The sequence below is a fragment of the Stegastes partitus genome, unplaced genomic scaffold (assembly GCF_000690725.1).
Source record: "Stegastes partitus isolate 25-593 unplaced genomic scaffold, Stegastes_partitus-1.0.2 Scaffold1503, whole genome shotgun sequence".
NCBI classification, from domain to species: Eukaryota; Metazoa; Chordata; class Actinopteri; family Pomacentridae; genus Stegastes; species Stegastes partitus.
Genome location: NW_007579234.1, coordinates 1 through 113,805, shown reverse-complemented (window position 1 = coordinate 113,805; position 113,805 = coordinate 1). Strand labels below are relative to the sequence as shown.

General features: G+C 41.2%; 6 protein-coding genes across 6 annotated transcripts; 2 read left to right on the top strand and 4 right to left on the bottom strand.

Moving 5' to 3' along the window:
* Window positions 1-4,295: 4,295 nt before the first annotated feature.
* pgap1 (post-GPI attachment to proteins inositol deacylase 1) lies at window positions 4,296-23,754 on the bottom strand. The gene is made up of 26 exons (XM_008300149.1): window positions 23,545-23,754; window positions 20,991-21,144; window positions 18,857-19,032; window positions 18,251-18,422; window positions 17,654-17,814; window positions 17,003-17,055; window positions 16,855-16,921; window positions 16,581-16,686; window positions 16,298-16,356; window positions 16,010-16,093; window positions 15,630-15,679; window positions 15,476-15,527; window positions 15,318-15,395; window positions 13,684-13,759; window positions 13,532-13,605; window positions 13,384-13,435; window positions 13,238-13,304; window positions 13,039-13,144; window positions 12,878-12,916; window positions 12,532-12,716; window positions 12,124-12,354; window positions 11,879-12,014; window positions 11,553-11,603; window positions 11,246-11,457; window positions 9,380-9,484; window positions 4,296-9,271 (listed from the first exon to the last, which is right to left on the bottom strand). The coding sequence occupies exons 1-26, from the start codon at window positions 23,674-23,676 to the stop codon at window positions 9,133-9,135; spliced, it is 2,817 nt and encodes a 938-aa protein (XP_008298371.1). The 5' UTR covers window positions 23,677-23,754; the 3' UTR covers window positions 4,296-9,132.
* Window positions 23,755-24,128: 374 nt separating this feature from the next.
* maip1 (matrix AAA peptidase interacting protein 1) lies at window positions 24,129-28,109 on the bottom strand. The gene is made up of 5 exons (XM_008300148.1): window positions 27,790-28,109; window positions 27,586-27,657; window positions 25,923-26,049; window positions 25,276-25,429; window positions 24,129-25,166 (listed from the first exon to the last, which is right to left on the bottom strand). The coding sequence occupies exons 1-5, from the start codon at window positions 28,099-28,101 to the stop codon at window positions 25,088-25,090; spliced, it is 744 nt and encodes a 247-aa protein (XP_008298370.1). The 5' UTR covers window positions 28,102-28,109; the 3' UTR covers window positions 24,129-25,087.
* Window positions 28,110-28,349: 240 nt separating this feature from the next.
* Window positions 28,350-32,003, top strand: tyw5 (tRNA-yW synthesizing protein 5). The gene is made up of 8 exons (XM_008300147.1): window positions 28,350-28,483; window positions 28,815-28,969; window positions 29,155-29,224; window positions 29,310-29,354; window positions 29,465-29,602; window positions 30,710-30,797; window positions 30,966-31,082; window positions 31,287-32,003. Exons 1-8 carry the CDS (start codon window positions 28,403-28,405, stop codon window positions 31,604-31,606), a joined length of 1,014 nt encoding a protein of 337 aa, XP_008298369.1. The 5' UTR covers window positions 28,350-28,402; the 3' UTR covers window positions 31,607-32,003.
* A 2,226-nt stretch (window positions 32,004-34,229) lies between these two features.
* Window positions 34,230-96,054, bottom strand: lrrfip1a (leucine rich repeat (in FLII) interacting protein 1a). Its single transcript, XM_008300151.1, has 41 exons — window positions 95,399-96,054; window positions 76,484-76,570; window positions 68,526-68,543; window positions 68,324-68,395; window positions 66,723-66,764; window positions 66,059-66,109; window positions 60,041-60,067; window positions 59,763-59,888; window positions 59,190-59,261; window positions 57,845-58,015; window positions 57,509-57,601; window positions 57,159-57,251; window positions 56,885-56,977; window positions 56,613-56,757; window positions 54,522-54,745; window positions 54,385-54,456; window positions 52,778-52,819; window positions 52,114-52,164; window positions 51,862-51,897; window positions 51,159-51,218; window positions 51,035-51,076; window positions 50,830-50,886; window positions 49,647-49,706; window positions 49,045-49,119; window positions 48,401-48,463; window positions 47,904-47,981; window positions 46,627-46,725; window positions 46,096-46,122; window positions 45,818-45,943; window positions 43,900-44,070; window positions 43,564-43,656; window positions 43,213-43,305; window positions 42,939-43,031; window positions 42,667-42,811; window positions 38,446-41,377; window positions 37,564-37,673; window positions 37,358-37,407; window positions 35,682-35,799; window positions 35,524-35,603; window positions 35,332-35,436; window positions 34,230-35,249 (listed from the first exon to the last, which is right to left on the bottom strand). The coding sequence occupies exons 1-41, from the start codon at window positions 95,486-95,488 to the stop codon at window positions 35,142-35,144; spliced, it is 6,390 nt and encodes a 2,129-aa protein (XP_008298373.1). The 5' UTR covers window positions 95,489-96,054; the 3' UTR covers window positions 34,230-35,141.
* Window positions 96,055-99,720: 3,666 nt separating this feature from the next.
* On the top strand, window positions 99,721-103,055 carry LOC103370946 (ras-related protein Rab-17-like). The gene is made up of 5 exons (XM_008300146.1): window positions 99,721-99,892; window positions 101,598-101,749; window positions 101,843-101,968; window positions 102,094-102,187; window positions 102,613-103,055. Exons 1-5 carry the CDS (start codon window positions 99,721-99,723, stop codon window positions 102,741-102,743), a joined length of 675 nt encoding a protein of 224 aa, XP_008298368.1. The 3' UTR covers window positions 102,744-103,055.
* Window positions 103,056-107,642: 4,587 nt separating this feature from the next.
* Window positions 107,643-110,076, bottom strand: prlh (prolactin releasing hormone). The gene is made up of 4 exons (XM_008300145.1): window positions 110,035-110,076; window positions 109,835-109,966; window positions 109,197-109,298; window positions 107,643-108,152 (listed from the first exon to the last, which is right to left on the bottom strand). The coding sequence occupies exons 3-4, from the start codon at window positions 109,285-109,287 to the stop codon at window positions 107,998-108,000; spliced, it is 246 nt and encodes an 81-aa protein (XP_008298367.1). The 5' UTR covers window positions 109,288-109,298; window positions 109,835-109,966; window positions 110,035-110,076; the 3' UTR covers window positions 107,643-107,997.
* Window positions 110,077-113,805: the final 3,729 nt, after the last annotated feature.

Sequence of the window (113,805 nt, the reverse complement as noted above, 5' to 3'; positions counted from 1 at the left end):
GGAACATCTGAAAATGACGAAATCATGTGAGCAGTTTCGTAGGACACCATGAGTAGAGCTGAAAACTCATAGATTATAAAAACTGTGATCACTGCTACACACTGTAAGATGTCAGAAGGTCGAAAACAACTGGCTCAAGGTTTAACTATGTGTTGAATTTTAAAAAGTTTGTTATAGTATCTACTGTGTCAAATCTTCACCTTTGAGTAAAATTAATGTCGGATTAATGTAGTGGACCTAAAGTATAAAGTAGTATGAACTAGAAACACTCAATAAAGTATTTGTATTCATATACAGTACTTAAATAAACTTAGTTCTTTCCACCACTGCTGCAGTGCATCTTGAGGGGCCTTGATGTTCGCTGAATACAAACGAGACCTAATGTATGACATATATGAATGAGTGCTACATGTTGGAAGAGTTTCGTCTGCAGATTATGGACACACATGAGCACAACTACTGTAAGAGGTCATAAGTCCACCACAGAGTTGAGACGTATGTAGCAGCTGGCATTATGTTCTGAGGCATCCGTTTGCTCACAAAACAACTTTCTTCAACTGTCTTTTTGCTGTTGTGTGTAGCCCTTCAGTGTTGAGAACTATGTTAGGTTTTAAATTAAATCACAGCATATTTTTATTATCTCATCGTCCAAACTTTCCGCCTGTGGCCTGCAGTAACGGTAATATAGCACCCTGTGGTACTAGAACAGACACCCTAAAGAGCCTACCAATGTTTATGTGCACTGTAAGAACAGAACTGATACACAAAAGTCAGAAAATAAGCACGGTTTATGTTCTGTAAATTCCCAGACTGCCCCTCCACCTTGTTGATAGGAGGAGGAGGAGCTGTCTGAGGAGGTGCAGGATTAAGGAGAATATACATCTTAAAAAATTAGAACATGGTGGAAAAGACGCCCCTCTCCCCAGAAACTTTGTCCAGTTTATCCTGGATGTTCCAGAGGTGTTCCCAGGCCAGAGGAGATGTATGATCCTTCCAGAGAGTTCTGGTTCTTCCTTGCGGTCCCCTCCCAGTTGGATGTGCCCAGAAAACCTCCAAAAGAAGTTGCCCAGGAGGCCTCCTGACGAATCACCTCAACTCGTTCCTTTAGATGCAAAGAAGCAGCACCTCTACTCTGAGCTCCCTCTGGATGTCCAAGCTCCTCACCCTATCTCTAAGGCTGAGCCCTGCCACCCTATGGAGGAAACTCATTCTTGCCACCTACATCCACTATTTCATTCTTTTGGTCGCTACCCAGAGTTCACGACCAAAGCTGAGGGTTGGAGCTAAGACAGACTGGTAAACCGAGAGCTTCGCCTTCCAGCTCAGTTTCTTCTTCACCATGACAGTCCAGCACAATGCCCACATGACTGCTGATGCGGCACCAATCCGTCTGTTCATCTCACGCTTTGTTTTCCCATCACTCATAAACAAGATCACGAGATGGACATTAACAACCTACATAGATTTTCATTGTGCCTGACCCATAGTGTTCAGCACACAACCTGGAACCCAGCGTACGACCTCCTACAGTCATAAATTAGCAAATATCTCACACCCTGTCATTCCCTAAAGCTTACGTCTTGTTCCCTGACATCTACAAGTAAACCAGTCTGTCTGATTCATGTTACAATGTTTCACTTTTTATCTGGTTTATATTAAGAAACTAAAGAAAAAATATTATTTCCTTCATTCATTTGTTGTGTACCAACACCTGTACAATACAGTTTCACAGCTACCATTGTTACTGCAGTGGTAGAAGTACAGCATCAAATATTGTACTGGATGATGATGTCACTTTATTCTGCCCAATTTGGTTTGAGGTTCAGACAGAATAAAGACAGGTTATTGGTTTGAACATTTAACTGTATATATAAGCAAAAAGATGATAAATCGAGACATTAAAAAGACGGCTTAGGTCCCTTGTGCAACAACAAATAGTTGTATTTTATTGCGACAGCGCCTGCTAGTGGCTGTAGTAGTTATGTGGGGACTAAAAGAGAAGAGGGCCAGTGGTGTAGTCATTTTTTGTTTTAAACTGCTGAATGTTTTAAACCGTGAGAGTCCCAAAACCTCACGTATGTTTTTATTCCATGACAGCAAAAGTCCTCTATTTTATTCCAAAACCAGATTTTTGCCTAAATCAAAGTGTTTTGTATCTAAACCTTAATGAAAAACAGGTTAAAATATGTGTGCTGTTCTCTGCTGCTGTGGGTCACATTTAGAGTGCAGGAGACAAGAGACCAACATGGCGGCTGAGGTTGGAGGACCAGTTGGAAAAACTCTTGTCTTTATGTGTATGCAAGGTTGACAAATGAGGAAAGTGAGACGAAGGAGAAAAGAGGAAGGAGGTGAAAAAAAAGAGAGGATTAATGTCCTTTCTGTCTTTTGTCTCAACTCAACTTTCACCACTTTAGCTGCTAACCGCCGTCATCTCCCCCTACATCTTCTTCCCTCGATCCTCCCATCATCCCAGCTGCATCCCAAATCATTCACCATCCCTCCATCATCTATCCACCGTTCCACTCACCTTCTCGTTTCTCTTCCAGGGCAGTGTGGTGGTTGTTTCTTCATCTGCAGACGGGTTCACTCCACGTGTTACAGTTCCTTCCCAACAAACACCGGCAAATCATTTTTTAAACATTTAGGAAAAAAACAATGAATAAAGATAAATCAGTCATGCTAGTATTTTATCAGGTTGTGAAAAACAAAGATAGCAGAAATATGGCTGCTCTTAAGAGAACTTGAGAGCATAGCTTTCAGATGTTTATCTCCTGCAAACTGAAGAGCATCCTTCATCTTCACCTGAACAAAATTTAAAGTAACTGCAGTCTGTTGGATTCAGCTTTCACACTGCAGAGAAATATCACCCTCTAGTGCCTCAAGCTTAGTACTGCATCTTACTGCTACACCCTCTGATATAGTTCAGTCATTTTTAAAATCATCTGTCATCATGTGAGAGGCATGTCTGTAACTGAACACACACAGCTGTCCCAAGTATTTCAAAGCTGCACGTTCACATTGTTTAAACCTAAAATGATGAGATATACATTGAAATAATTAAAAGGAAACTGCATTAAATCTTCACATAGGAGTAGCGAGAAGCATGAAATATCTGAAGTTTATGCATCACATGTTTTGTATTTAACAATCTCAATAAGTAAAGTTAGTAAAGGTGTCAAATAATTATAGTGGGAAACATGTACATGTACTTCTGATGCCGCACAGAACATGTTTGTGTACCAGGACATTAACTTCAAACTAAAAGACAAAATTGAAGTCCTGGAGCAGCAGGTGAAAGACCTCCAAGAGGAAAAGACAGAGCTGGTTAAGAAAGTCAATACTGGCAAACTCGCAGACTCGCCTGCAGTCCAGCAAGGAGAAGGCAGAAGAGGAGAAAGCTGTTGGCCCTCCGTGAGGAAACCCGACAAATGGAGAAAAAGAACAAAGAGCTCCAGGAGAAGAACAACCTCCTGGAAGCAAACAACGCACACCTCCAAGAGCAAAAGGTGGAGCTGGAGATAAAACATCTGGTGGTGGAGGAGGAGGAGGAGACAGTCCTGGAGCTGGACAACCAGGAGCTCCAAGATCTCCTGGTCAAGAACTCAAGATGGAGACTTTTCACGAGACTGACAGAGGAGGAGAGACAAGAGATCAAAGAACTGAAAGAAAAGAAAATGAAAGAGAAGAAAGAGAAAGAAAAACGAGAGCAGAAAGAGAAGGAACAAAATGAAAAAGAGGAGAAAACGAGGAAGAGAAGGGGCTGGTTCTTCTGAACAAGTCTACCCCATCTTCCCCTCCTCTTGTCCTCACCCTTTCTTCCTCCACCATCACCGTTCCATCATCTCCTCCAGCCTCAACCAACACTCCATGCATTCTCTAATGTCACTAGATTTTGGCCATGAGATTGGATTGATCTTGAAAATAAATTGTTCAAGTGTTCTGAAGTTGGATTAGATTAGAAAATCCAGTCTTGGTTTTGATGCAGATCAAACATTGTCTGTGTGTTGAAAACTTTCTAGCAGGATTGAGGTGATCCAAACTATCAGAATTATCCTGATCGCAGCAGAAGGCTGAATTTAAGCTGGATTTGTAATTTGTCAAGTGATACAACATTTATATGATGTAGTATATATACACACATTTATCTTTATCTTGTGCTTGATATATAACTGTTAAAGTGATAAAATTCACATTGAGCTACAGCTGGATGTTCAGTCTGTACATGAACATTGTAGTTTAAATCGATTTATATTACCCATGACATTTTATAATAACTGAACAAAAAACCCCTCCAGTTATTTTCATAGTTTTATTGAAACAACAATGGTGCCAAAAATTGCCCATTTACAATGACATCAGATAAAAATGTGAGAAATATAAAAACATCAAAGCAACCGATTTTGACACAACGCAGAAAACCTGAGGATTAAATACTCTTCCACACTACAGCCTCGCCTGAACATGTGACTGAAACAAACGAGATGTGGTACACGGTCACGTCCCTCATCCAACCGCCCGGCATGTCAGCAAGTGTCAGAGGACTAACTAGTTCTGTACGACAAGGACCAGCTAGCAGGAGGTTACGGGTTTCAAGATCCCTCGAGGCAGAAGCAAGAGAAGGGAAACTACCACTTTAAAGCACTTATAGACAGGTCTAACATTTATTCTAATTTTTGCTTCCATGTTACCAGATGAACACGGTTGAATGGGACTTCTTCATTACTCGATATTGAAAATGATGAATACAAACAACGAGGTGTCTCAAAGATAAAACAAACAACAGAAATAACCAACTTTAGTTTTGTTGAGTTTCATGTTAGTTGCCATTTAACAGTAAGAACTAACAGGAAAATAAATAAAAGACTGCATTAATGAGAGTGCTTGATTCCAAAAAGGAAATTGGTTTGGCAGTGCAAAATCTTGAACTGGGAGCCTCTACGTTTTGTTTTTTGGTAAAAGCAGCAGAAGTTTTTGGCAGCTGCACAGCAAGCTTCAAATGGATGTTTACAGGGATCTATTTTCGTGCAGTGTAGGAGATGATGCCTTGTTTTTTTTTTTCTTAGTGTGCTTTGATTCAAATGCAAAATAGTTTTGGAACGAAGCTCCTAAAAAAAGAAAGATTTCAGCGCAAAACTCCATTTACTGACTGGCATTCAGGATCTCATTAAACTGATTCTTGAGTGTCCAAGTCATGTTTTTTTCTCCCCCCTCAAAAGTAAAGATGACTTTGGGATGCTGAAATGTGTAATTTAGTTGTCAGTTAATTAGAAGACTGAAATGAATTTAAATGGAGGCATCTTAATAGGGAGTAATTTGGACAAATAATGTGGTCACTGGCTTCTTCCCTGTAAACATCTCTTCATCTGAATTGGAACTGTGGTGCCAAGTGTTGCACAAATGAACAGATATGAGACTTTTTTTTTCCACAGCTGCACAACAACAGAGAAACAACCGATTTTTTAAAACTAGTATTTAAAATTTCTTTTTTATTAAATTTGATTCCCTGATTTTTTTTTTTTAAATCTAAGTTTTCAACCTAACTGAACATATCAAAGGACTGTTAGTACATTTATTTTTTTAAAGATATGGCACAAAACACACAAGATGTCAAATCATGTTAAGTGCTAAATATTCCAGACAAACAAATCGGAAATTAAACATCGCGACTCCTTCTTCTTAAGTGTGGATTTTTCACCGTGAACAAAGAAAACCCTTGAGTGAACATTTGGAAGGACATGATCACAGTGAACACCGATACAAATTACAAGTATATTTATAGAAAACAGAACTCTCATCTCTACTGATTTGCTCTACAAAGTAGCGTATGCCACCAAATCACGACGAGGCAGACGATGTGCGTCTCAAAAGCACTAAAACTGCACCAAAACGGACGAGTGCACGGAAAAGCTGATCACTTCCACCACTAGTAATTGTACAAATTCAAACACACGTCGAGACATTCAGTGCAAGTACATTCACATTGGGAACAACGGCGGTGCCTTTGCAGAGCATGTTCGCTTATGACTGTGTGCTCGCCTGAGGGGCGAGCGTGATTGGTCCCTAATGAGCTTATCTTTAGTATCTAGTTGTTAGAAAGTCTTACTGACATGTTGAGGAATTCAGCGAGTCGACTCACTCGCGCAGAACCAGTGAAGTTACATTCACTGTAGGCCTTTGTGGCTCGGCCGAGCGCTGAATGGGTTTGGCAGGTCTGAATGATGTGCTACATACAGGAGAAAGCAGAAAGGCACGGCAGCTGCTTCGCCGACAGGAGGGGAAGGGGGAGGCGAGAGCAACGACAGAGGGACACGGGACAAAAGCAACAGCAGTATAAGACACAGTCGTCAACATAAAAAAAGGCATACAATGAAAGAAAAGAAAACTGCACTTAACGAGCGACACCAAAAGCTGGTGTTTCTGCATCATCACAACGTTTGGAATCTAATCAGTGTAGGTGACTCTTGAGACAGCACAGATAAATCATGTTAGTTACAGTTACGAATCACTCTGAGTGCAACTGAAAGTAACTGGTAACAAAAACTGAACTCAAACATTAACAGAATGTCAGGCCTACATGAATGCCATGACTACACACCAGCACACAGAAAACGTTTTCAATCACAGTTGTGGCAAAAGAATTCCCCTTCTCTGGTTTTATCCACTTCAAAAATCTTCATCAGATCAAGCAACACCTTAAATTGAAGGATACGTCCGGTGAGGTTTTATATTGATGAGTGTACACCATTAAGAAGTATCGTGTATTCAAAGGCTGATATATCGTATTCCTCTGTGCCAAACAGCTTGATTGTTGTCCTGAACACACTGCTGGATGACACCGTTCTTCAGTACATACACCCTCCAGCTGCTAGGACACCAAATGTGTTCAAGCCTGCCATGAAAGTAGTCCCCAACCGATGCTCTATTCACTTTTGGCAACATTTGCTAAAACCTGCAGCACCAAATCGTTTTTGAAAATGACGGGGGTTTAAACACTCGGTGCCACAAACAGCACATCTGAAAAAAAATGGCTCTTAAAATATTCGAAACAGAAACCATAAGAAACCCACATGTACTTTTATATGCAGAATTAACATTCAAATGGTCGCAAGATTTTTTATTTTTTATTTTTGCTAGTCCATGTGTGGTTGACTTTAGTTCACAATAGTTTTATCAATTTCAAAAGTTTGTGGACTCTGTGGTCAGAAATATTCATACGACAAATAACCAAACGTCAACACACAGTTCAGAGACACGAGACAAGTCCCCCTCAATAACCTAAATACTGCACCACCATACAAAAAAAAAACAAGCTTGAAATTCCTGTTTGAATGCCAAAGACATCTTATTACCCCCTGCTGCACATAAACAACCACATAAACTCAACTGTATGGTTAAACTATGCGTCTGTGTGTCCACAATGAAAAAAAAATCAATGAATATTAAGCATTTGTTTCCTCCCTTGATGCTAATTTTGTCTGTTTAGCACTTTTTATCTCACGATCACCTCATGAAGTGTTTGTGTAATTGCATTTAACCAGTCAACCCTTCTGCACTGCATCCGCTCTGGCACATAAACACAGACTGGGTTTGTGACATGGAGGTTTTTGGATCAAACGTTACTATTAAGGACTCGCTTCCTGTTGAACTTTTTCATGCAGCGCTGTTTTATCATAACTGGAGTTCAGCACAGTCAGGACTTCATGACGCTGATCAACAGAAGAGCTACTTCATACATTTATATCTGGAGATGTGTAAGTGACAAATTATAACATTTCTGATGTAAAGTTGATTTCAATAGCAACAATCTGTATGCATTTTATTTAAAGGAGGAAAAAAAAATCATATATACTGGTCAGTCAGCTGCTGTTTTGTTCAAACCAAAGTTATGCTACAGTCAGTTAAACTAAATACTTGTAAGGAATGAGGTGACATTATGCTCTGACCAGGGAGTTCAGAGTTTCATCTGAACTGACGGGTGAGAATAATATTTCTGATTTAAACAAAAAAACCAAACAAAAGAAACTGTGTTCTGAATCAGGAAGTAAGGCATGGTTGATGTTGGAATGAGCACGGTGAGAGAGAACAGGTAAACATGGGGGGGCTGAGTTGGACTACTTCTCAAATTCCCAGCTGCTTTCCTGCTTTTAAGCGCTTGGCTCATCTCTATACAACAGGGAAATGTGTGGCTATTATTTCTGTCCACAAGACTTTTAGATGCTTATTTTAAAACAAGCCCCGAGGCCGTTAACAGTCACTGTTGCCAATAGTAAGTGAATGAATGCACGAGTGACCTCACATCGCGAGTATCCGGTACAAGACGCACGTTTTTCGTAAAATAAATACCGCTCTCAAGTTTGACGACGCTAATGAAGCTGTTTAGCTACACCTGCAGAGATCATGGAACATCCCTCGTCTGTCTACTGGGAGAGATTCTAGAGGTTGAACATAAGCCTTTTCTAGTGCAACCCTTCTTTTTGCAGCAGCTGTGTGTTGAAAAAAAAAAAACAAGGAGAATGTAAACATGATTGCTTTGGATTTTTTCCTATGGAATGAATGCATGACACTGCCGTTGGTTCGGTGGCGGTGCTACATCAGACAACAAGTAACGGGTACAGCTCTAAGTCATTGCTAAGCAGTAGGCAGTGTAGGAGTTTACAGCATTGTGACCGCAGCGAACAATGCCACTGTTGACACGAGGAACAAGAAAATCAAAAAAAATAAAATTAGCACATGTTAACAGTAACACCCTGTTGAAAATCTCTAATATCAGTAGCTTCACTGGGTTTTTTTTTTTTTTTTGAGTTCTTGCTCCCTGAAGGCAGAGCTATAGATATACAGAGTAAGGCAAACATGGTTTCGGGTCAATCTAACGGAGCCATATTCGCACCAAATGTTCCAAGGCCATTACATCGTCTCCTTTTAAAACCAAGTGTAATTGCCGTGGAGCTTTTAGCGCTAACATAGAGCAGGCAGTTTCCCAGGCTATGTATGTCTATGGCTCTGCTCCATGGCAGCTCCATACAGAAAGTCTTCTCCGTACAAATCTGTCTCAACCGGCTTCGCTGAGTCATGCTGTGGATTAGAGAGAGGCATGTTATGGTGGAGATGGAGACTGAGACCAGCCAGATACCGTCAGAGAAGACAACACGAGGCCAGAGGGACGAGTGCTGCCAACAAGAAGTAGGACACTCTGTAGAGGTGAAGCGGAGAGAAGGTCACCATGGTGATGGCCAAGGGGAGAGGGAGGCAGGAGGCCAGAGGCAGGAGTTTACTGCAAAGGATTAGGAAACGGTTGGATACCTGTTAGGACAGCAACGCTCATAGGGAGTGTGTGTGTGTGTGTGTGTGTGTGTGTGTGTGTGTGTGAGACCGTTCATACCTGTTGCTGAGTTTTAAAGTGTTGCAGTTAATGAGCAGCATGTAGACAATAATTAGAGGCACAATGTGTGGCCAACAAGGATCAGGATCCAACTGGGCGGAGTACCTGCACAGGAGCACCACACGGGTTAAACTACAACAACAGTTTCCAAATACACCACCTCATTTTAGCATATGTTTCATAAATGATACAGATAAATCGTCCTCAATACAGGGAATTGGGTTTTATTGAGGGTATTTTTAAGACTGAGTTTAGGTAAACTAGGAACTCGCGCAATAACTGATAACAGGGAAAGTCCTGTTTTCAGCTCGACTCCAGAAACAAATCAGAGTTCAAGATTAGCTACACAGCTGCAGCGCAGGAGCCGGTAGAGATTCAGCAGCTGTATTCATCAAACATTGAAGATGCATTAAGGGTCATTCCATCTTAAACCATCAGGGGCCTTTCTGCTCACCATCCTTGATTTGCTTGAAACTTTGAAAATGATAAACTATGGATACTTAGAATGGCATCTGTGACATTGTAGCTTTAATTACTAAGTGCTTTCCAAGATAATTTATTTTTACATAGACAATTTTGGCCTTTTCTTTTTTATTTTTCCTTTTGTTCTTGTTTTGGGTTCTTTAATATTTATCCAATATGGTCACTATTCTTCATCGTCCAATGTTTAATGTTTCATTACCCATAACCCTGATCGTTGATCGTGTGGCGCTTGGTGTTGTATTTCTTCTTAATACAAAGTATAGTGTGCTTTTTGCTTTTTAATATTTGGTCATTGGTCTGAAAAATGGTGTTATTTTGTTCTTTCATATTTTCTTGATCTGTTGTTCTGTTTTTTCTTTTATTTTCCTTTTCTTACAGCTTCTGGTTCTGGTCTTACAAGTTTATAATCAAATGGAATTCAAACCAAGAGAATCCATTTTCTATAACTTCACTCTATTCACTTTCTAAGGAACTGGTGGGTACATTAGGTCCGTTGCTTTGCTTAATTTGTCTTTGGTCATTTTACCCGTATTCAGAGTGATTGGTCTACTTTTCGGGCTTTTATCTTTTTTGAGCTTCAAATGGCAATGCCCGAAAGAAAAACATGCCACAAGTAGGTCAAAGGTGAGTTTTGTGTTTTTTTTTATTACCTCAGAAAGTATTTGATGTTTCAAGCTAAAATTTTTACAAATATCTTTAAATAATTATTATAACATTTATGATGCAAAAACATGCAAATAAAAGACGGTCAAAAAGAAATTGTTCTAGAAACGATGATGGTTTGAGGTGGAATGACCCTTAAGAGATGCAGGCATAGAATGTGACACTTTGTAAACTGAAATAAGCTAATTTTAGCACATTTAATGTAACATGTATCTGGAACAGCAGGGAGGGAAAACAGACAGTATTATTTCAACTTCATATACTACTTAGCTGGAGGTGTAAATGTCTTTTTGTGTGCATTTTGTCAAAGTTAATATAAAACTAAGTTACAGCTTGCTAAGCCATACAATATTTTTTCTGCTTGATGAGCCAGAAGACAAAGGCTTTCTATATAAAAACAACAATTTCATCTGTTGGCCTCTTCAGTATATACTTTAGAATCACATCATGTTACAAGCTAAGCCTGCAGCTGTGGGATGACAGGAACACTTCAGGTAACTGGAACTTGCAATCGACTTGATTTGTATCAGTGGTTTTAACAAATCAGGTACTTAATTTCAGGTTGTTTTGGTCATTCTGCTTTAGCGTTTAAAAGTAAATATATAGTGCAATCAGCATTTTTCTGCATAAAGAAAAATAAGTGTACTTGACAAAAGACAGGCAGAGACACCTCAGCAGAGCAGCTGTTTGCTCTGTTCGCCTCATAAGAGAACACGGTACCTCAGGTTGCGGATCCAGTGGATAAGCGAGGGTGCGCTGAGCATGACAGGTAGCGTGAAGAGCGCCGATAGGCAGAGGTGGAGCTGAAGGTCCTCCCTCACCTCCTGCAGAGCGCACTCAGACAGAAGGGGGGCGCCGCTACATTCTTTAGTCTTTCTCAAGGATTCAGTATCGATTGTGCCATTTTCCGTCTCTTTGTGCTTCCGGGGTGCCTGGAGTTTGTGGAGCAGTGGATTAATTTTGAGTGTTCATTGACCCCCAGATACTAGTCGTGTTAAAGTGATATAGGTAAACCTGAGTATCTCACCAGATTCAGCATGTGACTTAAGGACCTTTCTGTCATCTGCAGCCTTAGTACCTAAGAGCAACAAGAATAGGCAGCACAACAGTGTGAGACTGGCTGCTGGCAACATGTTGATGAGCGAATAGTGTAACACTGCAACTTAGCCTATACTTTAAAACAGAGAGGGTCAGCACATTTTTAGTTTGTACAGTCTAACTGTGAAACAAACGCCTCCATTACATTCAATACCTGCTGAGAAGCTGAGATCAGCTAGGGTTACAGATTCAATATAAGGCATGAAAACTGGTTTAATTGTTGATGCAAAGTAACTGTATTCCAACAAGGTTTACCCTATAAAGGTGGAACAGAAAGGAGACAAAGATTGACAACGCCCCACAGGATGTCGCGCCCATAACAGTCAGACCCCCAGTGATGAGGATCTGGGTTCGTAGTCTCAAGGTGCCACAGTCCCTCGACACAGACGGTCTGCAGACGCAAATAAAATGAAAACAAGTGTGAGTGATCAAGAATGCCAAAAGGCCAACCGTTTACATTTTGAAATTACACACGTCTATAAATAAATGTTTGGGTCTACCTGTGCAGTGGAGCTAATATTAATGAGATCAGTCGTATGATGAGACGGAGCAGCGTGCTGCCCCAGTATGCCACGGCTGCCCCCAAGATGTAGAGCAGAGGGGAAAGAAGGTGGGGCCATTCTTCAGCTGGTGGGACTCCTTCATGAAATGTCCCATCAGGGAAAGTTGGGGTGAGTGTATCCATCGGTGGGAGGTAAAGAAAGGACCGCACCTCGTGAAAACAGCTACAGCTGAGGAGGAACAAGGGAAAATAATTCTGTGTGTTTTGAGAACATCTGGCAATCTTTCTATGACATTCCAATTAAAGTAAGAGGACGATGTGATGTGATAGGAAGGTGCTGAAAAGGGTTGCAATTGATGTCAAAGTTCTGTTTCCATTTTTCAACAATGAGCTCCCAAAATCGTACCTCAGGAAGATGTGCAGAATATATACAGGTATGTTGACTTTGTGAGGCTGCAGGCCTTTGGCTACCACCAGGCTCATGGCTGCAGCTCTTCTCGATTTCCAGATGGAGGACAGCTGCCCCCCACAGGCCAGGAGGAGGGTAACAGCGGTGTACACTGGCACCATGGGACCACAGAACCTCAGAATCTGCCAGACAGGAAAGAGCTGATTAGACCAGGGCTTTCTCCATCTGAAGCACTGCTCATGAAGAACAATAAATGTATGTAAAGTTGGTATTTTTGTTTAAAGATATTTTAAAGTGTTTGAGCAGCAATGGTTTAAAAGATCTTGTTTGTTTGCCGTCATACCTGCCCCAGAACCTTGGGTAATGAAGCTCTAATCGACACCTGAATCACAGGATAAATCATTAAGTTAAAATGTTAAAATGATGATTAAAAAAAATGTTGGTCACAAAAACTTCCTCAGGATGGAGGAGGCAGGACTTAATTCAGTAGCTAAGGAGTTGTACCTTATACTGGCAGTTGGGAGCAGTGTGGAGCTGCAGGAGGACACCTGAGGTATTGTCTGGACGACTTGTATGTAGCATCCCTGAGATTTCTGTCACTGACGGCACACTGGCAGATAGATCACATCAAGTTATGTCAGAACAGGTAAATATGACGTGTAAATGTGGCAGCAGCTTAGAGACAAACACTTTTAAAACTCACCTGACTGTAGTTAAAGAGTCCTCTCGAAACCACGGCACTTTTATCCTGTACACATTTGGCAATCTATCTGCAGACAGACACCAATATTTATTATTATCACATGTCAGCATGTGCTCCTGTGTGTATGCATCAAAAGACAGTCTTACCTTTATTTACTTTGCACTGGCTGGCAACATTAATTCTGAAAGCCTGGTAGACCTAGACACAAAGAGGTGTTTAACATTTAGTGACATTGCAAAACAGAGATGCTGATCCTGGCAAGAACATTAAAAAAAAAGTACATATGAAAGTTACTTGGTGAAAGTGTTGCAGTTCGATGGTGTGAAGAAGGCCAGAGGAGTTGACTGTGACATCGCTGGCAGCCAAACCTAGAAAACCAACAGTTACTGAGAAGTTTCTTTTGACTTGCAAGTTTGTGAATGAGTGTCAACAGGAAGACAACTCACCTAAGGACAGGACGTGTGGCACCGGGACCGATAAAGTCTGAGATTCCTGTCTCTGCCACTCGCACTCCACTGTGAACTGTAGACCAGAGAGGCAAACAGACCTTAACCAAGTACTATGGATAAACTAGCATTAGCGATAATTCAAAATGAAGGCTAACTTTAAGCTTGGTTTCTTTGCCTGTTTATTCTTATGGCCATTTTTGCTAGATGGTCTCAGTCTTTTACATAAAAATGATTGTTACTGGTTACATTTGTCATTCATGAAGTCTGAATCCTCTGATTCTACTGGTGGCTGTGATTGACCCAAAGAATCTACACTGTGGACTTGAGTGCACTAACCAGAAACAAGGATGGGTACACACTGCTGTCCTTGTAGGAGCTGTGGACAAAATCTACTGCAAGTATGCTGGAAAGCTGCTAAAAGCTCATGAAAATCAGGCACACATGGACATTGTTATCTACAATGGTGAGTTACTGTTTGACTGAACGAAACCGAATGCAATGCAGTGATTTCATGTCAACTGCAGGCTATGTACAGCATTTTGACAGAATTGCATTTCCAGTGGTAGAAGAATAAGACACCACTACCATCATTTAACCTTCATGCATATAGATGTTTGTACTGCGTCTCTTATAAAAGTCCTTAAAATGATCTCAGATTGAGAAGCACTTATCCTAAACTAATGCCAAACTTGTGTTACCATGCAAGCTGAACAAAACCAAGCAGCTCTGTGTACCCACCAGATGCTTAGAATGGTCAGTTACACACACCAGGAGTCACCCATTCACTACGGGTTGTGCAGAGTACAGCATGACTGTGATGTTTCAAATATTGAGACGCAAGCATAAGCACTGAGCCATGGACAAGCTACAGGTGTGGATAACAAAAAAAATGCGTGCATTGGACCCAGTCACCTGGGAATAAAGAATAAATAAAATGTATACTCAAGGAAACAGTTAATATCGCACTGGAGCATCAGCATCTCAGACCAAACAAAGAGGCATGTCAGCAACGCCTCCCCCCTCCCTTCATGTTTCAACTACAACCAGAAAGGTTGAGTACATGACAGCCAAAGCTAGCACTATAACATACATTGGATGGCGCTAATGAGCTGTTGCCAACTTGTTTAACATCACCTCCACCCGTCTCTTTACACAGGTCCACTCTAGTCTGCGTATGGAAGACATGGACGGCATTGGACAGAGCAGAACAAACACAAGCGGGGGGAAGGAGAAGCAGAGGAATATAGCAAAATAGCAGTAGTACTGAGATGTAATTAAATACAAGCAACAAAGATACAAGACTTTGGTTAACATGGCAGCGGTTGAAAGCTCTGGACAGCACTTTGACCTCTACAGTGTGGTGTGGGAGTTCACTACCGGTCTGTTTATAAATGCGGGGACAGCCAACAGTTTCAAAGGGTGGGACTCGTGCACTAGCATGCACTAATATGATAATCCCATTTGAGGCTTTTTACTGTTTCTACCCTCAGGATGACCAAGCATAACAGATAGAGACGGACAGATAAAGCAAACACAGAGCATCAAATACATTGTTCTTTGAGAGAGAAAAGCAAAGATGACCTACGAAGGCTAATGTCAAAATAACACGTCCTCATTTAGTCTCCAAGTACCTGTCTGCCATTGAGGTTGGAGGCCGAAACAACCAGATGAGTAACTGAAGACAAGTCACTGAGACTCAGAATGAGGACCTGAGGGGAATAACAGACGGTTATCAGCAACCGACAGGCAGCAGATCGGATTGGACGAAGTCTCTTCATGGGATAACTACCTTGTATGGTGGCAGAAGCTCACTTCCCATGGACAGATCCACTGCATGCACACTGAACATTAAAACACAGAATTTTTCACATTGCAGACAAATAAAAACACTGATTGTGGTTAAAGGTTGTGGTGAAAGAGGTTAACTATAGTCAGATTCTAACCATGAAGAACCGTTCTTCTGCACACAGCCATACACCCAGCTAGTCATCTCCTGCAGGACAACAAAAATAAACGGAAATCATCTCTAACTTGGAAAACCTGATAATATTACAAGTACAGAGCATACCAATTACTCTCGTTTCTGCTCAAGTGTGTAGCTTTTGCACTTAATTCTTAGACAACATGTTATCCTGACAATAAAACTGACCTACCATCTGATTTGTCGAACTTTAGTCAGATATATGCATCTATATGAATCATTGACAAGATACAGGTAGCCATGAAAAAGTCTGACAACAATCAAGCAAAATGAAGCTTTGCAACGCCTGCAGCTCAGTGACTGAGGGATTACAGCATTATCACAAGAGCACTGAAAACTCACCAGGTTGTTGCTCCGACAGTAGAAATGACTGTAGGCTTTCCTGCGACTCGACAGAGCAAACAGAAAGTATTTGACTTGTCCTTCCTGCCGTGAAGAGCAGAGCACCGTTGAAGACACATTTCTGCTTTTAGATTGTTAGTCAAGTAACTGGGTTGTACATGGCTACACAGAAGTCTTTAAGGCCGCAATTATTTGTATTAGATAAAAACCTTTTACAGTTTCCTTCAGTAAATGGGTTTTGACTGGTTGTGAGGAGTTCATTTATTGTACTAAATCAAAGTCTGGTACCTTTGGAGTGCTGTAAGCCAGACGTAGTGTGTTAACTTCACTCCATGCTTCAGGAAAATCTGGAAAATGGAAATGAAAATAAGAACAGGACACAGACAGTCAAAATTGCTTCTTAGAGTTAATGGAGATAAAAAAAAAATTTAAAAATACAAAGCACATCTACAGAAATGGCTCGACGAAGTACACGGGCAGGATGGTGGCCTAAACAAGGAATTAATGAAGTCTACATTCAGGATTTCTCTGTTTATTAAAGCCTCTCCAGGTTAAAGTGTTCGTCTCTGACCGAGGATTGAGATGGAGGTGTCTTGAGTTTCTCCCAGCATCCTGACAGGGTGTCTGATGAAGTGATGGTTGAGCACGATCATTTTCTTCTCCATGTTTTCTGTGAACTATTGAGAACAGATACACCAGGTATGAGCCACGAGACTAATCTCTGATATGGTAACATTTTTCTTCTATAAGCACCCCTCCATGTTTCCTCACATTACATTTTTCAAAAGAAAAGAAAGATCATTTAAAAACCAATTTTAAAAAACAAGCTTTTTTTTTTTCCTGACCTGTCTGGTTTCTGGATCGATGAGGTCAAAAAATGCCCTCACAGTAGCAAGAACCAGCTCTTTGCACCTAAAACCCAAAGCAAACCATCTCAATAACGTTCAAATATGGCTGAAACTGTATCGCCAAACTCAATGCAAAGCCTTTTACCAAACAATGGATAGATGATCAGTGGACACCCATGTCCTGGGAACTGCAGTTACCTTGGAAAAGAAAATAAGATATTGAAACAAGATACTGTTGTAAAGAGGTTCTTAGACTGTGTTCCACTACCCATACAATGATATTATTTAGTAAGCCAGAAAATGTAAAAACTCAAAAATACCAGGATGTCCTGGTACATACGGTTGGATTTCGCACCCTCTGTTCAGGCACATACGTCATGGTGTCTCACACCAGCATAAACAAGGTTGAGTTGCCGAGATGGACAAACAGATAACCGCTCATTTTGCACTGGAGAGTTAAAGGTTGAAGTCGTATGTCCCAATAGTATGTATACTGCATGTAACAGTACGTCCTTTGTTAGGGCAGCTGTCGTACATACTTAAAGCAGAAATACAGCGTGTGACATAGAACGCAGCCTTTTCCTGGTGAAACTAAATAAAATAAATGAATAAAACACATGTAATATGAAGAAGTCAGGATCAAATAGACTCAACAGAGCTCTTTTCCCAATAAACAGCCCCATGAAGAAGATGCTACACCTGAAAGTAGGGACTATTACGAGGCATAGATTAAACATGTGGTCGAAGAAGGCCAGATGATATGGTCAAGAGCAACTTAAACACAAACAACCCGTACCACCAGCGACAGCTTATTACGGTCTCCTCGGGGACAAGGAAGGGACGTCAGGCCAGAGCGGACCTGGTAGTCACGGTAACCACCTCCGACGGACAGAACTGTGACATTCCTGAGCTTGTTTGCCTGGTTCACCCACTTCTGTCTCACAGCTGAGTAGAAATCTGCACACGAGAGGAGAAAGAAACGATGCAAAACATCCATCCATTATCTATACACCTCTTAATCCTCACTAGGGTTGCGGGGGGGCTGGAGTCTATCCCAGTTGACTTAGGGTGAAGGCAGGGGACACCCTGGACAGGTCACCAGTCTATCACAGGGCTACACTTAGAGACAGACCAAGCACACTCACATTCACACCTACGGACAATTTAGAATCACCAATTAACCTCAACATGGTTTTGGACTGTGTGGGAAGAAGCTGGAGACCCACGCAGCAAATTCCACGCAGAAAGATCCCGGGTGTCCTCACTGGGATGCAAACCCTTCTAACTGCGAGGCAACGGTGCTAACCACCGAGCCACCTTGCAGCCCTTACTGTAAACAGTTCTGTCTATATTTCCATTTATGAATGAGTCACAGTAATAGAGTTTTTCCTACCCAGCAGGTATGGGTCCAGGGCCAGCACTGGAGCCTGGTGAGGGGAGGCCTGGGTGATGATGAGGCTGACCAGGTTAGTGTTGAAGCGAGGCAACGTGAACAGCGCTCGGGCCACCACCCCTCCCATGGAATGACCAACAAGCACTACGCTCTTCGGGGGGGTCTTCAGGTGCTGTTAGACAAGAAACTGGTTATGTCTTTGTGTTTTCTGCTGTTTGGAACTCCAACTTCTTGTTCTCTTGACTCCATGTATAGCATGTGTTGCTGTGACCTCTGAAGGCTGCTCCTTCATAAATAAATCACCAGTTTGTCTTAACAATGTGAATATTTAGTGTACAGTGGAATAGTTACTGGTTATTTTGATTGCATTCTTGCACTGCATTCAGTAATCTAATAGCAAGTTAATTTATTCCACTGTTATTTTGTCAACTTCTTCACAACTGTGAGATGTGCAAGTCAGCAGGATTAACTGAATGCCTGCATGCACAAGTAGAAGGTGATGGAATAGGATATGCACGTGATGTGTGTCCCCCTGAAATGTTACTCCACCAGCAATCTGGAGTAAATTAACCCCGTCTGACGAGCAGATGATATTTGAGGCCTGACCTTGTAGAGCCTCAGGATGGCTTTGATGCTCTCGTGCAGGAAATGTGTCTGCCTGAGCAAACTGCCGCCGTAAAGGGCCACCAGCTCCTCGTTGAAGTCCACAGTGAACACGTTGAAGTGGAGACCTGCTTCCATGTTTTCGGCCTTCCTCAAGGCGACTGAGCCCAGGGAGCGAGCTTCATAAAGACAGAAGATGGTGTCAAACAGCTGTGTTGTAGTGAATTTGTATAAATCAGAGCATAAAACCGCAAAACGTTGAGTGAAATCATGCAGATGTGGGGTCAGTACTACTCCTGTGCTAATTAGTGCCATATGTTCAGCTATGCTGCTCTGCCAAACGACACACTGCAATAATTATTTATGCACAGCTCTTACGTGAAAATTATTCTTTCATATTTAAATTATTGATTAAAGTCATCGTGTCTTGAGCTTTCTTTAGATCCTCAGGGCAGCTCTTCCTGACCTAAAAAAAGAAAACTCTCACTTTGCTATCGTTAAATTCACACAGATGGGACCAGTTTCCGATATGGAAAACCTCTGAACACGCAGGTCTGATCTGACATTTAAACAAACAAACAAAAATACAAATAAAAATTCATCAGCTTGAAGGTTGTGAATGCAGGAAAAGAAACGCTGAGCAGCAGAGCGCATGCACCGTCTTCACACACAACGCAGTGTAACGGGAAAATGTGTTTGTCTTCACATGAATAGAAGCGCGGGTGTTCTCCTCCTACACACAACTGATAGCAAGAACCGTGGAGCAGCATCCTCTCTGGTGTCATTAAGAGCAGAACTGAGTTATAAGTTAGAAATTATCCATATCGCTACAAGGTTAACTGACAAAAAGACCCAAACTAACAATCACACCTTTTACTACAGTCTGATTATCTTTATATTAACATTTGCTCAAACAGAGGACCCCTGAAAAAATCAAACACACATATTTTATACAAATGTAACTCTTAAAAACAGTTAAGCCATTTTCTGTAACAGCTGGACACTGCAGTTTTTAACGCATGTTACTTAACAGGAGAAAATCGTGCGTGTGTTGGAGGTTATTTTCAGCCACGGATTAATACTTTATTTGGTGCTCTGGTGAGTATTTCTGGCAGTGGGACAGTGTATGTAGGACTGAATCAAAATAAACCACAGTGTGTGTGTGTGTGTTCATAGTAATGACTGAACATGTCACCCAGCGCAACACGGAGGCTCGCTGATGTATTTTTTAGAGTTTATGGACAACAATGGAGCTCTCTGGCACAGAGGAATAAGAAACATCTGGCTGTGGACACACACAAACGAACAATAAATGGGTCGTTTAGGTATGTGCAGTGGACTGACAATAAGAACAAATATAGAATATCACACAAGCTCTACCTTTTAGTAAATGGTTGTTAAAGCTACAGATGTGCTTAAAATGACACAAGAGCCTCCTCGAAACAAAATCATATGGTTGGAAACTGGGTGCCAGTTTTTCATGATGAATACTTTTACATACAAACATTCCAGCTCCGCGTACACAATACACACTGAGGAAACACAACATCTGTGGTGTGACAAAGGTCAAACATTCACGGCCTTAAAAGACTCAACATTTGTGTTCCAAACTGTAAAGGACGGTGTGCTTGTGAGTCAGAAAGAAAGCCATCAATAGGAAGTATGAAGTTGTTACAAAATCTCACACAGATGAAATTATTTTAAAAAATGTAAATTAAAATCAGCTTCTCCTTGTTGTGCGTCTGGATGCCTTTGCTGTCTGTAGCCTTACTGCACGACTTTCACCTCCCTGGCTTTGTCCCGGCTCCTCTGTGGTTTCTGATTCAATGCTAACACTGCAATCTATCTATGAGCAACTTTATTCAAGGATTCTTTCTTGTTATACCAGGACACGTTTCCACATGACATGGCATGAAATTAGTACTCGGGTCCCGGTTGTAAGCCAATAGAAATAAATAGAGAGAAATAAGGAAAAAATAAAGAAGAATAAAAAATAAGAATAAAATAGGACAAAATAAAATAAAGAAGAAATAAGGGAACTTACAAGCACTATAAAAACAATATAGACAAGTGTTTACCAGCAATAAACAGATAAATAAATAGGCATGCTTGCAAAATGTGGTTGTTGTGCCCTTACCTTGTTTGTAACTTCCTGCATTTCCAGGCAGGAACAGCACAGGGGCACCGGTGAGTTTAAGGGCTCGGGTCTCCTGGGCGTACAGACCCTCTCCATACAGGTAGAGCCCGTATGCTGGGTACAGTCTGGCCACGCGACGAGGCAGAGCAACACGCTGTGAAAGCACCACAGACCCACACAGACATGGATTAGGAGGTGAAGCCCCCATGTGCTCACCTTCAGTCTCACACAGTTCATTAACCTGTTGTCACATTCACCCAAACATCATACAAGTCACACCATAAAGCAACTACAGCTGTGTGTGCATCCACTCCACATCTGGCTGACCCCTCATTACCTTGCTGCATTGTTATAAATACCTACACTTAGTTCTGGCTTTATGTGAGAAGTTAAGAGATGCCAAATTGATGCAGTCTGGTATAGTTGACTATTAACCCTTTAAAGCCGTGTGAAACCTTTGTTTATGGCAGTGGCATCTATAGACAAACACTACATTTGGACTGGGAAACAGTGATGAGCTAACATGAGCAGCCAACTAATGAAGTTGGAATAAAATCAGAAAAAAAATGCTATTTTTACATGTTATTAAATTGTCGAAAAATTGTTTTTCCCTGTTGATAAAATGTGAGAATTTACTATTTTTGTCAGATTTTTTTTTTCTTTTCTTTTCTTTTTTTTTTTAACTGTAAAGCAGACCAGAAATTTTACCTGTAAATCAATATCCCAATTAGGGCTGCAGTAATTCATTATTTTTTCTATGTCTCAATGAACTGATTGTCTATAAAATGTCTGAAAAAAGTAAAAAACGTTTCCCAAAGCTCAAAATAGCATCCTTGACTGTCCTGTTTCACAAAGACTTTCAGTTAGTGAAGTAAGGAAACCACAAACTATTCACATTTATGAACCTGAAATCAAAGAATTTAATTCATTATGAAACTGCTCATTGCAGCTCTAATCTTTTCACTACACCTGAACAATTAATTGCCTCCAAATCAAAAAAACACATTATAAAACAAAGAATTAGCAGATCGCAAAAAATATATATTATATAAAAAAATATATATGTGCAATACTTAGCTGCTGCTTCTAAGTAGAGCTGCAACGATTAGTCCATTAATCGACTAGCTGTCATTAACTGGCAATTAATTTGCGAATATTTTCTGTTAATTTGCAAATTTACGGGAAAAAAAAGGTAAAAATTCTCTGATTTGAGCTCCTTATAGGAGGTATTTTCTGGCTTCTTTTATCCTCTATGACTGTAAAGTGAATATTTTGGGGTTGTGGACACAAAAAGACATTTCAAGACGTCAACTTGGGTTTTAAGAAATGCTGATCAACCTTGTTTTTATACAGTTTCTGGCATTTTAAAGACCAAAAAGTAACTGATTAATCTAGAATAACTGACAGAATAATCAGCAGTGAAAATCATGAGTTGCTCCTGTTTCAGTGTCACAGATTGTTGACAAAAAGGTCTCATTATTATCTTATTGGAATGATTTTATTTCTTTTAATGGCATTACTTTATTTATTGATAACCCACTGGCAGGCTTTCTATGCCATTTGAAGAAAAAAAAAAAACATCTTTTAAACAACTTATATCTTGACGGTCTCATCTTTGCATAAGAATATAGAACAGCTGATGTTTTGATGGCGTCTCTTGTGGTAATGATCTATCACACGCTTTTAATCTATTATTCAATTAATATTCAAATATTAAAGCTTTAATAAATAATATACATATATATTGCATATCAAAATATTCATTAGGAATTTACAATTAGGTACATCGTTCAGTCATTTGACTTTTCTTGCCTTAATCTAAACATCTGTTAGAAGTGTTCAATGACTATTTATTTCCTCTCCTGTCTGCCCAGTGTTCATCACAAACACTCAGCCAGTCCTGATCAAGAAACCATCTCCATGAACCAATATTTTTTCTACAACTGGGAGCCTTTTATTCATCTCCTCTCACACACAACACACAAGGGACACACTCTGGGCTGTGTGGACTGAGGCTGATGTCCACACACAGCACTGCCTCCAGCTGTGCCCCACTTCTGGACAGATGCACACATCAGGAAGCATCACGGCGACCACTACCAACATCCTAACAGCCCATCATTCACCTGGCCTGTAGTCTGGGTGTTTGTCACACGCCGGTATCAGGCTGATCGTGACCTGCTGAGAGGATTCAAGGATCAGCAGTTACTGTATGCTTCCATAACCTGGCTAACTGGAGAACCTCATCCTCAACCAACACCTCCAGCGACACAGGTGAGCTGCGTGACGCCACCGAGGGAGCACGTGTGCCCGGCTGCACGGCCACACACACACCTGGCGGTACTCAGCCAGGTAACGTTAGCGACGGTTCAGGAAGTAGCTCAAAACACACCTGACAGCCACATTTCGTGTCCAGTCAAGCATTTTTTCGCGGTGTTAAGATAAAGGAACCATTAAGCGAGATGTGTGTAGCCTCCTCAGAAAAAAAAAATAGCCATTAGCTTGGCTAATTTATTTATAGCGCTTTGAGTGCAGTAATTAGCCTGGTACTCACCCGATACTCTGGGTATTCAAACATATAGGTCATGCTGCATCTGTTCTCCTCGAAGCCAGTTAGCAACTCTCGCAGGCCGACCGCCAGCAGCCCCAGAGCGACTCCGTAAAAGGCCACAGTGGCGAGTTTCATGGTTCAAATCTTGAGGGTGGCTTTTAAATTTTACAGGTGTGCAAGCTCCATGTTTCGGTTTTCATCCTCTTTCCACCCTGCCAGGCGAGACGCCACACAGGCTGTCAGACACACCGGCTGAAGCTCACAACAGGAACCACTACACAGCGGAAGTGACTGGCAGGCCGCTCCGCCAATTACAGGACAGCATCGACGACAGCGGACCAATGGGAGAACTGATAGCAAATGATGTAATCTTTATCAGAAATGGTTACGTTTAGCAGTTTTTGCCGAGTTAGATTTAATTGTATTTTTATATGGCCTTCTTTAATGTGTACGTTTTTGCTGTTTGTAATTATTTAAGAGTACTCTGAAATGTTTTCCTTCAAACACATATATATCTGCAATAAAATGCAAGTCATACATAATAGATGTCGAGCGTCAAAAATACTATAGGAACCTTATGGCACATATTTGAGTTCTCAAATCTTTAATAAAACAGTCAAATGTCTGCTGCAGCTCCACGAAGCTGCCTCAACAATCACAAACACATGTACACACAGGCATGTAGAGTAGTCCAAAGTCTCGCAACTGCAACAGGTCAAATATTTTTGCATGGGGAGGAAGACAAATTTTTTGTGTGTAGAAAAAAAACAAAACAACAACTGGTGCACTGAAATGTAAGATCTTTATAGTACACAGTTCCACAAAACATGATTTCCCTGCTCAGTCTTCTCTGAAACACAGAAGATGTGAGTTTCTACGTGAAGTGCCACATAAAACAAGAGTTTCTTTTTTTTTTTTCTTCTCAGTGAATGATTTCATATTTGAACCTGTTGGTAACTTACAACACATTCTTCATAAAATCCAAGACTGATTTTTAAAAAAACAACAAAACTCATTGCAGATTTTAACCATTTGAGTCACATCATCGGACTTGGGTCAGATATTGTCAGCAAACAATCTTCAGTATTCGCTGGGACAAACGTGTTGCATCAGGTCGATCAGAACCCCTCCCCTCTGGTACTACAGAAGAGCTAAATTAAGCAAGGTGGTTAATTGAAAATCATTTTCTATTTCTCTGGCCCCGTTCCTGAAATTAGCCAACTCTTCCAGAGCAAGAGTTCATGGACTTGCCAAGTTCTAATCACTGGTTTCTACAATATAAGAGAGTGAAGAAGAAAAATCAGCAACACTGTTACAGGCAGCATCAGCGCTGTTGTGTTTGGCTCTTGCGTCTGTCTGCGGTGAATAAATCCAACTTCATCCCGGTGCCTTCCTCAGACTTCTCAGTGAAAAGCTGTGCCTCGATTCCCCTCTGTGGACAAAGTTGAGCCGCTTTCGCTCAATTTAATGAAAGCATAATACTGAGGGGAATTTCACGTCTGTGACTAGTTTTCCACTGGGACATCTGCCTTAAATCAAAACCGCCTTAATCAAAAAAATGCACGTAATCTATCCTCGTAATGGTCCAGTCTGGAGGCACTCCTCTAGTAAACTCCCTTTGGAATCTGGCAAAGACAAAAAGGAACATTGGAACGACGACTACACAAAGTCACACAAAGGTTTTCATTATTTTGTACGCACGAGTGATTCTACATCTAACAAGAAGATACTCACTCATAAAATGCAGATAGAAGTCTTTTAGTTTCTGGTTTGCCTTCTCCACCTCCATTGACCGTCGAATTGGTAAAAGTCACCTGCACGCACTCATCGGGAACTTGTGCGGTTGTCAGGTACCAGAAACGCATCAGAATGCAGACAAACGTTCTCCCTGGAAAGAATCATACTGACACTGGTTAACACTGCACTTTATTTCCAATTTAAATCACAATAAACAAAGATTTTGTAGCATATGCCAATGTGAAGGTCAACTCTACCAGATAAATAAACTATGAACATTGAAAAAGCGGCTCAGAAGCTTCAGTAAATGGTTCTAAATCTTTTCTCTTGGTGAAAATAATGTCTGTGTTCGTGATAGTTGCGCGGGGGTAAAATTTTAGATAACTCTCATTTAAATTGTATTTTGGCTTATAATGAAGTATAATTAAAGACGCAGCCCCTATCGGGGTCCCGGAGATGTGGCTGACTAATGTGGTTTCAATGGAGCTCTGTGGCACACAGGAACAAGACATGTCAGGCTATAGACAGACACAATATGAGAATAAGTGCATTGGTGGTTTTTAGTCTTGTCATGGGATTTGCTGACAGTACAAAAGGGAGAGACAAATTACCACCAGATTAATCCAAAAACACTTCATTCTTACCGTCTTTGTCAAAGAAGAGCGACACATCTCTGGCCATCATGTAGATGATCTGATCAGGATCAACAGAGAGGGCTTTCTTGCACTCAGTTGACAATGAGTTGCATTTTTCCTCCAGCTCTCCAATCATCTGCAAACACCAGAAAATTAGGCAAGGAAAGATAACTGGTATGACATCTACAAGCAGCATTTCAAAATACTGTAAGTGTATCCTGATTTATCACTAGACATCTCGACTGTGCTATGTCACTGTGTTATGCTGCTATGTTATGTGTGTATACACCACAATAGTGAGTCCACACCTTCGCAACATCACTTCACTGTCAACTGATTCAAAATTGTATCACCTCTCAGTTATTTCTAATTTGAGCACCACATTGTTGACAATTCAGGCCCCAATGTAGAAACTCAACAACAAAAATGACGACACCTGTGATCACTGAATCAAATATTAAGTACACGGTGGATTTCCAGTTGGCCTGACTACATGAGCATGTTTATAAAATGAGCTTTGGACACAAGACCTTTCTCAGTTTTAAACCTGTGGATTGGATCTATCTACAGCATGGCTCCACATAGAAAAGAACTGGAGCTGAGAAATCTGATTTAAAAAAAGATTGCATGAAGATCAGTGAACAACTGAAAATCTGAAATCAGGAAAGTTACAGCGATTGTCTTCTTAAAATGACAGCGCGGATAGTGCGCTGCTTTCACAATCTACCTTTTAAAAACAGACCGGTAAGTAGAATCTGAGCTTATGTGACCGCTCAGACAGCGTGAAGGAGACTGCATGTTGTCAACTGCTATAAGTGACATCAAAAAAAAAAAAAAATCTTTAGTACAAAACAGCATTATGTAGTTTTGTAAGAGAACATGAACTGAAGCCTGATGAATGTTGAGGGCACATTCTTTGGTCAGATGAGACCAAGATAAATGTGTTCAGCTTAGGTTGGGGTCCAGCGTTATTGGCGTGAACCTGGCCAGGGCAACCAGTGAATGCACAATCCTGACAGTGAAGCACAGAGGTGGGAGTTTGACTGCATTAGTGCAAAAGCTGTTGGGGAGATGACATTTATAGACCGTTTATAGCACCGTAAATGCCTGTGGATATACCAAAATCCAGGCTGACAAGGGGACTACCAGTCTGCAGAAGCTTGGCAGATGAGGAATATTCTAGCATGATAACGATGCACAGAACGCTGCCAAAATCACACTCGTTTCTAAACAAAGATAAAGCTACACAACTCCTCCAGCAGGTGAAAAAAACACAGTCTTTAAAGAATAACAGAACATTTCCTCAGAAATTTGTGCAACACTATTGTCCTCCAAGCTAGGGAGGATTAGTCGGTTATCAAAAATAAAGGTGGACATATTAGCTACTGAAAAAAGTGAAAGTTTTGAATATCAGTAACTAAAGGTGTACTGACTTTTACTGGGGTGGCTCTGTCTTTAATATAGTAAATCTACACTATGAGCATTTAACCTACAGTTCAACATAGAAGTAATGCAATTACTGTAAGGTGATACAGTTTTAATCATTTGACATTTAAGGGGTTTTGCTCAGTGTACTTCTGCTGTATACTAAACATCTTCTATGCAACCAGTATGTATCTTGACACTGGGATCAGATTGAGATTTGCGGCTACATTGTGGATAACATACTCACATCTTTAGCTACGAGCCCCTCCAGAGATTCAAACTGGGACTGAGACAGCAGATTGGAAACACGCCAGAAGGCCTGCAAGAGTCAACACAACGTCTTCGTCAGTATCTGAGCAGAAACAACCCGCTGGGAGTTTAGCTTCGGGCTGCTGTTGTAGCTTTAGCTAGCTAACAACAATAACACCACCACACCCGGGGTTTTACAGACCTGCTTCGCTCCCTCTGAGAATTTTTTGACGCTGAACTCTTGGTCGAAGAAAACTGTGATCAGAACGCAGTTGATCTTGCTGCGGAACCAGAAGATGATGTTGTAGAAGTCAGTCCCCTCGATCTTCTCTTTGGTCCCGCCCTGCTCGGAGCTGTACGGACGGACCGCTCGTGCCACAGAGGCGGCGGGGGAGGAGGGAGACAACCGCATTCTACCGGACCGGTTCAGGACGCGACTTTCATTTAATAACAAGCGAGTGAAGCTCAATGTTGATGGCAACCTATAACAACCTCTTAACACGGGCAGCGCCATCTTTTTTGTCTGCTCAAGACTTCTTGTCCGTGTTGGTTTAGGTTCCGGTTGGAAACAAGTACTACGGTGCAAATATACACACAGATACACTAAAAACACGAGCTCAGTGACGCAGTTTTTTTTATAACAATATTAAAACAACCTAGCATGTTAGAATTAATCAAAAGGTCGTGTTGTTGTTGTTTTTTTTAAGTCGATTGTTACGGTCTTTCTTCCTTTTGTTTCCACGGGGAGCACGGACACTGTAACACACGCTGAAGTTGTGAGCTGCTAAATGAATTTCTGCAGCAGATCGCGTTAAATGGAGCTCCAGGAAAAAATACACGTACCGATATTTTGCGGAGTGGACAGGGACGTGTTTCTGCGTGACATTTATCCACAGGTACGACACTTCCGCCAACCACAATAAACTGTGACTCCAGTATTTACTCACACACCTCACTGCTGTTCTTCTATTACTTCTTTATAGCTGCTTTAAAATGTCCAGCAGTTTAGTTTGTATAGATATTTATCTTTAAGTCACAACAGAAGGGAGCCGAGTGTAATATCACTTAAAACTGTGTCTTATAACTTATAAATGTGTTTCTGTGATGCACAAAGATCTGTTTTAAATCCAGTGATCTGAGATGGGCTGTAATGTGGATTATAGGCATGCCTATTTGCCAGTCAAGTCTCCCCACACCTCCATGTTAACAGTGAGCGTTGTTTTCCAGCGCAGACCAGCCCTGCTGAGAGGCGTGTGTCTGGGCTCCTGCCTGGACAAATGGACGGTGGAGTATCTTGGACAAAAAGGAGGCGACAAGGAAGTGAAGATTCATGTATCCACGGTACCACGGATGGATTTTCTTCGCAAAAACTTTGCCTACAAGTGAGTTCGCACTGTCACATGTGTGCCCTTGCACCTGACTGTAACTATCTCACCTACAGGACTAATCCAAACCCTTAAAACACAAATCTGAACCTCCAAACAGCCCTGTTGGAGTGACCTCACCTCTGAGGTCAAACACACACATCAGTTCTTCTCCACTGATTTCTCATGTTTCATATTTACAGGACCTTGCCGTTTAATGAATTTGTGAAAAGAGCATCTGAGACGAAACACTCAGACTTCTTTCTGTGTGAGGTGAGGATCATAAAATACAGATATAGTGTATTTTTACAGTATGTTGTATTTTCTTAATGACACAGAGTCCTTGTTGTGACTTTAGGATGAGAGTTATTATCTCAGATCACTGGGAGAAGACGTCCGAAAGGTACCAAGAACACTAAACCACGATGGATGAAGCGTAATGAGATTTGTTGTAGATTTTTGTATTTGTATGGCATAAATCATTTACTGAAACTGGTCCTTCCTCTCCCGTAGGAACCTGCTGATCTGAGCAAGCAGTTCCCAGACCTGGCGGAGGATTTTCACATCCCACGCTTCTTTAACCCTGATCAGTTCTTCTCCAGCGTCTTCCGCATCAGCTCCTGCGGCCTGCAGCTGTGGACGCACTACGATGTGAGTGCTGGAATGTGTGGCTGCAGATTAGGAGCTGCGAGTGGAAAAATTAGTCGGCACAAAAATGTTAGAACCAAGCAGAGTGCTGTGAAGATGTACATACAGACGCTTTTAGCTGTAATTAGTCAAACATACTGTTAATAATCCATATAAAAGCGATTTTTTTTTTTTGCATTTTCATTCTTTGTGCTTGGTGCATGAGTATTACATTTTTTCACAAGCTTGCACCTTGTTTCCTGGGTTTTTGGGTGACCAGCATCCTCAGGACTTCTTACAGAGGTGTGATGGAGAGCGTTCTGACATACTGCATCCATCCATTATCTATACACCGCTTAATCCTCACTAGGGTCGCTGGGTCGCTATCCCAGCCGACTTAGGGCGAAGGCAGGGGACACCCTGGACAGGTCGCCAGTCCATCACCGGGCCACACTTAGAGACAGACAACCAAGCACACTCACATTCACACCTACGGACAATTTACAATCACCAATTAACCTCAACATGTTTTTGGACTGTGTGGGAGGAAGCTGGAGAACCTGGAGAGAACCCACGCTGCACAGGGAGAACATGCAAACTCCACGCAGAAAGATTCCGGTGCCCCCACCGGGACGCGAACCGGCGACCTTCTTGCTGCGAGGCAACAGTGCTACCAACTGCGCCACCTTGCAGCCTCATACTGCATCTCAACATGGTATTCCAGCTGCAGTCGGTCAAAGCCCTGCAGAGGATAGTTAGAGGAGCTGAGTGGGTCATAGGAGTTTCCCTCACGTCTGTCCAAGAATTCTTCCAGAGCCGCTGCAGGAGCAGAGCACTGAACATTGTCAGGGACTCCTCACACCCTTTCCATAAACAGTCTGAACTGCTGCCATCAGCCTGATGGCATCAGGCAAACGTTTCCAGAGCATTAAAGGAAGAACCTCCAGAATGCTGCACAGCTTCATTATCAGAATGCTGAACTGCTGATCCGGATATGCAAACACTTGTTTATTTAAATTGCTTTAAATTATTGGATCCTGAAGAAACGCTGTCTCATCTTGCCTGTATTACTGTGTCTATGCTGTGAAATGACAATAAACTTGATTTGATTTTTGGGCTTCATCCCTCCAGGTGATGGACAACCTGCTGGCTCAGGTGACAGGGATGAAGAGAGTGGTTCTCTACAGCCCCCAGGATGCATTGCACCTCTACCTATCAGGTAAGCGGCGATAAAACATGCCATGTCTTTTGGTTCGAAAGCTGAAAACATCTACTGTACAAGCTTCTTCCGCTTATGTTAAGCACTAGCATCGCTGTTGCTTGGTTGGATGCATTATTAATTCGGTGCGCTACTACAATGACTCGTGTTGTTGATGTAACCCATCAGGTGATAAGTCCGAAGTCCTGGATATTGATGCTCCAGATCTGAAACAGTTTCCTGACTTTGTGAAGGCAAAGAGATACGAGTGCGTGCTGGAGCCTGGAGATCTGCTTTTCATCCCTGGTAAGGAGAGCTGCCTGCAAAGCTCAGCTACAGAAATGTATCGTCATGAAAAACCAAACACAGTCCACTATAAACAGCAATACATATTTTGGAAAGTATGATGTAAATTACTTTTTAAAGCTGATTAAAACAGCATCAAGGAATGTGAATGAAGATGTTTCTAATATCTAAACACTTCACATAACCCAGTTTAACTCTTTCCAGCTCTATGGTTCCACAACACCCTTGCTCTGCAGTTTGGGGTGGGTGTTAACGTGTTCTGGAGACATCTACCCACGGACAGCTACGACAAAAAGGACCCGTACGGTAACAAAGACCCGGTGGCTGCAACTCGAGCCCTCCAGGCCGTGGAGAGGGCGCTGCACATTCTGGACGAACTCCCACCAGATTACCGGGACTTTTACGGCCGCCGCATGATTCAGCGCATCCAGAAGAGGACGTACTGTGACGGTCTGTCGGGCTCAGACGCACGGGAGGATTCTGACACTACATTACCCAGCAGCCCCTCCACCAAACCTGGATAAGGATGCAGAGAAATGTGAACAGAACTTGTATTTTGCTGCACATTACTCAGCCTGGACACTGGATCTGAGAAATAAAACAGTGGCGATTTTGGCCTGTAATTTGCATAAAGATTAAAATGACACAAACAATTTTTACTGTGGAAGAATCTTAAGCATCAGGGAGTTTCAATACGGGTCATAGTCTTCTCCAGCACACTATAATTCATCCTCTGAAGTGCTATTGGTAGGAGAGACTTACAAAACAATCACAATTTGTGCTACAGTGGGTATTCGAGACAACTGTAATATTCTACATATACGACATTACGACTAGCTTTCGTAAAATACTTTGATCAACTGAATGTATTTTAGTTTGTTTTTTTAATTGCAAAATAAATTTTACACCCTTCAAGCCTAACTTTTCAGATAAAGTCCTGCATGAAAAGTCAAATAAATGGAACACAAGTAATCAGCAGAAAAATGCAAAATGTAGTTTGCAAGTAAAAGTCCTGGTTTGGTAAATCTGCCATCACTAGATAAAGAGTGGAGCATCATCAGCATATTCTAAAGGTTTAAACTACTTTAAATTCAGTTTTATATTCAAGGACAGAAGATGCATTTGAGGGCTCCAAACATGATTAATGAGAGACCTTCTCTCAAATTCTTTGTGGCTGATTTATTGAAATGAAACCACATGAGAAGCTTAGAGTGAAAAGTGATTGTTCTATGGAGCTCGTAATGACTCGTATACGTCTGAAATGTGAGTCCGACTACACTCTTACTTTTTGGATGAAGCTTAAAAGGTCGGAAACCTCTGGTTTAAACTTGTATTAAAATGTTGATCTTAAAGCTGTCAGATGAATGTAGGAGTAGAAAAAGTACATTTCCCTCTGAAATGCAGTGGAGTGGAAGGGAAATATGCGTTAAAGGGAAATACCTGGACGTACAGGCGTCTGTTTAATCACTACTTGACAACTTTGTGACCCACCCTGTAATTTGCTGTACCTTGGCTGGAGTATCTTGTTTAGGTAATGCAGTTTCACCTCAATCATTCTTATTGGTTCATAAAGCCTAAACAATAACCTGTGTATTAAACATACACTGCGTATTTTTTTCCCCCATGAAATACATCCCCTCCTGCTTTAAAATGTCTTACATGTACCTCTACATTGTTGATTCCTCTAGAATGTGTAGATCTATTAGTTTCCCACCTCTCTCTCTTTGCACTCACTGCAGCTCAAGCACACCAGCTCACTTAGGACTCTGCTCAAACATTTTACAACTACTCTAAACAGCCCAAGTTGTTCTGAAGAAGAAGGATGATACAAACAGTCTCATCCTGCAAACTGACAGGATTGTTTCCCTACGTTTGTTCCATATGAACCCCACAGATGAAACCTGGAAGTCTGTCATCAGTAAACTGCAGTTTTAAGATGAAAATGTTGAGCCATAGTGTTGATCACTAATTTTACTCATGATTCTTAACATGTGGATGTTAACAGGGTGGAAAAAATGGGACTTTTTACAGAAGGGAGTTTCATTGTTTTACTGGTTTCTAAATGCAAGTATCTCAACTCCAGGGAGCTGCTTTAGATTTACATTAATCTGAGGGTTAAATATCTCATTTTATTTTTTCATCATCATCTTTAAAGCCTTTTTATCTATAAAGAAAAAATTCAATGTTGTGGTCTTTAGTGTCTCACATCAACTGTGATGAATATTCTTGTGTTCCACCATGATAAAGATCATTTGCTCTGTAACATTTTAAGTTTTTGCATTCTGAGAGCTGTATACAGTTTTTTTTTTTTTTAAAAAAGGTAAAAATGCTATAAACTTTAATACTATTTTGGTTAAAAATATAGAAATTTCCTGTGTTAAAAGCTAAGGGTCAAATCTAACGCTAAAAATATAAATACTGCTTTAAGTTACAGTTTAGTTGATAAAGCAATTTAAAAACATTATTTCATTTGGTAAAGATCCTCCCATTATATGGACGCCTGTGACGTGATGTTCTTTTCATGAGCTCCAGGTGTGGGAGCACACAGATTTTCTACCTGTGGACAACGTGGACATGGGATGTTCAGTTTTTGATGGAAATTAATGGGCTTAAATGGATTATTTCGTCTTCGATGTGAGAAACTTTGCCCTCCTGTGGTTCAGAGCGGCTGTCTGTTGCCTTTTGAAATAGCCTTCCATCAGATCCTTTTCATAATGAACATTACCAACGATTAGAACGAATCTTCTCCAAACAAGAACCATTGTCGTTATACAACAAATCATCTGAACATGACGGTAGAAAACATTATTAAATGTAAATATGACATGTAAATGAGAAGCTCCTTATATTCTAACTGGAAACCAAGCAACTACTGTTGTGATAGAAACTCTACTTTACTAGGCGACTATATAAAGAAATGGAAAATAACCACAGTGACACTAAAATCTCAACTCAGCATCTACCTACTTGTTTGTTCTTTAGCTTTCCTTGCAGGGTCAAGACTGAACTGCCGAGCTTCGCCTCCACTAAAGGTCCTGATGTGGATCACAGCCAAACGCATACGAAGACTAACGCAGGGTATCTGCTGAAACAAGCGTACGGTGAGAGTCTGGTCTCCGTTACTGAAACGCGCAGGTGAAGAAACGGTACAGTTTGAAATTTTATTGCACAAAGAATACAGTTCTTTATGTTTCCTTACAAACATTTTAAAGCTTTGTAAACAGTGAAGCAGCATCTCCCCAGTGTGTTCAGTATCTCCTGCTAACACCGCTTTGAGTCCCTGTTGTCACATTTCTTCAGTAAGTCTCAGCATTTACGAGGGCGGGTGGGGGTGGGGTGGGAAGAGAGCCGACCAGTGATGGACTATATAAAGCAGAAAGAAGCTCTGAGAGTTGACTGTGTCCTAGTAGGAGGTGGTTACACACAGTAGGTCAAACCTGTTCAGTAAACTGTTGGCTACTTAAAGAGCTTTTCACTCTGATGTTTAGTTTGTGTCGGGGGTGCTGAGCAAGCCATGTATCTGGGGGGGGGGAAAAAACACCCGAACAGGGCCAATATTAAAAATAGTTTGGCTTCTGAAGGTAACAGTCTTCACCACATCCGTCTTGAATTTCCTCCACGTGAGCGAGGCGAGGAAACGTCTCGAGGAGAGGCAGCAGGAGGACAAGAAACAGTGCAACATTTTGTCTCTGGCTATAGAAAAGCTTTGGTGCCCTCCACGTGGCCTCGTCCCCCCTGCAGCAGAGCAGCGCCGAGGTGCGACCCAAGTCACGGCCGAGGCAAACGTCCGCTTCACGTACGCTCTGGGCGCGTGCGCACGTCGCTACGAAGACTGCTCATCAGACAGAAAACAGACAAAGAAATGGCACGTTGCTTGTTGGTGTTCTCTATTCTGTTGATAACTAAGTTAGATTTTTATTTAATTTTTTTTGTTCTTTTTCTTAAGGTTGCTTGTAGGCAGATGGAAGAGAACCCTCAGAAAGCAGGACAATTCTCTTCCCGGTGATCAGCCAGTTGTGGATGCAGAGAAGGTGGAGCGGATGTGCGGCGTTTGGCTTCCTACGGAGTCTGTGCCATGCCCCGGCTCGACTTCATCTTCTCCAGTCTTTTAGATAGATGGCTGTTGTTGGACTCGAGCTCGTCGATTTTGTCCAGCGCCGAACGCAGCTGTTGGGTCAGAACAAAAGATTTTCAGTTAGACTGAGCCTCCGTGAATAAACAGTTTTAACGTCAGACAACAACACCGTGCCTCTCTCTGTAGTTTCCGTTTCTCCGCCTTCAGCTCGTCCTCCACCTTCTCCGAGTTCTCCGACGCAGACTTGTAGCGCGTCACCTGACCCTCAAGTCTGGTCACCTGGATGTCACAGAAATGAAAGTCAAGACTGTCGTCGTGATTCGGGGCGCAGCGTGACGCGACCGCTCGGGATTCCTCTTAACTTACATTTTGCTCTAAAGCGGTCACTTCCTGTTCGGCCTTCACCAGTTTGAACTTCAGGTCGCTTATTTGTCTGTTGGAGTCTCCTGGAAGATTTGTAAGCAAATTATTAGCAGGGTACACCACGCATACCGTCAACGACTACACACTGTTCCCACACTCACTCTGTATCTCCATGATGTTGGGATCATTGCCGTTTTCAACTATTTCACCGTCTGGACTGGAGGCGTCCGTGCCGTTCTTCTGCGTCTTCTGCTCCAGCTGGGCTTTTAGTTTCTTTACCTGTAAATGGAGGCAAAACACGTCATCTGATAGTGATCACAATACTTTTTTTTGACGGTTTTACTGTCAATAAATCCCATGAAGTGACCTAAACCACCAACAATGTGTCAGCGGATTCTTCTCAATCAGCTCCTTCTGCAGACATTAATCTTTGAGGTGACCTGGCAGCTCAGTGATGAATGATGCGTTTGATTCCTGGCTGGCTCCTAACTCTCTCTACCCCACATTGCCTGTCTCTCTCCACCGTTAAGTCGTTGGATTTCTTTTTTTAAATTGACCAAATGACAAAACTGGAGATATGATTAGGATGTTTAAAATCAGATTCAAGCAGAAATAAATAATACGACTGGACATTATGATGTGTAAACTCATTAATACACTCAACAATCCTGTTTAACCCCCGACCCAATGAAAACCCCTATACAATACAGCAGCTTTGTCAGCATTCGTGTGTGAGTTAAAATCACAGTCAAGGTGGCTTAGGGATGGAGAAAAATCCCAGTCGCTGAGAGGGGACAGGAGTGTGATTTTTTTTTGGATCACACAACCCCAAGTATAAATGAATTGAAACATACTGATGACTAAGGTGTTCTGACTGGTTTTAAAGAAACTGGGCTTTTAAGGGGAAAGAGGAGAGTTGTGAGAAGTTTTTGTTTTGTTCTGTTTTCTTAAATACCTCAATTGGAGTAGTTTTTTTTTTGTATTGCCTGTTTAGTTTATTGAATTGGATTTTGCATTTATTAATGGTGAAGAATGGGGGTAGGACTTGACAAGCCTGGGCTTCTTCCTATCCCGTTTCGAACGAGTCCAATGTGTATTATATTGAAGTTGGCTTTTTATTTTTTATTTTTCTTTTCCATTTTTAAAATCATTTGTTCGTTCAAAATAAACAATAAAGAAGTTTACAGAAGTATAGAAGGAAATGTAACGCATTGTTTGCTCTTACAGCCTCTGTATCGAACAGACATTATTCACATCAGACTCTGAAGATTGTTTGAAGACTTTTTCCTTGAAAACCTTCTTTGAAAACTCCAATATTTGAACAAGAAGTGATTTGTTTTTTTGACAAAGCTGCCTGATCATCACCGGCCCATAGTAGGTAGACTGAGTCACAACAGTTAGAATTAAGTAAAGGCACATAATGCCTAAAACATATCCTCAAAAAATGAAGGAAACAAATCTTTAATTAAAAAAACTAAACAAAACAAAACAAAAAAAAAAACACAAATATATTCTAACTTCAAAAAAAAAAATCTAATTTAAACAGCACATATTAATTACTTTAAGCACCGTAATTTAAATTTTTTTAATAGCTTTTTTCCAGTAAAAAAAATAATTGTCTGTACTTTTCAGCTTCTCTTGACGCATCATTTTTAATTTTTCTGACGAATACAGTTCTAACAATCTTTCAAGTCTGTCTTAACACAAAGGTAACTTATATACACTTAAAGATCCATGGCAGTAAGGCTGTAAGAGCTCAAACTCTAAATTCATCTTCTCATCAGGCTAAACTAAATTAGCTACAGTCCTCTGACATATTGAAGAATCACTGACTCACCTGCTCTATCATTTTTTCACGCTCATCCACCAGCTTCCTCAGGCGAATCTCTGAAAGACAAAGCACACGTCTGAGAAAAGCTCACTAAACATCTTTGTCACACATCATCAGTTCTAATGGAGCATCACAGTGCAGCAAAATCACATCTCACAACAACAAATACAACTGGTCGATCTTTTGATGAAAAAAAAAAGAAGTTAACATACCAGGGGTGGGAGGAGCCAAGGAGATGGGAGGAAGGGGGCTGAGGATGATGCATGCAACAGAGCAGGCATCCATGGGGGAGTGATGGAGTGTGAAGGGGGTGGGGGGGTGTTAGCATGCACAAACTGTGGAGAGGAGGGTCAACGCAAGAGCACACAGCTTCTAGGGCTACAATCACAACATATGACCACACACAGTAAGGTACAATGAGACTGAAGTGTGAATGTGAACACCAAGATTAGTTTGAACTTTTCTTGCAAGGACCTTTACAGAAATGCATCTAGAGCATCGTTTCAGTTCAGTAACAGCAGGGAATTTATTGTCTTTTTTCCATTTAGTGCAACAAAACGCAAACATACATTTATATGCATTTCCTGTGCTTTGGAAACTAGTCAACAAAACCCTGTGAACAGGACGGGAGCTCTTGAAACTTTAAACTTCAACACTATGGCGAGAACGTGTAAAAGCTAGTTTGCTAGAGTCTCAACGAGAATTACGAGTTAACATTTTTATTTATTTGTTTTTATGATGCGAACACATGAATGACATCCTCGTATCGTCCGTTGGCTGTTGCAGAGCAATCTGATCGATGACATGACAAGCAGCATTACAAATGTGCATCAGAAACTTTATATATAACAAGTGCAGTATAATTTACAGTTAGTTAACATTTTAGATTCTCATCTTTCCACAAATAAAGTTTTTCTTTTCCTGTTTTTGCACAAACGGCATCAAAGACAAGACTCTAATAATATATGTACTTGCATCTAGCAAGTGCCGGTGAAGTTTTTCGCCTTTGTTGCGACTTTGCAAACAGCTAATCAAAGAACAGTGATGGGCAAATCAATATATAACTATACTCTAAGCCATCTGTAACTCAAGACATCTTACAGTCCTCCTTGCCCTTGCCTTTGCCTTTCTTGCTACTCTTCTTCCCATCCTTTCCTGGCTGTGGTGCCTCTTGGTTGCTGACCTCTTGAACTGGACCCTTTGGTAAATCCACATCTTCACCGTGCAGCTCATGCCTGACAGCATCTAATCCTTCCTCTACTAGTGAGAACACAGTTTGTTTGATGTTCTCTGCAACCACAGCCAGCCCTCCAACACTCGACACCTCCCCTTCCTCTGCTACGAGCCCTGGATCATCTGCTACACCCGCTTCTTCTTTCGGTTTGTCTTCCCGCTCTTCACAAACATTTTCCACCTCTTCACGTGCGGCTTCTACATTAACCAAAGACGGATTTGAGTTTTCATCTAGTGCATCGACCTGTTTATCCCCATCAACTGTACACTTGTCATCATTGCTTTCAGCTGGCTTGACTTGTGTATTTTCATTTGACTGAGTATTACTTTGACACAGCTCCAAACTACCACCGACGGTTTCATCCGACACGACTTCAACTCCCAACTCGACCTCTTCCTGTTCTGAGTTTTTGGAAAGTTCTGATTCTACAGCTGCTTCCATGTCCATCTCATCAAAATCAAAAGACATCCCTTCCTCGTCTTCGCCGTCGTCTTCGTCGCTGAGCAGTTGGGTGGGTCGAGATGAATCACTGTTCTCATGTTTGTCTTGGCTGTCATTCGGCTGCTCATCCAAAGAACAAAGAGATGACTCACTCTCCTTAACATGTTGAGTGTCTTTATGTTCTGAGTCTTGTGGAACGCCTGTCTCCTGCTCGATGCCAGAACCACTCTGAGACTGTGGTGTATCTAACTTGGCATTAGCATCGGTCTCCTCTGTTTTGTCTTTAGTTTTTGATTCTTTAGCCTCATCTATGTACTCTGATATTTTGCTTTCCGCATCATTCAACTGTTCGTCCTGCACTGCAGCCTCGACGCTCTCTCCAGAATCCAACACCTCTGTGGTACTTGTTAATGACGACGTTTTGTTACCGTCGCTTTTTTCATCGTGCGACGAGATGTCTGGTTCAACTGAATCTCCAGGTTCCTTCAAGTCACCATTCAGCTCCTCACTTCCTGTTCTGTCTTGATGAAAGCCTTCTTGTTCAGTCTCTGCTCCTGCCTCGCCATCATCTGCGACTGCCTCAGCTGCCTCTTCAGGAGCTTGATCAGAATCCTTCCTGGGAGGGTCATCGCTGCCCAGTTCGATGGCTGCAGGTGGATCTGATTCAGACGAGCTCTTTAAATCCTCATTGAAGTCCTCAGTGGATGGCAGTGAGACGGACGCGTCATCTTTACTATCAGGATTGTTTATGGATTCTGATTCATTAGCAGCAACATCATCATTGCTTGATTCGGCTTCAGTGTTTTCTTTACTGCTTGTTTCAACGCCATTTTCAGGCGTATCAGCTGTGCACTCAGATTTCATCTCATCAACAGACTCAACTTCTTCAACAGTTTCTGACTTGGTTTGGAGGACTTTGCTTTCAAAGTTATCGACACTTGAGATTGTCTTTGTATCAAGGCCATCGGTGCTCTCTGTATTGTTAGAGTTTAAGTCAGATTTACAAAGGTTGGTTTCAGTATCACAACTGGGTATAGAACCCCTTTCTTCTTCTTCTTCTTTCTCCATTTCTGATGTTTGTTTACCATCGTCTTCATCCTTTTTGGAATCTGTTGTGGATTCCTTGAGAGTTTCAGCAGTTGGTTCCACTGCCTCAACTGATTCTACCGTTTCTGTTTGTTCCTCGTTCTGTCCATCTGCAACATGATCCATTGTCACTACACTGGGATTTACTACTTCGACATCTTCCAGGGTCTTAGTTTCCGAAGTTTGTTCCTCGTTCTGTCCATCTGCAACATGATCACTGGGATTTACTACTTCGACATCTTCTAATGTCTTGGTTTCCGAAGTTTGTTTTTCGTCGTGCTCATTTGACAAATCATCCGTTCTTGGTTCTTGAAGACCTTCCGTGTTAGAAAAGGTTTGGGTTGGTTCAGCTGGTTCCACTGCGTCTACTTCCTCAGTTTCTCGCTTGTCTTGTTCATTCTCGACTTGATCCACCTTTGATTCAGTGACAGGACCAGCAGATTTAGGCTCTGCTGTAGCTCCATTACTTCTTGCAGCTGATTCTACATCTTTCTCCGCTTTGTTTTCCTTCTCTGTTCCGTCTTTCTGTTGGTTCTTGTTATCCTGAGCGCCTCCTTTCTTTTTGCCTTTCTTCTTCTTTTTCTTCTTTTTCCCAGAGGCAGACTTACTTGGTGTTTCCTCTGCCTCGATGTTGTCTGCCTCTTCGGCATTCTGAGGACCTTGTTGAGGTTCGGTGTTTGGTACAGCTGGGACGGACTCAGCAGATAAACCTTCTTTCAAAACATCTTGTGCAACGTTTTGCTGAGGACAAGGTTCTGTATTCGTTAAATTACTTTCATCTACACCTTCCTGCTTGTTGTCTTGGTTTGTAAAGAGGTCGGTATCCCTAACATCATCACTGTGTGTGTCAACACTACTATTTTTGGTTTCTGTCTGCTCTAAATCTGAGTAAGTGGTCTCTTTTAAATTCCCCCCCTCAGGTATTTCTGTTTCTGGAACATTTTCCTCAGGACTTGTTACAGGTTGAACATGATGAAGTTCAGGGCTGCAAACGATTATATCTTTGGCTTCTGTGGTTGGATTGTCATTACTGTCAACAGTGAAGTCCTCCTCTGTGGGTAAGCATGCCTGTTGTTCTTCCGATGGCTGTTTTTCACTAGTTGCATCCTTTGTGGACACATCGGCAGCATTACAGAGTTCAGAGTTCAGAGAGTCAAGTTCAGAGTTCAAGTGATTCTCTTTGACTTCCTGAAGCATTTCTTGTTGCTGCTCTGGATCCACCTCTTCCTCTCTGCTACTTCTCAACTCAGTCTCCTCTGTGTTGCCTGGGAGATCATGAAGAGCATACGATGATAGAGGGCCAAAAATAAACGCTGACTTAACACAAGACTTTCAACAATGTAATCTTCATCAGGAAGAGCATCAGCAGAAGTCAAAACAAGGCAGAACACCTGGCTGATTTGGTGGCCGGAAAGAAAGAGTAGCAAAGAGCCAAGATGATCGAGAGAAGCACAAGAAGGAAAAGAGAGGCAGGAGGAACACCGACATCAAGTCCTCGATCCCCAGTACTGCAGCATGACAAGAAAAGAAGCCGTACATATACAATGATCCATATAAATCTTTGCTACACAGTTGGCTTCTAATACGAACTCTCAGATGCTTAGGACCATTAAATCCTATCACCGAGATCTGTCGGCATGTACACACCAACAAATGTTGTATGAAGAGGTTAGTTGTGATTCAGAACAAGTATGCGTTTGCTGAAATGATGATAAAGGTGCAAGAGCCAAGACATTAGTACCAGAAGGCAAATCAAGTCTGTAATGGGATCTTAGTTGCTACAAAAAAAAAAAAGAAGCAAGAAGTGAGATAGAGGTTGCCGAAAGGATAAGACTGGTGATTCTGAATATTTTTTTGTCTCTCACTACCATTGTTTTGTCAGGACATGCATCTTAAAAAGAGCTCATCTTTAAACAAATCGCGACTCAACCAGTAGTATTTTAAATTAAGGGACTAATATCAGTTGTGGATTAACACACATTTGGTGCTCTAGTGATCGAAAACAATAATGGTAATGACGGCTCATGTCACCCAGGCCAACAGTGTGGCTCAATGATGCTTCTTCAGAAGTTTTTTGGAAAGTTTTTTGGTATCCTCTATAATCTGTTGATCTTCAGTAGACAGAGTTTAACTAGACTGATTCTGACAACTTTAGAACATCTCTATCATGTTGGTTTCACAGCAACAACCGAATGAACCCTGTGCTGAGGTTACTCGTAAGCTCACTCTGTTTCCAAAGCCTGAGGTTCATGAAAAATACAGAAAATCACCAGGGTTATCTTCTAAAAGTCAGTGCAAATCAGAGTTTAGGTGGCACTTGATGTTGCAGAAGCACAAAACTAGATACTGAAGAGTTTACTCCAAAACCAGACAATCACTTAAAGGTCAGATTGGAATGATGGAAGTATGTGCATACATGTAATCCCACTACTTGTATTAATTATTAATGTTTCAGGACTACTACAAAGCATTTTGGAGTGAAAGTCTTCAACTAGTCTTCTGCTAAGCCATGCAGGAGGAAGGAAAGCAGATTTAATTGGAGAGTGCGTTTTACCGAGCATGCTGTTCCCCTCTGTCGGGGAGGTCTGTGGATCCTGAGGTGATCGGGTAGCAGGGTCGGCACCGGGGGACCCGTCAACTTCTGCATCAACAACGTCCCCGTTGATGTTCAGATCAGGTCCCAACACTATTCCATGTTTCTACACAGTAGGAAGTCAAACATTAACACCGACGATCACACACGGAAATAACATTTGGTTGAAGTGAAAAAAGAAAACGATTGTCAAAACAGTCAAAGTATGGTGAGGTTTTTCGCACAGCGAGTACCTTCAGAATATCCTTCAGCTGCACCACCTCTTCTCTGAGTTCATCTCGCTCAATTCGGATTGCATCTGTGTATTCTTTCTGTCGCTCTAAGGCCTGAGCGGAGCCCCCGAGTGGCAGAGTGCAAAAGAAAGTGACAACAAAAGTGCAGAAGAAGTGAAAGTGAAAACAGGCATCCAGTGTCATGCAAAGAAGAAACTGAATTCATGTGAGTTAAAGTCACTGCTGAATGTGATTAAATCAATAAAACGGCAGCATCGCGGCTCGTAGGCCATACCCCAATTTTTTTATCCTTCCACTCCACAGTCTCCTGCAGATCAGATATTTCTCTAACAAAACCATCCTGTTTCAAACGCAGCTGGCGGATGTCCTAAACAGCAGGAAAAGGAAAAGGTGAAAGAAGAGAAAATTAAAGGAACAGCAGAGTAAGGATTTACTGTGTGAAAAGAAAAGGAAACAGTGACATGCACCTCAACATGCAGCCTTCCTAACCAAAGTAACAGGACACACCTTTTTTCATTTATTTTTTTTGTAAACATGTGTCTTTTGAACCCAGGAGGTGAGCTTTCTCTGCACCGTGTTTCACACTCATAATGACACATGTTCACACTGAGGGACAAACACTCACATTTAACAGCTCTTCACTTTGTTTCAGCGTCTCTTTCATTTCATTGAACTGGAACTGAAGCACTCCGTGTGCATACTTCTCTCGCTCGTATTCCTGTGGGGAAACAACAGACAGCTTGACAACCAGCAACCCGACTTGTTTTCATCTTTTAACATCAGAAACACAACAGGCCAAGAAAAAAGGCTACAGAAAAGCTGCTTCTGTCACTGTTCAATGTGATCTCTTAATCTGATTCTTTTTGATCTAATAGTTAAATAAGAGAACTGTATTATGTGCTTTACAAATAATAACAACAATAAATGTTTTACTGCAATTTTGAACAACATCCTGCTGTACCTTGACTTTCTCCTCGTATTCCCGGCGTGACTCCGACAGCAGCTCCTCCAGCTCCATGAGTGAGTCTTTGAGTGTGTCCACCTGGTACATTAGATTGTTCTTCTCATTGTCCAGCTGAGCGTTGGACACCATGGCCTTGCGATACTTCTCCTCCACTTCTGCTAATGTGTCCTAATGGAAGGACAGACAGACCGTAATAGGTGTGAGCTCAGGTATGTCATGTCCTCAAACAAAACTGCAGAGTCGAGCTTTCCTCTTTTAGGTGCGGTTGATAAACAGATGAAGTTTGCAGGAAAGGATGGATGCAGCTGGCAGACAAGAAGACCTGTTCTCTTGTCTGTATGATGCAAGTTCTGGTATTTGAAAGTCAGGAAAGACTCACATGCTAACACACACACACACATCGGCATCAAGACAGATAGGGAAATGCAGAGGGGACTTTCAAAGTTTGATCAGCAGTTTGCATTTTCACAAGTTAGAAAACGAACGTACTAATTATGCCTCATGCCAGGCTCAGACAACAGAAGGTTAAAATCCAGAACGTATTTTGAAATTCGGTGGCGTTACACACGAGGAACAACGTCACAAACTTCTCTCGAATTTCAGACATGTCCACACTACAAGATTTATAAGTAATAGCACTTGTTTAGTATGAGATTTTATTAAGATTATCATGTTAGAGGGAGCAGTGCTTCAACTTCACATTATCTCATGCAAACAAAATAGAGACAAAATAGAAACGCTAACAACACTTTGCTGTGAGACAAATTAAAGCATAAGGTTAAACAAGTCGGGATGAGAAAGAAATGGAGGTGTTTGGTGGTACTTGTCTGATGCTCTGAGCAGCAGCGTGATAAATGTAATCATCCTGATTTCAGCTGCTAAATATCATGTTTGATATCATCAGGGCGGCCCTGACCAGTCTGCAGCCACTTTGGAGCTGGTGACAGGGTAGTGTGATCCCAGCATTAACACAGACGGAGCATTTAAGCCTCACAAAAGCACTGCAGTTAAATTAATACCCATGTGTGTCAGTGTTTTCTGTGGTCTGGAGCACTACTATTAACACCTAAAACACTGCAGATGAGGCAAATGTTTTACACTTAGGAAAACAGAGCAGTCACTGTTTGTTCCAGTTTTAATTTAAAAACTTCTGAATTATCCAATTACAGGTTGGTTTGTTCATCTGTGGTGGAGGAAGTCTGTGCTTTTTGTTGTTTGACAATGTATAGAAAACAACAACAACAACAACAAAACTGCACAATAACCAGTTCAAGTTAGGGGCAGCAAACCTATTGGTTAACAGCGTAAATCTGGGAGCTCTGGGAGGGGTTCAGGTATATACCTTCACTTCTTTTAGGTTCTGCGTGTACTTGCTTTCCACATCTTGAATTTGATCCTTCAGTTCATGAATCTCCTGGTAAAGAGCGCAGCAGCAGTGAGCAGAGAAGCACAGTGGGACATCAGCAGTGACGATGAAGATGAAGCAGAAAGTTTGGTGACAAGACGATGAAAACAAAAGTGCTTTCTAAGAAATGATAAAATGAACAGCAAGATGGGGGCTGGAGCCTATCCCAGCTGACTGAGGGAGACGTCCATTACAAGGCCAACTTGACTGCACTTGAAAATGTTGAATTAAAGCCAAAAATGAATCCACTTGTGTATAGCTGTAAGCTCATTTATCTGGAATGGTGGACAAGGAGTTAAAAAGATTTTACTTAAGTTGCTGAAATAGTGATGAAGAGGGAAACACCTTTAAAGCATGCCCTTAACAAATTGTGGTCTCAATTATAAAATTCAGCAATTACTAACTGAACGTCAACTTGATTTGTTCGGTAATAAATTCTTGTTTTCATACTAATTTTGTCTTTCAATGGGGTGTAACGCTAATGACTGACCTCTGCCCACACGATCTTACCTTTATTTCTCTTATGGAGCTCTCTGCATCAACAGTTAGAGCCGTCTCTCCGCTTCCTCTCCGGGAAGACGACCCGCCTAAGGAGGTGAGTGTTCCTGCTGTTAAGGCAGAAGCTGCTCGAGATCCCTGACGAAGCAGAAAAACACACAATTAAAATCCCTTGTTTCAGTGCAAATATTCCAACACACTTCCAGTCACTATTCTTCCTAAGACAGATGTCGCTTTATGCATGTTGAGTTCCAAAACAAAGGCAGGATTTGGGGTTGTGACTTACTCACCTTCTCGAGATAATCTCTGTCCTCCACCTGTTGAGACAAATAAACAGTCAGAGCGAGCAGAAATAAGAGACAAAGGAAATAAGGGACAAAAGAGGAAAGTCCCACAATCGTTACTGCAGCAAGCCCAGCAGTGACTGAAGAATCATCTTCACACCACCTGACCTTGAAGTATTCCAATCTACTGCCAAACATACTACAAACAGGCACAAGTTTACTTCCGTGTGTAACACCATGCAAACAATTAGTATGGGTGATGTCAAAACTCAAAGCTGATTAGACAAAAGATCCACAATACGCCACCTTTAATTGTTACCCAACACACACACAGCATCTTGTCACGAGACAGGAATGGTGGTCTCCACTTTTTTGTCAACACACAAATTAACCTCTGACACAAACCCAGTGTGCAGTCGCCCCACTCGGTAGGGCAAAGCGCACAGAAAAGGAAGGACGGGTGGCAAAACAAAGCAACCGAGCAGGAACTCGACTCACGCTACGATCCCGGCTTCCTGTGCGTGCAAAGCGACTCACATCAGAAAAGTCAGGAATAGTAACGTCGTCCAGGTCCCTGGGGAGGCCACTGCCGCTGGCCGCGCTTCTCAAGAAACTGGCAACAGAGCTGCAGTTGTCCTACATCGGCCACCAGGGGGCGAAACACAACAACAAAGAAGCCAGACGCTCAGAGGAAGTCTACACTTCTGGAAACATCAAAAGCTTCACTAAAAATGCACATGAGGAAGTGAAACGGTAGACTCTTTATCATTTGTATTATTTCTAGAAGTTTATACAGCTTTACTCTTAGACCGAACCGTCCCTGACTGAAAAGTGCTTAAATGTAACTGTTTTGATTTGGTCAGAGAAAGTAAAGTGAGTTGCATGTATGAAATAAAAACAGCTGGAGATGATTCTTAGCTTGTTTGGCTTAATTTTGTACATTTACAAGACGGACTCAAGTGCTTGTGTTAATAAATGTGCATTTTTCCTTCTTAAATAAAATAAACATAAAAATAAAAAAAGGACAACTACATTAATGACGACATAGTTCTAACAAAAATGCATAGAATCAGATAATATAGTGACAATTAGTAACAATACTTGGATCAAGAGGTACATGTTCCATTTTGCTTCAGAAATTCACGGCTGATAAATCAGTGGACACCAAAACTTTTATTTTATTTTTTTAAAGCAACATTTTAGGGACTGCATCTATAATTAATAAGCCTTAGTCTCTCTGTGGCTACAGGCTTGTGACAGATGGCTCCAATCAGCGACTGTACTGCAGCTCAGTGAGCTGCTCGGATGACCACAGGCGCTGGACTTCTACTATAGATCTCATAGTTACTTTAAACTGATGTCCTTAATGTCTGTCTCTGCCTTTGTGAAGCGCTATGAGATGACTTGTTGTTGTTAATATGCGCTATACAAATAAAATTGAATTGAATTGAATTGAATTGAATTGAATTGAACTTGCAGGGAGTTCAGCTTCAATTCATGATTCACTAACATGATACCAAGCTGTAAACAACCTGCAGCTGCAGTACAGTACAGGTTTACCAGGAAATACCTGCTGGAACTCTCCACAATGTTTTCATCTTGGAGAATTGTGCACACCATGCCAACTCTGAGTCACTGAACACAGACTCATTGTGTATCTACTTCCTCCTCTGTCCAACAGTAAAATCATAAACTAAATGTTGTGGTCTAAGTGCATGAAGGCTCTCAGCATATTCAGTGTTGTCTATACAAAACATGTGGGTTAATCCAGTTTAAACCTTGGGAACCAGGATGTCTGGTGAAGGAATGCTCACCACTGGGCTAGCGCGGGCTGAACTGGCCCTGCTGGAGGCTCTGGAGCCGGAGCTGCGATAACTAGTGTGTTCTAAAGGCTGCAGACAAAGAGATAGTTACGGTTTTGTCACCAAAAAGCATGCAAACACCCACGCTGATGACACTGCTACCTACATATGCAATCTAAATCACGACCTTAGTGGAGTAATAATGTGCATTTAGTGTCCAACACATAAGAAAATAATGTCTTTGAATACTTAAGACTTAAATTAAACCATATCAAGAACCAAAAGAACTTCCATGCAGCATCTAAAACCAACAGAGAACAAAACAAACACGCAAGACCCACCATAATATTTCCCCACATATTTACGCTCAGATTAAATTCATGTGCTCCATTCTTCTAGTTAACTGTAGAGTCAACCCAGACGGTGTTAACATGTCTAACTTTTTATGATTAACCAGGTCACACACGTGCATCACACCCAACTGCACCACGATTCCGACAAACTCTTACATGGGAGCTGGAGCCGAGGACTCGCCGTGACCCGCTGCAGAGGCTGTCTTCATACAAGGAGCTCTGCACATGTGGCACGTCACACACACACATAGAGGGTAAGAAGTGTGCTCAAGCTTCAGCAGGTTGAGCCACAAGATGTACATTTCATTAAGTGCTTTTCTGCTCCAGTGAAAAGCTGTGACTGCCCTCAGTGCCTGATGTGTCTTTATTTAAAACTCAAGTACACAGAACAGTTGCATCAATGAGTGAATTGAAAAAGTGATGAAGCCTTTTTAACTTAAATGTCAAATCCTCTGCTCTAGAGACAAACAAGGAGAGTTTTAGTTAAACATGCTGGTGTGGATGAAGGATTGCAGGTGTCAGTTAACGCTGAGTGTGGCAGGGTAAGCTGGAAATGATGGGAACCAACCCTACGATAGAGCTGCTGGGTGATCTGACTGAGTGACCTGTAGAACTACAGAGAGGGATGGAGCGGAAAGAGAGAATGATTTTGCAAGAGAAATGACAGCAGACAAACAAAAAGAGCGTACATCTTTGTATTCTCTTGACTTTTGACTCCTCCGAAGAGGGTTGATAATTAGGGGAAAGCCGCAGGAATTAAACTGTTCCTTCAAATGTCTGGCGTCTATCTGCATACAGACCTGATAACCATTGAAAGTTGAACCTGGATTCCTGGAAGAACTGAGGCTGTACATGTCGGAAGAGGCATAAGAGGCCTGAAATGAGGAGATGGAAGCCAGAGAGAGCGATGAGCCAAGATAAGGAAGGAAATGAATGAGCACAACAGATAGGAGGTTTACAAGAAGCATTTAGAAAGTCACCCAGCTTTTAACATGTCGTTATACTACGCAAGAGTGCAGAAGTGTGAGTGCAGTGTAAGTTTGCAACTTTGGAGCAGCCTTGCTAAAAAAAAGTTCAATAGTAAGTACACAAAATTATTTCTGGAAGTCACAAATGCAGCTTGTCTTCAATGCAAAGACGAAAAACAAGGCGTAAACAACAACATAGAGACCCAGACTCCAACACCACAATAAGAAATTCAAACTACATGCACCGAAAAGTGTTACAAAAACGTTAGCAACACGCTCCACTAGAAATATTCCAGTGAAAATATGCAAAACCTTCGGAGGTTAATACAGTAACAGCTAACAATCCGGCGCATTCAGTTAACAGAGATAACTTTAGACAGAGCGTGCAACAGGCTTTTGTGACAGCCGACCAGTTCCAGTGCAGTGCCACCCACCGGCTGCAGGTCTAATCTGGATGCTCGAGACACTCGGCTGTCATCGCCCAGCATGGAGCTCTGAGAGGCAGGGAGCACAGGTGACAACATCAAAACGCTGCAGGGGCAAAACCTAAAGTCCTCTCATCCTTCTGACGGCACACAGATGTGTTTTTAACAGCACTGAGTTCAGCTTTATGGCGAAGTGTGGCTGTTACTTTGAAAGTTACTGCTATAAATGTTAGGTCTAAATCAAAGTGAACATGTTGCTTACAGAGATTTAGTGAAACACTTGTCAGGGGCAGAAACAATACGATCATTACTGAGTGATGTTTTCAGATCACGTAAGATGAGATCATATGCGGAAAGTAAATGGAAAAAGTTGCTGACTTTTATACATTTACATTTTATAATTCAACCAGGATTAAACAATTTCATGTTGCCCATTCTTTCAGTTGCTTTAACTCAGACTTTCATCTATTGCTGCCTTCTACAGGCCGTCAAAATCAAATCCTGATCTCTTTTTTTGGCGTCAACCAATTACCAGCTTGGCCGATTATCAGATCTGATATTCAGGATTTTTCATATTATCTGCAACATCCTCTTTTCTTACAAAAAAAAGCTAATTTAAAAATGGCTCTGAAGCAGCTGCTCTGAGGTCTGTACTATGTCCCATCCAGAGCACTGACTGGTTACATGTCACATCAACACTGATGCTAAATGCTAAAAAGTCCTTTTTAAATCTACATTTATAAAGAAAAGTATTTATTTATCAAATCACTTTGATTACTAATAACTGGGATTAGTAGTGACCCTAAAAACATACCTGTCAAATACTCAATTAAATCATTTTGGACCAAACCAGTGTATAAAAGAAAAGGGAATTTGGAAATGTAGTTTCTTTTAAGACATATTTTTCAAGGACCAAGCAATCTCTAACGGCTGTAATTACAGACTGTGATTGTACTTGACAGTTTTTGTGTAACAGCAAAACATCAACACTGTCAGGTTACTAACGTCACAACAAATCACTGAGCTTTTCTGTCTCCATCCTGCAGTTTGCCTTAAAACAACCATGACCCTCAACACACGCCATCTGGTTCATCAAGCCAAAAGCAAAGTCACACATTGTTCTAATGAGGCAAAAAAAAAAAACTAATCATAAAGCTAATTATAAAGAGGATCGGAGGTGGCCAACACGCACCGTCAGGTCTAGCCTGGAGGAACGAGACACTCTGCTTTCATCGCTGAGTCTTGAGCTCTGCAGCACGACAGAGAGGAGAGTCACGGGTGACGTAATGCAAACTTTCTTTCTCCAAGTGGTACCATGCTGTTAATGAATGTAAACAGTCCCGTACTCTACAAGAGACCAAACGCCCCTACAGTCAGTGTGGCACACAGCTACTAACCCTGCTGGACATGACGCTGTAATCGTCATCATAGCCGTTTCTCTGCGAATAAAGAACAAGAATGAGACGCGGCGTGATCATTTCTGGCCACATGTGTGCAGGTATAGTTTGAGCTTTCGCATACATCTCTGTCTTTGTGCTTATGCTTCTTCTTTTTCTTTGACTTCTTGTGTAAGGAGGAGCCCTTGGAGGGAGAGAAAGAGGAAGACGACAGTGACGTATAAAACCCGAGTTGTCTGGAAAAGTGCCGAAGCAAAACCAAAGCAACACACACGGTACATGCACGGACACATTTAGCCAAATATCCAGATTGTGCTATTTTTCCACAAGGAAAGAAAAAAAAAAAAAAACAGCACTTAACACTGAGAGCCATAACAGAGCCTAAAATAGTGCAGACTGTGTTTTGGTTGGAGAAAGATAGCTCTTAAACACACTGTTCTCTTTGACAAAAATCAAATCTATCACCAAGGTAGTCAATGTTCCTGTACAACAGTAAAAACAAGTCCTGGGCCAAACATAATCACCTGACAGAAGTTAGTCGGCATGTATTTGCTTTATTCTACATCTTGGAACAATTTATCTGATTATAAACGATCTACAAGACAAACCATAAAAGGCATTGCTTCACTTGCATCCTATATATAGTTATAGGTAGAACATAAAACACGATGTGTGCCATGCAATGTATGATAAAGGGAGGCGTAAGATGTGACTCCTTCTGTAAATCAGTCATTTCCTTCTGTTGTTAGTCCAAAAACAATCCGTCCACAACAAATCTTTAAGGGGGTTAAGAACCAATCCAGAGTCTGTGTTTCAACGACCCTTACCCCTCCTCCATAAGCCCCGACTGCATCGAGATCCGACTGTGCGAGAGACAACAACACCGTCACCAAAAAAGTACCACCCACACTGACGGCACCTTGTTAGGTTGCCAAGAACAGACACGCTGCCTCCACATCAGCAAAGGATCAGGAGGACAAGGTCTGTCTTTGTGAATCGAAAAGCATAAAGGTATGCGATGACGACTGAGAGAGGGTTTTTTGAATTTTTATTACATGTGCTGTTTGAGTGATACTGACCCTGACGCTGCCCCGGCTTCCCACCGACATCCGCTCATCTTCGTCTGAGAGCTGCGTGAGAGGACGAGAGATTGAAATGGATGGTTAGGGTTTTGAGAATGGACACAATGTACGACTTACGTCACCGAGAAGTGGATTCTGACAGGAGGCCTCTTGCTGCAAAGACAAGTGGCTCCAGTGACTCATTCAGTCATTTTCTCGGAGACCTTTTCCTTTTATTGGGATCATCTTCTTACGTACTTATGATAGTTACAGAAAAATAGCAAACCACAGCTAAAATGTACTGTGGCTTTATTCAGTGCTTTGCAACGTTTCTCAAGATAAACATGTCTGTGTGACAGCCGGCAAGCAAAGAGTTGTAACTTTATAAGAACATGAAGGTATATTTCTAAATATACATATTGAAATCCAGCAGGGTCTGTCTGTAGAGTAATCCACATAAAGGCCTCTCTTCTGCTCAGATAACTGTTTCACTATGTGCGATAAATAGTCTGTTGTCTCACTACAGGTTTTTATGTGCTGGATATAGCAACCAGCATCTACATACTGAGTTGCTCCCCACTGAAATTCCTCAATGTGATGTGAATATTCCCCAAATGACAGAAGACAAGATTACAGAGGAAAATGCATGAGGAGATGGAAACAGAGAGGGAAGACTACAAACCGTTTGTATCCGTGAAGAACGTGAGTATCTCTCACTGTCCTCCTGGATGAGGGAGGAAGGAAGGGTGAAGACGGAGACGAGAGGGGAGGAAGGATGTGAAGGAGGAGAGAGATGTCAAAGGTCAACGAGATGACAAGATGGATGAAGAAGAAGAAAAGCGGTCGCTTGTGTCACACTGTTAAAGTCAGTCTCATCCAGTGGTGTCCAGTCCATTAAGTCATTCTAAAAATAGTAATTAAAATCTGTTTTCATTTCATTTAAGGCGGTATTGTTATTAAGGTATGACCAGTACATTTATGCAATCAGGGATGGGTTCAGATATCAGTTCCCTTCTGGATCCTGTTTCAAAGTTGTAAAAGTTTCACATTTCACAACGCATTCTGTAACAAATCTTTCAATTGTGATCTTTCTAAGACTCTCATTGGCCTATTTCTGAGTCTATAGGCACCTGCAAAAGTAAAAAAAATAAAAAAAGTCCTTTGCTAAGGTATTCATTTGCAGTTCTTGAAGTTAAAGTAAGAATACAAGAACACACAGTATATTATATTTTAAAACCCATCAGATTCTTCAACCTGCAGCAGTCCAACAAGTTTAGCTAATGTTAAGTGACTTGTGCAGGTAGAATGATGTGAGATTCATTGAGTTGATATTTGCCGAGCGACAAAGTAGAATAAACAACGTTTCTGCTTCTGCACCTGCAGCACAGTGCTGAGCAAAGGATGTTTTCCAGTGCATGAAAAATAAGTCAAGACCCTCTCTGTGGACGTATAACACTGAGCAAAATAAAAATAGTGCATGCTTATTTCACATGTCCTCATTCCAGGAACCACGTAAAAAGATTAAATGCAGGATTTGGGTTCAGATTGGATGAGATACTATTGAACCTGATTGCCAGTATGTAGACTTTGTTGTATTGGACTTGACACCACAAGAGGAGCAACAGTTTGAGCTTCATAGTTTATCTGAATCCATTTGTACAATGCATGTGCTATCCCAGGACAATGACAAATCTTTTCCAAGGCCTGGCATAAAAAGAACGCTTGCTTAGAATCAGCCATGCCTATAAATCCACAGTTAACCAGTAATCCAGCAAACACACAATTAGGTTCAACCGCATGCCAAGAGTGTCCAAATGAACGTATTGTCATTCAAACTGTTGTTGACACCACACAGTTTCATGAAGTCATATCACTTCCTGTTTACTTAAAACACACCGTGGTTAATCACACTGCAAGTCACACATACCGAGTATCCTCAACCTCTCTAATGATCAGGGACGACTAAAACTAAGTAACTCGGAGGGCGCACTCAACACAGCAAATCCCATGCAAGTCTCACACCGACGGGGCAGATGGTCATGCTGATTCCGAGCCAAACGGCCACCCCGCTCCTCTGAATAAGTGGATTATCATTAATGGCCAAGCTTTGATTCATTATAATCCCTTATTTTCCAAAAAAGGCTTAACGGGAATTATCTGGAATTCAAAGGCAGACGCTGTGAAAGCCGACAGGAAGTACGGCTTCAGAATATGTACGGAGGCATGCGCTGAATTTAGTACACGATTAGATATGTTTTCAGTGTTGTCATCACAGCACACAAACTGTACCATCCATTGTTCAATATCTCCCCATTTGCTGTCCGATCGGTCGTCTATTTTGGTGTTCAGGCCGTAGTATTTCTAAGGAGAGATGAAAGATGAGGGCGAGAAGANGTAGCTCCATTACTTCTTGCAGCTGATTCTACATCTTTCTCCGCTTTGTTTTCCTTCTCTGTTCCGTCTTTCTGTTGGTTCTTGTTATCCTGAGCGCCTCCTTTCTTTTTGCCTTTCTTCTTCTTTTTCTTCTTTTTCCCAGAGGCAGACTTACTTGGTGTTTCCTCTGCCTCGATGTTGTCTGCCTCTTCGGCATTCTGAGGATCTTGTTGAGGTTCGGTGTTTGGTACAGCTGGGACGGACTCAGCAGATAAACCTTCTTTCAAAACATCTTGTGCAACGTTTTGCTGAGGACAAGGTTCTGTATTCGTTAAATTACTTTCATCTACACCTTCCTGCTTGTTGTCTTGGTTTGTAAAGAGGTCGGTATCCCTAACATCATCACTGTGTGTGTCAACACTACTATTTTTGGTTTCTGTCTGCTCTAAATCTGAGTAAGTGGTCTCTTTTAAATTTCCCCCCTCAGGTATTTCTGTTTCTGGAACATTTTCCTCAGGACTTGTTACAGGTTGAACATGATGAAGTTCAGGGCTGCAAACGATTATATCTTTGGCTTCTGTGGTTGGATTGTCTTTATTGTCAACAGTGAAGTCCTCCTCTGTGGGTAAGCATGCCTGTTGTTCTTCCGATGGCTGTTTTTCACTAGTTGCATCCTTTGTGGACACATCGGCAGCATTACAGAGTTCAGAGTTCAGAGAGTCAAGTTCAGAGTTCAAGTGATTCTCTTTGACTTCCTGAAGCATTTCTTGTTGCTGCTCTGGATCCACCTCTTCCTCTCTGCTACTTCTCAACTCAGTCTCCTCTGTGTTGCCTGGGAGATCATGAAGAGCATACGATGATAGAGGGCCAAAAATAAACGCTGACTTAACACAAGACTTTCAACAATGTAATCTTCATCAGGAAGAGCATCAGCAGAAGTCAAAACAAGGCAGAACACCTGGCTGATTTGGTGGCCGGAAAGAAAGGGTAGCAAAGAGCCAAGATGATCGAGAGAAGCACAAGAAGGAAAAGAGAGGCAGGAGGAACACCGACATCAAGTCCTCGATCCCCAGTACTGCAGCATGACAAGAAAAGAAGCCGTACATATACAATGATCCATATAAATCTTTGCTACACAGTTGGCTTCTAATACGAACTCTCAGATGCTTAGGACCATTAAATCCTATCACCGAGATCTGTCGGCACGTACACACCAACAAATGTTGTATGAAGAGGTTAGTTGTGATTCAGAACAAGTATGCGTTTGCTGAAATGATGATAAAGGTGCAAGAGCCAAGACATTAGTACCAGAAGGCAAATCAAGTCTGTAATGGGATCTTAGTTGCTACAAAAAAAAAAAAGAAGCAAGAAGTGAGATAGAGGTTGCCGAAAGGATAAGACTGGTGATTCTGAATATTTTTTTGTCTCTCACTACCATTGTTTTGTCAGGACATGCATCTTAAAAAGAGCTCATCTTTAAACAAATCGCGACTCAACCAGTAGTATTTTAAATTAAGGGACTAATATCAGTTGTGGATTAACACACATTTGGTGCTCTAGTGATCGAAAACAATAATGGTAATGACGGCTCATGTCACCCAGGCCAACAGTGTGGCTCAATGATGCTTTTTCAGAAGTTTTTTGGAAAACAATGGAGCTCTGTGGTATCCTCTATGATCTGTTGATCTTTAGTCGACAGAGTTTAACTAGATATTCAATCAGATGACTGATTCTGATAACTTTAGGACATCTCTGTCATGTTGGTTTCACAGCAACAACCGAATGAACCCTGTGCTGAGGTTACTCGTAAGCTCACTCTGTTTCCAAAGCCTGAGGTTCATGAAAAATACAGAAAATCACCAGGGTTATCTTCTAAAAGTCAGTGCAAATCAGAGTTTAGGTGGCACTTGATGTTGCAGAAGCACAAAACTAGATACTGAAGAGTTTACTCCAAAACCAGACAATCACTTAAAGGTCAGATTGGAATGATGGAAGTATGTGCATACATGTAATCCCACTACTTGTATTAATTATTAATGTTTCAGGACTACTACAAAGCATTTTGGAGTGAAAGTCTTCAACTAGTCTTCTGCTAAGCCATGCAGGAGGAAGGAAAGCAGATTTAATTGGAGAGTGCGTTTTACCGAGCATGCTGTTCCCCTCTGTCGGGGAGGTCTGTGGATCCTGAGGTGATCGGGTAGCAGGGTCGGCACCGGGGGACCCGTCAACTTCTGCATCAACAACGTCCCCGTTGATGTTCAGATCAGGTCCCAACACTATTCCATGTTTCTACACAGTAGGAAGTCAAACATTAACACCGACGATCACACACGGAAATAACATTTGGTTGAAGTGAAAAAAGAAAACGATTGTCAAAACAGTCAAAGTATGGTGAGGTTTTTCGCACAGCGAGTACCTTCAGAATATCCTTCAGCTGCACCACCTCTTCTCTGAGTTCATCTCGCTCAATTCGGATTGCATCTGTGTATTCTTTCTGTCGCTCTAAGGCCTGAGCGGAGCCCCCGAGTGGCAGAGTGCAAAAGAAAGTGACAACAAAAGTGCAGAAGAAGTGAAAGTGAAAACAGGCATCCAGTGTCATGCAAAGAAGAAACTGAATTCATGTGAGTTAAAGTCACTGCTGAATGTGATTAAATCAATAAAACGGCAGCATCGCGGCTCGTAGGCCATACCCCAATTTTTTTATCCTTCCACTCCACAGTCTCCTGCAGATCAGATATTTCTCTAACAAAACCATCCTGTTTCAAACGCAGCTGGCGGATGTCCTAAACAGCAGGAAAAGGAAAAGGTGAAAGAAGAGAAAATTAAAGGAACAGCAGAGTAAGGATTGACTGTGTGAAAAGAAAAGGAAACCGTGACATGCACCCCAACATGCAGCCTTCCTAACCAAAGTAACAGGACACACCTTTTTTATTTCATTTTTTTGTAAATGTGTGTCTTGTAAACCCAGGAGGTGAGCTTTCTCTGCACCGTGTTTCACACTCATAATGACACATGTTCACACTGAGGGACAAACACTCACATTTAACAGCTCTTCACTTTGTTTCAGCGTCTCTTTCATTTCATTGAACTGGAACTGAAGCACTCCGTGTGCATACTTCTCTCGCTCGTATTCCTGTGGGGAAACAACAGACAGCTTGACAACCAGCAACCCGACTTGTTTTCATCTTTTAACATCAGAAACACAACAGGCCAAGAAAAAAGGCTACAGAAAAGCTGCTTCTGTCACTGTTCAATGTGATCTCTTAATCTGATTCTTTTTGATCTAATAGTTAAATAAGAGAACTGTATTATGTGCTTTACAAATAATAACAACAATAAATGTTTTACTGCAATTTTGAACAACATCCTGCTGTACCTTGACTTTCTCCTCGTATTCCCGGCGTGACTCCGACAGCAGCTCCTCCAGCTCCATGAGTGAGTCTTTGAGTGTGTCCACCTGGTACATTAGATTGTTCTTCTCATTGTCCAGCTGAGCGTTGGACACCATGGCCTTGCGATACTTCTCCTCCACTTCTGCTAATGTGTCCTAATGGAAGGACAGACAGACCGTAATAGGTGTGAGCTCAGGTATGTCATGTCCTCAAACAAAACTGCAGAGTCGAGCTTTCCTCTTTTAGGTGCGGTTGATAAACAGATGAAGTTTGCAGGAAAGGATGGATGCAGCTGGCAGACAAGAAGACCTGTTCTCTTGTCTGTATGATGCAAGTTCTGGTATTTGAAAGTCAGGAAAGACTCACATGCTAACACACACACACACATCGGCATCAAGACAGATAGGGAAATGCAGAGGGGACTTTCAAAGTTTGATCAGCAGTTTGCATTTTCACAAGTTAGAAAACGAACGTACTAATTATGCCTCATGCCAGGCTCAGACAACAGAAGGTTAAAATCCAGAACGTATTTTGAAATTCGGTGGCGTTACACACGAGGAACAACGTCACAAACTTCTCTCGAATTTCAGACATGTCCACACTACAAGATTTATAAGTAATAGCACTTGTTTAGTATGAGATTTTATTAAGATTATCATGTTAGAGGGAGCAGTGCTTCAACTTCACATTATCTCATGCAAACAAAATAGAGACAAAATAGAAACGCTAACAACACTTTGCTGTGAGACAAATTAAAGCATAAGGTTAAACAAGTCGGGATGAGAAAGAAATGGAGGTGTTTGGTGGTACTTGTCTGATGCTCTGAGCAGCAGCGTGATAAATGTAATCATCCTGATTTCAGCTGCTAAATATCATGTTTGATATCATCAGGGCGGCCCTGACCAGTCTGCAGCCACTTTGGAGCTGGTGACAGGGTAGTGTGATCCCAGCATTAACACAGACGGAGCATTTAAGCCTCACAAAAGCACTGCAGTTAAATTAATACCCATGTGTGTCAGTGTTTTCTGTGGTCTGGAGCACTACTATTAACACCTAAAACACTGCAGATGAGGCAAATGTTTTACACTTAGGAAAACAGAGCAGTCACTGTTTGTTCCAGTTTTAATTTAAAAACTTCTGAATTATCCAATTACAGGTTGGTTTGTTCATCTGTGGTGGAGGAAGTCTGTGCTTTTTGTTGTTTGACAATGTATAGAAAACAACAACAACAACAACAAAACTGCACAATAACCAGTTCAAGTTAGGGGCAGCAAACCTATTGGTTAACAGCGTAAATCTGGGAGCTCTGGGAGGGGTTCAGGTATATACCTTCACTTCTTTTAGGTTCTGCGTGTACTTGCTTTCCACATCTTGAATTTGATCCTTCAGTTCATGAATCTCCTGGTAAAGAGCGCAGCAGCAGTGAGCAGAGAAGCACAGTGGGACATCAGCAGTGACGATGAAGATGAAGCAGAAAGTTTGGTGACAAGACGATGAAAACAAAAGTGCTTTCTAAGAAATGATAAAATGAACAGCAAGATGGGGGCTGGAGCCTATCCCAGCTGACTGAGGGAGACGTCCATTACAAGGCCAACTTGACTGCACTTGAAAATGTTGAATTAAAGCCAAAAATGAATCCACTTGTGTATAGCTGTAAGCTCATTTATCTGGAATGGTGGACAAGGAGTTAAAAAGATTTTACTTAAGTTGCTGAAATAGTGATGAAGAGGGAAACACCTTTAAAGCATGCCCTTAACAAATTGTGGTCTCAATTATAAAATTCAGCAATTACTAACTGAACGTCAACTTGATTTGTTCGGTAATAAATTCTTGTTTTCATACTAATTTTGTCTTTCAATGGGGTGTAACGCTAATGACTGACCTCTGCCCACACGATCTTACCTTTATTTCTCTTATGGAGCTCTCTGCATCAACAGTTAGAGCCGTCTCTCCGCTTCCTCTCCGGGAAGACGACCCGCCTAAGGAGGTGAGTGTTCCTGCTGTTAAGGCAGAAGCTGCTCGAGATCCCTGACGAAGCAGAAAAACACACAATTAAAATCCCTTGTTTCAGTGCAAATATTCCAACACACTTCCAGTCACTATTCTTCCTAAGACAGATGTCGCTTTATGCATGTTGAGTTCCAAAACAAAGGCAGGATTTGGGGTTGTGACTTACTCACCTTCTCGAGATAATCTCTGTCCTCCACCTGTTGAGACAAATAAACAGTCAGAGCGAGCAGAAATAAGAGACAAAGGAAATAAGGGACAAAAGAGGAAAGTCCCACAATCGTTACTGCAGCAAGCCCAGCAGTGACTGAAGAATCATCTTCACACCACCTGACCTTGAAGTATTCCAATCTACTGCCAAACATACTACAAACAGGCACAAGTTTACTTCCGTGTGTAACACCATGCAAACAATTAGTATGGGTGATGTCAAAACTCAAAGCTGATTAGACAAAAGATCCACAATACGCCACCTTTAATTGTTACCCAACACACACACAGCATCTTGTCACGAGACAGGAATGGTGGTCTCCACTTTTTTGTCAACACACAAATTAACCTCTGACACAAACCCAGTGTGCAGTCGCCCCACTCGGTAGGGCAAAGCGCACAGAAAAGGAAGGACGGGTGGCAAAACAAAGCAACCGAGCAGGAACTCGACTCACGCTACGATCCCGGCTTCCTGTGCGTGCAAAGCGACTCACATCAGAAAAGTCAGGAATAGTAACGTCGTCCAGGTCCCTGGGGAGGCCACTGCCGCTGGCCGCGCTTCTCAAGAAACTGGCAACAGAGCTGCAGTTGTCCTACATCGGCCACCAGGGGGCGAAACACAACAACAAAGAAGCCAGACGCTCAGAGGAAGTCTACACTTCTGGAAACATCAAAAGCTTCACTAAAAATGCACATGAGGAAGTGAAACGGTAGACTCTTTATCATTTGTATTATTTCTAGAAGTTTATACAGCTTTACTCTTAGACCGAACCGTCCCTGACTGAAAAGTGCTTAAATGTAACTGTTTTGATTTGGTCAGAGAAAGTAAAGTGAGTTGCATGTATGAAATAAAAACAGCTGGAGATGATTCTTAGCTTGTTTGGCTTAATTTTGTACATTTACAAGACGGACTCAAGTGCTTGTGTTAATAAATGTGCATTTTTCCTTCTTAAATAAAATAAACATAAAAATAAAAAAAGGACAACTACATTAATGACGACATAGTTCTAACAAAAATGCATAGAATCAGATAATATAGTGACAATTAGTAACAATACTTGGATCAAGAGGTACATGTTCCATTTTGCTTCAGAAATTCACGGCTGATAAATCAGTGGACACCAAAACTTTTATTTTATTTTTTTAAAGCAACATTTTAGGGACTGCATCTATAATTAATAAGCCTTAGTCTCTCTGTGGCTACAGGCTTGTGACAGATGGCTCCAATCAGCGACTGTACTGCAGCTCAGTGAGCTGCTCGGATGACCACAGGCGCTGGACTTCTACTATAGATCTCATAGTTACTTTAAACTGATGTCCTTAATGTCTGTCTCTGCCTTTGTGAAGCGCTATGAGATGACTTGTTGTTGTTAATATGCGCTATACAAATAAAATTGAATTGAATTGAATTGAATTGAATTGAATTGAACTTGCAGGGAGTTCAGCTTCAATTCATGATTCACTAACATGATACCAAGCTGTAAACAACCTGCAGCTGCAGTACAGTACAGGTTTACCAGGAAATACCTGCTGGAACTCTCCACAATGTTTTCATCTTGGAGAATTGTGCACACCATGCCAACTCTGAGTCACTGAACACAGACTCATTGTGTATCTACTTCCTCCTCTGTCCAACAGTAAAATCATAAACTAAATGTTGTGGTCTAAGTGCATGAAGGCTCTCAGCATATTCAGTGTTGTCTATACAAAACATGTGGGTTAATCCAGTTTAAACCTTGGGAACCAGGATGTCTGGTGAAGGAATGCTCACCACTGGGCTAGCGCGGGCTGAACTGGCCCTGCTGGAGGCTCTGGAGCCGGAGCTGCGATAACTAGTGTGTTCTAAAGGCTGCAGACAAAGAGATAGTTACGGTTTTGTCACCAAAAAGCATGCAAACACCCACGCTGATGACACTGCTACCTACATATGCAATCTAAATCACGACCTTAGTGGAGTAATAATGTGCATTTAGTGTCCAACACATAAGAAAATAATGTCTTTGAATACTTAAGACTTAAATTAAACCATATCAAGAACCAAAAGAACTTCCATGCAGCATCTAAAACCAACAGAGAACAAAACAAACACGCAAGACCCACCATAATATTTCCCCACATATTTACGCTCAGATTAAATTCATGTGCTCCATTCTTCTAGTTAACTGTAGAGTCAACCCAGACGGTGTTAACATGTCTAACTTTTTATGATTAACCAGGTCACACACGTGCATCACACCCAACTGCACCACGATTCCGACAAACTCTTACATGGGAGCTGGAGCCGAGGACTCGCCGTGACCCGCTGCAGAGGCTGTCTTCATACAAGGAGCTCTGCACATGTGGCACGTCACACACACACATAGAGGGTAAGAAGTGTGCTCAAGCTTCAGCAGGTTGAGCCACAAGATGTACATTTCATTAAGTGCTTTTCTGCTCCAGTGAAAAGCTGTGACTGCCCTCAGTGCCTGATGTGTCTTTATTTAAAACTCAAGTACACAGAACAGTTGCATCAATGAGTGAATTGAAAAAGTGATGAAGCCTTTTTAACTTAAATGTCAAATCCTCTGCTCTAGAGACAAACAAGGAGAGTTTTAGTTAAACATGCTGGTGTGGATGAAGGATTGCAGGTGTCAGTTAACGCTGAGTGTGGCAGGGTAAGCTGGAAATGATGGGAACCAACCCTACGATAGAGCTGCTGGGTGATCTGACTGAGTGACCTGTAGAACTACAGAGAGGGATGGAGCGGAAAGAGAGAATGATTTTGCAAGAGAAATGACAGCAGACAAACAAAAAGAGCGTACATCTTTGTATTCTCTTGACTTTTGACTCCTCCGAAGAGGGTTGATAATTAGGGGAAAGCCGCAGGAATTAAACTGTTCCTTCAAATGTCTGGCGTCTATCTGCATACAGACCTGATAACCATTGAAAGTTGAACCTGGATTCCTGGAAGAACTGAGGCTGTACATGTCGGAAGAGGCATAAGAGGCCTGAAATGAGGAGATGGAAGCCAGAGAGAGCGATGAGCCAAGATAAGGAAGGAAATGAATGAGCACAACAGATAGGAGGTTTACAAGAAGCATTTAGAAAGTCACCCAGCTTTTAACATGTCGTTATACTACGCAAGAGTGCAGAAGTGTGAGTGCAGTGTAAGTTTGCAACTTTGGAGCAGCCTTGCTAAAAAAAAGTTCAATAGTAAGTACACAAAATTATTTCTGGAAGTCACAAATGCAGCTTGTCTTCAATGCAAAGACGAAAAACAAGGCGTAAACAACAACATAGAGACCCAGACTCCAACACCACAATAAGAAATTCAAACTACATGCACCGAAAAGTGTTACAAAAACGTTAGCAACACGCTCCACTAGAAATATTCCAGTGAAAATATGCAAAACCTTCGGAGGTTAATACAGTAACAGCTAACAATCCGGCGCATTCAGTTAACAGAGATAACTTTAGACAGAGCGTGCAACAGGCTTTTGTGACAGCCGACCAGTTCCAGTGCAGTGCCACCCACCGGCTGCAGGTCTAATCTGGATGCTCGAGACACTCGGCTGTCATCGCCCAGCATGGAGCTCTGAGAGGCAGGGAGCACAGGTGACAACATCAAAACGCTGCAGGGGCAAAACCTAAAGTCCTCTCATCCTTCTGACGGCACACAGATGTGTTTTTAACAGCACTGAGTTCAGCTTTATGGCGAAGTGTGGCTGTTACTTTGAAAGTTACTGCTATAAATGTTAGGTCTAAATCAAAGTGAACATGTTGCTTACAGAGATTTAGTGAAACACTTGTCAGGGGCAGAAACAATACGATCATTACTGAGTGATGTTTTCAGATCACGTAAGATGAGATCATATGCGGAAAGTAAATGGAAAAAGTTGCTGACTTTTATACATTTACATTTTATAATTCAACCAGGATTAAACAATTTCATGTTGCCCATTCTTTCAGTTGCTTTAACTCAGACTTTCATCTATTGCTGCCTTCTACAGGCCGTCAAAATCAAATCCTGATCTCTTTTTTTGGCGTCAACCAATTACCAGCTTGGCCGATTATCAGATCTGATATTCAGGATTTTTCATATTATCTGCAACATCCTCTTTTCTTACAAAAAAAAGCTAATTTAAAAATGGCTCTGAAGCAGCTGCTCTGAGGTCTGTACTATGTCCCATCCAGAGCACTGACTGGTTACATGTCACATCAACACTGATGCTAAATGCTAAAAAGTCCTTTTTAAATCTACATTTATAAAGAAAAGTATTTATTTATCAAATCACTTTGATTACTAATAACTGGGATTAGTAGTGACCCTAAAAACATACCTGTCAAATACTCAATTAAATCATTTTGGACCAAACCAGTGTATAAAAGAAAAGGGAATTTGGAAATGTAGTTTCTTTTAAGACATATTTTTCAAGGACCAAGCAATCTCTAACGGCTGTAATTACAGACTGTGATTGTACTTGACAGTTTTTGTGTAACAGCAAAACATCAACACTGTCAGGTTACTAACGTCACAACAAATCACTGAGCTTTTCTGTCTCCATCCTGCAGTTTGCCTTAAAACAACCATGACCCTCAACACACGCCATCTGGTTCATCAAGCCAAAAGCAAAGTCACACATTGTTCTAATGAGGCAAAAAAAAAAAACTAATCATAAAGCTAATTATAAAGAGGATCGGAGGTGGCCAACACGCACCGTCAGGTCTAGCCTGGAGGAACGAGACACTCTGCTTTCATCGCTGAGTCTTGAGCTCTGCAGCACGACAGAGAGGAGAGTCACGGGTGACGTAATGCAAACTTTCTTTCTCCAAGTGGTACCATGCTGTTAATGAATGTAAACAGTCCCGTACTCTACAAGAGACCAAACGCCCCTACAGTCAGTGTGGCACACAGCTACTAACCCTGCTGGACATGACGCTGTAATCGTCATCATAGCCGTTTCTCTGCGAATAAAGAACAAGAATGAGACGCGGCGTGATCATTTCTGGCCACATGTGTGCAGGTATAGTTTGAGCTTTCGCATACATCTCTGTCTTTGTGCTTATGCTTCTTCTTTTTCTTTGACTTCTTGTGTAAGGAGGAGCCCTTGGAGGGAGAGAAAGAGGAAGACGACAGTGACGTATAAAACCCGAGTTGTCTGGAAAAGTGCCGAAGCAAAACCAAAGCAACACACACGGTACATGCACGGACACATTTAGCCAAATATCCAGATTGTGCTATTTTTCCACAAGGAAAGAAAAAAAAAAAAAAACAGCACTTAACACTGAGAGCCATAACAGAGCCTAAAATAGTGCAGACTGTGTTTTGGTTGGAGAAAGATAGCTCTTAAACACACTGTTCTCTTTGACAAAAATCAAATCTATCACCAAGGTAGTCAATGTTCCTGTACAACAGTAAAAACAAGTCCTGGGCCAAACATAATCACCTGACAGAAGTTAGTCGGCATGTATTTGCTTTATTCTACATCTTGGAACAATTTATCTGATTATAAACGATCTACAAGACAAACCATAAAAGGCATTGCTTCACTTGCATCCTATATATAGTTATAGGTAGAACATAAAACACGATGTGTGCCATGCAATGTATGATAAAGGGAGGCGTAAGATGTGACTCCTTCTGTAAATCAGTCATTTCCTTCTGTTGTTAGTCCAAAAACAATCCGTCCACAACAAATCTTTAAGGGGGTTAAGAACCAATCCAGAGTCTGTGTTTCAACGACCCTTACCCCTCCTCCATAAGCCCCGACTGCATCGAGATCCGACTGTGCGAGAGACAACAACACCGTCACCAAAAAAGTACCACCCACACTGACGGCACCTTGTTAGGTTGCCAAGAACAGACACGCTGCCTCCACATCAGCAAAGGATCAGGAGGACAAGGTCTGTCTTTGTGAATCGAAAAGCATAAAGGTATGCGATGACGACTGAGAGAGGGTTTTTTGAATTTTTATTACATGTGCTGTTTGAGTGATACTGACCCTGACGCTGCCCCGGCTTCCCACCGACATCCGCTCATCTTCGTCTGAGAGCTGCGTGAGAGGACGAGAGATTGAAATGGATGGTTAGGGTTTTGAGAATGGACACAATGTACGACTTACGTCACCGAGAAGTGGATTCTGACAGGAGGCCTCTTGCTGCAAAGACAAGTGGCTCCAGTGACTCATTCAGTCATTTTCTCGGAGACCTTTTCCTTTTATTGGGATCATCTTCTTACGTACTTATGATAGTTACAGAAAAATAGCAAACCACAGCTAAAATGTACTGTGGCTTTATTCAGTGCTTTGCAACGTTTCTCAAGATAAACATGTCTGTGTGACAGCCGGCAAGCAAAGAGTTGTAACTTTATAAGAACATGAAGGTATATTTCTAAATATACATATTGAAATCCAGCAGGGTCTGTCTGTAGAGTAATCCACATAAAGACCTCTCTTCTGCTCAGATAACTGTTTCACTATGTGCGATAAATGGTCTGTTGTCCCACTACAGGTTTTTATGTGCTGGATATAGCAACCAGCATCTACATACTGAGTTGCTCCCCACTGAAATTCCTCAATGTGATGTGAATATTCCCCAAATGACAGAAGACAAGATTACAGAGGAAAATGCATGAGGAGATGGAAACAGAGAGGGAAGACTACAAACCGTTTGTATCCGTGAAGAACGTGAGTATCTCTCACTGTCCTCCTGGATGAGGGAGGAAGGAAGGAAGGGTGAAGATGGAGACAAGAGGGGAGGAAGGATGTGAAGGAGGAGAGAGATGTCAAAGGTCAACGAGATGACAAGATGGATGAAGAAGAAGAAAAGCGGTCGCTTGTGTCACACTGTTAAAGTCAGTCTCATCCAGTGGTGTCCAGTCCATTAAGTCATTCTAAAAATAGTAATTAAAATCTGTTTTCATTTCATTTAAGGCGGTGTTATTATTAAGGTATTATCAGTATGCAATCAGGGATGGGTTCAGATATCAGTTCCCTTCTGGATCCTGTTTCAAGGTTGTGAAGCTCTGCTGGCAACACATTCTGCAACAAATCTTTCAATTGTGATCTTTCTAAGACTCTCATTGGCCTATTTCTGAGTCTATAGGCACCTGCAAAAGTAAAAAAAATAAAAAAAGTCCTTTGCTAAGGTATTCATTTGCAGTTCTTGAAGTTAAAGTAAGAATACAAGAACACACAGTATATTATATTTTAAAACCCATCAGATTCTTCAACCTGCAGCAGTCCAACAAGTTTAGCTAATGTTAAGTGACTTGTGCAGGTAGAATGATGTGAGATTCATTGAGTTGATATTTGCCGAGCGACAAAGTAGAATAAATAACATTTCTGCTTCTGCACCTGCAGCACAGTGCTGAGCAAAGGATGTTTTCCAGTGCATGAAAAATAAGTCAAGACCCTCTCTGTGGACATATAATACTGAGCAAAATAAAAATAGTGCATGCTTATTTCACATGTCCTCATTCCAGGAACCACGTAAAAAGATTAAATGCAGGATTTGGGTTCAGATTGGATGAGATACTATTGAACCTGATTGCCAGTATGTAGACTTTGTTGTATTGGACTTGACACCACAAGAGGAGCAACAGTTTGAGCTTAATAGTTTATCTGAATCCATTTGTACAATGCATGTGCTATCCCAGGACACTGACAAATCTTTTCCAAGGCCTGGCATAAAAAGGACACTTGCTTAGAATCAGCCATGCCTATAAATCCACAGTTAACCAGTAATCCAGCAAACACACAATTAGGTTCAACCGCATGCCAAGAGTGTCCAAATGAACGTATTGTCATTCAAACTGTTGTTGACACCACACAGTTTCATGAAGTCATATCACTTCCTGTTTACTTAAAACACACCGTGGTTAATCACACTGCAAGTCACACATACCGAGTATCCTCAACCTCTCTAATGATCAGGGACGACTAAAACTAAGTAACTCGGAGGGCGCACTCAACACAGCAAATCCCATGCAAGTCTCACACCGACGGGGCAGATGGTCATGCTGATTCCGAGCCAAACGGCCACCCCGCTCCTCTGAATAAGTGGATTATCATTAATGGCCAAGCTTTGATTCATTATAATCCCTTATTTTCCAAAAAAGGCTTAACGGGAATTATCTGGAATTCAAAGGCAGACGCTGTGAAAGCCGACAGGAAGTACGGCTTCAGAATATGTACGGAGGCATGCGCTGAATTTAGTACACGATTAGATATGTTTTCAGTGTTGTCATCACAGCACACAAACTGTACCATCCATTGTTCAATATCTCCCCATTTGCTGTCCGATCGGTCGTCTATTTTGGTGTTCAGGCCGTAGTATTTCTAAGGAGAGATGAAAGATGAGGGCGAGAAGAGGAACAGGTCGCAATTTGAAGCACACGCTGGAATTAATTAGAAAACCATGCTAGGATCAAATAACGTCCGTGGTGGGATTGAGGAAGAGCAGGCCTACCTTCTGCACCTGAAAGATCTACGCCGATGAGCAGCAGAGGGCAAAGGTCGGAAAATAGCAAACATAAAAAAAAAAACAGGGGAAAAAATGATCAGCTTCGGAGGAAAATGTGATCGACTGATATGAAGTTGAAACACTGAAATGTGAAAAGAGAGATTGCATGCAGAGAAAACACGAGAGGCCCCTCAGGAATGCAAAGTACCTGCTGGGACCGACAGGAACTGACCCAAGAACAGAAGTTCACTGGAGAATTAAAGACCTATGAGATTGGATTGGCAGGCATTTTCCCATGGGTCTTTAAGGCTGGTGTTAAAGCTGTAGATTACCAGGACCGCAGAGTAACTTCCATACAGTAGATGTTTATAGGAGTGCATGTACCACTAGTTACTGTCCACAACACACAGATTTAACAAGTTTCCTCCATAAATCGGCTTTTTCCTCGAGTACACATATAGGTTGCGATGCATTTTCTTAGGAAACTTGGGTCACGTGGAGAAAACAAATAGCCTGTTAGTGTTGTGCCGTTCTATAACAGTGTGGAAGAGAGGTCTGCACTGGGACACAAACGTTGCTGGATTTTAAATTTGCTGCCGGTGGGAGCAGCCAGTCAAAGAATAAAGTGTGGGTTTCACGATTTAGCACCAACCAGAAGGATGGAGTCAACAAACGAAGAGGAAAAGATTAAAGTGGATTTTCACAATCCAAAAGTAAAGCAAGGCAAGTCTGACATGTGGATAGATTTCTCAGCTGTTACTGACAAAGATGGAAAAGAAACTGGAAAGTACTGCAAGTTTGCATCCTTTGTTTTGAGGCGACATACCTGCTCGTAAAGTACACTTAAAAAATAATGTTTGGGCTCAACAAAAAAGATGAACACAACTGTATGCATCAGTGTTCTGAGTTGTGGAAAACAACAAACCACAATGACTTAGTGGAATTATGATTTTCTTACACAATCAAAGCCATTTTTAAATGACAGTTTAATTGTCTAAAAGTGTCCAGGCATGTTCGGAGAAGGGTGGGGACGTCAAATACTGAACTCAAGGCTAATAAAAATAAAGTTATCAAGCCAATTTTATTAAGCTACTCAACTCGTATTTAGTTTTAAACCAACTAATGCATTAACTTTCGTTTAAATTACACACTAAGTTAATGCAATTACCAACACTATCCTCTAAACCCAACCCAATAAAATAATGCTTGCAACTTTTTTCTAAATCAGCAAATCAGAATCTTGTAACCACATATTTAAGAGATGGGAATGGGTCCCTTGGGTTACTTTTTAAGACAAGGGACTTCTTCCAGCACATACTAAACAAGATAATATTGAGAAATGTGTACTTGCATTCAAACGACTTCAAGAACCAAACTCAGTGGTTTAAAGCCACTATGATGTCCAAACATAAACCCAGCCTGCTGAGCACCACGAGGAGCCAGAGAAACCTCACATCAACCAGAATATTAAATTTAACTGTCTGAATCCCAAAACCCGCCAGGAGGTTCCAAAGTCATACTCGCACACTTTTAAGAATAACACGATTTATCAGCGGAAGGAACTGAAAACGGAAAGAACTGTCTGATTTCAACTTTCCGACAGTCCTTGAACTAATCATGCATTACTTTTTTTAACCTTTTCTCTAAAAAAAACACAATCAAAGCTTAATCATCATCACTTTATTCTACTTGGCAACAAACGGATTCTTTAAAAAACTAAAAATTTTGTGCTTCTATGCACAACTATGAAGCTGTTGGTGATTCAGCCACAACCAACAGACACACGACAAAAATTTGGGGACTTTTCACCTGTTCTGTGTTTACATCGAGCAGACAGGAGGAAAGTATGGGAAAACATCTATAGTGGAGCAGAGTCAACTTTTTTTTTTCTCCAATATTTGTAACGCCTCATGGGCACTTTGAAAGATTCCATTTTTTAAAATTTTAGATAAAATAATCAAATATTTAATAACAAATAATATAATAATAATTCATTTTATTTGTATGGTGCTTTTCAAGAACTCAAAGACGCTTCACAGGATAAAGCAAGAACAGCAATAAACAATAAAAGCAACTAATACAAAAGTAGACAAGACAGAAATACAGCAAGCAGATAAAAACAACACAAGATATCAAGATAAGGCTTAGGTGGGAAAAGCAGGGCGGAACAGGTGAGTTTTTAATTTAGATTTGAATATTATTGGGTCTGTGGTGTCACGGATATGTTGTGGGAGAGAGTTCCAGAGACAGAGAAGGCCCAATCCCCCCCAGGTTTGGTGCTTGGTCCTGGGAACGATCAGGAAGTTGGAATTAGCAGAGCGGAGGGTACATGAAGGGGTGTAGGGGTGGAGCATATCTTGAGGCAAGACTTTGTGGGAATTTTACACTTTTTTTAATGATTTATGGCATCATAACTGTATCATACTGCACAGAGTAGATTTTCTCTCTGGTCTCTCTACTAGCCATGGCTGTGTTGTTTCCATAGAGGTGCAGGACTTCTTATTGCAATCCACAGTGACTACAAAGGTAACGGGAGCAAAGCAAAAAAAAAACACCCAGAAACTGCTTTGAGTTCAGAGGGTCAAATGGATGAGTTAGGACATTTTAGAAAATCAAACTTTTGTTTACGCATCTGTTTGTTAGCAGAGAGTTTGATGAGAAGATTGACAGTTACCTACAGCCAGCAGCTGATTAGCTTAACTTAGGATACAGACCAACAACAAGAGGTAAACAGCCAGTCTGGTTCTATTCAAAGGTAACAAAATCTGCCTACCAGCAAATCCAAGCTCACTAGATTACAGAATGCATCTTGTTTATTCAGCACAAAAACGAGCAAATGCGAGATTATTTCTGGCTTGGGTGACGCCAGAAATGACGCCATTTAAAGATTAACAGGGCAAAGCATAAAATCAAATCAAAACTCTAATATTTCACTTCGGTCTAACGTTAGCAATGTGTCTGTTTCTGTGCTGGTGTACGTGCCGTCGCTGTGGTTTGAGGAAGTGCACAAATTACAGCCAATTAAAGGAGTTTCACTATTTTGATAAATGCATAAACCGGCTAACCTTGGCTGTATTTGTTTGGCTGAGGAGTGTTATTGTCATGTTCTGTGTTTGTATACTCAATGGAATGTAAAATCACGAACGGAGATCTGTGCAGGCTCTGTGATGTCATGCTTTGTTGTATTTACGGATGTAACCGTTCATAGACGCAAACGATAACGATCGGTTTTCCTTAAATTCTCCACAGACATCTTTCTTTCACCAGTGCCACCAACACGTTTGCTGTTAGTATTAAAAGCTGCCCATGCGGTGCCCCTTTGAGCCTGGCTAAAAAACCTCCGCAGACCAAATCCAACACCCTCTGAAAACACACCCCACCCTCACAGCTGCACTTTCCCTCACAATCGTTCCAGAACTTTAATCCAGATTTACAACCACAGTTTCCCTTGTGTGCTTGCCCAGTAAATGGATTGGTTGTTGTTTTTTTTTGCTTTTGACTTTCAAAAATCGATTTGCAGACGGCCTTTTTGTCCGCTCCATCACCTCAGTAACAATGGCACTCCTAGGTAATGCGGCCTCTTGCCCTCACTGAATTTATAGTGTGGCTGAAATGGAAAGTCGCATCCTTTAACCGACAAGCACAAAGATTTGCTGTCTAGTCCTGAAAACAAAGTCATCCTAAATTCCATGAAGGTAAAACGGAGTTGTGAAGGCCAGATTTATTCATTAAACATCGCACACACACTCCATAAATGGTGAGGGGTGCCAGAGAGCTCTGATACATTACAACTGTTGGCAGTGTAGAAACGCATTACAGTTTCACAGTATAAGCAGCCATAATGTAGTGCACGCATTTTTCACAACGCCCTCTGTATGAAGCTTTATCATCGTCTGCATGTGCTTCATAAGCTCTGGCTTTTTCAACTCGATTTGACCTTTGACATCTTCCAGCAACATAATTAATTACAATAATACAGCCAATCTATTACTACATTAAACAGAACATTTTCCCCAACAGCTCTGAAATGAGAGACTTAAGATCTACAAGACCATAATACGGTCCAAAAATGATCAATGCACGATCTAATAGCAATCAAAAACTGACTGGAAGGATCTCGTCTGCGTACTTATCTCTCATTACGTGTCTGGACATCGTATTAGCAAGTGAGCCACGCACCGTCATAAGCCCATTCATCAAACGAGTTACACAATCAGCCTACATGTCTGCGCCCAATTTCATTCGACTCACCGAGCTCCCCTTCCTAATCGGAGGGGTTCTTGGGCGCCCGGTGAGGGCTGCCCTCAGCCCCCTCCCTGTCAGCCGCCGCCCGGCCGTCCTGCCGCCCTCAGGGAACCAGGAAAGGCTGCATCCTTCGGCAGTCAGCAGGTAACACCGCGGCCGGTCATGTAGGCAGGATCACGGCGAGACGGGACGCTGAGGTTTGAGCTCTCTGTTTCTGTTTGCTGCTGTTAGGCTTCCGCTAATAATCCACCTCTAAGTTGTGTCTTCAGTGTGTGAGGAAACGTCTGAATGTCCCAAAGGTGGCCGCGAGCGCACCAACCCATAGCTCATGTCAACAATACGGCAACGACAACAACTGCTCCGCTGCAGGCTGGACCAGGGAGCACAACCTGCTAAGCTACTTTAGAACTCGGCTAAAAGGTTTAAGGGACACGGACGCACACACACACACACACACAGACACACACACTCACACAGACCAGACTCGGCTTAACTATGACCCCTAATCCAGTGCATATGACTGGTGCAGCGTTCGACTAACTGTACTGTATGTAACTTTTTCAACTCGACAAATCAATTTCCATATTAAGTTAGATGCAGATGCAATGCAGAGATGTAACCTACAGTACACAATCTGATTGGCTGAGCTCTGTAAAATGTCACTCAAAGGCATATCTATCAACATACCAATGAACTTAACTCTATTTAATTCCATGGCAGCCATTACATCCTAGTTAATGATCTTTTTTATTTGATCCTGAATTGCACAGCACTTTGTACATTCACCTTCAATGCCAGCTTTATAGATTAATAATTGATTACCCTTTACAAGTAATGATTGAAATATTACTGCAGCGGTTTGCAGATACATGTGATGCACGTTGCTATAAATAACTCCAGCCATGTGTAACAGTCATATGTAGGAGCATTTCTACGTCCTTTTATGGGGAACTGTGGGAGTGGAAACAAAGCTCATCTCCACAACAACTGAGATTTAGAAAAACAGAATCAAATGTGCAGCTTTGTAAATTTTGCAAGAAAAACACATACGTGGGTACACACGGTCGTGCATCTGCACAATTGTAAGCATGTGGCCCTCAGGTTCGCTCCCACAGGGTGCAAACCAGTAGTCTAGCCTCATGGTTGGCAAGTAGATGCCTCTTCCACTTGCCTTACAAAAAATGCCCATGAGCTAATGTGGAGCCCTGTGGTGTGTGTGTAGGAGCTGTAGGGTTGTTGTTTGGGCTTACCACCTATGTTTTGACTGCTTAATAATTGAGTGCTGCTGGATTGTCCAGTATACCTTAATGGGAAAAGAAAGAAATGTCTTTGTCTCTCAGGTCCTTTTGGTATCTCTGGTTTGATTAGGACACTGTGAGCAACATGTTAAATATAGCACGACTTTATATTAATATTCGATTTGCAGGGTTTTTGCATCAGTCCAGTAAACGAATGAATTTTCACTATTAAAGTCCCACAGATGTAGTGTGTATCAATATCATATAATACTACAGATGCAGGACTTTGACCATTTTCATTATTTCTTGTTCTGCTTTACACTTTTAATTTTGCTGATTATTCATCTGGTTGGATTTGATCTAAGTTCAAAATACAAACAGATTAAAATCACACATATAAGACAAAAAAAAAAGTCAGTAAATCACAAATGATAAGATGAAAGTGCGGAAAGTTTGGAATTTTTGCTTGATAATTACGTTTATTATTGTTCAGTTTATGAACTGTGGCAGGTCGAGACAGATTAAAACATGTTCCAAACTATTGTGGTACGTACACTTTTTCTTTTGCCACACCGAGCACTAAGGAAGATTATTATTACACCACAAATAAACGTTGACCTGAGAAAGTCCGGGGATATTGTGGTCCGAAGGCACCTGGGTTACATGTAATTACAGGCTTAGGGGGTCTTAACTTCAAAACAAGCTTTGGACACGGACTCTAAACAACTTTGCAGAGTTCAATTTGAACAGGTGAGAGGCAGACGTCTGTTTGTGTGTTTGGGATTACTTCATGCTAAGAATAGTGGTCTAGGAAAAGCGCGACTCCCCACGGTTCAGATCAGAGGTACTAAACAAGACAAAGAAAAACTCCTGGAACACACGGCTGACCTGCAGTCAAAACACACAACCGCATAGCGACATTTCAGCGCTACACCTGATTCAACACAAGTCCGAATGAGGTGCCAAACAGTGGCGCTGCTGTAGGTCCAGTTCAGGAGGTTTCTGTGTCTCTTTAGTCGTTGCATTTACTTAAACCTTTATGGAGGGACATCTTAAATCAAAAAGTACCACACTTTGTATACTGCTGAAATACTGCCCATCTGATCAAGGCCTTCTAATTTGTGGAACTCAAAAAATGTCCTGTTACATTATATACTGTCTGCAGTTACCCAAAGAGGCAGGGCTACATCAAAACAACTATGACCAAAAAAAAAAAAGTTTCCAGGTGAAACTGTCCTTCCAAAAGTGTGTCATACAGAAAACATCCATCCATCCATCCATTATCTATACATCGCTTCATCCTCACTAGGGTCGTGGGGGGCTGGAGTCTATCCCAGCTGACTTAGGGTGAAGGCAGGGGACACCCTGGACAGGTCGACACAGAAAACACAATCTAAATAACATTTTGCTTTGGAAGAATTGGTTAAAACGTAAGAGTTATTAGACGTACAGTAGCAGGTGTGCTAGCGCTAGAGCTCTAATGAAATGTATGACTTGATAAGCTTCCATTAACACTTTTGGAATATTTTGTCAGTTTGGCCCAAGATGAACTGGAAAAGGTTCAATCCCTTCTTGAAAGAGTAATTAGAGAGCCTCTTTGAGGACTTTCTAAACCTCAGAGTGGAAAGATGCAAAAATACCGACATTTAACCACGTTTTTAGCCGTTTGATGCTTCAGAAACCAATAAAACCTTTTAACTACGGACTCACTAACTTACGGTATGTTGCTGTATTTTCAGAAACGCTGCTTTAACACATATTGAAATTCAGTTTGTGGAACAATAACGTCATTTACTTTAAACTTTCCTCTACAAAATAGTCAATCATCTATGTGAATTTGGGGTTTTGGAATTTACTCTTGAGCATTAATAGTAACTTAAATAAAACCTACTGGGGGATTATCAATCACACTATGGCACAGAACTGACTGAAAAGGAAGTTGAAGGATTTACATTTGTACATACATGTGTTACTTTCAGTTTTACATACCTTTTCAGTACTTTCTATGAACAACAAAGACTGCGCTGCTCAGTGCCCGCGAGCGCTGCGGTTACAGGACACCGCTGACCTCTGACCCACAGGATCAAAGAGTCGCAGCTTAAGAGCATAAAGTAACGTTGACAGGAAACGCTGCAGGTCCAACTTGAAAGTGTTGTACCAACATGACTGCTGAAATCCTGTTGTTATTTAGGGCACTGCATTATTAGGACATGGGGCAAACAACGGCGCCGAGTGTGACGGAGGTCGATGTAAGAATTCCTCACAACCGTGCTCAACTTTAAGTCCAACAATTTTAAACGATTATTCAAAAACCGGCAAATATTTTATACAGTCATGCAACCACAACTTTATTTAACATGTGACCTAATTCGAGGGACTTGTTTTTGCCACAGTCCCACCGTAGAGAATAGTTTTCCAGTCAACCATCATGTACATCTGTATCCTGGCTTTAAATTTGAAAGTGTATTTTGAATTGTGTACCTCTTTCTGCTGTCGCTCCAGCTCCTTCATCCGGATTTCTCTGGCCTCTGCTCTGGCTGCCCTCTTTGCTGCCAGCCTGGCCTCGGCCTGAGGGGCAGACGAAGAAAGAAACAGACACACCGGGTGAGAAAATTGAAAAGAAAAGAGAAGTGAGACTTAGTTGGGTTCAATTGGGGCACATCTACAGAGCTATAACTGCTGACCACACGTGTGAACAGAGGTCCAGTTCCTCGACAGAGTTCCTATGAGACATTGCAAAGTTCTCACACATTGCAGAGAATAATTCCGACATGCAACTAAAGATTCTTATCACAGGTGGCCACTCTCCGTGTACCTTATACTGTGCTATGTCACACTCTGACAATGATGAACTATAAGCCATGTACAAACAGAATATCAGGTGTCATTTCAACTAGATTCAGTGGACTTTATTTAGGAGTACACAGTGTTGTTGGAATCCTAAGACCGATGCAGACATGTAGTCACAACAGTGTGTAAATGTGTGGATGTATTTATATTTCTGTATTTGAGGGACTTGCCTTTGCTCCACTCAGCACTCAGGCAAGACCAGGACCTTTTCCTTAAAAGGATCTCTCTTAGAGTGTGTACGGTGGGTGTGTGTGTCTGTGTGTGTGTGTGCGTTGCAGAGAGTGTGTAAGCATTTCCTTCCTCTCACTTTGTGGTAGACAGTATGTAGCTGCAGCCTCTGAGGCTGGGTAACTCCCACTGCACTAATGCATTTCCCCAACGTCAGTCACCATGACCGAGTAACAGGAAAACACAAAGAAAAGAGTCGCTTCCACAAGAAAAGAATGTTCACACACACGCACAAACTCTGTTAGCCACGTCTGCATTCATTTTAAAGCTTTGTGACCTTATAAACTGTATTCTATGTTGCATTGTTGTTTATTTTTAAATCAGCTGCAATGTTCATGTCTACTCTGTTCTTTTGTTAAGTAGCTACAGCTGTGAGCAAAACTTTAGACTTGTACAGACCAGGTATGTTATAATAGAGTTCCCAATTATTCCTGTAGCTTTATTTTTTAGGATGGAACAATGGAAACATGTGCATCTTTGTCACAAAAAGTGCATTTTGGTTCCTTCATAGATTTATTATAGATCTTCTGGAATATGACTAAACCTGCTGGGTCAGAAACATTCACTTAACTGCCTCTTGGTCATTTTATCCTCTATTAGGCACTTCAGGCACACAAGCTTCTGGTTGTAAATGGTCTGCACTTATACAGCGCTTTTATCCAAAGCGCTTTACAATGTGTTTCTCATTCACCCGTTCACACACACATTCATACACCAATGGTGACTGAGCTGCCATGCAATGTTCTGCCTGCCATTGGGAGCAACTTCAGGTTCAGTGTCTTGCCCAAGAACACTTCGACTGTGGAGGGGCGGGGGATCGAACCGCCAACCTTGCGATTGGAGGACAACCTGCTGTACCATCTTTGACAGAATGTGTGATGTTTGTATCATATAAAGTCACACCCATCATCTTATACAATATTCTGAAGGGTTTCATTTTTTCATGGAATATTTTGTGATGACAATGATCAATTTGTCAAACTACATTTAAAATTTGACTTTGTTCAACTTATTTTCTGTGCATAGATTGTATATAAACCTGGAAGAAGTTTCTGTGACATCACCCACAGGTTTCGAAGCTCCCCATGAATAATGCTTTGCTAAAACTCAACGCTTTAGATTATACATTTATTGTGTTCGTTAGCAGGAGTCCACTTAAACATCAACGCAGACATCTCCGAGCCGTGGGCTGTCCTTGTGACGGCAGCCACCTGTCACTCCAAGTTAAATCCAAATTAGCTCCAGAGAGCAGTTTTTGGAAATCATGTTTATTTCTGCTGTAAAGTTTGAACATGGGGGTCTATGGGGACTGAACCACTTTTGAAGCCGACCCCAAGTGGACAATTGAGGAACTGCAGTGCTTGACACTTCTTTGTCGGCTTCATTTTTCAGCCATGAGGGTTGTGGCTTGGCTCTGTCATGCCATTAGCGTCAACGTTAGTAAGCACAGTAGTACTTTCTCAGTTTTAACCTGGTTTTAATCTTATTGAGGCTATGAAACAGAATTTATCATTTATTGTTATCCCTGTTTGATTCTAACATCATCCAGGTTAATCACCCCATGTGTCTTCGATGGCTTCATATAAACAGTCCCTGTCATTTCTGTAGTGATTAACAGGTGTTATTAATATGAAACTTCCCCTCGTGGCTCCTGACCATGTTTAAAATCCACCGTTTACTTTAATTCTGTTTGTTCCGTTATTCATCCGACCTCCAGTTAGCTCCTTAATACCAAGAAACAGGATGTCAGCGTGAATCTTTGCAAACAGGAAGCTCTAAACAGGATTTACACACTTATTCACCTCAGCATGAACAAAACGGCAAACTAATATTTTAGCGGCGTGTTTATCTGTTCAACAGAGGCTAGGCAACCACTTGCTTGCTTTGTTCACTGCTGAGCTGCTTTTATATTACTGAAAGTAAAACGAAGCACTATTTATAGTCTGTCAGCAGGTCGCTCGCTCTCAAAGCCATCAGTGCTTTATTGAATGCCAACAACAAGCCCTGATAACTAACTCTCCAGAATGACGAGTGAGTAGAATCAGCATCAGTAAGAAGAAGCTGCTGTATGTAAAAAGCAAAGTTTATTATTACTATAAAGTGCTAAGCTCAGCAGACAACTTAGATGCTGAACAAACTTCTGCTGTTAATGTAAAATAACTAAAATCTGCTGAAGCATCAATATTCGATTTTTTGAAATTGTATTATTCTCAGTGTGTATTTCCGATTACACCTTACGTTTCACTGTTGAGGCTGATAGAAATATTGATAATTAAGTGCAACCTTACATTTTACAGGTAACAAACTTGTCAGTTCCCTCATGGACAAATGTAGTGATGTTGATTATATATTTCAGAATCAAACTTCTGACTTTGAAGAAAGTAATAAAAAATTATTTTAAAAATTCTCTCTCTCATTATTCTGGCATTTACCGAATAAAAATAATTTTGGTAATCCTAACTGACCTAAAACAGGAGAAGTTTAGTCTGATTTAATGTCAGGCAGTGAGAAAAAAAAAAAGGTTTTATGTCTTTTTATGCAGTGTATTGTTTCAACTGTATATGTAGTGCTCAACAAATTAAAAATAAAATAAATTAATACATTTATTAAGCACTGTGTGTATATATATATATATATTGTTAATATTACACCACTATTAATTTTACCATGTATGTAAGATTTATTGCCTTCCAACAATACGTCATGCCCCCTAACACGTGCTGCCACCTAGTGGTTGCTGTCTTCTCTGTCCCTGGACTCCACAGTGCAGCATTATGCAAAGCTGCGTGTCGAGTTATTCTGATCACAAGTGAAAGAAACCACACCTAACTGTAGCAATGTGTGCAACCAGAAGTGCAACAGACAGCCAACTGTCTGTCAACTGACTGACACCACAGCAGCAACGCTCCTTCTACAACATCTAGTGTGCATTGTTTTCTCCTTGAGCTGGAGTTATGTGGCTCTGACGTCTGCAGAATGATTTAGTCCAAAGATGTTAGAACAGCAGGCTTGTTGCTGCTTCAGTAGAGATGCTTTTTGCCCTGCGGTGAGTTGATGTTGTACTTAGCACCTCCTGCATATGAGGACATTCCTGTATAAGAAGAAGGTCGTCCTGAGAAAACCTTGCAGCATTACATGAAACACCTTAATTAGAAAATTTCAAGTAAAACCACAAAAAGCTCTAACAAACAGCTGATGCTTTAGAAACAGTCCTTACTGACTGCATGTGTCTCATTCACTGTATTTCCTTCTTCACATTTCTTTCTTTGATGCACACAAAACCAAAGCAACACCGTCTTTGTGCTTACTCATTTACACTGAAATATATACAGGGTCTCTCTCTCTTAAAACATTTTATCCTCCATGACCTCAGGGGCGACAAAAGTGCAGTGTCGGAAGAATAATATGACATCAGCCTTTTTGCCTCCAGCAGCATAAACACAGCTCTTGAAAGGCTCCATTACCACGAGGAGCGCCAAGCACTGGTACTTACTTGTTCCGTCTAATAACAAGCTCGGAGGTTAAGAGCTTTCTCTCGTACAGCCCGTAGTTTGTTATAAAGTCGAGCTTCATTCAAATGAAAAACGAGCAAAAATAGAAGTTTTATGGGTAGAGGAATGGACGTCAGCTGATCTGGGGAGGACATATTTTGCATGTACTCCCATGGGTGGGTCATACAGTGCCACATACAATCATACAATGAGAGGCACTAATATAGAAACAATCGTATGCTACAGTAGACTTTCCTGTGAACAGTGTCGAATCCAACTGAGCAGGTATTTTAAAGCCTGGCACCTACCACACATTAACTTTGTCATACCGTCATACTTTTTTTTTTGTCCTAGTTTGTTAAATTAATTACAAAATGTCTGGGGAAATATTAAGAAGACAGCTCCAGCACAACCAACTTCAAAAAAGCCCTCATATGTCAAAAGGTAAACGATACCACTACATTTAGTTCTGAACTGTGTCATTTTATTGGCTATTTCAAGTGTTAAATCAATTCCTCTAAATGAAAACCACTCTGTGTGTCATAGTACAAAGAGAGATCAGTGGGTTAGCGAGGTATGTTGAGCCTGAAGTCTGAGTTTTCAGTGTCACGAAGGTGGCTCTCTTTTAACCTGCTAGATCACCATGGTAACTGATGCCGTGGAGCTAACGTGGTCTGGAGCAGGTGATGTTCAGTTTCAAATATAAATCAGTTGTATGAAGCGTCTCCTTTAAACCAGACGATTCCTTAAATGATGCGTTTTATCTGTACAGTTATAAGCTGTTTGTTAGAATATTATCACTGAATGAAGCCGTATAGTTACGGTATCACACACTGTTAGCATCATGTTGCCATGGGAACCTGAAATGTATTTCGTTAGTGATGCAGAAATCACACAAATGTGTTTTTATGTTTGGCCCTAATCTGCTGTCAAACCCGTTTACTCAGCTGGTCCTGATAGAACACAGATTAGAAAATGGATTATTCTGCTGGTATTTATTACAGAAAACATTCAAACAGTAACATGACTTTTACTTTGATGTGGCCAAATATAAATAAAGTGATATCCTGCATTATGGGACAGTGTCAGACCTAAATGCACTTCAATACAAGATCAGGTTTAATTATGTGAAGTTTAAAGTTTAGCAGCTTTAATGTGCAGCTGACGGTTAGAAATAATCAGCTACATTGATCAGTAAAATAAATATATTACAACCAACATTCCTGTATTGCATCATTTACAGTAGCAGCACCTTTTACGGTCATAAATTTTTACACTCCTCATTGCTCTCCATTAAAACATCTTGACTGAAGCAGCGGCACATGATCGTTTAATTTAGTGCAGAAGAAGAGTCACATGACGAGTTAAAGGCTTCCTTTTCCGTGAACGTACACAGAGTCTGAAGCAGAAAGACTGAAAGAAAGTTGATCATCACCTTTGTTATACCTGTTATCGCCCACTAGGGATTCAGATTTTGTCGAGTCAACTTACACAAAGAAAGCCTGACGATGTCAAATTTGCTTCCTAGTACAGCCTCCAAGTCCAGCATGATGAAGTGTGAAAAGTGTAACCAAATAAAAAATGAAGTCTTAGTCATTGGTACTGCAGCTCAGACACTAAAATTTAATGTGAGGCTGCAGCACTGGCATTCAACCAGTGTCAAGTTATCATTGACTCAGACTCATATCAGAACCATAACTACGAATGCTTTTTATCATTTAAACAACATTCGAAGACAGCAATAGCTTATCACTCAAACCAATGTAGAGATACTACTGGATGCTTTTATTACTCTACTATCTGGTTGCATTAAGAAGAACATACGTCAACTACAACTGCTTCACGACTCAGCTGCACGTGTGTGGACTAAGACCAGAAGTAGAGCCAATTTTACCTCCCTGTTTGGAGATTGATTTGAAAAAAAAAAATCTTTAATTGATTTGTAAATCAACTGGACCTATGATCCAGTCAGAAAAAATGCACCTAACTAGGCCAATAGACAGAATCATACAAGCGCTCTCTCCCTCCTCCTTTACAGCTATTTATACCGACCTACATGGACTCGGGTTCTATCGAAACTGTTCCAATTCAGCACAATTTCAACGGGACGACTGGCCTCCTGAGAGTAAATGAGCTAGTTCATTGCAAAAACGAGACGCTCCAACAAGATCCATGACTGGGATACGTGACAAAAGATGCAAAGAAAAATGTCAGCGCTTCAGGGCAGGTAATTGTCAGACACAGTGTAGAAATGAAGATGATGTAACATGTTGTAGGTTTTCCTTTCTCCCAGTCATGACTTGCTTGCTTGTTTTGGTAAGCTAACACTATAAAGGCCAAGAATGCAGCCTTTTAATTTCCATTACAAATTTATAAAAAGAGGGTCTCTTTTGTCAAGTTAGCAAGCCACTGTAGGAATTCCTAACTTTATCCAAACAAAACCCTACCAATTTAAATTTATCTGAAAAATGCTTTATTCACATGATAAATTTCCCACATGTGGGCTTTGAAAAGCAACTCTCAGCCCTACACTGTACTTGTAAATACCAAAGTGGCTGCAGAGGTCTGATTTATTTGCCTGGCTTCTGTCAAACTGATCCCTTGTGTCTACTGACAATCTCTAAGGGCACCCAAGACTTGAAGTGCCACCAGAACTAAATGCCAGCCTGGTCAGATTGTCTCCAGCGAGCTCAATTCCCACGGCCTGAGAGCCAGTCTTGAGCAACCAAAATGGACGGGTATTTTAATGACCGCGAGTGCTGACAGGCTACACAAAGAGCGCATACAGAAATAACTTTTGATTTCTGACCAAGTAGAGGTTTGCTGCGCTTACAACGAGGTGGGACCATTAAGTGGATTCACACCCACAGCTTACGTATTATTCAGTTGTGGATGATGATGATGACTAAGTAAGGGGGAAAAAAAGCGCGTTTCCTCTTTGCAAAACCTTATAAACCTCCCAGATGTTTCCTAAGAGGGTGTGGCTGCATCAAAGCTCAGGCTCTAGCCACAGACATGACTCAACTGAATGGACGTCTTTTTCCTCACATGGAGCACTAATAGATAAGTCAAATCCTTGTTTCCGAACACTTATAAAAAAAAAAAACTCTTGGAAAAATGATGAATGATGAAAATACCAGCAATAAAACAAACTGTACAAAACAAAAGTTAAATCAGCTTTGCGTACAACTAATAGATCTAGACTGCATTAGAACAAAGTAGTGCCACAAAGATTAATATCGTTAAATCACAGCCCAACTGCTTGTGGATTTTTGAGGCTCATAACGAATTAATATTTCATTATAATAATAAATCTTTACTGGGAAGATCTTTCCACTAAAGCATCCAACCTCGCTCTCGACCATGGAAATATGTTGACAACACAATCTCATCACGAAGTCCATTTTTCAGCTATTTCAGGCGGTGGATGGAATTTGTTCAGTTGTCATAGAGATGGATCTGCTAACTTACAAGTCAAGTAGCAGTAAATGCTAACTGGGCTGCATTTTTAGAGCAGCTTTCAGACCAATAGCGGCGGAGTTGACATGTATGGCTTTTTTTTGCCTGCAACTAGAAACAAATTAAGATTCAGTTTCTTGTCTGAGGACGATCAAACAGCCAATTAGTGATTGGTAAAGTTCTGGCCCGTTCCAATGGAGACTGCTAGGTTAACTTCAAACTAAAAGACCATGCTGCAGAAGGTGTGTGTGTGCCTGCATTTTTAAACAGGGTCACCAGTTCACATGGTTCTATTTCTGGAAATCATATTAATACCAGCAGGTGTGCGCCGGTCTGCCTCGAGTCTGTTCTTGTCATTTCAGTATAAAATATCCAAGCTCAAACTATTTCAAAGACTGAAAACTATTTGCTTTTTGTGCTAATTTATTTTTTATTGAGGCAGACTACATTCAGCACTGTGGCCATTTCAATTAGTCTAAAGACTGCAAACAATCGATTGATTGAAGATAACGTGCCTTTTACGTCAATAAAGATTTTCTTTGGTCGACTGCAGCCACACAATAGATATCAATATATTTTTTTAAAGAGCGATGGGTATAAATTGATCTCCTACAATGCAGTCCAATAAACAGATGACGTCCTCTTACTACAATGCCCCTTTCACCTACTATTCACCTACTCACCTACTATTATATTGGTGGTAATTCACCAATATAATCATTCGCTCTTTATTGATTCTGGTATTTTGCTGATAAGCTATATTTACACACCTTACAGCAGCAAAACTGAAGGGTTTATTGTCTAGTGTCCGAGATGCAGTGCCAACATGTTAAAAAAAAGCAAGTAGTTGGAGGTCAAATGCTCCATTGCTGAACATTTAAGCACCTGTACTACTTTCCTCATATACTTCTGAGATATACTCAGTGTCCATTTTTTAGGACACCTGTACAATCTATTGCAATCCAACTGTTCAGTCATAAAGCCTCCTTTTAAGATGTTGTAATGTTTTTATTTACACTGTCATTGAATTGCAAAAACCTCTTGTTATGATGTCGTCCAGTACAGCATCTCCTATAGTTAGACATTTTTAAATGTACACTTTTCTTTTTTAAACAATTTTCACAATAAATCAATATTATAAAAGTGATAGTGTTGTATTGTAGTGCATGCAACAGAGTGCATTTATTGTGAAATGGCAGCAAAATGTTTCAGTAGCATCAGTAGAGACCCATCCTAACCTGTTCATGAAACGCTTTTAGGTTTATTTAAGGGAAAAGGAAAAACCTCTGCCTGCCTCTGCTCACACAGCCACACAACTCAGAGCCCTGGCTGTACCGCAAACGCATGGAACAGCTGCAGAGGTTTCAGCACTGCAAACAAACTGGTTAGTAACTGTGCGAGCTACTTCAGAGCAGGAATAAAACAAATAGTATGCTTCAGACATTTCTAAAAATAAAGCAAGGGAGGCAGCTGGGTTTGAACAGCGAAGATATCCGATGCAACCGGCGCAGCTACATTACAATGTTAGCCGCATACTTTAAGATTTTCCTGATACACAACCACAGAAGGACAAACACAATCTTTCACAACCAGGTCATTAATCTTGTTCCCAATCAAGAAATTAAATTAGACACTTGGAAATCCTCAACAATTCAAACAAACACGACACTTGACCTCTGTTGATTACAACCAGACTGATCTATTGTATACGACTGTCGTGGAAGATATTTCGGTATGTTATTCATGTGTTTCCAATTGCTAATACGCTGTGGGCTCCCCCCTTGTTTGTCTTTGTGGAGGTAATAGGAAGCTTCTTGTTGCCTGCACAGGCTGCTTCAGGCAGCAGCAGTCTGTGTTGCAACTCTCAGCGGTACCAAAGCATGATGGGAGTAAGCGATGCCTCGCAGGAAGTTACACAATGCAGTTCTGTGAGTGCTGTGAACAACATAAGAACAGTTGCAGAGAGGAATTTCAGTGACATGTTTATTTCCAAAAGATGATTTACATCCTAAGGCTACTTTTCTGGGATGAGGCTCTTTCAAACAAAGACTCTTTGCCTCTGGGCAGTGACACCCAAGAAGGGGAGGGTCCACTAACAGGGTTGTTATTGCAAGGGCCAATTGTACACATGAAGTTCCATTTCTTATTACAGGGAGTACCCCGGTTATAGAGAAAGATCTTTTCCCACTCCCACCACACAGGATCCCAGTTTAAGACTGCCCTACAGGGCTGCTCTGCCTCCATGCAGCTGACCACAAGGCTTCTTTTCTGTTCTGGCCCTACTGTGGTCACTGCCCATCTTTTATTGATGGCTAAAACCCAGCTTTTAGAATTTGCGAGGGCCCACTTTTAGTTTTCGGTGACATCTTCTTCTTGCTGAGTGGAACCACTGACTCCTTCTGAAGCTGAGCTAATCCAAAAATGAACAAAGATGTGGATTCTTTCCTCCTCTATGACAGTAAACTGAACATCTGTGTGTTCTGGAGAACATCGTCTTGGGCCTTGAATCCATATAAATCCACATCTTTCACACATTTTATAGCACCAACAACTAACTGATTAATCAAAAAAAAAACCTGACAGACTGACAATGAAAAATATTATTTGCAGACCTACTTAATAGTTCATAAACAGCAGATCATTTTAGCATGAATCCAATTACGACTAAATCTAAGTGTTTGTTCTTATATGTTCAAACCATTCTATTTTCAGCTTTCTCACAGGAAACAAAGGAACTGCTGCAGACTAGGTGTGAAACAAGCTGTAAATGCAAACACTGGGAGGCTTAAATCAGCATAAATAAAATTACTTTTTGAAGCAGTCAATTTCTCAACACACTTTTGCAGGAGAGGATGACAAATTCTGAAAACTACTGCATGTCTTGGTGGTGCATTGCAACTTCAGGATCTTTGAAGTTTCACATGGAAATGTTTGCAGCATCTTCACTGCCTGGACAATCTGCTTTGCTATCAAGCGTTGTTAGTGCGCTGCCACCGTCAGCGTCTTTGATGTGGCCAACTGTAATATCTGTACTTAATGCCCCGCCGAGCCCCACCCCCCACTGTTCCCTCAGCTTTGGAAGAAACTCGGCCGTGCTGAATAAACAGGAAGGAGTTTGTGATAACAATCTGCATTGGCTGTGCGTGTGGTGATGTCATCACAAGGAAATGACACACAGAGACTCCACTTCCTTTTAAGGAGACATGAGTCAGGCAAGCCGAGCTGAACTACAGCCAGGCCTGTATATACACACACATCAGGAAGTGCATGACTTACTGTTTGGACTGTTAATGTTTAAGTACATCATGACATAATGGGAGTTCACTGGAAAATGGCTAATCTGCTCCAGCCAAAAGTTGGGTGGCACAACTGTTGGATTCACCTAAACTGAAATACAGAAAGCTCTACAGTGCTTGTTTAAAAGTAAAGCACACTTAGGCATCCAAATTAAACTGGGTGTTTGTATTGGACAAGGCCAGAATTACAAAAGGTCGCTGTTTATTCAGAGTGGATTTTGACTGTTGGCTGCCATTGTGCAAATGTGTGTTGCTTGTCCTCAGCATTAAAGATTAACTTAGCTGTGGCTGCACGAGGGACTGTGGTTGTCTGATTTGTTCCCTAGATGACTGGAAGACCGAGGAGGAGATTGTACGGTGGGCTTCCTCTTCTTTGCCATCATGGCTCAGACTAATCCGCTCTAAATACTCGATTCTCTTCAACGCTTCACTGAGCTTCTGACAGCTATGCAGCACCAACCCGGCGAGTTAATCCCCAGTTTAGATTGTTTCCTCGAAATCACGCAGACAAAACAGACTATCAACGGGAATCTAAAAAGCTACTGTGGAGTGAGGAGACCCGATGCAGAGTCACAGGTTTGGTACCGAGCACAGGTGAAAACTTGATTTTCTGGGAATATTATCAGAGTCGCTCTTCATTCAAACCATGATCTAAAGCTAATCTTTACACACATTAAACCCATTTTTCTAGTATGTAATCAATTCCACTATCTTCTAAATCTTCTCATTTTGTAGAGAAAATATCAACACTGTCCAACAGATTGCAGCAGAGACATCACCTGCACCTCCTACTCAAGACAAAACATTTGAACATGTCTTCCATGCCGTGCCAGGGTGAGCATTCACCTGTCCAGCTCACAGACAAACATCTCTTATCAGTCAGATTTACATGTGAGATTAGAACTTGCCACACAATGAGGGCGACGTACGAAACATGATGCCTCAAGTAGAGCACTGCAGATCCTTTAACAGGAAAATTTGACGTCCTTCAAGGCAGATTTCCTCCGTCTGTTAATAAACGTGACTTATTGAAAAGGAAACGCATTGCATCAATGGTGCTTGTTTCAATTCTTATTGCTTCAGTGGCGTCAGTACAGCGGTACACATTCCTGCATGGCCACTCTGTTTGTTTTCTACTGTGGTCTTGGAAACAATCTGGGGTTGGCATTCGCTCTGGTTGGTCCGAGCACTGCTTGTTGTGTTCATAAACTTACGTGAACTGTGCATCGGGCCGTACAGTTTGCAGCCGTAAAAGCAGCTGTGCGAGGCTGTACTTAGTTACAATCGCTGTGTTTCTATACTGTCGTCAAGCAGGTTTGTGAGAAATGCAAGTTAGGCTTGTTTACATTAACAAGATTAACTGGAGATAAAAGCACTTGTTTCCCAACTGCTTAAAAAATTTAAAGAAGAAGAAGAAGACTTTAGTCATCTACAGGAGAAAAATAGCGAAGTCTTGAGAAACGGTTTTCAGTTGGGAAAGTTGTAATTATTCTTTCACATCAGCTGATATGTGGTCATGTTTCATGCTGTTCGGCGATGTAGAGAACAAAAGGAAACAGCTGATCAGTCCCATTAGTTAAATGCTTTCAATGTCAGAACTTATTAAAGAAAAGGTGTTTCCAATATTCAATATGCTATATATAGATATATATAAAAGATCAAGTCGAGCAATTGTAAAAAGCGCATTTTTTATTCAAAATTGGGGTTCGTTTTTTGAATTGTTTCCATCAACTCTTTCTGATGAGATGCTACAAAATGCACATGAAAACTGTTATGGAAACAACGGTAATGATCCCTCAAGTTAAATGTTAGCAACAGCCTTCCGACATCTTTACAAAGTCAATGTGAAACACTGATCTTCTGCAGACATCGTCATCGCTGCACAATTACATCAACTGTTAAATATCCAGATGTTTAAACGAAGCTTAACGGGGCAGTTCTGACAGCTGGCTGACCCAGTGCAAACAAAGCATCAGAACTGGACGAGGCTTTATCGTTGTTATAATGTGGATGATCATTTTGATGCTAACAGTGCTTGTGCATTAGACAGCTTCATAATGATCCACACAATATGGGCCAAGTTTTAAGGGGTGCGTTTGTAATATAACTAAATTTGAAGCTGCTCCATTAACAATGCAAGAAGGGAAGTTTTTATTCTGTAAGGAGTGTGTCAGAGAAGTAAATAACCTTGGACGCAATCTACTGTTTGTCAGGAAGCACTTTTGTTTTGACTCTCCAACAGATGCTTGACATGTACAACCCTTACACTGCTTGTCAGTGTGATTATTGCTGTCTAGCTAAATTGAACATTGACAAACTAACCACGCTGGCCACATACAGCTGGGTGTGACTGGGTGTAATTGACACGACGACAGAATCTTCACCGCAAGCTTTGAAGAAAGACAGAGTTTGCCTGTAGCCAAATTCCTAAAGACCGTTGTCATTACTGTGACAATCGATATGCAAGACCAAACTGAGGGGAACAACTGTGCTTAAAAAGGTAACTAACTACAACTGCTTAGAGTTTAAAGCATAAAAAAAATATTTTATGGTGGTATAAAAGCAGAGCATTTACTGTAACTTAATTCATTTGGTTGTTTTTAAATAATATATAAATCATTTATTATAAGCTGTATTTTGGGAGGTTGAGAGCTAAGTGAAACTTGGCCACCAAACCAATCTGTTTATGTCAACGTTAGCTCGTTCCCAAGAAACAATCATTTCTGGGCAATACTAGTACTCTATACACCAATGACCCATTACATTAAAGCCACTGACATATTAAGTGTACAGCACTGATTGTCTTGTTAGAATGCAATGTTTTGTTGGATAATATTGGGTCATATCGTTCATGTGTATGCTACCTTGACACGTACCACCCACCCAAACATTGTTCCAGATCAAGCAAACGCCCCGTTGGTAACAGCGCTCCCACAGCAGAACAATGTGCCTCATCATACCACAGAAATGCCCAGGGAGGGCTCCAGTAACATAACAAAGAGGTCGAGGCATTAACCCAACTCTCACTAAATCAAGCCAGCATCCATGAGACGCGCTGAATCGAGCTTGGGGCCCCCATCTCCAAACCCCAAAACTCTGCTGCCCACATCACATGTCCACTGTCCGGTGGGTCGGAGGTATTGTGGCAGCACAATGGAGATCCGGCAGGTGGTTTTAATGTTGTGGCAGATCAGTGCACGCTGCACACTACATGAACAACTGTTGTCATGTTGGCTACTCACTAAAACCCACTCAAACCAAGAGAATCATTTTCAGATATCTTTTTCTAGCCCAGTTAATAACCATGCTCGATGTCAATATTGGAGGATTCAACTTAGCGTTGGATGAATAATTGTCAAAATAACCTCAATACAACTGCACTTGTACACTAAACCTGTCCTCAACATATCCTTTTGCATTTGTATAGTGTGAGAAACAGAAAACCACAGACCCCGAATAGCATCTATTTAACATTCACTTGTAAGAACATTTTTGAAAATGCTGCAGGGTTTTGCATTTCCTAGGAGGAAGATGTAGTGTGGGAGTAGAATAGTGTAAGCTCACAGTGTATAACGGACTGCTGAGCCTGAATAGTCCCCAGGTTAGCTGGTACAGTGTTGCCTGGACACTCAGCTTATTCCTGTGACACGGTGATGGTTAAAATGGTGACACTAAGCACAGGTTTCCTATTTTGAGAATGCAGGAAACAACGCAGCTGTAAAGAAAAGGTGATCCACCAGCAAGTACATGTTGGAAATGATAAATTGACTTAGAATTTTTTTAATAAATTTGATAATTGCAGTTTAAAAGCCTAGAGCAAGCACAAATGTAGCTTAACTGACAGACAGCTGGTCACAAATACGCTGAAATCCCTGACAGCAAGATGTGCATGTGGGAATCTGAATAATCCTTTTTTACTAAATTGTCTCATTCTCAGAGCTTTATGTTCAGCTGGTAAGTAAGTAATCACCAAACCCGAAAGCTGCAGCGGACTGGTCCAAAACCCTCCACGAGCAAACAAGCACCGAAGGCCTGTTAGAGAAGTATGCTGAGCGTGCACTTCCCATGTAAGAAATAGGAACGATGCATCACCTGTTGGTCTTGCAGGTCTCTAACAGCAGGTGTTCCTCTTAAGCACATCCTTCTAAGCAATCAGCATTTTCCTGTTCCTATTTACATTCATTTTTTGTCTAGAAGCAGAACAGCTGCAGACGTCTCTTGTTGATACTGAAAAATGTTTATGAACATTTAGCCAGTATACTCTTTACCACATTTATCATCTAGCTGTAGCATCCCCCAACATCTGCTAACTGGCAGTCGACACAAAGTACAGCTGAGGTTGTTCCATTAGTTTTAGATAGTGTTCAATAAAAATGTTGACCTAAGGAGGCACTAGAGGAAAAGTCACTACAAATCACTTTTGAGGGGAAAATTCATGTCTGAAGCCAAATTTCACTGGCAATTTTCCAACTGCACACAAATGCCACCAAAATAAAAGTCCTTCTCACGGTGAAAAAGTTGTGACATCGCCAAAGCAAGTACAACTTCTCCTCTAGTTATCATAGGTACATTTAATGGTAATTCATTTAATAATTGCTTAGCCAGAGCAAAACATGTGGGATGGAATATCGCAGATGTTTTCACCCCTAAAGCCAGTACTTGTCCAAAGCTAGAGGCTACAAACTACCATTTGGGATGCACTTTGCTGATTTTTTGCCGAGTCATTCGGCGTAGGAAATATGCACTTTTTTTCCCCTAATGGTGGTCATGCTTAATTTGTTGCTACTGTGGTGGTGGTGGTGTTATTACTGCTGATAGCTGACACTGTATGCATTTAATGAACAGCCATAAATCCAGACAAGTGATTTTAGTTTGTCTGATCAGACCTCCTCTTAGGACCGTGTGGGTGTGTGCAGACTGTGCTCAACTGATACGTCCTTGACTCTGTTAGCTTTGCTGCCAGGCAGGATAAATAAATCGTTCCCACCATAGCAGAAATTTTGCCTCGTCATAGGCTGCTACGAAAAAGCACAGGTGTCACTAACAGCATTAACATGACTGTTCGATTCAGGCGTCCCCGAAAAGCAGGCGAGCGGGACGCATGGATATCGCGGCCCTGAAACTGAAGACGTGGAAATCATTCATCTGGTTGTTTACACCTGTTGTTCCTGCTGTGACATGTCAAAATGACTTCTGAGAAAAAGGCTCGAAATCTGGTGAATTCGTGGATCAGTTTAATCAGCCAAGAATGACTGAAAACACCCGTGAGGATGTGCAGCAGAGTACTCCGCTTCTAAATTAGATCATCCAGAGTGTGTTTGACATGTTTCTCCAACGCACTCATGGTTTTGGCGATACAGCGTACTTAAATATTTAGAGGATGCATAATTCTTTGCAAAAAATCAGTAGATGCTATTCCTCTATTTGTCAAAATTGTTTGTAAATGGCTTCTGAGACGAACATTCATGTTAATTAAATTACACGGTAAAGACAAACACAGCCCTGAACGCTTTATTCGTATGTACACAGGTCAGCTACAGCACTATCATTGAGTTGCAGCACAAATTCATGTTTACAGCTGGATTCAGATTGTTTGACAGGAGGCAGGGAACCAACTCCCCCAAAGCACAGGCTAACTAACGCCCTGGTATCCAGCGTGGACATTCTTTCCCGCTGTGTGGTCTTCTCCCATTTGTTCCACGATTAGTCAGGTTTACATTACTGTCAGTTTCTCAGAGCCTCGCAATCATTAAAGGAGGGTTGAGAAACGTACAGCCACATAACACCGACTCACCACAACTTTCACAACTTAAAGCAGGAACTATCAAACTGCTTGTACTAAACTGTACAGACTAAATTCTGCAACAGGGTAGAAGCAGAAGAAGCCGTTCCTACGCTGGTGGGTCGGCCAGTTGGTGAGCCACATCCATCCTCCTCCGTGCCCATCCCCCCACCCACAGACTAAATCTAAAACTGGGGTGGCTGCAACAGCTGATCTTTCAGGAGCGTCTATTTTTAAAACTCTTTTGCAGAACGGGCCAGCTCATCAGGGCTGGCATACCATCCTGTCAGAGGACTGCCAGTGAGGGACTTGACCCATCTGCTGCTTAAAGGCGCAGACTTTCTCCTTGCTGCGCGGATGGAAGAGAAAACTGACCACAATTAAAAGTTTTTATTGCTGGAGCTGTGCCTTCAGATGAGGAGCCAGTCAGTCAGTCATCGCAGGTTATCTCCTGTTTGGACAATATCTGCCGCTACCGTTTGTGAGCTCTGTCAGACTCCTCATCTCCTCAAACCTCGGCTGAGTTAACATTCCTGCCCCTGCAAATAGACTACGACAAGAAACAATTACTAGCTGCAGGAATGTGCAACCTCAGACGGCCTACTCCAGTGTAAATAGTCAAAGCAGCTAAGCGGCGGTAGATAATCTTTAAAACAGCCAAACCTCTGCAGGATTTAACAAGACTCTGGGGCGAGCACGTCAGTTAAAAAGCGATATGCAAAGCTGCTGAAACATCCGGGTTGAGTTAGCACAGACACAACTTCCTCCCAGCTGAACCAAGCAGCGCTGAATCAGGCTGTTGGTTCAGGTTCTCACCATCTCACTATAGTACACCCAATATTCCATTAATATACATATTCAAAAGCTGCTGCAGTGTTTCTAGTTAACAATAAAAGTAAGGTTTCTGTTAATACACATAAATATTGACATCTAGCTTTGTAATTGCAAAACGACTGCCGGGTATCACACTTCAAACAGGGCCGACTTAAGTCTCGAAGACACTATTCCTACTATAAAACACCAATTTACACCACACTAGAGCAGATAATAATAGAAGGGATTAGACACTTTGAAACCTGCTGTGACACGACTTCAGCACCTGTCAGAAGCAACTACAGGCAACCGCTGCCAGCTCCGGTCTCGCAATATTCAGAGGCAGCCCAGCGATTCATGCAGGTCAGCACACGAAAGGCTTATTCCAAAGTACAGTAAACCATCTTAATCACATGTGTTTACGAGATCTGCCGCTGCAATGGGTTTTCACGCAGCCTTGAGCGCAGAGTTTTCTGCAAGAGATTATGATGTATGATAATTACAAATATCACATTAGAGGGCTGTTCTGACAGACTGATGTATCGGGTTAACAACATGTCAGCCGACACCGGCCCTGAACGTTGTACACAACTGGCAGATAAACACTAGAACCTGCAATGAAAGGTAATTAACAGCGGGGTTGAGTTCATGTAAATTATAGTAATTTGCATGTATAGTTGAAAGCTTAAGGGCTAATATAGGCTTATGTATGTGCTCTTTGGCTTGTGAGTTTTTCTCAATGTAAAGGAGGATAAATGGACCAATGAAAGAAGAGATTTTTAAACACATTGCTAACAAATTATTTTCATTGTTGATTCATTTATTTATTGTCACCAATTAGTTGTTTGGTCAGAAATGTCAGGAAATGGTGAAAAATGATGTCATATATACACATACGTAGATAAAAAATACATACACAGGTATATATATATATATATATATATATAATCAGTCAAGTGTATTAAGACCTACTTGTTTTTATTGAGGATATAAGCTAGAGCCTTAATGATAATCAATTTCTTGACTTATATGAACTGCCAACTATTCTGACGTGTGTTTAATCGATTTGAGTAGTTTTTTAAGGGGAAAAAAATCTAAATCCTTTGATTTCAGCTTCTTAAATATGAATGCTTTCTTTCCTCCTCTATGACTATAAACTGAATATCTTTGGGATAAACCAACACATCTGTCATCTTGTGTTGGTGACACACCATTCTCTGAGGTTTTGTAGACCCAACTAATCGATTAATCGACAAGTTAATTGGCCATTTCGGTTAATTTGTTGGAGTTTAAACATGAGAAATGAAGAGTTACTGCAACTGTAAGTCTCTCTATAAAAGTTTAAGGAAGACAGAAGGTAGGTTCGTATAATGTTAAAGGAGCGTCACTGTGGTGCGGATTAATACAAGTTGCGGCTCTTCAAAGTTGTGTTTCTCTCTTGAAATATGCCAATAAGGGACTGTAAAGCCCCGCTCACCTCTCTGGCTATGAGATTCAGGGCATCGTCCTCTGCCGTCGACCTCTCCTTCTTGGTGGACCTTTTCCGTCCCGTGCCCTGAGTGCCCATGTTCAAACGCTCATCCACGCGCGGCTGATTCAATTCAATTCACGGTTGCGGCGATAATCCAAACGGAGCGGTTCGGTCTCACGCGCGGCTAAAAACGTCGAGTTAGGAGTCGGCGGAGGGATGACACACGAACCCGTGGCTGGCCGCGTTCACGGCGTGGGTCATTGTGAGACATCCGTCAGCGCACTTCTTCCTGTGCTCGCGGACGACGCGCCAGCATCTGCAGCACGTGCGCCTCTGCTCGGTTTTTTGTTTTTTTTTTACTGGAAAAATTCGGTGAGAAGTTCGCGCTGTGTCCCGTTAAACCGAGAGCCTACCTGGCTGTCCGAGACGGTAAAGGTAACACCGACTATAAAAAAGAAAAAAAAGAAAAAGTAGAAGCGTTAACTGTGGCTGAACTAAAATGAAAAAATAAAAAAAAATGTTCTCCAACGGTGAGGCGTTCACGTCGCAGCGGTGCGCCTCCACCACCTGTCGGAGTCTGATCACTGATCAGCTTCAAAGACTCAACTCTCGCAGGCTGCCTTCACGGGCTGTCGGATATTTAGGTTTTTGTCGTAGCATAATGGAAAAAAAGGCCGGGCTGAGACCATTACTAAGACTGGGGTGGCAAAATGGCTCGTTTATGTTTTCTTTTTTTCTTTTATCCCAAAAAATCACTGTTCACTAATCACTAAGCAGGTAGGACTGCCATGTGGAAGTCCAACTATGATTTTTATGTCACCCTCTTTTATGTATCTTGATCTTATTTATTTTATCTCATCTTTTTACTTCTTTGTTGTTATACCACTGAATGATGGAATACTGAGCACTTTTTTGTCTTTTTTTTGTTTTTGTTTTGGTCACTCGATCAAGTACCTACCTGTCAGGTTCAATGTGTATTTTGTTAAGGACTGCCAAATGCTATCATTTGTTTTCTGCAAAATGTAAATGTAATGGAACTTAAATGTAAATTACATGTCAAAAGTGTCTATGTTGCACTGATTTGTTGTATAATTGTGTTTGTGACAAATTATGGTTTTGAATCTTGAATTAAACTGTCCACCCAGCTTTCTTTTTCTTTTTTTCTCAAAGCAGGAGTGCACTGTATACACACTGTATAGTAAGCCAGAAAAAAGATCTAGTATGTTTCATTACTAGCATCTCACTTAGCACTTACCATCCATTATGTATACACCGCTTAATCCTCACTAGGGTCATGGGGGGCTGGAGTCTATCCCAGCTGACTCAGGGTGAAGGCAGGAGACACCCTGGACAGGTCGCCAGTCTATCACAGGGCTACACTTAGAGACAGACAACCAAGCACACTCACATTCACACCTACGGACAATTTAGAATCACCAATTAACCTCAACATGTTTTTGGACTGTGTGGGAGGAAGCCGGAGAACCCGGAGAGAACCCACGCTGCACGGGGAGAACGTGGGGAGAACATGCAAACTCCATGCAGAAAGATCCCGGACGCGAACCGGCGACCTTCTTGCTGCGAGGCAACGGTGCTAACCAACTGCGCCACCTTGCAGCCCTGTTCCAATACAAAGTATGTCAAATGCAGTTTGCCAGAAACTCTGACCCCCCCAGTCCTCTGCATGTGTCACAGTTCAAGCTTGAGCTGCAGAGACACACAAACAGGTGCAGACTGTGATGGATATATGAGCAGAATCATCACATTTAAGTGGAATGTCATAGTTGTATACATACAGCATGCAACAGTACTCTCTTTGTAAGGGAGGCTGTAGTATGTCCTGAAAATGAAAAGTGCACGATTTGAAACGGTATAGGTACTATTCTATAGTTAGTAAGAGTCTGTTCAAGAGCTTCAGATAAATCCACAGCTAAATCATACCTGCTTTAACTATAAGATTCTTTATTTGAATATAGGAATCTGCGATACTCATTTCAATGGCAAGAATGAGAAACTTTGGATTTCTACACAATCACTATAAATATGTTGGGGTTTGTCAGAACTACTGAGTTTTATGCAGTTGCATGGGGGCTGGTTGTGGTTTTAAAATGCATCTCTATGGAACCAGCAGAGAAATGGTTCCACGGATATATTTATTTTTCAATTCCTTTGGGCAATTCAGTGAACAAAATGCATTCATGTGTGCAGAAATCATCGTTTTTGCCATTAAAAGCTGTGGTAACCATATACTGAGTCGGTAACTTTTACCCACAAAGAAGACACTAATCAAAATGAATTAATTAAACTGTTTTGGTTATGTGTGCATGTTCAAACTCTAGGATGAGTACTTTCCACACAGTCCTTGAACGCACCTTCAACCTCTGGACAGGGACATCATACATGTTCAGGGGCTCAGTTTCAGCAGTGTGGACTATCCACTCTCTCACACCCCCTCTGCTATTTTTAATGATGACCAGCCTGCTCTAAAAACAGTCCAGCGTTTCTTAAAGAGATAGACGTGGCCTCCGGTCTGAATGGCTTTATACTGCAAGTCAAACACCATCTAATGTTGATGTAACAGCTCAGTGCAGTGTGTGGGATAGCTGTTCACACTGTGCTGGAACTGCAAACTGTAGAAACACTTTTTTTGTTGGATATTTTTTTCCTGTAAGTCTAATGTCATATCAGTACTGTCATGGTGAGGAATGTGAGCTTCTGGTGCATACATTTTTATTGTACTTCATTGTGTTTCTTTGTTTTGCAACCTTAAAGGGACAAATAAACCTGGTCTTTTATCTTTTTTTAAAGAAATATAAGGCTGACAACAGTGCCGTCTCTCATTACAGTGTAATTTCAAGACAGGTTTGACCAGATTCACAAGGGAAATGATGCACAGGTCATGTTTTTCTTACTAAGATGTGAGATGATGATGGAAAGTTATTACCCGGCTCAGGGCACTTGTAAGAGAGCATGGCTGATATTTTCAGAATAAACTCATGCAAACCTGGAAATATTCAGAGTTTGAGGATTTAGAAACACTTAAAAACACGACGTGATATAAAGAAGAACTACTTCACATACTGCTCTATATCTAGATCGACTGAATGAACCAAATCAATCAGAGGACGAGTAGCATCCAAGCTTCATTTGGGCCAAAACATGGCAGTGGTTGACTGCGGATGATGGAAAAACTTCCCATTTACTACGACTGCAGCAGAAGGATGTATGTAAGAAGAGCAACACTGGAAAGAACGACGCCACAGGGCATCAAACCCACAGTTGAATATGTTGCCAGGAATTTTTCGGTCAGAGGGTGTTTTGCCACTTTGCAGTTGGAGACTTGAATCGACTCCACCCTGACCAAAGGAGAAGTAGCTCTTTGGCCTTCAGAAACACGCTCCGGTTTGAATTCCTGCACAAAACGATTCACGCTGCCTCCTCAGTCACCTGACCTCAACCCCACTAAACATTTATGAGGCATTAAAAACTGAGAAACATTCCCGACAGGACAAGAAGCTGGGATAACATGGATTATCAGGCTTGAACAAACTGGTGGAGTACTAACATTTTCTGGAATTCATTAATATTTTTTGCTGAATCAGCTTTTCCATGCCAAAGCTTTATATTTAATAGTCAAAATCAAATGAAACCATCCTTTACAAGAGAATATCAGAGGATGGATTCACAAGTCTATAATGTATGCAATGCTGCCCTCCTGTGTTGTTAGAGCATCATGCAAGGAGACGAGGAGTTAAAAACAGGCCAGCTGCAGCCCACATAACATCTCTGACATACTGCATGTACACGAAGTCAGACAACTCCCTGTGTTTCTGTATGTCATTTTGAATGAGTGATCTTCTTTCCTTATAGCATGCACAGCTGAGTTAAGGAGAAGCACCAGTGACATTTGGAATAGGATCAACAGTTTCCCCACAACCTTTTCACTTTCTCTTTGCAGGAATTCCACAAATGCCATTAAGAGAAGCATGCCCATAGATTGGCCAATAGAGTCGTCCTGAATGAGGCCAAACTACTAAGGTGGCGGGTAATGGTTTACTTATGCTCGACTGGGTTTTATAGGTCAAGTGTAGGTGTGTACAAGGAAGTAAACTTGTGTTGGCGGCTCGTACAAGACTGAACTTTGGTTTTATTTTTATTTTCAATGCAACGCTGCCACAGTCGCAGAGTCTTACAAACAAAGCCAACAAAAAGGAGAGAATTCCACCTGGAAATAGACAGCCGAATCCGGACTTTGAGGACCTTTCTTGACTTCTTATACCTTGTTCACCTGTTGCACATCGCTGTTCTGGAGTCAAGTAAAATTCTCAATGGGGGAAAGTCTCCCAAGCGGAGCCCAGCACCACAGTGACGCTCTGAGGAAGCCGGTGAAGACCCTCAGGGTTAAGATGGCACTCCTGGGAAGCTCCGGTGTGGGAAAGTCCAGTCTGGCTATACGATTCAGCAAGGACCAGTTCAGCAGTACATCACCTACAGTGGGCTGTGAGTTCATGACACTCTGAGCTGTGGACAGCAGGGGTTCAATACCATCATGTTGCATCTATTGACTCTCATGATGGAATAGTTTTAAATTTTGACATTCTGATTTTTATTTTATTTATTTATTTATTTTTACAGAGACTTAGATGAGAAGATTGATGCCGCTCTTATGTTTTTATGCTGGCTATGAAGCTATAGCCTGGAGATAGTTAGCTTAGCATACAAACCCCCAGCATGGCTGCCATTGAAATGGAGAATTATTGAAGTAAACTAGCAGGGCGGCCTCACTGCACAATCCAAAGCTTCAACAAAAGGTTGACCACAGGTTGTTGTTTCTAAGAAATCTACATGAATTGCAAGCTTATACCTGAAGTCTTCCTCCAGTTAGTCAGGCGACCACTGGACAGAGTCGGACTAGTGTTGTTCTCCGCCATGCTTAACCAGGCTAACTGTGTCCTTGCTGTAGCTAGCCTAAATAACATACAGACACAAGAGCGGTATCCAGTGTTAGAATCACCCAGGGACCTTGAAACCTTTAATATTCCATGTTACTTGGGTCTACTACCTGATTAATCACAATTTGAACTACACATAAGTCAGCTAAGGGGCGGTGCTTCTCCTGTTGTGACATCACAACAGGTCGAGAAACATGTTTACATTGTTTATATGTGTGTTTATATGTTTATATGTTATATGAATGTTTATATTTTGTTAGTATTGAGACACACTGTAACACACATACATGTACTTACGATTTAAAGAAAGAAACAATGAAAAACAGGATTTTGGCTTCTTTAAGTTTGGATTGTGCTGATTTGTTTTAAAGTTGTGTTTTTACCAAATTCCCTTAATTTTTTGAGCACAGTCATGAAGTCCATCAGATCAGAGCTGCAAGGTGGCAACAGATTTGAAAATTACATTCTTCATGATTAATTGATCACCTAGTATAGAAAAAAGTTAAATGGAGATACATGCCACGTGTTATTCTGTGAAACATATACAGTTTTTTATTTATTTATTTTTTTGTTGTCTGATCAACAGTCAAGACACAACTGTTGAATTTACTTTGATGAGAATTATTCATATTTTGAATAATGAAGTTGTGGGGATCAATCGGGGCTTAAAGTTAAGGCTGTGGTGGTATCTATCTTCTCATCTAACTCCAGTAACTCTATTAAGATCCCAAAATGAAATATTAACTAGACAAAATTGTAAAGTAAGGCTTTAAAAAAAAAAAAAGTTGCTCATATAAGACACATAAGAACTTTCTAGTAAAAAAAAAAGTAATAATAATAATGTCACACCCACGAGCGTTACTAATACTAGAAGAAATGTGGGCTCTACATACTTCAGATATATTTTACTGTTTACATTCTTGCAACCTCTAGATATTCTACAGTTTTTACTCTACTTTGCACATTAACTGCAGAAAGATGTTTCACTATGCTGAATGTATCTGCCAACATCTTGCTCCTCTGAGTACTATTTATTAGTCATGCTTTATTCAATTTATTGATCCAGTATTATCTGAATACTTACTTTACAAAATTTCATGTCATCATAGTTTGACTTTGTTTTGATGTGTAACTGGCTTTTACTACTACTTTCAATTTGAAACACACACGTCCTGGTCCAGTGCTACTTAAATATAATCCACCCCCTCTTTAGGCCTATTGGAGAACAAGCTAACTAGTTTTGGCTCCTCCAGGTGCCTACTTTACCCGGATGGTGCATCTGAGCGACGTCACTTTTCGATTTGAAATCTGGGACACTGCAGGGCAGGAGAAGTACCACAGCATCACCCCACTGTACTACAGAGGAGCCCACGCTGTACTTTTGGTCTACGACATCAGCAAAAGGGTAAAAAGGAACCTGATGGTGGAAATTACTTATCTTATCCCATCTTGGCTAGCGCATGCCATCATGTGTTGTTCTGTGCTTGTGTCACCGTAGGAAACGTTTGTCAGAGCTCAAGTGTGGCTCAAGGAGCTCGAGAAACAATACATTGCAGGATCTACTGTCATATGGCTGGTGGGCAACAAGGCAGATCTCGATACGGATCGGCAAGTGTCAACAAGGGTAATATAGACACCAAAAAGAACATGAATAAGTTCTAATGAATCACTACCTAATATACACAATCACATTTACAGCAGGTCCTTACCAGTGACAAGCAGCTCTGGTTTCTTTTTTTTATACTACAGGAGGGACAGAGTCTGGCCAATGAAAGGGGCTTGTTCTTTATGGAAACCTCAGCTCTGTCAGGAGATCAAGTCAGTGAGCTGCTGCTAGCTATAGGTAAGTTACAAAGAAATACACTGGGGCTTTAATATGGGAGTTCAATTTTCTGGAAGCCTGTCGCAGCAAGTTCCACTAAAATAACCCTTTAAAATATAGACTTTTAGGGTTCTAATCTTATTAAGGAGGGCTTCGAAAAGAGTATCTGCCTGACAGGGATCAAAGGTTCAACGTCCAAAGAACTGCAATTCATGTGCCACTAGAGAGCAGTAGACACCAGCAGAAGCAACAGGATCCACTTCATCACCCTTCATGTAAACAACCTAACTGGCAATTTGAAAACTATAAAATCCTGTCTAAATCTAGGTCTGACGTGCCAGTTTTCTTTTTTACGGCCCCAAACTGCTGGCCTTCAAAATGCCTGCATGCTCTTGTGTAATACAGCTGCGAGGGTGATGTCTTTTGGTAACGGAGCTCTGGTTCAGCCCACAGAGTGAACGAGTGCATCGGAGAGCAGCAGGGAGGTCTGTCGGAGTGGCAGGAGCCAACGCTCGTGGACCTGCGTCATCCAGGCCGATTCAATCCTTTTGGATACTGCTGCAAAGTCGGGCCCTGATCTGTGTGACCATTGGCTGCCTGCTTTTGTTTCTCTCTGTTTGCCATAATCAGCATAAAGCTAAAAAAATCAGTGCAAAAGCTTGTAGATTCTGAATTTGTGGTTCTGCCTCTAAACTATTGCACACCATAGCATGTATCCGGATATGCATTAGATTAACCAAGGAATGCATGTTTAGTTTGGTTTATTTCACTGTCACATTCACAACAATTGTTTTTATTATTATTGTTATAGCTCTACTCAACAGAGCTTTATCCATTTTTATTTGTTTATGGTCTCCAACTGTTTGTACTGATTTTCCTCAGTGGGTTTGGGATCAGCTTCCAGCAGGCAGCAAACCCCTGCCAAGTGTTGAACCGACACCAACAACCTCCACTGTGTGTCCCCTGCCTGCCTGATATTTGCGTGCAATTAAACTCAGACGGAGATCCCCCCTTGCAGAGTTCAGTTGTTCTCCAAGTTTCTAGAGACCTTTGTGAAGATTATAAATCCATTGATATAAAGGGCCGGGTTTTAGATTTAATTTCTACATGATTTTATGGAATTACAAATTTTTCTATTATGCAGTTGGAAAAGATTTCATGTGAGTCACAGACACACAAACAGTAAAAGAAATAACTCCAGAAGTATCAAATACTGACTGTGTTCACTTGGTGTCCCTCTTGGTTTTAGTCTTGGCTTCACTGACCGGTGAGATAAACTCTTTGGTTCAACTCAAAACTGACATGAGAAGATTAATATCAAGTCCACATGTCTCTGATTGTGTCAATAATTCAAACAGATTTAATTAGGCAAAATGAAAGCTGAATTCGGTTTGATTATCAGGCTGCTTTGAAGCCTGATGGACAAACCTTGAAGCAACAGGGACATGATTAATATGTTCTTGCCTTGTTATTACATTTTTAATTGTGACCACATTAAACAGACAAAACGCTATATACTCATTTGTGAACTTTAGAGTTGTTTTTCAGTTTCTTTTGTGGATTAAAATGTTTTTTTGGACAGAAGTGCTCTTCCTTTGGCTAAGTTAGATTCCAGCTACCTAAAGGCCAAGTCAAGGTTTCCACATCACTGTACACAGACCGACTTTTAGAGCGGATACCAGATGTTCTATTTATATTACAATATTTATGAGTTGGTGTGCTGAGAGGATGGTTGCATTACCCCACATATCAAATGTAGAAAAACACACAAGGCTCCCGTGGATGTCTCTGGAAGGCTGGCTGTGACTTACTGCACACAGGCTCTTACTTACAGGATACAGCAACACATTGGACTGTGTCAGTTATTATTCATGAGGTGAGCTGAGCACAGGATTTCTAGCAAATTTAGAACTTCTAACTATATCTGAGCACCATTGGTGGAAAGAACGAAGCAGCAAATCAAAGCAAATGTCAAAAATCTGATGAATTACATGGGTGGGGATGATGAAGTATTGGTGTGTTCCACCATTTGTTTTCCTGACAGTCCGTGTGCTTCCAGCGTGGACTGTTGGCACGGTCGCAAATTTTGGGGCTGCACGTGAACATGTGCATGCAGGGTTGTGAGTATTGTCATTAATGTGGCTCATTCAGAGTGTTGTTGTTGCTTCCTGTAACAGTAACAGATAGTGGAAGAGGAGAGGAAAGCTGCGTGAAACTGCAAAGACAAACTCTACATCCATCAGCTGAATAAAGCAGATGCCGAGTCCTTCCATTCAGATGTCTGGCTGGCGACCACTGCTCTGTCAAACTGGGCTTACTTGACTTATGATCAAGAACCAGCAAGTCAGCTTCTGTCTTGCAGCCTTTCAGTCATTCCCTCTTTTTCTTGTTTTTCTCGATTTTACTTCTGAGTATTGCCTCTGCCATGTACTGAAACCTTCTTCTTCTTCTTTAAATTTTACAGTGGCAATTAGCATGAAGGTAATGTCTGACCTTAAGCTGGACCATAGCTAGCTCAAGCTCCATCACTGGTGGAGGGTGACATGGTGCTGTAAAATGTTGCACACTTCTTGCAGGAGATTACACCCAATCACCTGAGCTGACTGTGCAGAACAGAGTCGATATGTTAAGTCAGGCAACCATGTGCATGATTTTGAAGCTATTATTCTGAGTTTAAAAAGTTGCATAACGTTGCGTTAACACAAAGACTCTTGGGTACGGTAGGTCCAAAAGTCAGAGCTGTCGCATGTGTTTTTTTTTTTAACGTCTTCTTAGGAGTAGAGATCATTTTTCTTTCCTGGCATAATGATTGGCTAACACTGTGCATTGGCATAAACTTTGCAAGACAACGAACATCATAAATAATACAATAAAAATTTAAAAGATTATTGTGGCAGCGGATGAAAAACTTCTGTTTGCGTTTGGACAGCTGTAGCCCCCATACGGCGCAACGCAACCTTTCTCCCCTGCAGGCTCTTTGCGCAATGTTCTCCCATGTTTTCTCCATACAAAGCAACTTTCTCTGCAGGATGTGTGGACTTCTTGATGCTCGGTGATTTAAAACATTGCTGCGATGATAAATCATCGCTGAAATGAGGCTTTATTATGCTGATTGAAACCAATCGTCCTCTGAGCCAGAGGGGATGCTGGCCCCTCTTTGATTTGGAATCGTCGCAGAAACAAAGGAACACCTCACACTGAGCTGATGAAATGCAGTAACAATAAAAGAGGGATGATTTGGTTGTCATTATGAGCGCGTAAATCTTTTTGTTGCAGATTTTTTTTTTCAGATTTTGCAGATGTTTTAGAAACCAATTAAGTGATCTCATGATCTTTTCTCCATTTTGAACTCTTCATCCCTAAATATTGATAAAGTCAAGATAAACAATTGAATAACTGGAGTCTGAATTATCTGAAAGATGGCAAAAAGCTGACTAATGCTTAATTCTGATTATGTAAACCATCGTGCAGCTAGAAGGAATTGCTTCAATAGTTACTGTACCAAAGGTGTTAAAGGTAAAGCTTGTAGAAGGTTTGAGCCAGAGGATCTACAGGCCAGAGTTCACATACGCTTGTAAAGACTTGAGTTTCTAATGATGATTGACTACAGCTGCTGACTTGTCTGAATCAATTTAAATAGGGCTCATTTGATCCACTCATTGGACTCAACCACAAATGCTGCAATTGTAAATTCTAAAGAGCTGAAACAGCAACTTGAACACGTCAGGAAAGTCACTTGGAGTCATTTCAAAGCAACTACAGATCCCCAAAATGCAAGTTGTTACCTGCTGCTAAGAGACAGTTGCTCATAGTATTCAAGAGTCAACGAGGAATCATCCAAAAGTAGGTCTGCAATGAAATAGAAGCTGCTGGAAGACAGGTGTCAGTATCTGCAGTCAGGTGTGTCTGACATCGCCATAGGATGCTGCTGTGCAAGAAGTTCTTTCTCAGCGTTTGACCTCAAGAACACCAAATGTACCGTCAAGCATGGTGGTGGGAGTGTTATTCTCAGTTTAAGATCTATTTAAAAAAAACAACAACATTGCCATAGGATGCTGCTATGCAAGAAGTCCTTTCTCTATGAGTGGCCCCTTAAGGCTTGACCTTTGACCTCAAGAACACCAAACCTACCATCAAACATGGTGGCGGTAGTATTATTCTCAATTTAAGATCATCTATCCATCCATCCATCCATCCATCCATCCATCCATCATCTTCTTCCGCTTGTCTAATATCAGGTTGTGGAGGCAGCAGCACCTTAAGGCTTGACCTTTGACCTCAAGAACACCAAACCTAGCGTCAAGCATGGCGGTGGTAGTATTATTCTCATTTTAGGATCAATTTAAAAACCGATAAACAAGGAAAGTGTGGGTTAATATGTTTTCATGTTGCCTGTTGTGCCTCAACTTCAGCTGCTGTTAACATATTTTTGCCTCCCTGCTGCTCTGCTCTGTGCTCACATATTCTACATTTCATTACAGTCAAATTCCTAATAAAGCTGTTCTCCTTATAATATAACATATATATATATATATATAGTCAGACAACACAGCGAGACGAGACAGTGACTGAAAATCAGCCCAGTAATACTACATGCTAACTCCAGAGCCATTTCTAAACTGCTGATTTTCTAGCCGCATGTCAAAAAAATTAAAAACAAAGTCTCCAATATTTTGATGTAAAGTGATTGCTCAGAGAAAGCAAGTTAGACAACAGGTTTCCCTCTCTCATTTACATGTACGTCAGCTGTTTTGCTACGCTCTGTCATTTACAGACGCAGAGAGAGTCTTTTTCCTGAAGGGAGCGGAGATGGCAGCAACTCAGCAGAATTTAAAGACGCGGAACAACAAAACAAAACAGGGGTTATATAGTCATGATAAAATTAATCATGTCTGCACTTTGAGCTGAAAAATTCAAAGACATATTTTGGGGACATCCTATACTTAACTGGTTGAAAAGAGGCACAATATGGGACTTCTGATATTGGAGGAATGCGGGCTGGTTTTCATTAGAACACAAGCTGCTGCATTCTGTATGATTGATCAGTAGCTTTCTTAGACACACCAGACAAACAGCTGAATATAACATCATGTCTGTCAGTGTGGTGATGTCTGTTAAACGATACAAGAATGTGTTAGTCGTGTTTCTAATGGGGAAATCAAAATTAAGATCAGAGTCAACGATAACGGCACTGTTTATGGGAGTTTAGTGTTCATCATTTTAGGTAGTGAGACAGGTTTCCTCTGTCAGGTTTGGCTCCCGTAACTATGGATTCAGTTTTTATCTTTATTTAAATGTAAGAAGTTAGTCACGGACTTACGTCAGGAATGCAAACAATCAAGGTGTTGGTAGGAATGCTGAGTACTATCTGCATAGTTAGTATATACAATATTCTAAAATACTGAATGCAGCGCAGGAAACTTGTTCACATCTCCAACAAACACAATAAAACAAAGCAGTACGCGACACTGAATTCTAACTTTATTATTTCACGCTGTTCATTCATGTAGTTTATTCCCATACGAAGCCCTTTCCAGGACTCTCTGAAGTACAAGTGGACGGATTTTCACGGACTTTCACATTTTGATTGCCACATATCGTTAAAATACTTTTATTACCTCCCTGCCTGAAAGCTGAAAAACTCCCATAATCCCTCACTAAGATCTTATAAATAAAACACAAATCATTTATAAAAAAAAAAAAAAAACAACGTACAGAAAATAACTCACGCAATGTTTGACGACTCCTAAATCTGCGTCCAAATCTCTAACCCCACACTGAACACTGAAAAATGAAAACACAGTAGATATTTAATCATCCACAAGCATTTTTCACTGTGTGATCCAGACGTTGCTGCCAGTTTTCGGTCTATAAACTCCGGCTGTGATGAAACCCAGACGCTCATTTCTCCTGTGGACTTTTCGGCCAAATCTCCCAACCGGTCTGATCCCTCTGCCTGTGTACCAGGAGGCATCGATGTCTGGATCTGAGCAACGTGGATGAAAAAGAAACACATAAAGCGAAGACAAATTGATTAAAATATCAAAACCCACCAAGTCTGACAGTTTAAAATAATCACCTCGCCCTTAGAAAATGTTAAATGTTGCCTCATAGTGACAGGGAACTTTAAACAAGTAGCTGGGTTGGCTTATTCAGAAAAGGGTTATTGAAAAGAAAGAAAAAAAAAAGTCTTGCATCACTTCTGCCTAATGGTATCAAGGCATGCAGATAGTTTTGCTTTAAATTTCAGGGTTTGTGATATCTGGCATTTCAGCTTCTTCTGCAAACGTATTTTACAAATTTTATATTAATTTTTTAAAAATAAAAAAGGAAAAAGTTTGATGTATGGAGGCACAAAATGTTCAAAATTGTAAAACAATAAAAATTAAATCATAATAATGTGAAAATCTACAGAATATGATTTAATTTTGCTTAAACAACAAACGGTGGTAGAGTTAATTGTCGATCAGGTTTTGTTTGAAAATTTTCTTTTCCCAAAGTCTATCTGTATTTAAATGACCTGTTCAGGTTGTAACTATATATATATATATCATCAGGTCTTCATCTGTCTATGAGGAACAAAACAGAACAGATCCAGTTTTTAAAATGGTTGATAAGATGAGTTATATATAAAAAAAAACAACATTTGGATTATTTCCCAGTTTCTTAACTACATTCTGTATTTATGGTTATTTAGCAGTTATAAGCAGTAAATTAACATTCAATAAATGATTTATAAGAGCTCATAATACTATATTTTGTAAGCATACATACGTGTTTATTAAGTATCTGTCAGTGGAGGCTACTGAATAAAAAGATAATACAATCCAATAAACAGCTGAAAGAAAAAGCTGTAATAAATACCGTACATATGTCCTTACAACTGCCTCCAACAATATTAGAGTGTTTTATATCTTGATTACAAACATTGAAGTGGGCACTGATGTGCGACAGATTATGTCATGCTGCATTTCTTATTTTCTGGATTTTTCCCGTGCCCACATAATCGATGATTTCGGGGAGCTCTTACTTTTGATAATCATTGAACCAGCTGCTTGAGACCCGCTCAGAGCTTGACTCAGCAACAGCAGGACAGCGCAGAGTCCCGCACACAACCTCATTGCAGCTTGACCTGGAGCGCAAAGACAACGTAAAATCAACCACATTTAAACGCAGCATAATGTCACGCTGGATGTTTTTTTTTTTTTTTTTGCCAATTTGCAACCGATACAGAGAAGCACCAGAGGTGACAGACGCAGTCAAAGCCATTCTCAGATTGGTCTCCACTGCTGCAGATGAAGGAGATTTTAATCAAATTTCCACAGCAGACTTTAGAGTCATTCCAATAAAGCGTAATTTACACCACATTGGCCTCAAAACGAACGCCAGAGAATGTGTTGGTTGGGAGACAGAACGAGGATCAGGGTCAGAGCAGAAAGCACACGATGTAATCATCATTTTGGATCTCTCTTTTAAAAAACAACATTTCGTGATGCCTCCGCTCTCAGAATGAGTTTATTTCTCCTCAGACTGTTTAAACTGAGCTTCTGGCTCTGCTCCTGTCTTCATTACATGGTTGCATTACTTCTGATCCAAACAATATTCTGTCTGGTTTTGCGAACTCACTGAGAAGCATCACTGGGATACTGAGCAGATATGGAGACTTACCGTAGCCGGAGGGAAGGTGGAGCTGCAGAACCAAACTTCTCGCTGTCACCCAGTCAAAGTCAAAGCAGCCGAACAGGTGCAGGAACCTCACCTCAGTCTTCCACGAGGTGAAATGATGCCACGGCGTAAACCCTAGAAATGGGATGAAAGCAATTATGAACTGTGATGAGAACGAAAGATCAAACAAGGTGGTGCCTCACCTGTGATATGAGGAGGCTGCACTCCTGAGGTTCTGGTCTGCGGGTGTCGATTTCAGCTTTTTGTTCTCTTTATATCCTGGCAGGAGGGGCAGCAATGTGTTGACATGCTGATGTCACCCACCTCTCAGCAGGAATATGTACAACGTATGTACACAAGACCTGTGCTGACGAGATGTGGAAATGCAGCACTGTCAAACTTCAAGTAGGTATAAACGGTGAACCAGAGCGCTATTCTGTATTTGGGGATCAGTTCCATCCAACAGCAAAGATAACTATCAGTATCCTAATTGCAATATTAAGAGTTGCCACTGCTGGGTTGATTCCACACCTCATTTACCAAACTTATGATGACTCTTGGTACCATCTACTTTGTGAAGTGCACCAGTCCTTCCTGCAGCAGAACACCCCCACAACATGATGCTACCACCCCCGTGCTCCACAGTTGGGATGGTGTTCTCAGGCTTCAAGCTTCCCCCTTTTACCTCCAAATGTAACGATGGTCATTAAGGCCAAACAGTTCAGTTTTAGTTCCATCAGACCACAGGACATGTCTCCACAAATGAAGGTCTTTGTCCCTGTGTGTATTTACAAACTGTAATCTGGCTTTTTTTTATGTTGCTCTTGGTGTCTTCCTCTCTGAGCAGCCTTTCAGTCCATGTCGGTCCAGGACTGGTTTTCTGTGGATAATGACTCTCTTACCAGCTTCAGCAGCATCTTCACAAGGTCTTTAGCTTTTGTTCTGGGGTTGATGCGCACATTTCACACCAAAATGCTTCATCTCTGGGACACAGAACTCGCCTCCTTCCTGAGCACTATGATGGCTGGGCATTCACATGGTGTTTAGGCTTGCGTATAAATGTTTGAACAGATGAATGTGGAACCTTCAGGCATCTGGAAATTGAACCCAAGGATGAAGGAGACCGGTGGAGGTCCACTGTTCTCTTCTTGATATCTTGGCTGATTTCTTTAGATTTTCCATGTTACCACACAAGGAAGCAGTGTGTTTGAGGTGTGCCTTACAATACATCCACAGGTGTGCCTCCAATTAACTATCCAATTAACCTATCAAAAGCTTGCAAACCCATGACATCATCATCTGGACTTTTCCCAAATAGCTTGAAGGCATCTTAGTGTATATAAACTTCTGACTTTGAAAAAGTAATAAAAACAGCTCTCATTATTCTGGCATTTAGCAAATAGAAATAATTTTGGTAATCCTAACTGACCTAAAACAGGAAAAGTTTAGTCTGATTTCTGAATATTGTGACGTATTCTTCTTGACATACCTCATCTCCTAACATCTTAAACATCAGACCTTGGAAGCATCTTTCCGTCGCCCACAAATGAAATCCTTCCTGTGAAATAAAGCAACCAAAACATTGCTCTGTTGCCATAACAGGCGAGTGCAGTATGAACGTAATAGGAAGCAGCTGCTGCTCAATCAACAACAAAAGCATGATTTGTTGAGGTTATGGTGAGACGATGCAGATTTGCTACAGAAGCTGCCGTTTGATGTCGCATTTATAAACGACGTCATTCCCCTCGAACAGGAAAAAATGTGAAAACAACAGCTCGGCTTGTACATAACAAAATGAGCCTAATATGGGAAAATACATTAATGGGATTAAATGAACGATTTAATAGCGACTTGAAACAATCTGAGAAGTGATTTATAAAAGCCGGCTGAATTGCTGATGTGTTGCCACTCGGGTGGTTAATTCCTGTGTGTAGTGGGTGCAACGTGATCTGAAAACTGTATAATTGGAAATAAGATAAAACGGAAAACAGCTCCACAGATGGACGACTAATTCAATAACAATCTGGCCCTTTGTGTCTGTGATTAAAAAGCGTCTTGTTTTTCCCATGTGAACGTTTAATATGTCAACTTAAATGTGTGTGCATTTAATTCATCGGTGCATATTTAAAGCCACTTGGATTCTTTGTCATCTACGATAACAAAGTGCAGTTGAATGCCTGGTTTGGACGATTTAAATTCGCCGTCTTGTTGACTTTTGGAATGAAAAGAATTGCAACCTCTGCAGCAATTTTTTTTTTTTCTTAAGATGTTGTTTTTATTTCAGAAACACAAAAAAAACTTGCAGTGCCTCTGAATTTCAGTCACTTGTTTGGACTTAATTGTCTTTGAAAAATGGTAAAGCAGTTCAGGAGAGTTCTATGCTGATTATTATGATGTTCAAACTGGTGTGTTTGGAGAAAAAAGGAAGAATTACATTGCTGAATGGAACACGTTGACAGTTGAGTTGCATCAGATTATTGATCAGCTGTTTAGCTAACCAATTTTTTTCAATTAATTGGTTTAAGTCGTTTTTAAATGATCTGAATCCATCTTCTGAAATGTGAACCTTCTCTAGAGTCCTTCCTCCTCAAAACAAGACATTTGCAGACATCATCTTGGGCTTTGAGAAACATCGATGGACATCATTCACCATTTTCTTGCATTTTATGGACCAACAACTAATTGACTCAATGTGAAATATATTTGACAGATGAAAAAGAACACAGTCATTAGTTCCAGCACTGAGATGGAAATATTCTGCTTTGAGGTTGTGGGGAGCCGATGCCACAGGAAACATAACACGGATTAAGGGAAGAATTCCACTAAAAAAATCATAAACTTGTGGATGCAAATGTCCAAGAGTCAAGAAAGTGTTTTCTACTGCAGACAGTGATCCACAGCAGACTTGAACTATGAACTACTTTAAGAAAACAAGCTGAAGCTTTTGGAAATTTGGAAATCTGCGAGGGGATTTTAAACATGTGGTGTGTGCAAGACTCATAAAATATCTCAGAACTGATCTGCAAGGAAGGGAGGTTGAAAAAAAATATCCAAATGAACAGAGATGCTTCCAACAAAAACTGTGCACAGGCTGAGACATCTGCCGCGGAGGAGACACTAACTCACTCACTGTTCAACTTTTGCACAACTTGTTTCTCGTGCTCATTAGATAAAAAAATAGCAACGCTTCAACATTTGGAGAATTTAATGTCTTTTCACCGCAGTGCTTGTATTCTTTTCTTTTGACAAATGAGCATTTGGCAAATTTACTTGCACCTGATATGAACCGGACAGTTTTCAACGTGTCAAAACCTAAAACAAACAAACAAACAAACACACATGTGGTACGTCAATTTAATACAAATCTTAGTTGCATATTAAGTTGCACTTTTCAGTTTCAGCTGATGCTTGCAAGCAAGACGTAAACATGAAGCTACTGATTATGGAGGAATGACAAGATGTTCACGCCGATGCATTCATGTATGTCTGTATGTATTTTATCTGCTAATTTACAAATGTAATATAAATATCTCAGATGTTGTATTTTAATCAAGCTCACCACAGTTTCACCACAAAATCAGTCCAATTTTACAATCAGTTTATCGCCAGAGTTCATTGTTAGTGAAGATATCAACAGAACATCACAAACTGTACAGCAAATAGATTTAACTGTTGTTGCACTGGACTGGCTGAAACTGCTGAATTTAAAACCTTCGTGAAGTAGAGAAGAGAAGTGAGCACACCCTCTGCAATATCACTTGAATGCCAGATTATTCAAAAGTGAATCACTTTATGATAATCACATTATTTCTATGTTTAAAAGCGACGTATTTACTCTTGTGTATAATTTAAAAGCTATCAGTTTAGATTTGCTGTTTCTATGACCCTTTGTTTTGGATGATGGATTCAATCTTCTTCCTCATCCAGTACACCAGTGGTGCACAAGTTTCTGCAGAGATGTTCTGCTGTTCTTT

What these genes read in the sequence shown, in the direction of transcription:
- pgap1 (XM_008300149.1), bottom strand. Translation starts at nt 23,676, where the DNA reads ATGAAACTCGCCACTGTGGCCTTTTACGGAGTCGCTCTGGGGCTGCTG. An exon ending in CACCTCCATCTCAATCCTCG is followed by an intron (nt 16,357 to 16,580) that starts GTCAGAGACGAA and finishes TCCATTTTCCAG; the next exon opens with ATTTTCCTGAAGCATGGAGT. An exon ending in AGCTTCTGCCACCATACAAG is followed by an intron (nt 15,396 to 15,475) that starts GTAGTTATCCCA and finishes TATTCCCCTCAG; the next exon opens with GTCCTCATTCTGAGTCTCAG.
- maip1 (XM_008300148.1), bottom strand. Translation starts at nt 28,101, where the DNA reads ATGGCGCTGCCCGTGTTAAGAGGTTGTTATAGGTTGCCATCAACATTG. An exon ending in TCTCAGAGGGAGCGAAGCAG is followed by an intron (nt 27,658 to 27,789) that starts GTCTGTAAAACC and finishes TGACTCTTGCAG; the next exon opens with GCCTTCTGGCGTGTTTCCAA. An exon ending in CTTCTATCTGCATTTTATGA is followed by an intron (nt 25,167 to 25,275) that starts GTGAGTATCTTC and finishes TGTCTTTGCCAG; the next exon opens with ATTCCAAAGGGAGTTTACTA.
- tyw5 (XM_008300147.1), top strand. Translation starts at nt 28,403, where the DNA reads ATGGAGCTCCAGGAAAAAATACACGTACCGATATTTTGCGGAGTGGAC. An exon ending in TGCGTGACATTTATCCACAG is followed by an intron (nt 28,484 to 28,814) that starts GTACGACACTTC and finishes GTTGTTTTCCAG; the next exon opens with CGCAGACCAGCCCTGCTGAG. An exon ending in TGGGAGAAGACGTCCGAAAG is followed by an intron (nt 29,355 to 29,464) that starts GTACCAAGAACA and finishes CCTCTCCCGTAG; the next exon opens with GAACCTGCTGATCTGAGCAA.
- lrrfip1a (XM_008300151.1), bottom strand. Translation starts at nt 95,488, where the DNA reads ATGGGCACTCAGGGCACGGGACGGAAAAGGTCCACCAAGAAGGAGAGG. An exon ending in CCAGATTAGACCTGCAGCCG is followed by an intron (nt 49,120 to 49,646) that starts GTGGGTGGCACT and finishes TCCTCATTTCAG; the next exon opens with GCCTCTTATGCCTCTTCCGA. An exon ending in GCTCCATAAGAGAAATAAAG is followed by an intron (nt 44,071 to 45,817) that starts GTAAGATCGTGT and finishes TCCTTCCATTAG; the next exon opens with GACACATTAGCAGAAGTGGA.
- LOC103370946 (XM_008300146.1), top strand. Translation starts at nt 99,721, where the DNA reads ATGGGGGAAAGTCTCCCAAGCGGAGCCCAGCACCACAGTGACGCTCTG. An exon ending in TCTACGACATCAGCAAAAGG is followed by an intron (nt 101,750 to 101,842) that starts GTAAAAAGGAAC and finishes GTGTCACCGTAG; the next exon opens with GAAACGTTTGTCAGAGCTCA. An exon ending in ATCGGCAAGTGTCAACAAGG is followed by an intron (nt 101,969 to 102,093) that starts GTAATATAGACA and finishes TTTATACTACAG; the next exon opens with GAGGGACAGAGTCTGGCCAA.
- prlh (XM_008300145.1), bottom strand. Translation starts at nt 109,287, where the DNA reads ATGAGGTTGTGTGCGGGACTCTGCGCTGTCCTGCTGTTGCTGAGTCAA. An exon ending in TGGTTCAATGATTATCAAAA is followed by an intron (nt 108,153 to 109,196) that starts GTAAGAGCTCCC and finishes CACGTTGCTCAG; the next exon opens with ATCCAGACATCGATGCCTCC.